This window comes from Pinus tabuliformis, chromosome 7, assembly GCF_031772625.1.
Source record: "Pinus tabuliformis cultivar Carrire ecotype Pingquan chromosome 7, CPIR1, whole genome shotgun sequence".
Classification (NCBI taxonomy): domain Eukaryota; kingdom Viridiplantae; phylum Streptophyta; class Pinopsida; order Pinales; family Pinaceae; genus Pinus; species Pinus tabuliformis.
This window is the reverse complement of record NC_142293.1, coordinates 765,794,801-765,938,979: the sequence shown is the minus strand read 5'-3', so window position 1 is coordinate 765,938,979 and position 144,179 is coordinate 765,794,801. Positions and strand designations below refer to the sequence as shown.

General features: G+C 37.2%; 2 protein-coding genes across 2 annotated transcripts; both read left to right on the top strand.

The window, feature by feature from the left end:
- Positions 1-3,882: 3,882 nt before the first annotated feature.
- On the top strand, positions 3,883-4,575 carry LOC149249803 (uncharacterized). The gene has a single exon (XM_089453480.1). The coding sequence runs from the start codon at positions 3,883-3,885 to the stop codon at positions 4,573-4,575; it is 693 nt and encodes a 230-aa protein (XP_089309606.1).
- Positions 4,576-58,560: 53,985 nt separating this feature from the next.
- Positions 58,561-137,206, top strand: LOC149249802 (uncharacterized). The gene is made up of 2 exons (XM_089456322.1): positions 58,561-59,131; positions 136,511-137,206. The coding sequence occupies exons 1-2, from the start codon at positions 58,714-58,716 to the stop codon at positions 137,068-137,070; spliced, it is 978 nt and encodes a 325-aa protein (XP_089312448.1). The 5' UTR covers positions 58,561-58,713; the 3' UTR covers positions 137,071-137,206.
- The last annotated feature ends 6,973 nt before the right edge of the window (positions 137,207-144,179 follow it).

Here is a 144,179-nt window from a genome sequence, read left to right as displayed (position 1 = left end):
GCTCCACTGAACACAAGGATAGAATCTCATCTCTATATGCCGCTAGAGGGAAAATATTAAAGGAACGCGAAGAATCATGGAGACTGAGAAGTAAAGCGATCTGGATGCTTGAGGGAGATGATAACACCAAGTTTTATCATAAATTCACAAATGGGAGGAAGGCAATCAACACCATTTGGCAGCTTCTGAATGAACAAGGACACCCTGTAAATACCTTCCCCTAGCTAGCAGCACTGGCATCCTCTCACTTCAAGCAAATATACAGAGCACCCCCCACAGTGAACCTTGTCAAAATTATACAAGTGGCACAACTATTCCCATGTTTTGTGGATCAGGAGGAAGGCAGGGAACTAACTAAGGAAGTCACCTTAGGAGAGCTGGAAGCCACCCTCAAATGGTTCAAGAAAGATAAGAGTCCTAGGCTGGACGGTTGGACGGTGGAATTCTACTTAGCATTCTTTGAGATTCTGGGCTCAGACCTCCTCAAGGTAGTGGAAGACTCTAGAGTTAATGGCAAGATGTATGAACCCTTCAATTCTACTTTCATTGCCCTCATCCCCAAGACTGACAATCCAAACTCCTTCGACGACTACAAACCGATCTCTCTTTGTAACTGCATCTATAAGATCATGGCTAAAATCATTGCCAACCGCTTAAGGCCCATCCTATCCACCCACATCTCACAGGAGCAATTTGCTTTTCTTCAGGACCGTCAGATCCACGAAGCGGTGGGAACAACCCAAGAAGTTATGCACTCATTGCATTACAAGAAAATCAATGGTATGATCCTCAAGGTATTTGACAGAGTCTGTTGGTTGTATATTAGAATGCTTTTAACCCATCTTGGGTTCCCATTTGTCTTCATCAAATGGATTATGGGTTGTATCACTAACACTCCATTCAGTGTCCTAGTCAATGGTGTGGCCTCTCCTTTCTTTCATTCTGAAAGAGGCCTTCGACAGGGCTGTCCACTCTCACCACTCCTATTCCTCCTAATAGTGGAGGGGCTCAGTAGACTCATCAAAGCAGAGGCCAGAAGGGGAAGATTACAGGGTATAAAAGTCACGAAAGACTGCATCTTAACACACCTGTTATTCGTGGATGATGTCTTAATTTACCTCAATGGAGGTATAGGGGACTTGACCATCATAAAGAACATTTTCTCCCTATTTCAAGTGGCTACATGCATGATGGTCAACTGCAGTAAATCCACCTTGACAACGGCTGGATGCACTCAACATGAGATCCAGTTTGCCCTACAAAGATTTCAGTTCACTCTGCTGAAACTTGAGGATGGGTTAAGATACCTTGGATATAAGCTGAAGCCTTTGGGATACAAAATAGTAGACTAGATGTGGCTTATAGTGAAGATGGAGAAAAGACTCAATATATGGTACTACAAATATCTATCCAGGGTAGGTAGACTTATCCTCATCAAGACCGTTCTGGAGGCTACACTGGTCTATTGGATGTCCTTGGCATGGATCCCCAGAGGTATACTCTCAAGGATACAGACACTTTGCTGCAGATTCCTTTGGAAGGGTAATCAGACAGGAAGAATTTTTGCATGGGTCAAATGGGATGCACTCAACCTTCCAAAGAAATGGGGAGGATGGGGCATCAAGAAATTGGAAGACTTTTCCTCAGCCCTGGCAGCAAAACTTGGATGGCAACTTATATCGTCTAATAGCTTATGGACCAAGGTGGCGGTCTCCAAATACATTGCCCCTCTCAATGTAATGGATTGGATAAGGCAACCACACAGATACTCATCTGGGATGTCGATTATATGGAAGGTTGTTCTTAAATCCTTGGACATCATCAGAGAGGGCATCACATGGAAAATCCAATCCGGTTCAGCTGTTAGAATAGGACAGGACCCCTGGATCGGCTGTGGGGATGCCCACAGACTACCTATGGAGATCAGGAATCATCTAAGTATAATGAATATCACTCATATCAATCACATAGCAGATCCAGAGCACTCCACCCTTTTCCAACAAGCTTGGAAATCGGCCCACAGCTTAAATATACCTCAGCAATGGGTGCAGATCTGGGAGGACTACACTGGGGCTCTCACTGCCGCCCATATCCGAATAGGGGATGTCGAAGACGAGATCATCTGGGCACTATCGAAATTTGGGTCATACACACCCAAGGAAGGCTACCTGGTATTAGCTGATGCTCGACGACCACAAGTCATAGAACATTGGTGGAGGCACTTGTGGAAGCTCAAGGCACCCCCAAGATGCAGACTCCTTATGTGGACCATCCTCAACAATAAAATCCCCACGGGGGATAACCTCCTCAAGCGCACACAAAATGGTCCATTTTGGTGTTGTCTATGCAATAGCAGCGATGAATCTGTCTTACATTTGTTCATAGAATGTACAGCTACTCATGAACTCTAGCAGACAATTACTACAACAGTCTCTACACAGATCAGGTGGCAGGGCTCAAATCCTGTGGAGGCTTGGACAAACTGGTGGACAAGGGCTGTCCCGCCTAAACTTCACAACCTCCCACTTCTTATCAGCTGGGCCATTTGGATGGCGCACAACAGACTCATATTCCTGAACGCTTCCCCTCACTGGCCTTCAATTGTTGCCCGGATCTTGTCTGATTATACCCTTATCTCGGAAGAAGATAATCCTCCACGACCTCGCACTCTTATACCTGAATCCATTAACCACTCGCTTCCTTGGGCTTATTTTGATGGCTTCGCATAGGAGGGGAGGTGTGGGGGGAGCCATCCTGTATCTCACTGACCTCCATCTTTTCAATATACAAATGGGCCTAGGAGGAGGCTCGAACAACTTTGTTGAACTATCCACTGCCAAATTCCTTATCCAATTTGCATTGGAAAAACACTGTAGAGCACTGCAACTGTTTGGGGATTCACAGGTTGTATGTGACTGGCTTAACAAAAAAACAAGATGCTATACTTACACTTTGAGACACATTCTGGATGAGGCTCTCCGACTTTCTTCACATTTTTATTTTTTCATATGCCATCATATTTTCAGGGAAAGGAATGCAACTGCCGATCGATTATCCAAAGAGGTTGCAAATAGGAATCCTAGCACTTGGATGATCCTGGAACAGAGGGAAGGGGCCCACTATCAATATTATCATAGGCCCTTCATGGACATAGCTGCACAGTAGGCTCAATGGGAGTCTGGATACAGGGTTTTTTTCATGCTTTTACAGTCTCCATTTGTAAATATACATATGTTTATTTTACTATTATCTCAGAACTCTATTGCAGTTTGACTTGAGCATATATCTTTTTTGAAAAACAATCTGATTTTTTTTTTTTACTATGGGCCTCCCTGCATGGACTCAAGGCACCAAAATTTGATCTAATACAGGCAAACAATATTTTTTTGACAGGCTATGCCTCACTTATAGCATATGCATCATGCATATACAACATGTAATTTTCTTATTAATGAAAATTACGATTTTTCCAAGGGGAAAAATAAATAAATAATATAAATTATAAAAAAATAATATTTATATTTTTTAATAAATAATAATAATAATATTAAATTAATTACATTAATTATTATTATTATTATCAATTAATTAATTACTATAAATAGTTATTAATTAATAATAATATCATAATATATTAATTAATAATAATTGTAATATTAAAACCAAACCAACTCAACATTCGTGAGACCGAGGGTGGAGAGCTCTGCGTGTCTGAAGGAGCCGACACAGCCAGAGACTGCACGTAGCACTAGCACCATGGCCCCAGGAGGGGGCCGCGAACTGGATCCTCCCCTCCCACCTGAGCTATCAGCATTCTGGGAATTGGTAGCGACATGCAATAAACAACCAACAACCGAAAACCAACAGAAGTTTGTCAAAAGAATGGATTCCATCCCCACAGTTGCTCTGCCGACTGAAGAACCCTGCAAAGCGGCATTGAACCTAGCAGAAAGAGGGCTTATTGGGCAGTTCACTGGGCTATGGCCCTCGCCTAAAGCTGTAGATGCCTGGGTGCAAAGGAACTGGCAACCTCTTGTCAAGGAAGGAATCAAAAGCCACTTCGTCGGCAAAGGTTTCTTTGTATTCGTATTTGAAGTGATAGAAGACAGAAACCTCATATTCAGAAATGGACCATATTTCATGGGGCCTCAGGGTTTGTATTTGAATAAATGGACTCCAAACTTCGATCTGACACAAGATGTGCCCTCTGCTGTCCCTGTCTGGGTGCGCTTGCCTCATTTACCTCTGCACTGCTGGAACCCCAAATCCTTAGAAACCATAGGCAATAAACTTGGCAAATACATTGATCGAGCAGAAAGGAGGGACCAATACTCCTGTGCGAGAATTTGTGTAGAAGTAGACCTGGAGGAAGGCCTCCCTGAAGCTATAAAACTCACAGTGGCTGAATGGATGCACATCCAAGTGTTAGATTATGAGCAACTCCCATTTAAATTCTGGCACTGCCATGGCTATGGGCACTTTGCCAGGCACTGTAAAAAGAAATCAGAGGAGGGGGCCGAGAATATGAAAGGAGATCAATGGACTCAGGTCCAGAAACTAGGAAAAATTAAGTAGAACAACAGAACCAAAGGGAAGGGAGTGTCCACGGGGAGTGGTGCTCCTCCCATAGTCCAAGCGGAGGGGATCTCAACCCCTCCAAGAGCAGACATACCCTCCAATCCCTTCGAAATACTCAGCACACCAGAAGATCTCGCAGATCCGGTAGATAAAGAGGCTGAACAGCAGACCATCACCATGGAAGAAGACAAAAGGCATGAGGAAACAAGCCCTCTCCAAACTGGAACTCCAAAAGGTGTCACTAGTTCCCCTACCTATGCAGATATGACAAGGAAGAAGACTCCAGAGATATCAGGATCCTCGGAAGATGAGACAACGGAGAGGCCCTCGAAAAGAGTGGGGAGGAAATCTCACAGAAAGGCCAGAGAAGAAGAGGCGGAGAGACAAAAATGCAAGGAAGCCAGCCCATGATTGAGATGTCCATCGGTAGAAATACTAGAACCAGGCCTCTTGAGGGAGGTACTGCCCCACCCTCTGGTAGTAAATAATGCGATTAGTCTCTTGGAATTACAGAGGATTGGGGAATCCCACAAAAGCTGAAGCAGTCAAGAACCTATTGAAATAAGAAATTCCTGAGATCCTCATGCTCTAAGAGACTAAAATCGAAGAGGAAGCCCTTCTGGAACTCAACAAAGCAAAATGGAAAACAAAAGCCAGGAAAGCAGTAAGTGCAAGGGGTACATGCAGTGGGCTTACCACTCTCTGGGACGATGACAAGTATCTACTTGAGAGCTCCTTTCAGACACAACATTGGATATACACCGAACTTTGGCACCTTCCAAGTAAGATTACCTTTGCTCTATTTAATCTTTACGTACCTGTCCTCTATGCAGAAAAGAAAGACTGCTGGAAAACCCTATCCGATTTCCTTAAAGCCTACTCCCTCAAGAATATAATTCTAGCAGGAGACTTCAATCTAATCCTTGACCCAAAGGAAAAAAGAGGAGGAACCAGCAACAGGGACCACTTCCTTCCCTTCGTGGAAGACCTGATTCAACAATGGGATTTACTAGACTTTAAGCCAAAATTAGGGCTTTACACATGGACAAATAACAGAGTTGGGACGGAGCACATCTCAGCCAGGTTGGACAGATTTCTACTTCAGAGCACCCTCCTCTCAGAAAAGAAGATCATTTCCACAAAAATTCTGCCAAAGCTGACTTCAGATCATAAACCCATTCTTCTTCTGCTGGAAGAAGAGGAAAATTTGGGCCCAATCCCCTTCTGGTTCAGCCCTCTCTGGGAAGACAAAGAAGGGTTCATGGATACAGTCAAGAAGGCCTGGTTCACCCATGTCCCTGGATTGCCTAGCTATGTGGGAGAAAAAGCTAAAGGACACCAAAACAACCTTGAAAGAATGGATAAAAAGCTTACAGACTCCCTAACTAGTCATAGAAAACAAAATATAAAGCAGTTGTTGGATCTGCAAAGGGGCCTGGAGCTATAAAACATTACCTGTTCAAAAATGTAGACCGAGCAAGATCTCCAAATCAACACTCTCCGATCATTCAGAAAGGAGGAAGAATCCTTGAGGCTCAAATCACACAATCTCTGGCTTGTGTCTGGAGACAAAAATTCAACCTTCTTTCACAAGCAAATTCAAACTCGACTCTCTAGAAACCACATTGCTGAAATCACCTCACCAGAAGGGGCTGTTCTCAAAGGCACAACTCTGATAAAAGAGGCTACAACCTCTCACTTTCAACAGCTGTACAAAGAAGAAAGTGTGGAAGATGATGAGGAATCACAAGCCTTCCTCAAGCACGTTCCAAGACTGGTTAACGAGGAGGATAACTCAATGCTCCTGAAGCCCTTCACTAAAGACGAAATCAACAATGTCATATGGAAGATGGAACCAGACAAAGCTCCAGGACCCGATGGGGTTTCCATCCACTTTTATAGAATCTACAGGGACATCATCAAGGCTGATTTGTACTGAATGATCAAAGGTTTCCTCTGTAAATCCAAAGTGGGAGGAAGCACAAACTCCTCTTTCCTAGCACTAATCCCAAAAGAAGCGAACTCGGTGGCGCTTGACCGCTACAGGGCAATCTCTCTATGTAATGCATCCTACAAAATCCTCACCAAGTTACTTGCAAATAGAATAAAGCCGCTACTGGAAAAACTCATCTCTCCCAACCAAGGTGGGTTTGTCAAAGGCATGCATATCCTGGACAACGTGATACTGGTGCAGGAAGTCATCCACGCCAACCACCAATGCAAAGAGCAAGGTATGCTCATTAAACTAGACATGACGAATGGCTTTGATCAAGTAAGGCACTCTTTCCACCTCCAAGTTCTTTCTGCATTTGGTTTCAATTCTGATTTTATAAAATTGATCAAAGTATGTATTGGAGAACCTTGGATAGCCCCTCTAGTAAATGGCACGCTGGAAAACTACTTCAAAGTTTCGAGGGGTATTAGGCAAGGTTTCCCTCTGTCCCCCTTCCTATACATTCTGATGGTAGATTCCCTGAGCTGAAAGCTTACAACAGAGAAGCTCAATGGGTCACTTTCAGGCATAAGGGCGATAAATGGAACAACTCCAATCAATCATGCCTTATTCGTCGACGACTCTATCCTTATGGGAGGAGCCTCCATTAATGTTGCAAGGGCCTTCAATGAAGTATTCCAAATCTTCTGCAGAGTCTCTGGAGCTATGGTCAACAAGAGGAAAAGCGTGGTGTGTGGCTGGGCCGTAGACCAACAAACTATTCTTAGGATCGCCTAAGCCTTGGGATTCACAGGCTACGTCTCTTGGGACAAATTCAAGTACCTAGGCCTGCCTTTAACATTGGGAACCAGCAAGGCCCCTCATTGGATGGAAATTATCAGCAAAATCAAGGAAAAAATGACTGCATGGGGTGGGCAGTGGCTTACCACAGCCGGGAAGCTCATTCTTGTTAAATCAGTCCTCTCCTCCCTTCCTATCTACCAAGCCTCATTTCTTTTAGCTCCAAAAATGATCACAGAACAACTATCAAAGCTGATTTGAAATTTCCTATGGCAAGGAGGAAAGGGGAACCAAAAAAAATTTCACCTTGTAAGCTGGGACATAGTGAAAAGGCCAATATTTGAAGGCAGACTACAGGTAAGAGATCCCGGGCTGGCCAATCTGGCTTTGGGAGGAAAGATCCTCTGGAAAATATTCTCAAATCAAAGACACCTTGCAAGTCAAGTTCTAATAAAAAAGTATCTGCACAGACTCTCAATAAATAATATGGATGAAGGAGCTTCCTGCAAAGGAACCACGCTATGGAAGCTTTGCAGCCAAAGTTGGGAGTTTTTTAAAGACCATCTCTACAGAATCCTAGGAAACGGAAAAAGAATTGGGTTGTGGGAAGACAAGATCATGGGCCTCCAACCCCTAAAACTTGCCCCTGAAATTGCAGATCTACGTAATTGGCTCATCCAGAAAGGTATTCACAAGCTTGCTGATATATGCTCTTGGGACTCCGGAGGGAACTGGAGCAATTGGGCTCTCCTTCGCCCCCCTGACTGGATGCTCCCTCAACTTCATCTCTTTCTAGCTAAGCTCTCTGGTCTGGCTCCTGTGCATCTCCATTTGAGGGACAAGTGGGGCTGGGGGAAGACCAAATCTTACTCAACACTGCAGGGTTTTGCAGCCCTTCAAGAACATCAACCTCAGATCCACTCTACAAAGCTTTGGCAGCATGTTTGGGACCCCTTTGGCCTCCAAAAAATCAATTTCTTTTGTTGGATTCTCATGCACAGAAGGGTCCTCACTGGGGATAATTTAGTGAAATGTGGAATTATTGGTCCCCATAGATGCCCTCTCTACTGCATGGCACAGGAAACAATTGAACATCTATTCATCGACTGCCCCTTCACACAAGAAGTATGGATGCAAGCAATGTTGGGGCTCAACGCCCAAATTCCAGCACAACTATCAGTAGTCAGTCTCTTCGTCTCATGGAAAGAGCGCTATCCTCACACTCTGAAGAGAAAATCATCATGGGCTAAAATCTGGAATGCAATTCCAAAATACATCTGCTGGGGAATTTGGCTAGCTAGGAATGAAGCCATCTTCAACAACAAACTACAATCCACCAATGTAGTTACTGCCAAAGCCAAAGCTCTGCTGCTGGAAACTTACGAAAATAGACCTCATAAGTCAGAAATTTCTCTCCTCCCCGAAGAGCGCAGCTGGCTAGGTGAGTCCCTGAGGCAGGCCAGCAATAAAAAGAACCCCTCCAGGCCTAGCCTCAATCCAGAATGGTGGCTTCGAATCTTTGAGTTGGACTTTCACAAGTGGTGGAAAAATCAGGGCAAAGTTTCGATATTCTTCGATGGAGCCTCCAAAGGAAACCCGGGCATATCAGGGGCAGGAGGAGCAATCTACTCCTCAGACGGGCACAAAAAGGACAACTTCAGTTGGGGCCTAGGACAGAGCACTAATAACCAGGCCGAGATTCTTGGACTGCTTAAAGCATGTTAGCTTGCTCAGGAGAACAGAGGGGAAAACCTTCAAGTCTTTGGGGATTCAGAAATCCTGATAAAAATCCTAAACACTAGGGATCAACTCAACAACTCAATGCTCAACAGGACCCTTGAAAGACTAAGAAATCTGTTGTAGAACTTCACTACCTGTTCATTTTATCATATCCTCCGAACCCTGAATAAGGAAGCTGACATAATGGTAAATAAGGGATGTCTATTAGCTCAAGGCTTTCTGTCAAAGAACGATGAAGCAATAGAAAGGCATCCAATTCCTTAACAGAGAAGACCAGTAGAGCAAGGTCAGGGCAGCTAATGTTACGCTCAGGCAATGTCTCTGGCTCGTCCAAAGCCTGGTGTAGGCAGCAAAAATCATCTGCACGCTGAAGATTGATGTTGATCAAGGGCCTTGACACATGTTGACAAATCCTGTTTAAAAGATAATGATCGCAGGCGATGAAATTCTTCGCTGCTTCAGTAGTATAAATCGAACCTGCTAACGCGATTTTCACCTAAGCAATTAACCCTCAAACAGTTGGATAAAGATACGCCTCAGCAATGTTTTCACAATCAGATGTTACAGTCAGCCGAGCTGCTGGAAACGATTTTGGGTTGAAGACCGATGTTGATCCATGGCCTCGTCACATGTTGATAATCCTGTCCAAAAGATAATGATCGCAGTCAATTAAAGGCATTGATTCTTCGCTGCTACAACAGAATAAAATGATCCTGACATCGTGATCTTCATCAAAGCATTTAAATCACAAACAGTAAGATAAGGAAACACCACAGCAACATAATCAGAGGTTTAGTCTGTCGAGCTGCTGGAAATGATTTTGGGAATTTCCAGGTTCGCCTTATCCTAACAGAGAAAAGCGGAAAGGATCCCTAGATGTCTCCCTTGCTTTTAGACTAAGCGCTAATCAAGGATCTCTAAGTACTCCCATAAAAATCAAATGTTTCAGTGAATGTCCAATAGATAAAGCTGGCTTTTGAGAATTCTGAACTGCCAGAAAACATACAGCTGAAGCTCAATGTAATAGGGGTTGTTTGGCACAGGCCCAACCACACTACTCAATAAAATTCACCCGTTCCAGTTAAAAAAATAAAATTGTAATATTAATTAATAATATTAATATTTATAATAAATAATAAATAATATTAATAATAATAACAATAATAATAAATATCCCTGATGGGGTGGTCACTTAGCATAACACATGGCAGCAGGGTGACGTACGATGCCCACCTGGTCTCCACGCGCCCCTTCAATGCGCCATAATGAGCATGGATGAAATTAAATGCTCGTATGCGGGCAACTCTCTCACTCGTGACAGTGATATATTCCATGCTAGGCACAAGAATTTGGTCAGTGTGGTGTTTCGAGCGATGAAGTGGGAGGTTGTAGAGGGAATTGGGTTTATGCTTTAGACAACCTTGCTGAGATCACGACATTGGGAAAGTGAGGACTGTGGGGAATGGGATAATTTGGAATGAGGGGAAGTCTTGGCTAGGGATTTCCCTTGGGATCTCGACACGTCAGAGGTGGCTAAGGCTTCGAGCCCTACCCTTGGGTACTCTGGTTTGTCCATTAAGAAACTTGTGCTGTCAACATAGGAGGGCTCTTGCCTCGACTCTCAGTATAATTCTCTATTTATTAGTCTTCTTCATCCAAGTTGCTACCAACCTCGCACACGGTTTTGTTTTGGGCTGAAGGTTCAATGGAGATTTCTCTGGGTTGGCTCTTTCCGTGTTGGAGCGGTCTGCATAGTGTTGGTTCTCACCATCACTCATCGTGGCCCGGTGGCCAACTCGTTCCTAGTTTGGAGGGGAACATTCTACGTGGGCACAAGTTAGGGTGCTGTTGCCAAACGGTGGAAGAATTGGCGGAGCGTTTCTAATCACGACATCTTCGAGTTTGGTAATTCATTTTATGAGTCCATTTCTCTTGTGCATTTCTGTATCAATTTGAGGGGGAGGTCTTTCTGCAGGCCCCCTATAAGGTTGCAATTCGACTCCTCGGGGCATGGTGGTCCTGCCACGCCCACCTTTAGTTTTCCTTGGTCCTCTTCCATGCCATGACATAGGGGCTGTCCTCAACGGGGGGGGGGGGAGCAGCTCTTTGTTAGGAATAGCGATAGGGGCAGAACAAGGGAAACCACTTATCCTCGAAGAATGCGACCAACAAGGAAACATAGGAGGATGTTGCAATCTCCCCTGCCCACTCCCTGGGCCATGTAATAGCACCAACTACCTTGGACTCTCTGGCAGCCCAACTGCGCAATATTCAAATGAATATTGACATCATGCGAGAACAACGCTATGAGGATCGAAATGAATTGGTAGCCTACATCAATGATGTTCAACATGTTCAAAATGAAATCTTGGACAACCTAGATAGCATCCGATGACAACATCGATGCACCAATGACCACCTTTGCACTCTAGAAGCAAGGGTGGAACACATAGACTTCCACATGCATGAACATGCAAGCTACTTTGCTGCTCCTCCTGTCTTTCCTCCCAACCCGCCTCCTTAATATGTTGACTCCTGCTCTGGTTTATGTTCAATTTTGTTTATGTATGGTATGGCTAATAGGCCAATCAGAAATAAAGGCTGGCACCGAGTGTCTCTGTTTACCTCCAGGCCCTATTCTCAAAAAGTTTGTTCGGAATGAGAGAGAAGGGCCTGTTGAGACGAATTTTGTACTCAGTTTCTCTTTGATAATATAATGAAAGCTTGTTGACAAAAAAAATGATAATAATAAATAATTAGTAATAACAATATAAATTAATAATTAATAATTATTAAATTAAATTAATAATAATATTTTTATTATAATAGTATTTATTATTATTATTGTTATTACGAATATTAATTTTATGATTAATATTAGATTTATACCATTAATGCTTATCGACATTTTTCATCTACATTTACTAATGTGGTTGGGTTTATGATATTAACAATTCCTAGGGTTTATTAATTCCTTGGGTTTATAATTAATAATCCTATGGGTTTATCCATCTCTTGGGTTTGTGGATCGCTTAGCTTTATAGTATTTGTCTCTTGGGTTTACTAATTCCTTGGGTTTATAATATTAAACCGTTGGGCTTAATAATTCCTTGGGTTTATAATATCAATAATTCCTTGGGTTTATAATTTAATCCCTTGGGTTTATAATATTTATAATCCCTTAGACTTATTAATCCCTTGAGTTTAAAATATCAATTCTTAGGGTTTATTAATTCCTTGGGTTTTTAATATTTATCCCTTGGGTTTATTGGTCCCTTAGGTTTATAATATTTATCCCTTGGGTTTACTAATTAGTTGGGTTTATAATATTAATAATTCCATGGGTTTAAAATGTGAACTGTTAGGGTTTATTAATCCCATGTGTTTTTAATATTGATTCCTTGGATTTGTTAATCCTTTAGGTTTATAATATTTATCCCTTGAGTTTACTAATTCATTAGGTTTATCATATTAAACCCTTGGGTTTATTAGTAACTTTGGTTTCTAATATTAATAATTTCTTGAATTTATAATTTAATCCCTTCAATTTATTAATTCGTTGGATTTAAAATATTAATTCCTAATAGTTATTAATATTTTGGAATAAATATTTAAAATGCAAGAAATTAATAAACCCAAGCAATTAATAAACTCTAGAGTTTAATATATGAAAGTTTATAATACTAAACTTTAAAGTTTAAATTTTATAATATATTATTATATCACTAGTATGTATGTATATATATAATTTTTAAGTAATAGTAAAATATATTTTAGTTTCATATATAAAATATATATGGTTAATATTATTAATATACCTTAAATAAATATATAAAATATATTGATAATTACAATAATAAATATATAATAATTATTAACAATAATATAAATGTGGCCTGGAGTATGCCGTAAAACTGCTTCTGCTTGGCTAAGAGCTCGTCTTCCTCGGACGTAAGGAAACAGGTTAACGGCCCAAGACCCAGAGGCATCTGGCAGGAGTGAAAGCCTGCTCCCTTACTGACCACCAGCGGGTTATTACAGGTGGCGTGGTTTTCCTTGATAACGGTGATGAGTCAAACTGACATTCGTGGATAGCAGCCAGAGATGGCTGTCCTCACTGTTGGTTTGACACCTGAGTTTGATAGGTTTTGCCACCTTCGGAAAAAAAAAAAAACAATAATATAATGGTGAGAGATAAATATATATATATATTATTAATAATAATTAGATGTTATTATTATATTATATTATAGTTTTAAATATAACTATTAATAAATTAATAATATTTTATGTAATAACTATTATTATGTTAATATACAAAATAATGTTAATATAATAAATATAATTATATAAATAAAAAGTAATAAGACTATTATTATTTATATAATTATTAGTAATAAGAAATAATTAGCTTTTTAACAAAAATATATCTAACCATTATTAATGTGGTGAGGGATGGATATAGGTTTTATTGATATATGTCAACATGGTAGAGAGCAGAGAAGTCTATGATGGGTATCTCCTCTGCGAACGACCAGAGTTTCGGGCCCTCTTTTCATCAGGGCGAATGTATTTCTCCCTATGGCCAATGTATTTCTCCCGTGCTCATATAGGCGACCGAGGCCGAAGTCATGGAGTTAGGATGAGTCAGGCCATAGAGCTTCCCATCTAGCTACATATTGCTCTCCTTGCTCGCTTTGCTAGCCTTCACGTGTCTGTGCAAAACATGTTGCTCCCATCCCCTGTGAAGATTCACCAGAGCCACTGCAACCCCTTTTTGAATTCTCAAAAAAATGATTTCACAATCGAAGCTCCCCTTTACGCTACATACTTGACATATTTGGCCTTGCCAGCGATGCCTTGGTGTACATGGTCAAACCTTATCAGCACCAGGTGGGTGTTTTCCCCTCATGTAGTTGACAATCCATGAAAGAGAAGAGAGGGCAACAATTCCAAATCCCCTGCAGACAGAAAACTAGCGGTTGTGAGGAGGAGAACAGTCCCAACATGCACCAATATTGGGCTAAAGAAAATCAACACAAGATTTGCAGCAACTGGTGTTACCAGAGTTCCTGTGAGGGTAATACCTGCTAAGAGCAAAAGTGCCCCTCCCACAGTAATGGCGGCCATCATCTTCATAACCTAGTGGGCACTGGGAGTGTTCTCCTGTATCTTTGGCATCAGCCCCTACACTTGTTGTTGTGCCTGATCATGAGAAGCCATAACTAATAACAATTAGTACACCAAACATTTCTTATGAAAATCACAAACAATTCAACAAAATATAGATAAGTGATTGATTACTTCTACCACACAACAAGTCCCTGCACTCGCATATACAACTATGAATAATACTGCATGAAAATGACATGAACCGTGAAGGAAGTAGAAATACTTCCCCATCCCCTTAGCCAGAGGCAATAAAATTCAAGAAGGGATGGCAGGGTATAATGCTCCGAATGTATAACGAAGTGCAAATGTGGTTGTCCACCAGCAAGGAAATATTCTGTGTGACTCTTGGATGCTATATCGGACATTGAGCCATTGAAGCAACAAATCCTTCTCTCTCACTATAGATAATAACGAAACTTTCTCAATATTTCTTGGGAAATCTCTTGGTTTTTCATGTCCAGTTTTAGTTGAATCCTATGTGAAGACAAGTATAATGGAGTGTGATCTTCCTGTCATTGATTTGTCTCCAACAAGGGATGATTTGGGTAGAGGATCACCGACTCTATTGCAAAGTTCAGGTCATTTCAGGTGATAAACCATGTCACTTCTTGCAATGTGGTGGAGAGAGATGAGAAGGAATGTGATGGATTGTTCGAGTTGTCGCTTCTTGCAATGTGGTGGAGAGAGACGAGAAGGAATGTGATGGATTGTTCGAGTTGGCTCTCCATAAAAAGGAACTGATAGCAAGGTTTCCTGAATAATTTTTTGGATTCAAGGATGGTGGATGTGTGGCTACTACTTCTATGAAGTAGGTATCATTTTGGTTCAAAAAATAGGCGATTCCGAATAAAAACTTTGTTGAAACATATGGCTTGAGGGATGTGGCAACCTCAAATATGCATTGGGAGATTATTCGAGTGATATGAAGAAAGTTGCAAGCAAGATCATAGGCAATTTTTCAGTTTAAGAATGTAGTTCCCAACAGATGGTAGTCAATGCAAGAAATGCTAGTGGCCGAATTGCAAGTTTTCACAAGGAGGACCTAACATACGAGGAGGAGCCATCAAGACTCTGTCAGGCCAAGTAGTAACTCCTCAAGGCAAAAATGATTCGTATGTATTATTCCATCAGGTAGGTCTTCATTATATACATGAGGGAGAGACTGTTCAGTTCATCTCCCGATGACTGTTCATATTACTTATTTATCTATTTACATATATTCACCCAATCACAAGGATTAGGTGTCAACATTCCCCCCCTTAATCTGAAGGGATGTTGGTGAGTCTAAGCATCATTCTGAACCATTCAAGCTTTTCTCTTCCAAGTGCTTTGGTGAAGATGTCTGCAATTTTCTCATTTGTGGAACAATGACGGAGATGGATTGTTTTGGCCTCAACATGATGTCGAATCAGATGATATTTAGTATTGATGTGCTTCGTTCGATCATGGAACTTTGGGTTCTTGGCCAACTTTATTGCAGAGGTATTGTCAATCATGAGTGGAGTTGATTGTACTTGTTTTACCTGCAAATCTTCAAGAATTTTCCTGAGCCACACAATTTCTTTTGTTGCTTCAGCTGCTGCCACGTATTCTGCTTCTATTGTGGAATCTGCTGGAACTTATTGTTTGCGTGATCTACAGGAGACAACTCCTGATCCAAGACTCATATCATATCCTGAAGTAGATATCCCAGTTTCTTTGTCTCCATCGAAGTCTGAATCAGAGTATCCAATCAAGCTGAAGTCGTCCACCTGTGTATACTTGATTCCAAAGTCTTGAGTTCCCTTCAAGTACCTTAGAACTCTTTTTGCAGCAGAGCAATGTCCCTCACAAGGCTTTTGCATAAACCTGGAGAGAATTCCAATAGCAAACGAAATGTCTGGTCTGGTAGTAGTTAGGTAGTTGAGACTTCCTACAAGCTGTCTATACTTTGTTGCATCCTCAAATTCTTTTCCTTCAATAGATGTGAGCTTTAAGTTTTGTTCCATTGGAGTAGTAAGAGGATTGCACTTTGTCATGCCAAACCTATTCAACAGATCTCCAATGTATTTCTTTTGAGAAAGAAATATGGACTTCGGATGTTGGGTTACTTCAATGCCAATATAGTAATGAACATAACCCAAATCAGTCATTTCAAAACTTTTCCCCAATTCCTTCTTTATGGATGCAATGTAGCTTTCATTGTTCCCTGTCATCAAAAGATCATCTACATATACCACAAGATATACAACTGTTTTTCCAACTTTCTTGACAAATAAAGTTGCATCATCAAGATCATAATGTTTGAAATTGAGTTTCAGAAGATGCTCAGTTAGTTTTTCATACCAGGCTCACGGTGCTTGTTTGAGGCCATACAAGGACTTCACCAGTTTGCATACTTTATGTTCATGTCCTTTCACAGCAAATCCTTCAAGTTGGGACATAAAAAAATTCTCTTTTAGATCTCCATTTAAGAAATCAGTTTTTACATCCATTTGATGGACTTTCCAACTGTTCTGAGCTGCTAGGGCAAAGAGTGTCTGGATGGTAGCCCATTTTGCTGTGGGGGAAAAAGTCTCCTCATAATCGACCCCTTCCTTCTGTGCAAAACCTTTTGCCACAAGCCTAGCTTTGTGCTTGTCAAGTGAGCCATCAGCTTTATACTTGTTCTTGTAGACCCACTTGCAGCCAATTGGTTTGGTTCCTAATGGAGGATCAACCATCTTCCAAGTGCCGTTCTTTATGAGGGCATCATACTCCTTTTGCATTGCTTCTTTCCATTCATCATGAGAAGCAACTTCTTTGAAGGAAGTTGGTTCAAAATCTGTAGACAAGTTCAATTCACAATCATAAGAAACATCCATATCAACAGGTGAATTAGAGTCATCCACATCACCTCCATTTTGCCGGTTTGAATTTCTAGTTCCTGTCTTTCCAAACTTATCACGATGAACACTTTCAAGTGTCTTTGTCAACCACTTTGGGGGACCTTTCTCAGATGGTCCAAGCTGTTCCGTTGATTGAGTTGGGACTGAATCAAGATTGAATCTCCCAATTCTATCAATCACGTCACTTAAAGCATCATCCATTGTTGGAGTTTCATGCAGGGGAGAGTGTTCTTCAGAAGAAGATTCCACATGTTGATCTAGTATAGGAATCCCCCCTTCGAGGTGTGGAATCTGATTATCAAATTCTTGAAATGATTTTGCTTTTGCGAATCTATCCAAGCGATCAAGTTGCCGCTCAACAACATTGTCAGTTTTGGATGATTCAAGAAAAATTACATCTCTAGATACAACAAACTTTTTATTTACTTCATCATAGAGACGGTATGCTTTGGAGGTGTTTGAATACCCCAGAAAGATACACTTATGACTTCTAGCACCAAGTTTGTTTCTATGTACCTTTGGTATCAAGGCATAACAGGTGGAACCAAAGACCCTGAGATGCTTTACCGAAGGAACATGTCCATACCACATTTCATATGGAGTCTTGTTTCTTATAGCATTAGATGGACATCTATTCTTTATATATGCAGCACATAGAACAACATCAGCCCAAAACATTATCTTTACATTTTTGAAGAAGAGCATGGATCATACCATATTTAAGATTGTCCTATTCATTCTTTTAGCTACACCATTTTGTTGGGGATTATAAGGCACAGTTGTTTGATGTTTGATCCCATGTTGGCGAAGATAGTTTTCAAATTAATTTGATGTGTATTCTTTTCCATTATCAGTGCGCATAGACCCAATATGAGATTGTGCATCATTTTCAATCCATTTATGAAAATTCTTGAATGTTTGAAAAGCATCAGATTTGTTCTTCAATAAATAAACCCAACACATTCTGGTGTAGTCATCAATAAATGTCATGATATATTTATTTCCATTTGCAGAAGGAATAGGCATTGGACCACATAAATCTGAATTAATGAGTTCAAGTTTTCTATGTGCTCTTGAATTTGAATTATGAAAAGACTATTTGCTATGCTTTCCTAGAATGCAAGCATCACATTGCTTAAGTTTTCTAGGAATTGTAGGCAAATCAGCAACACCATTTTTCTTCAACAAGCGGAGATTGTTATAGTTCAAATGTCCAAATCTAGCATGCCATAATAAACTTGATGGAAGTGTATCTTCTTCATGATGAGAATTGTATGAGAAATATTGTGCATGAGCAGAGGTTCCTTGCAGCTTGAGAAGCCTTTCTTCTTCTATTCCCCTCATGACAAGTGAGTGGTCAGATGCTTTTCTTACCTCAAGCTTGCCATCAAACATATGAATGGAGTGACCTTGCTGGCGGATGTGAACCAAGGACAACAAGATTCTCTTGAGTTGTGGGAGATATAGAACATGATGCAGAAGAAAGTCTGGAAGACCAAGTAGTTTAAGCCTGATTGTCCCAAGCCCTGATGGCTTGATTTTTGATTGGTCTGCAAAGTATACTGCTCCATCAACATTGTCAGTGAAATCTTCAAAAAAATCTTTTCTATGAGTCATGTGGTAGGTTGCTCCTGAATCAAGCAACCAATCATTTTTCCAAGAAGCAAGTGAAGCATTAAATAAATCTTCATTTACTCCAATGTTACATTGTGCCACAACATAGTGAGCGGATTTAGGTGCTTTACCTTTTTCTGTATCATCAGTTTTACCTTTATGTTGGTTTATTTTCTGCTCAATTTTGTCCCATGGTAGCTTGCATGTAGAGGCATCATGTGATCCATTTCTTTTGCAGCGAATGCAGTGCAAATCTACCTTTTCTCCTTGAGAATGTCGTCCCCCCTGCCTCTGAAATATCTTCCTCTTCCTCTTCGACCACCTCTTCCTCTTGAAGAATCTTGAGTAGGATGCTTTTCTTTGTGAGCAAGGCACACAGCCTCTTCAGAAGATTCAGGGGCTGTCTTCTTTCCAAAAGCTTTCTCTCTTTCAGCAAACTTTTTCACAAGAGAGTCAAAGGTGATATCTTTGAGATTTCCATTTGCTTGCAATGACTTAAGATAATTGGAGTAAGTAGGATAAAGTGCCTTGAGAAAAACGATAATAGGAATATCCAATTCAACCTTAGTGGATTTGATATCATGCATTATAGAATTTACTTTAGATGCAAGAGCAAGAGGATCATTATTTTGCAGTTCAAGAGTGAAGAGTTTAATCATGAGTTGAACAACTTCAAGTGCAGAGTGTGAGTCATAGAGTTCTTTAAGCTTTTGTAAGGCTTCAAAGGCAGTTGAATATGACGAAATATGGCGACTCACCTCTTCATTTACAGATGTTGTGATTAATGCATAAGCTTTGCTGTTCTTGTTTTCCCAAATGACGAGCTCTTTGTCTAAGGTAGGTTGTACTGGTTCATTGTCTCCGTCTCCGACACACACTCCTTTCCACAACTCATTGAAAATGAGGGTGTGTTTTATCATCCGGGACCATTCAGGATAGTTCTCCTTACCAGTGAGAACTATTCCCACCATGGATATGATTGAATGCATTCTGTAAAAAAAACTTCTGTTGATAGAAAAATACTTCTGCCAATATACAGTAAAATTGTACTTCTGGTGGTAATTTTTTATTTTACATTTCAAAAGGGCATTCTCTCCATGTACTGTCTTTGTCTTTAATGAAAATATAAAACATAGATCAGCTATGCATTCTCAAAAGATTTCAAATCTCTTCCTCATCATTTTTTTTTGCAACGTTCTTAAATTGTTTTACATGAAAGGGCAACAAAACTATCTGAATTTGGTCTTCACCAATCTAATCTCAACGTATATATTATAAAACTTCAATACAATTCCATATAGCGTTTCCCATTAGCAAGCAAATGGGTTCTAATCTAACATTGGCATATACTTTGAAAGCTTTTGGAATTATCAAACCTCACAACTCTTCATAACTTTATGTTGGAGACCGCAATTTCACTCTGCCTGCAATTTCACTATGCGATATCTTTGACAATCAGAGCAGAATCAATCGTTTTCCGATGGAATACTTGCTCCCTCGGTGACTTGGAGATGGGAACCCACATGGGTTCCTTACTGCATTATAATCTCAACTCTGCCAATTCTTTTATTTGCAACGCTATACACGACCTCAACACTGTCGTTCTGTTGATTCTCTGGGCACCAGCATGGCGGTAACGAGGAGAAATCAGCTTCAGTTTCTTCTTCTGCAATCTCCTACTCCTCTTTCAACAGTGGTAGAAACGCGATTCTCTGAGTTAACCCCGTAACATTGGCAGCAAATTTATTCTTTTCCGTGGGGGCTGAGGGGATTTGGGCGGTGGAAGAAGCACACAGCCAAGGAAATAGCAGCAAAAGTTGATGCAACAACTACAAGCAGAGGGGGAGGAAAGGCGAGTTTAGTTGATCGTCTCGATGTTGAGAAAGGTGGCTACACCAAGTATGACTGCCCTCATTGTAAAACGATTGCCCCTGATATGAAAACAATGGAAATTCACCATGAGGCAAAGCACCCGAAAATTCCCTACGAGGAAAGTAAAATAATTAACAAACATGCCACATTTGCTTCCGACCCAAACAAGCCTCGTCTTGGTATTCATTGTAGTTTAAAGACACGAATGTATTCAATAAAATATAATGAGGAGAGCAGAGGACTGTAGTCGGACATAAAATCCTGAAGATATGAGCAGAGATATGGAGCGAACAACATATGGAAAAACAATGCATAGGGAGTGAGCAGCGTATGGAAAAACAAGATGCAAAGGAACGCTTCCGGCGTTGTAGCAGAGGAACGTGGCAGCAGAGTTCAGGTCACTATGCAACGTTCAGTATGCAACGTTTATGGACAACGCTTTGTATGCAGCGAATTATGAATGGACAGTGGTTTTGAATGGAGAGACAACACTTTGAATGGAAAGCTCTTTTGAATGGAGAGAAAAGGAGCAGAGGAGTAGAATAGGGAGTTACAAAGGGCATAAAAGCTAAAAAATGGAGCTGGCTCTGATACCATGTTAGGGCAGACAGTAACTCCTCAAGGCAAAAATGATTCGTATGTATTATTCCATCAGGTAGGTCTTCATTATATATATGAGGGAGAGACTGTTCAGTTCATCTCCCGATGACTGTTTATATTACTTATTTATCTATTTACATATATTCACCCAATCACAAGGATTAGATGTCAACAAACTGTATGGAGGAAGAATAGAGGTTGTGTAAAGTAGCATTGAGGAAGTTTTCAAAGACTGTGTGGAGCAAGAATAGAGGTTGTGTAAAGTAGCATTGAGGAAGTTTTCAAGATTGCATGAAGATGCTCAATACCAAGAAATCGAAGTGGCTAGCTTGATGTCTTCTTGGGTAGAGTTTTTTGGTAGTGCAGTGTAGTGAAAAGGTGATTATTTGTCTAGGTAATAGTTTATTGAATTTATGTATTGATACTAGGTAAGTCAATATGTAGGTGTCGTTATTTTGCTAGATTAGTTACTCTAACCAATGATAGATAAATATGGGTAACTAAAATGAAGATGTATAGGATGTAAGCAATCGCAAAGGAAGATTGTATTCCTATGATTGTGTTATGTATTTTTTGTTGGCATTTTGTGTTGTTGTAGTACTTTTCTAAGTTTGCATAGTAAAAAGTTTTGTGGTTGTGTATGTAATTGTAAGTCATATATTGACCAGTTTAGATCTATGCGTAGAGAGGGATCAAATCTCTCAAGGTGAAAACCTTCTTTTTGGACTGTAGAACTTGAGGAAATGTTTTCATCACGATGGATTTGATCTCTCTCGGCGCATGATAGATCCAGTGTTAGATGGATCTAAGCTGATTCCAATTGAAGTCATCAATGCCACATTTTTAGAATATCATTATTATGTATATGTTTGAGATTAACTTCAAAATTCACATTATGTTTTCTTTGCTTGGCATGACCATATCATGACGTTCTTTAATTTAGTCTCTGTTGCTTGATTTGAATGGTTTATAGGCTTGTGTTTGGATGCTTCGAGTGGTTTGTGTGTTTATGTGTTTGAATTTGGATGCTAATGTTTGTGAATGTTACAATTTTTTTATATTTTTATGTGTATGTAATTATATATTAGTAATTAGTTGGTGATGAAGAAGGGAGAAAATCTTGGTTTGTGTGTTTATGTGTTTGAATTTGGATGCTAATGTTTGTGAATGTTACAATATTTTTATATTTTTATGTGTATGTAATTATCTATTAGTAATTAGTTGGTGATGAAGAAGGGAGAAAATCTTGTCAATAGTTCGTAGTAGGATTGATATTGCACATCTATTTCATTTAATTATAGGTATCACAACTTCGGACAATTAATTAATTTTTAGTATTGCTAAATATACCTTGAAGAATAGTTTTAAAATTACTGCGTCAAGATTACTCTTGAAAAAATTTGTTTCTTTGCTAATGTTTGAAATAATTTATTTCCTTCAAAGATATTTTGATGATTCTTTTTTCTTTGTAATCTATTTTGCAAAATCAAGAAATAATGTATTTTTGATTTTTTTGAATGAGTTCATATTTATAAAATCTTTACAGTATTTGTTTCTCCAAACAATTATCACATCTCTTTCAAGAATATTTTGATTTATTTTAAATGTTTATAAATATATATTTTCCGCTTATAAGACTTTTGAATAGATTGTTGTATGCAATTATCTATTAGTAATTTTGAATATGTGTAGTTTTAAATATATTTTGAATATAAATACATTGTTGTATGTAATTATCTATTAGTAATTTTGAATATATATAGTTTTGAATATATTTTGAATATATATATTTGTCTATTAGTAATAAGTTGGTGATGAAGAAGGAAGACGATCTTGTGAAGGATTAATTTTCACTTTGCAAGATGATTGATTTTACATATCTATTTCATTTTAAGTCTAGGTATCACAACTTTTGTGTTAGGAAACAAGCTCACAAAAATATAGAAAAGATAGATCAACGCCTTAGAATTCAGCCTCTTCGAGGGGGCAACCTCCTTTACATTACACAAATGAACAATTTTGGATGATACAAATGACAAGACCTCCTTTATATATATAGGAGTCTAAGGGGTCATAATATAATCAGAGCCGACATAACAATAATAATGTAAGGGCACAATACTAACAATAGTGGGCTTCTATGAGGCACAATAATAACAATATGGGGACTACATGGGCACAACAATATAATAAGGGGGTTGTACTAATAACAATAAGGGGTTACACTAGTAGTATAGGGACCTAACATGCCCCTCTCCTTCAAAAAGTGTTGTCCTCAATGCTTGAGTAGTTCTTGATGCTTTTGTATAAAATTCTTGTCCTCCCATGTGGAATCTTCAACGGGTAAGTTCTTCCACTTGATGAGATACTCTGAAATTGATCGATTTCGTAGCTATCGGGTTCTTGTTTCTGTGACTACTCCAGGCTCCAATATGGTTTTTCCTTCCCCGTCAAATTTTGGCAATATTGTTTGAACTGAGATCTTCTACAACTTTTGAATGAGTAGCCACACTTCTTCATCCTTCTTCCATTCATTCCTTGCTTCGTTTATCCAATCTGGTTGAATAATAGAAATAGCACAAAACGATGCTTCCACATCCTCATCCTTTCTTGAGAGTGCATTTGCAACAACATTTTGCTTCCCTTTTTTGTAGATGATTTCAAAATCATAACCCAACATATTTGTGACCCATTTTTTCTGTTCTTCTAAAGATAATGTTTGTTCTAAAAAGTATTTAAGGCCATCATGATCCATTTTTACCTTGAAGTGTCTTCCCATTAGGTAAGGTCGCCATTTCTTAAGTGCATGTAGTATTGCCAACATTTCCTTTTGATAAATAGCTTGCTTGAGATGTAGTCGTAAAAATACCCAATTACCTACATGAAAACTTCTTTCACTGCGATGTTGATCTACCTGTTGTTTCATTCGATTATGCACCAAAGTGGCATTATCCTTTAAAAGTTGGAGAACTTGTTGTTGATGCTTGATGTGATCTTTCACTGCTTGAATCTTTTTCTTCTTGCTATGTCCTTCTATCTTGAGAGTTTGAGGAGTGGTAATTTCTTCCAATGCATTACAAGATATGGTCGGATTGATTTCTTAATGCTCGTTGCGATCTTTCACTTCTTGAACATTTTTCTTCTTGATATGTCCTTCTATCTTGATAGTTTGAGGAGTGGTAATTCCGGCCTATGCATTACAAGATAGGGTCGGATACATTTCTTCTTTCTCGATGTGATATTTCACTTCTTGAACCTTTTTCTTCTTGATATGTCCTTCTATCTTGAGAGTTTGAGGAGTGGTAATTCTTGCCAATGCTTTACAAGATATGGTCGGATTCATTTCTTCTTTCTCTGGGGTTGGTTCCTGGTGTATATTCTCTTCTTTTGATGTTTCTTGTTCCTTTTCTTCCTCCTCTTCATAATCTATGTAAAATAATTTCTTCTCAACACACTTATGACCTTTAGTGCATTTGTTATCACAATTGTAACAAAGTCCTTTTGCTCTTTTTTCTTCCAATTGTTGTGGTGTCAACCTTGTAGGTTGTGGAAGGCTAGGAGAAATAACACTTTCATATTTAGAGTTGTGAGGGGTAGACTTCCTTGTTTCCATAATTTTTCTTTCCACTTTTCTTTTCAACCAGAATGCCTTCTCCAATGAATCAGGTTCCCAAAGATGAACCTCATGTTGAATGTTATCCTTTAAAGTCCCATATGAAGACATAAATCCTCTGCTTCTCTGGAATATCATTTTCCCTTATATTCAATTTTTGAAATTCCTCAATGTGCTCTGTCATTGAATACTTTTGTTTGATATTTATCAATTGGCTAAAGACAATGTTTCTCTTTGTATCCTCATAATGTGCTATCATTTCCTCTGTGAAAATTGACCACGTAACAAGTGGTTTACGAGAACAAAGCCATTTATACCATAAAAATTGATCCGGTTGTAAATATGAAGATGCAATACATACCTTTTGTAACAGTTGCACCTCATGTAGATCAAAATATTGCTCCATCTGTAGTATCCAATTTACTGGATCCTTGCCATCAAACTTCCTCATATCGCCTTTTCTTGATTTTAGGAGCTCGATCTTGAAACGACTGTAACTCTGTAATTTCAGATCTCTAAGTTCTGAAATTGCGTCCTGTAGTATCCCTCTGAGTCCTCTTTCTAACCCCGCAATTCTGATCAAGATTGGATTCTGCAAGGAAGAGTTATGTCAGATCTCCCATGATGACCTGATTATAGATTAGTTCAGTAGAGCGAACTTGTATGAAGTTCCATGTGTCCCTGTTTCAACCTTAGGACCTGAAACCGATACACAGACAACTATAGTTCATCCTCTTTCTGTATATTCTTATGAAATTTCAATTTGATGCTTAGAGAGAAATTTATGACGATTTTCCCAAGGTAACCTGTTTAGGATGTAATTCGAGAGTCTGCAAAAACCCTAACTTCCTTAGATCATATATCTGAAAATATAGCGAGTCAAGATTTGAAATTTGGACCCGAGGTTCAAACCAATTTCTTCTCAAATGGGTTTTCTTTTTAGCTTTGAAACTTCGTAGAGAAAATGGTATAGCGAAAATGCCACGATGACCTGTTTTAGATGAAATTCTGGATCTTGCGAAAACCATAACTTCCTCATATCATATCTTTGAAAATATAGCGAGACAAGATCTAAAATTCGGACCTGAGGTTCAGCGTGATTTCTTCTCAAATGGGTTTTTTTTTTTTTTTGGTCGCTTTTGAAACGTCGCAGAAAAACGTTATAGCGAAAATTCCACGATGACCTGTTTGGAGCAGCGAAACCCTAGAATCCAAAGCTCTGATACCAAATGTTAGGAAACAAGCTCACAAAAAGATAGAAAAGATAGATCAACGCCTTAGAATTCAGCCTATTCGAGGGGGAAACCTCCTTTACATTACAAAAATGAACAATTTTTGGATGATACAAATGACAAGACCTCCTTTCTATATATAGGAGTCTAAGGGGTCATAATTTAATCAGAGCTGACATAACAATAATAATGTAAGGGCACAATAATAACAATAGTGGGCTTCTATGGGGCACAATAATAACAATATGGGGATTACATGGGCACAACAATATAATAAGGGGGTTGTACTAATAACAATAAGGGGTTACACTAGTAGTATAGAGACCTAACATTTTGACAACTAATTAATTTTTAATAGTGTTCGTCTAGGTAATACTAAATATATCTTGATTTTTTTCTTTAATAATCTACATCCTCAAGATTAATAACATCTAATTCATCTAATGTAAGCAATAAATTAGTATTAGAAAACAACATCTACACTGAAATCAATTCATCTAGTGCAAACAATCAAATGAGATTAGAGATTAACATCTACACTGAAATCAATGCATCTAGTGCAAACAATCAAATAGGATTAGTAATCCATATCTACACTGAAATCAATGTCCCTCCCTCTTTTTCCCTCCTTCTGTATGTCCCTCCTATCTCTATCTCTATGTACCTCCCTCTCCATCCCTTCTTCTCTCCTCCTCTCTCTCAAGTCCCCTCCCTGGTCCTTCCCCTCTCTCCCTTTCTCTCCTACCTCCCTCTCTCTCTTCCTCCATCTCTCTCTCTCTCTCTCTCTCTGCCCTCCAACCTTGTCACTATGTCCCTCCCTCTCTCCCTCTCTCCCCCCTCCATCTTTGTGTCTCCCATTCTCTCTCTTACCCTTCTCTCCCTCTCTCACTACTCTCTTTCTCTCTCTTCACTCCTCCTCCCCCTTCTCCTTCATTTTATCTCCTTCTCTCCCTTGTCACTCCTTCTATCTCTCCACCTCTATCACTCTATGTTTTTGTCATCTCTCCATATATATCTAAAATTAATATATATCATGATATCAATATATATTATAATATGAAAAATTAAATATTATATTAAAATTAATATTGTGTTAATCCAAAGTTATTAAATTTAATAATATATTAATATTAATATTATATTTAATATTAATATTTTAATATGGGAGACTAAGAACTCAGGAAATAACAAGGGAATTGACCATATGGAACCCAACATCAGAAAACTGAGATTTGATAATGAACCACAGTTTTTGGGAGATCGTGGGGGGGGGGGACAAAGCAAGATTATGGCAGGATGCTTGGCAACAGAGGGAAAAAATCTTTAACCAACAGGAACTTGCAGAGATATTCCTATTCACAAACTGACCAACAAACCTGACTGTGAATAAATTCTGGGAAGCAGATGCCAGATCAACCTGGAGAGAGTGGAAAAGGAGACAACATTGGCCCAATGCGCCAGAACCCCCCAATGGGCAGCATATGATAAAGAGGTCAATTCCAGAAGACTAACGATCTTTGAAGGCACAGACATCATCAGATGGGGATACAGGAATAAAGGCATGTTTACAATACAAGAGGGATATCAACTAAAAGCATAACACCAACAACAACATTGTCTACCCATCTGGGGAAGAATATGGATGGGACAACTATGGCCGAAGGTAGCCTTCTTCCTCTGGTTGGTTCACCATGGCCGAGCTCTTACGTGGGACCAATTACAAAAACGAGGGGTTCAAGGACCTTCAACTTGTAGTATGTGCGAGGCACAAATGGAAATGATGGAGCATCTCCTAAACTCATGCCCCTTTAGCAACCAACTATGGCAGAATCATGAAATCCTCTTTGGCCATTCAGACCGAGATTTCTCAAGCATCAAGGCAACAATGGAAAATTGGAGAAAGAGAATATATAAGAGCCCCATCCTCAACTGAGCTTGGGACATCTCTATAGGATTCCTCCTTTGGGCAGTGTGGAAAGAAAGGAACTAGAGGGTATTCAAAGACGAAAAAAAGATTGTAGTGGAGGTCTGGAAGACTATTAACCAAAACATCCGTGAAACCATTCTAATAGAGAAATGGTATCCAGAGGATTGGGAAGCACCGCCCCAGGAGGGTCGAATCCTGGCAATGCTCAACTTGTCTCCGCAAATGCTAATGCCCAATTCATGGAAATTAAAACCCCTCCCATTCAATCCCCCTCACACTTCACATGCCTTCCTGAGGAATTCATAAAATTGAACTTCGACGGAGTGTCTAAAGGAAATCCTGGTGAAGCCAGATTGGAGGTATATTCAGAGATCACCAGGGTCGAGTAGTCTGGTTGTTCACATCAGATTGTGGAATCGCGAGCAATAATGAGGCAGAATTCAATGAAATCAAATATGGATTGGTAATTGAAAGAAGGGAAAGATTTCAGAAACTAGTGGTGGAAGGTGACTCCACCCTGGTGATAGATACCATTAAAGAACCTCAACATGGTACACACTAGGAAAAAATAAGAGTTGGAGAACAACAAGGTTAGTTCAGGAAATAGGGGATCTCATCCAAGATATAGCATACCTTATCCCGACACATGTACATCATTCAGGGAATGTTGCACCGATTTCTTGGCAAACTGGGGATGCGGTAACCTGGGAAAGAACCTGGACATCTCTGGGAACGAGACAAACCAGGTAGAAGGTATGGAAGCTCTGAGGGAGATTCTGGAAAAAGACAGGGATGGAAGTCAGGGCCCTCGATTGGGGTGTGATGGGATAGGAGATCCCCAGGCAGATCGTCGACATGTGTAAGAAGAAGGAGGATAGGGCCGGTGGGCAGCCCACCCAAGGACCCCACACATGCATGACATTAAGAACCTGGAGAGGATGGCCACAAGTGGCAGCTGCCTTGGGAAAGAAAATGGTAACGCAAGGTGATATACGAGTAAGAAAGGTGGTGAGGGGCGCTAGAGTTTGCATGCATGGTCTGAGGAGGAACTTGCCCGTGAGAGACGAGACTAGTAGCAAGGGGGTGGAACTTGCCTGTGGAAGGAGAGATTGTCACCACCAGCAGGAATATGCCACCAACGCTTCGGAGGGAAACTGGTATGTATTTCAGGCCCACCTTGTTCTAGATATGGAGTCTATGCTGCAAGAAAGGAGGCTGGTTTGGCAAAGAATGGTGATGGTTCCACATGTTTCTGGTGGAATTTGGTTCATTTCTCTGTTGTTGATGTCTGACATTTTAATTTCTGTATTATATGGTAACTTGTTGGCAAAAAGGGGCATGCATGGAGGGTCAGGGTCTGCTCTTGGCACTCGGGTTGTAAATTTCGCTCTTGCATTCGTCAAAACCAGGTGTTTAGGACCTGGGAGGAACCACGGCAGTCTTGAGTGCCTGCGGTCGCCTGGAAATTCTCTAGGCCAGAGAGGAAAGAAAGGGGAGTATGGGGTCCAAACCACCTGCATGTCTGTCCAGTCTAGTTTTGTCTGGTCTTTGGGTGATCTTCTGGTCCAATGGGCTAGGAATGGGGTGTCGGGGCCTTATAAAACCGGGGTGTCTAACCTATCGGCTGTTGTTCGATTTCCAGGAAAACATTTGGCTCAGTGGGGCATTAAAGGGGATTTGAGGGACCCTAATTGCGGTGCAGTTTTCAATTATGCAATGGCATGGTTAATTTCATGGAGCCAGAGACCTGGCAGGGTTGGGGGTAGAATGAAAAGCCAGAGGGAGGGAACACTATCAATCCTGGGTACGCCCTTTACCAACCTATCAGCCAATTCCATCAAGGTCAGGTTATATGGCAATTTCAAGGTCTAGAGGGGCATGAATGGTGAGTCGGGGTCACCAAACCTTGGCGGGTTTGTCAATTCAGTTAGAGTCTGGTCTGCCACATGCATCCCAATACCTGAGTGTTCCAACACCTGTGAGTTTGTCAAGCTGGTTATGGCAGGGCTTAAACCAGGAAGCCAGAGGGCTGGTTGGACCAAGGGGAGAACTGAGAGCCAAAGGGAAGGAATTCATCTAAGCCTGGGCACAGTGAGGATGAAGGCAATTGATGAAGGGGTTGGGGGGAATTCAGGTTACACTCCTCAAACCCGGAAACGTGACTCAGTAATTGTGCTCCACAGGGAATGACCAGATGGTAACACTGACATTTGGTTTGGTTTTAATTTTTCTGCTTATGCTACTCTTACAGGTCTGTCTAATCTTCTTCCCCCTCTGACTCTAGTGTTCCTGCTCCGGGACAAGGCAAGAGTTTGGGAGCGGGCGTGGTTGGAAGGAACCCTAATTGAAGGCAAAATGGTGAAGGCAGAAGCGAGGCTGGGGAGAAGAGGGCGTCGCCACAACTGTAAAAAGACGGACAACAAAAAGAAAACGCCGGTGGCCTCGACCAGAAAGACTCAGCGGAAGAGGGGCAGGAAAACAAGGGAGGAAAATATGCAGAACCTCATGCATGCATACACTGGGGGACATGGAAAATTTTAGGGGCCAATTTTCACCCTTGGGCTAAATTAAGGGGTTTTATATTTTTATTGGGCGAATATTTTGTATCATAGTACATTGTTACAAATCGCCTCAAATTTATTTTATAAAAAAATTAGGTATGGAGGTTAGCCCACTTTATTTTAAGGGAGAGGGTAAAAAAAGTAAATTTAGCCCTTGAAATTAGGAGTTACAATCTTCCATTCGCCCTCATTTTCAAGAAAACGTATTTATGATAGTTATAAATAAAAATATAAATACAATGGAGGTATGGTAAATAAATAAAAACTCTTTTTATACTTACTCCAAAGGTATGGTAAATAAATAAAAATATAAATAAACTAGAGGTATGGTAAATAAATAAAACCTCTTTTTATATTTAGATCATAGCCCTCTTTCTATTTAAGAAGGCTCAAAAACGAGGTTTCATTTAAGTGAATCCTATGGGTCAAATACCATATTTATAAAAGAGGTATGGTAAATTAATAAAAATATAAATAAACGAGAGGTATGGTAAATAAATAAAACATTTTTTTATATTTACTCCATATATCACCTTATATTTATGAACACGCAAGCGTGTAAATAAATAAAAATAAAAATAAAGTGGAGGTATGGTAAATAAATAAAACCTCTTTTTATACTTCAAAGGTATGGTAAATAAATAAAAATATAAATAAACTATAGGTATGGTAGATAAATAAAACCTCTTTCTATACTTAGTTCATAACCCTCTTTCTATTTAAGAAGGCTCAAAAAAGAGGTTTTATTTAATTGAATCCTATGGGCCAAATACCATATTTATAAAAGATGTATGGCAAATTAATAAAAATATAAATAAACGAGAGGTATGGTAAATAAATAAAACATTTTTTATATTTACTCCATAAGCCACCTTATATTTACGAACACTCAAAAAATGTGTTATATTTAGGTGAAGCGTATGGGCCAAATACCATGGGCCAAATTATTATTAATACCATGCAAAAAAACATTATTAACCCTAATATTAGTATTAATAAAAATAAAGATGGCACATGGTATTGACCCATGGTATTCACATGGAATGCAGCCTATTTAAAGGGGGGAATTAAACTAGCATAGATCCATCTTTACTCTGGATCAAATATTGTGATATGCAAACTAACATAGAGTGAAAAAATATTTGATCCCTCTCGAGGCTTGGTAGATCAAGAGTAAAAATGGATCTTGTAATTTAATGTCACTTAAACATTTTAACTTGGTTAAAATAAAAAAATAAAATAAAAATCAATTATTAATTTTATTAATTTTTATAAATTACTAATAGTAGTTTTTAAGCTCCAGGTTTATGATAACCCATGGTAATAACATGGTATTGACCCATGGTAATACCATGGTATTCATGTGAGCATAGACTATTTAAAGGGGAAATTCTATCAGCTTAGATCCATCTTAATTCTGGGTCTACCAAGTGCTGGGAGGGATAAATAGATTTCATCCTTCTAAGAGTGGTAGATGTGGAGTTAAGATGGATATAGGTTGGTTTTTATGATAATGAAGATATTAAATAGACTTAGGAAATTATATTGTAAAAAAATCTTAAGGTGAATGGTTAAAACTACATTTAGTCACTTCACAAAATTTAGTAAAAAAATACCAATATCTCTATTAATATTGGTTTTTCTGATTTAACAAAAAAAAATTCAAAACAATGAAATCTTAACTCTTCCGCATCACCCTCGCAGAAGAGAGATAGTCGCTGCCCAGTTTTCCCACCATTTTTCAAACATTCTCAATATGATATCTTCATGAAAAAGTTAAAGTACTGATCTTGGATTAGTTGTTTGAAAAATATGCTGGTTTGTACAACCTTTCATCTTCTCTGCTATTCTTAGTTTGTCGTAATGATCTGTAGGGGTTGGGTCACTGCACCATATTGTCCTAAAAGGCGGAGATTGTGCACCAAAAAGGAAATTAATCCACATGTTACAATGCTGTTAAAAATGGTATGAAGGTAGTGAATTATGTTAATAAGAAATTTAGATTGGGAGAGACATAATTAAATTTTATTATTTAATTAAAGATTTCCAATTAAAATAATAATAAATCTACATTTATATATTTATATATTGATTGGAAGGCTTCTGACAACGGTCACTTCTTTCCATTAGATCCCCTTCAGGCCTTTGGGATACCTACTACTTCATTATATTATATAGTTGGGGCTTGCTACTTGTTGGCGTGTTGGGGTAAACAAACTTGATGTGTTTTTTTTTTTTATCTCGCAGTTGGAGTCTATGGAATAAGAAAGAAATTTGATAGCTTGGCAAAAGTGGTAGAGAAAACATTAATCTCTCCTACCATGACAAACATGGCCACTAAAACTTGCAACATTGTTTGTAGGAAGTGAAAATTATGTTTCTTTTTTCCAAACATGTATGTTAGTATATTACAATTTAATGAATATGTTTTATTATTATCATATATGGTTTCATACTTTAACAAAACATTCGCCAAGACTTCACAATGTTTTATTATTCAATGAAAGATTTTCCAAGATTTTACAAGATTTTATAATTCAGTGAAATATTCCATGACTTTATAAGATAATATAATCTGGTGAAGGATTCGCCAAAAAAATATATATATATACATATTATATTAGTGATAAAGTCACCTCCCATTTTTCCTATGTATCATGGGGATTTGCCCATTTATTATACATATAAATTTAGGGTGGTTCTTAAAATTTTCTCTGCTGGGGGAATTCCAACACAGGTCAAGCGGAATTGAACGCCAAGGCTGTGGCAGAGCCGCTACCAATGGAGGATTGGGAACCCCTGCTCATAGACTCGGGACACACTCGAGGTAGGCAAACTCTATTCAAACAGACAATCCAGCTCTACTGGGTTATGAAGAACCTACTGGCAAGAGCAATGACAACAACTAGGAATTTGGAGGAACCACCGCAAACCCAGCAAGAGGGGCCTAGCTTAAAAGATATTCAAAGGGAGATCCAGGTTGTACAGGTGCAACAGTACCACCAAAATGTCCACTTAGGCTGAATGGAAAAACAAATTCAAAGCCTGTTGCAGAATGAAATGCCAGGGTCGAGTGCTAAAGACACGGCTCCCATAGAATCATCACATGACTGAATACTGATAAGATAGGAAGTAATGAAATTTTGTTGTTTGTTACAATGTTCTGGTCGGATAACATTTACTTTGATAGCAATATTTTAAAACATATAGTAGACACAATAGCTTATTTAGCCTCGATGGATATGGTCAAATTATTTAAATTACCTGGTTTCCTTAGGGCAGGTTGAGTCCACTAGACATATTTTTATTACCTGCCTTATATATGATTAATAGAAAAGAAATTACTCCCTAGCTTACACAAAAAAATATTATTCTTTTAATATTAATATTAGATTTCATGGTTTTTTTACATGGCATGGTATCAAAATTTATAATAAAGCAACATCAAATTAATATTTTCAAATATTAAAACTTTGATGTGGAAATATTTATGTCTTTAAAGTTTTTAATATATCCATAAGATATGGTTTTTGCTTTTAAAGATTCATTTTACAAATATTTAATTAAAAAAATATTAAAAAATTTTGGACCAAGATTTTTTTATTCTTTGTGTTAAATTAACCTTTTTCTTTTGATATAAGAAATGGTATTGGCTTTAGTAAAGAGTAAAAATGTTCAAAATTTTACCTAATTTGGAATTTTAATGAAGTAAATTTTAATGTTAAAAGTAAATTTATGATCCATTCAAATTCATATTCAACATGAGATAATTTTTTATCTATTAAAATTGTATGTAACAATAAATAGTTATATTTTAATAATTAATCTTAGTAAAAAGTTATATATAATATAAAGATTCAAGTTAAAATTGTATATAACAATAAATAGTTATATTTTAATAATTAACCTTAGTAAAAAGGTATATATAATATAAAGATTCAAGTTATATATAGTTTAAGATTCAAACTAATGTTTTAGCAAACATTAGCGAAAATTAAATTTAATATTTTTTGAGGACATGACATACTTACACAGCCGGGTCATACTGGGTTGTAAAATGAGCCTCTTGGTGCAATGATAGTGGATTCAAGTAGATATATTATATTTGCACAAATAAAAGCTTCCTTAAAAAATTAATTTGTGATTGCTGTAATTTACTTGCTCCACTCTAGACAAAATCCAATTTTCTTAAAAGCATAAATGCTATATGTGTATTTAATGAGTATTATAATTCCCATAAAGTCACTTTAACTGCATGGTAATAAAATCAATTAGTGTGTGTTGTGTACATCAATTTGTGTTGTCACTATAACCATAAGAGCCTTTATTCTTTCAGTGGATTGTATTGCTTTTGCTGGAAAGCATTTCCGAGTAGAAGTTTATATTTCTTAGTTTACGAGCGTCAACAATACCAAGAGTTCATTGGTACCCTTTTCATCTTGGTGCCTTGAGCTAGGAGTTTGTTTTACTTCTGCAGATTCAATTTTTATAATTATTTAATTTTTCAGTTGAGTATATGGTAGTTTACTGACCAAGTTTCTTGAGGTTTGATTTTGGATAATTTGAAGAGTGTTTGATTATTAGGAATACATGAACATTTACATGGTTAGAATTTGTTGTTTTTTGGATCATATAATCACGTTGGCTTTTGTGTATGCTTATGGAAAAATTAAAACTAAGCTGATAATGGGTTTAGTTTTCCAAAAAATGGGCTTATGTTTGTCAATGATGGATTTTGTGCATACCTATGGAAGAATTAAAACTAAGCTGATAACAGGCTTGGTTTTCCAAAAAATGGGTTTATGTTTGCCAATGATAGATTTGTGCATACTTATGGAAAAATTAAAACTAAGCTGATAATGGGCTTGGTTTTCCAAAAAATGGGCTTATGTTTTCTAGTGATTTGAGGTTAACAAAGTTAGTTGCTAGTTGCTACCTTGTCATTGCACTGAGGCAAGTGAGGTGGTCTTGCAACTAGGAATGGAAGAAATCTGTGTGTCACATCCATGTATCATGTGTGGAATATTATGTAAATTGAATGGAAAAAAAGGGAGAGCCAATTTTCTATTTATTTTAATTAGCATAATGTAAAAACATAATCTAGCATGGATCCATGTCAATACAACGAGGATCTTGGCATCTGGTTGTAATGTAGCCAATTGGGTGGATGTTATTAGAATCAACTGCACCAATTCTAAAGTTGCCTATACAAGTTTCATCCAAGGAACAAAGGCCTTTTCTAACGTGCACAACGATGGAATCATAGAAAGGGGAATTGAAGTCAGTAAGTCTAAGATGCTCTTTTTGTGCACATCGAATGAAACTTTCCTGAAAAGAATCGAATGAACCTGCATATTTTCTTCTTTTGTTATCAACTACTTAATATTGTCTTAGTTCATTTCCACTTTGGGGATGAATTGGAGTTGGATTCTATGGAATTGTTTTGCTTATGGTGATCAAATGGATCTCCAATTTTGTTTTTTTATTGTGCAAGATTAAAAATTGTTTAAATTCAATTAAAATTTAGTTTATCCTGGTTATTAGATGGATGTAACTATATTAATTTATTGAATGCTTCTGTTGCGTTGTTTTGTTCTTTTTAACATCCAGAGGGAAGCTTGATGAAAATAAACCTTTGGGTAGTGAATGCTTAGAAATGGTGGAGCCACAGGGCAATCAAATGGTCCCCCTTCTATGTGTAAGCGAGGAACACGATCATGCTTAATTGGGCTCTAATCTCAAGGGAATCTGTCTCCCCTAAAGATGGCCATTCTAGCTAACATTTGCATAGCCAACTTTGACATAAAAAGTTACTAGTTTCCACAATTGGAATGGATTAGCGACAATCTTGTGAATGCTTGTTATTCAACATCTTTTCCTTAGAATGCTCGACATTCCTTACTGCCTGCTGGATCAACCATTTATCCTTAAAAAAGATGTCTTTCCAACAAGGTGGAGCAACATATAAGATATTATATCAACATGAGTGCATGTTCAAAGAACTCTACAATCCTGTAATTCTCACAATATTTTTAGCTATGGTAATTTTGTGGCAAACCATATGAAATATTTTTATTTAATTAATGCATAATTTACCTTATCCCTAATCATTACACTGTAAAATGATTCAGATTAACATATAATTTCCCTGAACCCTAATCACTAAACTATTATGAAGATTCAACCCAAAAAAAGTTATACTAGATATTTCCTTTTCCTATATATATAGTCTCTGAGCTTACCTTAACATTTGTGGAGCTGCAATCTCACATGTATTTAAATATCTCTCTTTCTAGTTGCATCACTTAAATCCCAAAGGCTCATTACTTTAGGAAGAATATGGAGAATGCACACATATAGTGTTATTAAAGGCAAGTGCAAATATTACTTTAAAAGTTATTCACAAGTTATTCACTAGTATGGCCATTTTGGCCCATAGCATTTGAAACTTAATGTTATGTGAATTTTATAGGTTTATGCAGAAGGGTGAGTGAGGACATGATTCTTAAGAATAGATGAGCGTTTCAAATTTGACTTGTTCTTTTGCTCCAAATATTATCGTTTTCATTGTTGTGGTACATATATCTTTCAACCTCTATTTCAAATATTTTGTATCTATATTTGAGAGGTTAAAAAAAAACCACAATCGCTATTGGCATGCCCTTTACACTTTTTGGTGTAAATGCTAGTTGTCCAAGTGGTTATACAAGTTTTTGGATGCGTGTGATGGATTACCGTTTCCTTTCAAAGTGAGAAGTGCTACTCTATGGGAAAAATGATTTAGATTATTAGTGGAGCAAAACAAATATCTAGAGTATCTGACTTGCCTATATTTTGGGATGACATTGTTTATCCACTAAAATTAGCAATAATTATTTTAATTATTATTGTGTTTAAATTGTTGTTGTTGTTGTTGTTTTTTATTTTTTTGTTTTTTTTGTTTTTTTTGTTTTGTTTTGTTTTGTTTTGTTTTTTTTTTTTTTTATGGTTGAAATGAATTGGAGTTGTCTTTAGTGCGACTTTTTGGACTTTCTGGGGTCGACGTTTTGGTTAAGAAATTTTGGATGATTTTGATAAAATCTGGGTTAGAGTGGTTAAGCTTTAGGATTTTGAGTGCCTTATAGGAATTTTGGACAGTGCTGAATGGATTTGTCTTTAGTGCGATTTTTTGGAAGCTTTTTTCTGGGGTCGACATTTTGGTTAAAATTTTTTGGATGATTTTGATAAAATCTGGGTTAGAGTGGTTAAGCTTTAGGATTTTGAGTGTCTTATAGGAAATTTGGATAGTGCTGAATGAAGTTGTCTTTAGTGTGATTTTTTGGAAGCTTTTATGGTGGGTTTTTCCGGTCAAATTTCTCTAAAATGGGGCAGGAATTTATTGAAATCACAAGTTTGATGGGTAATCCTGTGCAATTGAAGTGCCCTAGGGGTTTTCTAGGTTGCTGAATCCATATATACAGTCAAAAAACTAATTTAAATAACACAAATCAAGATTTCACCTCAAATTTTTCCATCGGATTCTGGCACCAGAAAATCTAAAAAATCACATTAAAAACAACTCTTTTTAATAATATGTTAATGTAGATGGTTGGTAAACGTTGATAACGTTGATAGACTCCCTCAAAAATTTAATAAGGATGCGTGTTGGGGTGATCAGTCCACTTGCATACAGCCATTGAAGGGGTCAGACACTGATGTAGCATTCCTAACAGGAAATCCTCATTCCGAAGAATCCAAATTTCCCAATTCCGAGAATCATTGGTATTATATATATATTGCTCATGTGTATGCCTATTCCCATAGAGGGCAACTTATGTGGCTTGTAGGGTTGGGGTGAGCGTTCCCCGAAGTGGGGTCACTCGGAGATTAAAAACAGGCGTTGTGTATGGAGGCAGTAAATTTGGTTGGAATTTTTTTTTTTTTTTTATTTTCCAAAAGATTTAGCAGTAGGAGTATGAGTGTTTGAATAGTGTTAATAATGGGGTAAATTTATTTTTTTTTAGTAAATTTAGCAATTGAATAGTGTTTTTATGATAGAAATAGATTCAACACCATAAAATATTTAGACTTCTAAAATAAAATATTTAGACTTTTAAAATTTTGAAATTTAACTACTATAATTAAGATTTTCAAAAATTTCTATCAAATTTTATCAAAATATAACTAAAATTTGTAAAAAACATACCCCTCAAAAACATACGGCCTGTGCCTGCAAACTGGAGTATACGCAGTTAATTTTTCCTGGCACAATTGTCTGTAAACGAATAGGACTGCCAGTCATTCCTTCTGAGATCAGTCTATCCAAGAGTGTAAGTCACCATCGAAGGAGGAGACTCGCTCATCAAGCACGTATGGATAGAGGGAAATCAAGGCTCCTCTTTCATACTTGCAGCAGTTACAACAATCAAATTGCCAATTGCTCCATCTGAAATTAGTCTAAGTTGACCCTTTGCCAGTAACGAACAATTCCAATGTTGAGTAAGATGGGATGGGTCCAGCATATGTGACAGCATGTCACATATGCTGTCAGTAGGATTACTTTCACAATTATTTTTATTCTCAATTTCTTTCGAGAGATTTGAAATAGTGATTTGATAAGAATTGGATGGGTCCCGTTGTGGATTCTGTCATCAAGTATTTTCCATTTTCAACTTTTCCCACTAGCATCTTTGAAGTTTGAACCAGTGATTTGATGACAACTGATGGGATCAGCATATCTGGACTTGGTTATCAGAATTATTTTCACGAATGTTTCTCACCCTTCTTCGAACAAATATCTCCAAGGAAACTAAATCACGCAATCTAATTAATTTATATCTCATAGATTATTATGATCATAAAATTATCAAGGCAATAGCGCTGAAAATGATCCAGCCATAATTTTAAAATGGAATTTTTTATTTAATTAAGTGGGAATATAATTAGTCTCAAGGGTTAACTTAATTGATCAAAATCAGTGCCTAGCCATCCGGAGGTCATAGGGTTCATTTTCCCTAAAGCCCTTAGGTCAGTTTTAGCTAATGGGCTACGGGGCTAGATTCTTTTTGATCAGGCTAACCAAGATGTCCGTGAACCAGAGAAAAAAAAAATGTAAATATAATTGGTTAATAACCAAAATTGATAAAAAATTTGTCAGTTTTAACTAATGGGCTACTGGGCTAGATTCTTTTTGATCAGCCTAACCAAGATGTCCGCGAACGAGAGGAAAAACAAAGTGTAAATATAATTGGTTAATAACCAAAATTGATCAAAAAAATTTGTGAAATTCTATTTGTACAATTACTGGAAGATGGTCTCGTCAACAACAAGGTGACCCAGAATCAAATTTTACGAAGATGATTAGGAATTGGGAATATAAAAAGAAAGAGTTTCTCAACACTATTGTGAACCCAGCCATAAAATACTTCTGGGACAATCCGTCTATATTTATTCAAAAACCAGATGTCCCACTTTGCAGTTATTTTATCCGACAAAATATATATCTTGGGATGGTGCCTATATATTTATTCATAGCCTGGTTACCCCACTTTGCAGTTATATATGTCTTTTTGTGGGAATTGTGAATCTTTATGTTTTACGTGATGTCATGCCTTGATCCGTCCAAAATATATGTCTTTTTGTGGGAATTGTGAATCTTTATGTTTTACGTGATGTCATGCCTTGATCCGTCCAAATATTTATGGACCTTTAGCATTTAAAATGCAATCGTAATCTGAGGAGAAAAAGACAGCAGCCAGACATGGACATATCGTTCAATAGAACAGAGGATTCGGTACTATGATCCTGTAACTGCGGTTTATGGAGGGCATAAAGGGTCAACTATACTATTTCAATGCTGGAAAACCCAGCTTCGGTGTCTGATTATTGGAGTGCTAGTTATTTGTGTGACTTGTAAGCTTCTAATTTTTGGTATGGCTGGTTCCTGGTTCACTCTTTCTTCGGTATTTGTTGTTTTACTCTCAGCATTGGTTCTTGCCATCATTACATTGGAGAATACCGAATACAAGGGTGAAGTTGTGGAGTACAGCAGTAAAGGGTGGATGAGGCCCGAGGGAGAGTGTTGTTTGGGATGAAGAAAATCAGAGGTTCCTGGTATCACCGGAAGAACCCCTCTCTTTGCGTGCATCTGATATGTCTTCCATGGTCTTATTTTGACGTTTATAGTAGAGACCAGAGAAGTCTATGATGGGTATCTCCTCTGTGAACAACCTGAGTTTCAGGGCCACTTGTCATCAGGGCCGATGTATTTCTTCTGTGCTTATATAGGCATATTTCTACAGTGCTCATACAAGCGAGCGAGGCCGAAGTCTCCGAGTCAGGTTGAGTTAGGCCATCGAGCTTTGCATCTAGTAGCATATTTCTCTCCTTGCGCCCCTTCACGTCTCTGTACAAAACGCGTTGCTCCCATTCCTCGTGAAGATTCACCAAAGCCACCGCAACCCCTATTTGAATTCTCAAAAAAATGATTTCACAATCCCCTTTATGCTACCTCCTTGACATCTTTGGCTAGGTCCTTGACAGCTTTGGCCTTGCTGACGATGCGTTGGTGTACATGGTCAGACCTTATCAGCACCAGGTGGGTGTTTTCCACTTATGTACTTGATAATGCATGAAAGAATCCATGAAAGAGAAGAGAGGGAAACAATTCCAAATCCCCTTCAGATAGAAACCAACAGCCGTGAGGAGGAGAACGGTCCCAACATGCACCAATATTAGGCTAAAGAAAATCAGAACAGGATTTGCATCAACCAGTGTTATCACAGTTCCTGTGAGGGTAACACCTGCTAAGAGAAAAAGTGCCCCTCCCACAGTAATGGAAACCATCATCTTCATAACCTGCTGGCCACTGAGAGTGTTCTCCTGTATCTTTTGCATCAACCCCTGCAATTGTTGTTGCGCCTGTTCATGAGAAGTCATGACTAATAACAATTAGTACACCAAAAATTTCTTATGGAAATCACAAACAATTCAACAAAATATAGATAAGCGATTGATTACTTCTTCAGGTAATTGAAATTGAGCTGGTTTAAAGAAAATAGATTGCTTGATGTGTCTCTCTATTGTAAAATTAGTGCGGCGCGTGTACATAGTGAAGTGATGTGTCAAATTGACCATTAAACAAAACAAAAACTGGTCAACTCAGTAAGTTTAATCGCCTTGTTCTTTCGTGGCTACAGATTTGCATAAAAAATAGATTGCTTAAGATTCCTTACAAGACATATGGAGCCTGTCCTGTTTTTTCACATGAACTCACTTATCCTTGCACTTCAATTTTTCTATATTTTTACAGGTTGTAGTTATGACATTCTCATTTGCGATAACATCACCAAATTATCTCTTGCATTGATAACATTACTCATAGCTGATTTTGGTACAAATATTCATGAGATGTTTCATACATGTAGCATTTGGAAGTAGGGGAAACTCTGCCATCTCAGCCATTTGGCAACATATGATTGCAGGAAGACAAAGAAAGAAAACAACTTGAAGAATCAAAGATACAAAGACAAAAAATAATTGCAGCAAGGTGAAGTTCAAGTCCAACTTCATCTTCGTCGACTTCTCGATCAATGAAGGACATCAAGCTAAGCATGAACAAGCAAACAAATTATTATCTCCATCTTGTCGAAAGCGTCGATGTCTTCTGGCACATTATTGATGTGTTATAGAAAATGCAGTAATTTGACAATTTTGTGTTAACCTCACAGCATCACGCTCTTCTTTTCACTTTCTACATTTTGGAGCAAGGACAGTGACGTAAAGTCAAGATTGGAGTGGGCTATGTTTAACCTAAAGGAACTCACTTCTAACACACAAGTCCCTGCACCCGGATATACAAGCATGAATAATACTACACCAAAATTACATGAACCGTGAAGGAAGTAAAAATACTTCCCCTATCCCCTTAGCCAGAGGCAATAAAGTATAATATATCCACTTGAATCCACTATCATCAATATCTTACTTTCAATTGCATACACACCCACAAGACTTCTTTACTATGAAAACTTAGAAATGAAATTTATATTGCAAAAGTACTACAACAATACAAAATACCAACAAGAGATACATAACACAATTATAGGAATACAATCTTCCTTTTCAATTACCCATACTTATCTATCATTTGTTAGAGTAACTAATCTAACAAAATAGGTACACCTACATATTGAGTTAGCTAGGATCAATATATAAATTCAATACAATATTACCTAGACAAATAATCACCTTTTCACTAAACTGCACTACCAAAAAACTCTACCCAAGAAGACATCAAGCTAGCCACTTCGATTTCTTGGTGTTGAGCATCTTCATGCAATCTTGTAAACTTCCTTAATGCTACTTTACCTAACCTCTATTCTTACTCCAGACAATCTTGATGGATCCTCCTCGTATGTTAAGTCCTCCTTGTGAAAACTTGCAATTTAGCCACTAGCATTTCTTGCAATGACTACCATCTATTAAGAACTACATGTTTAAACTGAAAAATGGTTTATGATCTTGCTTGCAACTTTCTTCATATCACTCGAGTATTCTCCCAATGCAAATTTGAGGTTGCCACATCCCTCAAGACATATATTTCAACATTTTTTAAAATTTGAATCACCTCTTTTTTGAACCAAAATGATACAGTGACTTCGTAGAAGTAGTAGCCACACATCCACCATCCTCGAATCCAAAAAAATTGTTCAAAATACCTTGCTATCATTTCATTTTTCTAGAGAGCCAACTCTAATAATTCATCGCATTCCTTCTCATCTCTCTCCACCACATTGCAAGAAGCAACATGGTTTATCACTTGATTAAAATATTTCAAACTTTGCAATAGATTCGGTGATCCTCTACACCAAATCATCCCTTGTTGGAGACAAATCAATAACAGGAAGATTGCACTCCATTATATTTTTCTTCATAGAAGAGTCAGTCAAAACTGGACATTAAAAACCAAGAGATTTCCTAAGAAATATTGAGAAAGTGTCGTTATTATCTATAGTGAGAGAGAAGGATCTTTTGCTTCAATGTCTCAACGTCCGACATAGTGATCCGTAAACTATCGTGGATATTCCACTAGACAGTTCGTCACAACAGATCTGATAATATTATTTTAAAAATCTAAGATTCTACACTATTACAATTTTATTTAATTTCTAGATATGTAAAATTAACTGTAATTATTGCATTCATGAAAAAGTAAATCAAGCAGAAAAGTAGAGAATGACAAAATAATCCCACACACACATAATACACAAGATATGCTCTCTGGGAAACCCTTTCGGGAGAAAACCCAGCTGGAAGGTGAGGTCGCTTCGCTCTCTTTCTCTGTCTAGAAATATGGTTACAGATACAAAGAAGTAATTTTTGTGGCTCGTGGGCTGCTACAGTGCACATATCCTCTCTATGTTCTCTACCTCCTATCTCTCCTGGCTATATTTTCTCAACTATGGAACAAAATGTTCTCGGAAGAATGGAATGCCTCTTCCTCCTAGTGGCGCAGTTATAACACATCGCAATAGCCTACTAGTGGTTAAGTTTGACTACATCAACTTTTAACTAGAGTTACAAAATAGACTCTTCTAGAGTCTTTTACATCAAAAAAACGTGGATAGCCCCTTTTCCATGAATAATGGGGGCTGACACGACATCCTCCCAAACTATAGGTGTGAAAACAGGAAGGGATGGCGGGGTATAATGCTTCGAATGTAGAATGAGTCCAAACGTGGTTGTCCACCAACAAGGAAATACTCTGGGCGGCTCTTGGACGCTATGTGATCTGAATTGGATCATTATATTGTTTGTCATTCATCTCGATGCATTTGGAGTGGAAAAAGTGGAGGAATTAGCTCACGGGACTGTTTTTACCGGCGGGACCCAGTTTTGTCAGCCCCCATTATTCATGGAAAATGGGCTATCCATGTGTTTTTGATATAAAAGACTCTAGAAGAGTCTATTTTGTAACTCTAGTTAAGAGTTGATGTAGTCAAACTTAACCACTAGTAGGCTATCGTGCTGTGTTATAACCAGGCCACTAGGAGGAAGAGGCATTCCATTCTTTCAAGAACATTTTGTTCCATAGTTGAGAAAATATAGCCAGGAGAGATAGGAGGTAGAGAACACAGAGAGGATATGTGCACTGTAGCAGCCCATGGGCGACAAAAATTACTTCTTTGTATCTGCAACCATATTTTCAGACAAAGAAAGAGGGCGAAGCGGCCTCACCTTCCGCTGGGTTTTCTCCCAAAAGAGTTTCCCAGAGAGCATATCTTGTGTATTATGTGTGTGTGTGGGATTATTTTGTCATTCTCTACTTTTCTGTTTGATTTACTTTTTCATGCATGAACTAATTACATTTAATTTTACAGATCTAGAAATTAAATAAAATTGTAATAGTGTAGAATCTCAGATTTTTAATATAATATTATCAGATCTGTTGTGATGAACTATCCAGTGGAATAACCACGACAGTTTATAGATCACTATGTCGGATGTTGAGACATTGAAGCAAAAACTCCTTCTCTCTCACTATAGGTAATAACGACACTTTCTCAATATTTCTTAGGAAATCTCTTGGTTTTTCATGTCCAGTTTTCATTGACTCCTCTGTGAAGAAAAGTATAATGGAGTGCAATCTTCCTATTATTGATTTTTCTCCAACAAGGGATGATTTGGTGTATAGGATCACCGACTCTATTGCAAAGTTTGAAATATTTTAATCAAGTGATAAACCATGCCGCTTCTTGCAATGTGGTGGAGAGAGATGAGAAGGAATGCGATGAATTATTAGAGTTGGCTCTATAGAAAAATGAAATGATAGCAAGGCCTTTTGAACAATTTTTTTGGATTCGAGGACGGTGGATGTGTGGCTACTACTTCTACGAAGTCACTGTATCATTTTGGTTCAAAAAAGAGGTGATTCAAATTAAAAAAAATGTTGAAATATATGTCTTGAGGTGTGTGGCAACCTCAAATTTGCATTGTGAGAATATTCGAGTGATATGAAGAAAGTTGCAAGCAAGATCATAAACCATTTTTCAGTTTAAGAATTTAGTTCCCAATAGATGGTAGTCAATGTAAGAAATGATAGTGGCTGAATTGTAAGATTTCACAAGGAGGACTTAACATATGAGGAGGAGCCATCAATATTGTGTGGAGTAAGAATATTGTGTGATTGTTGAAAGTTACTTGTTCCACTCTAGATAGAATCCAATTTTCTTGAAGCATAAATGCCACATGTGTATTTAATGAGTATTATAATTCCCATAACGTCACTTAATTGCATGGTAATAAAATCAATTAGTGTGTGTTGTGTACATCAATTTGTGTTGTCACTATAACCATAAGAGCCTTTTTTCTTTCCGCGGATTGTATTTCTTTTGCTGGAAAGCATTTTCAAGTAGAAGTTTATATTTCTTAGTTTACGAGTGCCAATAATACCAGGAATTCATTGGGATCGTTTTCATGTTGGTGCCTTGAGCTAGGAGTTTGTTTTACTTCCATAGATTCAATTTTATTTATTTATTTATTATTATTATTATTATTGTTTTACTTCCATAGATTCAATTTTATTTATTTATTTATTATTATTATTATTATTATTTTTTATTTTTCAGTTGTGTATATGGCAGTTTACTGACCAAGTTTCTTGAGGTTCGATTTTGGATAATTTGAAGATCATTTGATTATTAGGAATACATGAACATTTACTTGGCTAGAATTTGTTGTCTCTTTGGATCATATAATCATGCTGGCTTTTGTGCATGCATATGAAAAAATTAAAACTACGCTGTTAATGGACACGATTTTCCAAAAAATGGGCTTATGTTTGCCAATGATGGATTTTGTGCATACCTATGGAAAACTTAAAACTAAGCTGATAATGGGCTTGGTTTTCCAAAAAATGGGCTTATGTTTGCCGATGATTTGAGATTAACAGAGTTAGTTGCTACCATGTCATTGCACTGAGGCAAGCGTGGTGGTCTTACAACTAGGAATGGAAGAAATTTTTGTGTCACATCCCATGTATCATGTATGGAATATTATGTAAATTGAATGGAAAGAAAGGAAGAGCCAATATTCTATCTATTTTAATTAGCATAATGTAAAAAAATAATCTAGCATGGATCCATGTCAATACAACGAGGATCTTGGCATCTGGTTGTAATTTAGGCAGTTGGGTGGATGTTATTAGACTCAACTGCATTAATTCTAATGTTTCCTTTTCTAACGTGCACAACAATGGAACCACAAAAAGGGGAATTGAAGTTGGTAAGTCTAAGATTACTCTTTTTGTGCATATCGAATGAACCTACATATTTTCTTCTTTTATTATCAAATGATTAATATTGTCTTAGTTCATTTCCACTCTGGGGATGAATTGAAGTTGGATTCTCTGGAATTGTTCTGCTTATGGTGATCAAATGGATCGCCAATTTTGTTTTGTATTGTCTAAGGTTAAAAAATGTTCAAATTCAATTAAAATTTACTTTATCCTGGTTATTGGATGGATGTAGCTATATTAGTTTATTGAATGCTTATGTTGTGTTGTTTTGTTCTTTTTAACGTCCAAAGGGAAGCTTGATGAAAATAAATGTTTGGGTAGCGCATGCTTAGAAATGGTGGAGCCATAGGGCAATTAAATTGTCCCCCTTCTATGTGTAAGAAGGGAACACAATCATGCGTAGTTGGGATCTGATCTCAAGGGAATGTGTCTCTCCTAAATATGTCCATTGTAGCTAATATCTGCATAGCCAACTTTGACCTAAAAAGTTATTAGTTTTCACAATTGGAATGGATTAGTGACAATCTTGTGAATGTTTGCTATGCACCATCTTTTCCTTAGAATGCTCGACATTCCTTACTGCCTGTTGGATCAACCATTTATCCTTAAAAAAAATGTCTTTCCAACAAGGTGGGGCAACAGATAGGATATTGTATCAACATCAACCCATGCTCAAAGAACTCTACAATCTTGTAATTTCACACAAAATTCTTAGCTGTGGTTATTTTGTGGCAAATCGTGTGAAATATTTTTATTTAATTTGTGCATGATTTATGTGATCCCTAATCATTACACTGTAAAATGGTTTTGTCAGATTAGCATATGATTTACTTGAGCCCTAATCACTGGACTATTATGAAGATTCAACCAAAAGAAGAGTTGTGGTGATTTTGTGGAAAACCATGTGATTTTTATTTAATTAGTGCATGATTTAACTGATCTCTAATCATTACACTGTAAAATGGTTTTGTCAGATTAGCATATGATTTATGTGAGCCCTAAGATCGTTATGAAGATTCAACCAAAAGAATATTTACAATAGATATTTCCTTTTCCTGTATGTTTTGTATAGTTTCTCGGCTTACCTTAACATTTGTGGAGCTGCAATCTCACATGTATTTAAATATCTCTCTTTTTATTCGCATCACTTAAATCCCAAAGACTGATTACTTTATGGAGAATATGGAGAACTGTTACAGGTTTATTTGGGCACTTCACTCCCGATGATCAAATCAATACAAATAGGGCTCATCAAACCCTAATTCAGTTGCTACATGCCCTAGACAAGTCATCATATTGAATGTTTTCATCCATGAAAGTTTCCTAGCTTGAAACCCTACTGAAATGCCTCTTTGGGACACCAGCGCAGCCTTGGTCAGGGGAAACTGCTCTGCATAGCAGGTAGGCCCATTCAGACCTGCGTTGTAGTGCACTTAGGCCCACTTTAACCTGCGCTGGGCGAGGATGAGCGAAATTGACATAGGATTCTGGGAATATTCCTTGATTCTAGAGCATTCTAGAAGGATGCCCAACTCTTATCCCATCCTATGAGCTCGACTTTGGATAGGCTATGGATCAATTAACCCTCTATCCTCTCATCCCTTTCTCCATGGAAACTAACTATCCAATTATGGAAAACCATTCAATGCCCAATTTATGACAAAACCACTTGCATTTCCCTATAAATTGACCACTCATCATAGTGATCAAGGGGCTGGAACTTGGATATTGTAGAGAAATACTGTTGGTTTGAGACTTGAAATCATTTTCAAGTAATGTTATGCTACTGGATTGATGTGCTATTGGTGTGATGAGGGTTTGGACTAAGCTAGATGAGTGACACAGGATCAAACCACATTGGGTGTAACTTCTCCTTCTATCAATCAATAAAGTTGTTTGTTCCTTTTCCCATACTTTTGTTCATATCTATGATGAATGTATGTTCAAATGTTGTCGATTCCATTTGTTTATAGTAGATAGATCATATGCTTTGATTGTTGTCGTCTTCTGTTTATGTTGGCAAGTACCAATTGAGCGAATTCAGTTTGAGCGGGAGCGACGAGAGAAATTCAAAGGAGATCAAAGGAAGCGAAGGATCACAAGTAGGTTCCTTTATCTTATCTGTCTATTGTAGGAGACTGTTAAATATCTTTACTTCTGTTGTTCTAAGTGTAACTTCTCCATAGGTATAAATTCCGTATAACAAATTGGCGACTCCGCTGGGGAATGACCGTCGTTCTTGGTAGTTTACCCTTATCATATTACATCCTAGTAGACTTTACTTGACTTCATTGATCTCTTTTCAGTCATATTGAAGCTTTTTTTGGTCAAAAAAGTGTGCTTAAATGTCTCCTGATTGTGCTCCATGGCACTAGCGCAGTGTTGGTCATGACACAGTGTGTTGTAGAGTAGCCTTAGCTTAGAGACAATGCTCTGCAATGCACTATATCCCGCTCAAGACTACGTTGATCCCTGTCAAGCCAAAAAACCCATCTTTTGCTTGGTTTTTTCCAAATTTGCTTCTACTGTTGTTTGCTGAAAGATCGATGTTTTCTATGGCTCTAAAATCAATTTGCATTTCTTCTCCTAGCCCTACTTTGACCTTGATTGTTTAGTGTTTCTTAAGGGTTCTCTTTATCATTATCAATGCATTGTCAAAGTTAGCTTACATCGATTAGTATTTTCTAAAAAAGAATTGTCGTAAAGTATTCATTTCTTTGAAAAAGAAACTGTCGTAAAGTCTTCATTTCTTGTAAAAATCATTGATTGATTGTTTGTGCATTTAGTTTTTTTATGTTCATCTAAACATTAAGGGAATGAAAAGAAAAACATGCATTATGAATTTAGAAGTCTGTGTGTGCTTGTAGGAATGTTATAGGGAAAGTTGCATTAGATGTGCTCTATGCTCTTTGTTTAAATATTCTGACTGCTATATCCCCTTTAGTTACTGTTTTCATTGTTTAAATCAAATGAAAAGAATGTTTCTCATTTTAGTTGCATTCTATGAGTTTCAGAAACATCACGCGTTGAACCTGAAAGGTAAACTTTTAAACAAGATCAACTAAAATTTATCTCAATTAACTTAATGGAGCATTGTAACTTAACACATAACATTTATAGGTCTAGGCTAGAGACGTGTTCCGATGTCGTTAAACATAGCAGCTGTCGCTAATGGTCTGCGATACATTCCAAGTGTGATACCTCATTCCACGTACGTAAGTATATCGTAGCTCGTCCATGTACTTTCGGGTATATAGGGCGGTGTTATAGTACGAAAAGTATAAAGGAATGCTCTCACTGTGTGGTTTCGCATTAGACAGCACTAACATGGATTGGGCCTCCACGTACTTTCGGGTATATTTGGGAGGACTACATTAGGTTGCTATCCATCTATATGTAACCGAGTCGGCCGCCTTGTATACTATGATACACTGAAAACAACATTCGGGGAGATTACTTGCACGTATGTTAAGTCCTTGGCTCCTCTGAGGCGGTATATTGCAGTTCACAGTTACTTGGTAATCCTTTTGCCTAGATTATCCCTATTTTGTTTTGTTATGTTATTTTGATTAAAATAAAATTAATTGACTGTGAATAACATCCTCCATGTCACTCCTTAGTTGATCTTAGGTTGAGACATATGGCAACAACTCCGGAGTCCACCGATCAAGGAATTCCTTTTGATGGGAATCCTAGTCCTTTTCCTCCTTTCAGAAATATTAGTGCTCCTTATATGGCTACATTGTCCCTTCCGGGACTTACCATCGGCTTGCTAGTATGGTTGTTCTCAACCTCCTTGGCCCCACAACTGAATATTCCTACAACTGGAAAAAATCAACCTCCAGTTGATCCTAAAGTTGACCCTTTACCTTCTTCATCGGTTGTTTCTTCCTCCCCTTCTTCCTCTTCGCCTGGTGAAAGTATTGACACTAGTAACCAGGTGGATAAGAAGAAGAAGAAAGGGAAGAAGAAGAAAGGGAAGAAGAAGAAGAAGAAGAAAATTTAGCAGGGGGCAACTAAGCAACCATTGCTTTGAATGCAACTTCTGATGAGAAACCATTTGATAAGCCTCACAAACTTCGATATCCTTGCAAACTTTGTACGGGAGACCATCTTCTTTGAAATTGTTCTGGTATTCCTCAGATCTTAGAAGAATGGTCTTCTCGTTCACATCATCCTGTGTCATCAACTTCTGGAGATCATGCTGGTGACACACCATCAACTAGTGGTAGTAAATTTCATGGAAAGAAGGGTAAAGTTAAGTTTCCCTGTAGGTTATGCAAAGGGAATCACCCCATTCACCTTTGTCCCTATCTGGATGAAGCCCAAAAAGTGTTGGATAACCATCTTGCTTCTCCATAGCAACTTCCATCTGGTTACAGGAGACTCTCCCTTAATCCTTCACTAGTTGATGAAATGACTGACCCAAATCAACTGTCGATCAAACCCACTCTCTCTGAATGTGAATCCCATGAGTCTATACCTGACCAATCACAGGTCGAGGAAACAATTGACCCGATTTCACCTTTAGTTAATCGTACCTTTCCCATAGAGAGTGAGTATGATACCACTCAGGTTATTTTTGTTTCTTCAGATTCCAATGAGCTTGGAGGCAACCCTCCTGTTCCATCAAGACAGGAGGAAAATCCTCCCATTCTCGTAACTCAAGGGGGTAATTCTCCCGTTCTTACGGTACCCCCTCCAAGTAGTTTGGTCACTTCCTTTGATTGGAATCGACTGGCAGGATGCTGTCTTCCTTCTTATGTGCCTTTCCAGATCATAGTACATGTTTATAATATGATTGTATCTGGAATTATTATAGAGGAAGGTGCATCTGTGAGTATCCTTTCCTCCATTGCTTGGTAGGCACTCAGTTCGCGCCAATTGTGCCTATTACCCAAAATCTGTTCGCTTTTAACAGAGGAACCAATCAACCATTAGGGATCCTTCCTCAGTTTCCTATTACTTTGGGAGGAAAAAATGTTTATCTCAATGTGATGGTAGTCCTAGGCCCTTTAGATTACAATTTACTTCTTGGGCGCGACTATGTGTATGACTTGGGAGCTATTGTTTCAACACTCTTTCGAGTGATGTGTTTCCCACATGAAGGCAGAATTGTCACTGTTGACCAGCTTTCATTTCCCGGTCCAAATATGGCTTCCAGTCAACCATCTTCCCTAAATGGTCCTTTTGTCCTAATGGTATCTTCCCCGCCATGGGTCAATTATGTGGAAACCCGTTCCATGCCTACATCAACTCATGATCAATTCTGTGATGTTGTGCATTATGTACTGGAGGCATTGGAACCAAATCTCTCTAATGGATTCCTTGCTACGTATCCCTTCTAGAGCATTGTTCTCCCATCTGATGAAAACCTCTTGGAAGTCATGACCTCTTATGGGTCGTGATCTAGGAATTATGAGCATAGTTCATTGTCTTGTTTCAAGCTCGTTAAAAATGAAACACGAAATATGAGGATAATTATTTTATTGTGTCAACCTCATTAAAAAATGAAATAGGTCCCATAGCATAGTTTCTTGTCTTGTGTCAAGCTCGTTAAAAATGAAACAAGGAATCTGAGCAGAGTTCTTTGTCTTGTGTCAAGCTCATTAAAAAATGAAACAAGGTCCCCTGGAGCAAAGTTCCAATTCGAATCTTTGATTAGATCTCATAAAATCTCAGTCGAGTCTTTCACTTGATCTCGTAAATGAACCTTCATTCCATCCACCTGATAGCCACGAGTAGTCTACTTAGGTGAATGTAATGAAGCTTGGGGGGCATGCACCTAGAATCGAGTCATCATGCTAGGGGCATGTAAACCAATCTCAAGCATAGTTTTTCGTTTCAAGCTTGTGTAAACATGAAACTGAATCCAAGCATAGTTCCTTATGGTTCAAGCTTGTGTAAAAATGAACCCATATCCATTTTAACCCTTGTGATTGCCATTCTATCAACCTCTTCCGTCAGATGAGCCTTGGTTTTTATCCTTCCATCGTCATTATCTACTTGGTCGATCATACGCTTTCACTTGGTTGTTTTACCCTTTTTGAGGAAAAATTGCAATGAGTGGTCTTATTAGCTAGCCTCTTCACATAAATCAACATGTTTTGAGCAGTTCCACCATTGCCGGAACCAGTTGCTACCCTTTATACCACTCGTTCCTCGAGGATGAGTCACCTTTAAGCTTTTTTTCTGACTCGTAAAAAATGAAAAGATCGTCGAGTATTTTCCTTTTTTGACTCGTTAAAAGAAAATAAAAACAGGGGGTCTGCTTTCAAGCTCTTTTCCAACTCTTTAAACACGAAAATATTGCCGGACGCTTGTCCTTTTCAACTCGTAAACGGATTGGAAACGACATCTACTCAGTATAAGTTTAACCCTTTTCCGGATTGAGATAGATTACTTACGAAAAATGAATATGTTGATCGAACATGGTCAATAGGTTCTCTCTTGTATTATTTTACGTTTTTTTGGACTTGAGAGACAAATTTATGAAAAAGAACTTGTGGAGTTTTCTTTTTGTCCCTTTTCAAACTCTCTAAACATGAAAAGGACCGAGTTCTCATTGTCGTTAAACTCGTTAAAACATCAAATAGCGACAAACTTGTCCATCATGAGAAGACCGAGTTTCACCTTCACTAGACTCGTTAAAACATCACATAGCGATGAATTCACCCGAAGGGTGGAATTATACATCAAGCATATGTTATCCTCCTCTAGCTTGTTAAAAAAAATAAAGAGGTATTGGTGAGCAATGACTGGGGAAAATGGGAAAAGGGATAAATCACTTTGTGGTAGCAAGTCGCTCTTGAACATGACACTTCCACTTCATCTTTGTGACTATTTGGGTTGGGTTATCTGCTTGATGGTTATCATACCTGTGGTCTATCACACCATCCATCACTTTGGCTTTGGGTCAATGCTGCCAATTCATTAAGTGTCGCTGACATGTTCAAGAGAATTCACTCAGTAAACTTCATCCTTTGCAATACTCATAAACGTTCATTTTCATGACCATCGTTCCTAAACATTGTGTTGTCAGTCACATTCTGTCTTCAAAATCATTACACTCGTTTCATGTCGTTGATGGGGGATACATCAAGGCCCTCTTGCGATGAGTCGCTTCTTGTCGACATCGGCACATTATCCAGGAAGTTGACTTAGAAACACCCTTCCAGTACCTTGCGGCTTGCATACATCAATGACAAGTTTCTCACTTCCGGCAACAGGTTGACATCACAAGCCCTCGACTGAAAGACTTTGTATGGTGTTCGACATCAAAAAATCTATTCACACCATGCAAAATGTACTGCAGTACCTTGAGAATCATTATCATTATCGGTGATTTCTCTCACGTCTGTTAACAACTTACATCATTGGCTGGTAATCAGACGGTGTCTTCCCATGTTCGACTTCATATCACATTTTCACATGGTTAGACTCGTACTTGAGCAAACGATTGGACGAGATAGAAGACCCCGGATCTAGTTTCATCCATCTGAGTTACGATTTCAGGAGAGTACTAAATCATCTGTACGATGGCTTTACACAGATGGTCATCCTATCATGGATCTATATCTGTAGACGACTATCTGATTTATGTACATGTAATGAAAAGTTTATATGCTGAGCATGGGTATGCCTTCCCTCAGCAATTCATGAAAAATTCAAAGATATCATGATATTATGTATTGTAATTGATGCAGGTCACCATCCGCTTCAGATCCTCCTCATCACATCATAAAGCATATCACTCAACATTATCATTTTCGACTTCATGCTTTAGGGGGCAGCTGTTACAGGTCTATTTGGGCACATCACTCCCGACGATCAGATCAGTACAAATAGGGCTCATCAAACCCTAATTCAGTTTCTACATGCCCTAGACAAGTCATCATATTGAATGTTTTCATCCATGAAAGTTTCCTAGCTTGAAACCCTGTTGAAATGCCTCTTTGGGACACCAGCGCAGCCTTGGTCAGGGGCAACTGCTCTGCATAGCAGGTAGGCCCATTTAGACCTGTGCTGCAGTGCACTTAGGCCCATTTTAACTTGGACTGGGTGAGAATGAGCGAAATTGACATAGGATTCTGGGAATATTCCTTGATTTTAGAGCATGCTAGAAGGATGCCCAACTCTTATCCCATCTTATGAGCTCGACTTTGGATAGGTTATGGATCAATTAACCCTTTATCCTCTCATCCCTTTCTCCATGGAAACTAACTATCCAATTATGGAAAACCATTCAATGCCCAATTTATGACAAAACCACTTGCATTTCCCTATAGATTGACCACTCATCATAATGATCAAGGGGATGGAACTTGGATATTTTAGAGAAATACTGTTGGTTTGAGACTTGAAATCATTGTCAAGTAATGTTATGCTACTGGATTGATGTGCTATTGGTGTGATGAGGGTTTGGACTAAGCTGGATGAGTGACATGGGATCGAACCACATTGGGTGTAACTTCTCCTTCTATCAATCAATAAAGTTGTTTGTTCCTTTTCCCATACTTTTGTCCATATCTATGATGAATGTATGTTCAAATGTTGTTGATTCCATTTGTTTATAGTAGATAGATCATATGCTTTGATTGTTGTCGTCTTCTGTTTATGTTGGCAGGTACCAATTGAGCGAATTCAGTTTGAGCAGGAGCGACGGGAGCAATTCAAAGGAGATCAAAGGAAGCAAAGGATCACAAGTAGGTTCCTTTATCTTATTTGTCTATTGTAGGAAAATGTTAAACATCTTTACTTTTGTTGTTCTAAGTGTAACTACTAACTTAGGGAAGATGTACTTATCCGTAGGTATAAATTCCATATAACAAGAATACACACATATAGTGTTATTAAAGGCAAGTGCAAATATTACTTTAAAAGTTATTCACTAGTGTGGCCTTTTTGCTCCATACCATTGGAAACTTAATGTTATGTGAATTTCATAGCTTTATGCTGGAAGGGTGAGTGAGGACATGATTTATTTTCTCTCAAGAATAGATAAGCGTTCCAAATTTGACTTGTTCTTCTGCTCCAATACTATTGTTTTCATTATTGTGGCACATATATTTTTCAACCTCAATTTCTAATATTTTTGTATATACATTTGAGAGGTAAAAAAAACCACAATGGGCATGCCCTTTGCACCTTTTCGTGCAAATGCTAGTTGTACAAATGGTTGTACAATTTTTGGATTTGTGCGATGGATTATCGTTCCCTTTCAAAGTGAGCAACCCTACTTTATGGGGAAAATGATTTGGATTATTAGTGGAAAATAACAAACATTGAGTGTGTCAACTTTTCTTGGTGTCCACATTTTGGGATGTCATTGTCTAGTAACAATTTTGCCCGTTATTTTTGGTTGGAATTATTATTATTTATTTATTTATTTTCCAAAAAATCCGAAAGTGAGAGTGTTTAAATTGTTTTTTCTTATGGTTGAAATAAATTTAGCACCATCAAAAACTTCCCCGAGTAAGAATGTTTAAATTGTTTTTTCTTATAATAAAAATGAATTCAACACCGTCCAAAATCCCTTTAAAACACCCAAAATACTAAAACTTAACCGTTCTAACCAAAATTTTATCAAAATCATCTAGAATTTCGTAACCAGAACGTCACCCCCTTCAACAATGGGTTTTGGGAATTTAATAATGTGTTAACGTGGATGGTTGGTAGACGTTGATAACGTTGGCAGACCCCCTCTTGAATTTAATAAGGCCGCGTGTTGGGGGTGATCACATACAGCCATTGAAGGGGTCAGACACTGATGTAGCATTCCTAACAGGAGATCCTCATTCCGAAGCATCCAAATTTCCCAATTCCGAGAATCATTGGTATTATATATATATATTGCTCATGTGTATGCCTATTCCTCATATAGGGCAACTCATATGGCCTGTAGGGTTGGGGTGAGCGTTCCCTGAAGTTGGGGCACTCGAGATTACAAACAGGCGTTGTCTACGGGGGCAGTAAGGCAGTAAATTTGGTTGGACATTTTTTTTCAAAAAGCCTAGTAATAGGAGTGTTTGAATGTGTTTACAAAGGTGGTTTGGAATTTTTTTCTTAGAGGTTGTTTGGATTTTTTTTTTTCTAAATCTAATTATAAGAGTGTTTGAATCTGTAAATTGTTTATAGAATTGTCTACTTTAAATCTAGTTCAATCTATTGTGTTTTTATGGTGGAAAAGAATTCAATACTATAAAAACACTTAGAATTGTCTACTCTAAATTTAGTTCGATTTATTATGTTTTTATGGTGGAAATAAATTCAACACTATAAAACATTCAGACATCTAAAATTTTAAAATTTTAAAATTTAATAACTTTTTCTAAAATTTGATAAAATATAGAATTTCGAAAACTTTCAAGCAAATTTGAAGGTGGATTAGAATACGGCTCAAAAACATACCACCTGCAAACTGGAGTATATGCAGTTAATTTTTCATTGCACAATCGTCTGTAAATGAGTAGGACTGCCAGTCATTCCTTCTGAGATCAGTGTAACCAAGGGTGTAAGTCTCCATCGAAGGAGGAGACTCGCTCATCAAGCACGTATGGATAGAGGGAAATCAAGGCTCCTCTTTAATACTTGCAGCAGTTACAACAATCAAATTGCCAATTGCTCCATCTGAAATTAGTCTAAGTTGACCCTTTGCCAGTAACGAACAATTCCAATGTTGAGTAAGATGGGATGGGTCCAGCATATGTGACAGCACGTCACAAATGCTGTCAGTAAGATTATTTTCACAATTATTTTTATTCTCAATTTCTTTCGAGAGATTTGAAATAGTGATTTGATAAGAATTGGATGGGTCCCGTAAATGTGGATTCTGTCATCAAGTATTTCCCATTTTTAACTTTTCCCACTAGCATCTTTGAACCAGTGATTTGATGAGAACTGATGGGTTCAGCATATCTGGACTTGGTTATCGGAATTATTTTCACGAATGTTTCTCACCCTTAACTTCTTCGAACAAATATCCTCCAAGGAAACTAAATCACGCAATCTAATTAATTTATACCTCATAGATTACTATGATCATAAAATTATCAAGGCAATAGAGTTGAAAATGATCCAGCCATAATTTTAAAATAGAATTCTTTATTTAATTAAGTGTGAATATAATTAGTCCCAAGGGTTAATTAGTTGGTCAAAATCAGTGCCTAGCCATCGGGAGGTCATAGGGTTCATTTTCCCCGAAGCCCTTGGGTCAGTTCTAGCTAATGGACGGCGGGGCTAGATTCCTTTCGATCAGCCTGACCAAAATGTCCGTGAACCAGACAAAAAAAAGTGTTAATATAATTGGTTAATAACCAAAATTAATAACAAAAATTTGTCAAATTCTGTTTGTACAATTACTTGAAGATGGTCTCGTCAACAACAGGTGACCCAGAATCAAATTTTACGAAGATGATTAGGAATTGGGAATATAAAAAGAAAGAGTTTCTCAACACTATTTAAAATGGGTCAACCCAGCCATAAAATACTTCTGGGACAATCCGTCTATATTTAGTCAAAAACCAGATGTCCCACTTTGCAGTTATTTTATCCGACAAAATATATATCTTGGGATGGTGCCTATATATTTATTCATAGCCTGGTTACCCCACTTTGCAGTAATATATGTCTTTTTGTGGGAATTGTGAATCTTTATGTTTTACGTGATGTCATGCCTTGATCCGTCCAAATATTTATGGACCTTTAGCATTTAAAATGCAATCGTAATCTGAGGAGAAAAAGACAGCAGCCAGACATGGACATATCGTTCAATAGAACAGAGGATTCGGTACTATGATCCTGTAACTGCGGTTTATGGAGGGCATAAAGGGTCAACTGTACTATTTCAATGCTGGAAAACCCAGCTTCGGTGTTTGATTATTGGAGTGCTAGTTATTTGTGTGACTTGTAAGCTTCTAATTTTTGGTATGGCTGGTTCCTGGTTCACTCTTTCTTCAGTATTTGTTGTTTTACTCTCAGCATTGGTTCTTGCCATCATTACATTGGAGAATACCAAATACAAGGGTGAAGTTGTGGAGTACAGCAGTAAAGGATGGATGAGGGAGAGTGTTGTTTGGGATGAGGAAAACCAGAGGTTTCTGGTATCCAATATGGAAGGTGGGGTTGGAGAAATTAGATTGCAGGATGGGGGTGGGCTCAGAGAGGAAACAGTGGTGAAGGATTTGGAGTTTTTGGGCAATTGTACCCTGGGATTACAGATTGATCCAATTAGAAACAGGCTCTTGGCAGTGATTGCAGACTCATACGGACTTGGATACAGCGCATTGGCTTCTTATGATTTGAAAACATGGAAGAGGTTGTATTTTACAAAGCTCTGCGGCCCAGGTAAGTTGTTTAAACTTCTTCTTTGTTATATGGCCGATCTTATTATTAGCCGTTAGCGTTCTCAAAACACAGACATACATATGTCCAAGTGAGTTTTATTTAATAGTTTAGGGGTTACTTCTAAATTTGTCTTTTTTAATATCAGTGTACATTTTTCATTGGGTTCTTGCGACCAATATCGTTAAAATTCGCATTAGCATATACCTGTCTGAGCTCAGGGCTGAGACATACCTGGAGGTTTTGAATCTTGCTTTAGGTTAGTTATATATATATATAAACTTGAAAATAGAATTTATATTGTTTTCGTTAGCCTTCGACCAGATATAACAGATTTCTGAAATTACATTAAAAAGGTTTAGAGAGACTACCAAACTAGGATTCTAAGTCAACGTACAAGTGGCCTGTTTAACATGCAGGTTCTTAGAATATATATCACTGGTCACAAATATAGACACTTTCTTCCTCTTCTTGTCCCCTCCCCATTAGATTGAGGGGAGTTTGGGCCTTCAATTTCCATTGAATTTTTGAATTGGTGAACTGTCTCATTTTCCTTTGGCCTAGCTTGGAGTGAATTCTTTGCTGGGGTATCGGATGCCACAGAGAGATTCCATGTGCTCAGTGAGAGAGACTTCATAGCCCATTAAATGCAATTTCAAGAGAGTTGTGGAGCAGCAATATACTCATTATATTAGCATTTTGGGTGGTGCATGCATATTCCAATTTCCCTGGGTTATGCTTGGAATCAAGAGTTGATTTAAATAATTGGGTATTTGGCCAATGTTGGTGGGATATTAAAAATATTTTTAATTTAGTTAAATAACAATCTCCCAAAATTCTTTTGTTGAACCCTTTTCCAATACATCTTTCTAATAAAAATAACCCCTTATTTTGAATAGATATCGTTATTTTTATGAAATATCCCTTTTTATACCCCTCAATGCCTATTGACCCACTTAGCCTCCCCCACCGCCTTCCCCCTCACAAAAGAAGAAGAAAAAGAAGAAGAAGAATAAAACCTACAATATATTGACTCTATTTTTTCACAATTGAAAAACTCCCTTTATGAAGGAATGTGGTAAGATAGTATTGGTCAAGAAATTTGTTTCGAGAGACAATGCATGCAATGTACGCAACAAAATAATTTACCAACACCTCTATTTCTATTCCATTCACATGAAATTTAAAATCCTTTGACCAATACACAAGAAATGTGAAAGGAAAAACCAAGAATTTTGTTTTGTGCGTAACCAAATTATGAGGGAAAACCTTCCCAATTATCACACACTTCCTACAAAAAAATCCCCCAAATCAGATAACTCTAGATCTCTCAAACACTGCTTCCTTCTTGATTTGTATCCTTTGTTTGCAGGAACCTTAGCAAGGAAGAGAGCATGGCCCATAAATGAAAAATGATGGAGAACTAGAGAGGCCAACCTCTCATGAACATAAAAATTTGTAAGAAATCTAAACCAAAGAACACCAAAAAAACCATTGAAACTGCATACTCTTAGTTTCAACACAAGAGAACATCCTAACATACTCCTCCCCATGAATCTCAACAGTGTCATAATCCCACATTGATTGTATTAGAGCATCCAATGGTATTCGATAACCACAAGCTTGGTATTTCTTTGCATAAGGGCTAGATTAATATAAATCATGCTTGGTAACAATGGATGTTTCATGTTGAAAATCCCATTTTTTAAATAAGGTCTTGAGAAACTTATGTCGAAATTGATGTTCATTAAAACCCACTTATTCATGAATTTAGGGGATTGACTTGTAGTCATAAACCCCATTATTAAATAAGGTTTCAAGGCTAAGCTTAGAAGCTAATTTTAAGTTCCTACTTGATTATGGAAATGATTATTTTTAAAGTAGATCCTTTAGGGTTGAATTGACCGGATTGCTTTGATGACAAACATTGAATCTCCAAGGCCTGATAAGGTTCTTGCATTTGCCTCTTTAGCTATAAAGAGGCCACACCACAAGGCATTTTCCTTAAATAGGTTATTTGAAACATTTCCTAAACCCGAGGCATAAAAAGTTATTGAATTTCCTCTAGGATCATGAAGATTCCTTGTCGCACCCGTTTCCCCTAGGTTGTTCCTAGAAGTCCCATCGTAAAATAGGGAAAATGATTGTTGCTATGTTCTCCAAATATGATTTTTTTTCTCCTTTCTACTTGCCATTGAAGACATTATTTTCTCTGCGAATTAGTTGGGAGCTTCAAAATAGAAATTGAACAATTTCATCCAAAATCTTTTCAAAGCTATCTAATGCTTGATCCTTCCTTTTGATTCTAGTTTGAAGGTGTTTCGACATGAGGATTTTAGCCTTGTTTGCTATTAATATTAGCTTATCCCACTTACCATTGAAGATCACTTTGTCCTAGCCAACCATATCTAAATCCACCAAAGAAATTTTGGAAGAGTCATTGCACCCTCTTAAAGATGTTTTTATTTTTGAAAGTCCCTTGATAGTTTTTACTCTAGAGCATGAACATCTCCTCTCATGTATCTAGCCATCGAACTTGATGACTTATCCCTATGTAGGCACACAACTAGACTTCTTTAGAGTAGCTACACTTGAAAAATAATTATTCAATTGATTCTTCCATCTCTACACACATTTCACACCAAGAAGGACCAATAATCCCTCTTTCTTTAGACGTCCTACCATACGAATCTTCTCGTGGACCAAGATCCAACAATAGTATTAATTTTAGGCAATCAATCACTATTCTATATATAATTCCAAAGGGATGAATACTGAGGTAGTTGGAGAGATTCCAATTGTGAAATATACTCTTCTTTGACTGTGTAGGAGGATTCACCCCAACCCCTATTATATTTTATCCTCTATTCCAAGGAGCATATCTATAAGCGCTTGAGAAAGAATAGAGACCAATGGTGGCTTTGGAGGAGATTCAAAGTTCCACCTTACAAAGTTTCTGAAATTTTCATCCCATACTGAAATATTAACATAATTTGGATATTGTTTCTATCCATATAGTCTTTGAGGGGAGCTAATTTGTTCTTGCTAACGAGTGATTCCTTTGCTTCCTTTCAAAGAATAATATCATTCTACATCTTCACTTCTTTCCCATTACCTATAATGCAAGTAATTTTGCTCTTATTACTAGGATTGCTACTTTAAGAATCTTCAAGATGTGTGAAACTTTTTGAACCTTTACTCAATTCTCTATGCATGTGAATCTCTTTCCCTTAAAATATTTCTTTCACAATATATTTTTCCACCATTCCAATCTTCTTGAGATCATTTTCCAGAGTAATTTGGTTCTCATTTCCTAATTCATCATAGTTAGATATTTATTTCAAAGCCACCCCTATCCTTCAAAATTATGATACTCTTTTGATTAACTAGATGGTTTTTTGTTATTAGATTGACCCCCTTTCCAAAGAAAATCCTTACGTTGAGGTCGATCTGGTTCATTATGCCAATAGGTGCAAATATGGTTGAGCATTGATGGATAGGTAGAGAAGATTAGAAAACTTTGATTAACACTACTCTCACTACTAGATTAAGCCATTGTGATCCCCGTTGTCCAATTTTTGTCTTACTTTTGTCCATTATACTTAGACCATTATTGAGAAGAGGGACTTCTAGGAGTGATAGAGATTCCAAGATACTTGAAAGAGGACCAACTTTTAGTTAAAGAAAATTGAACAATTTTGGAAATAGAATGTAATATGTAGGAGTTAGTGTTCTAGCCAAATATTTGGTATTTTTAGTGATTGACTGCTCCTTTAGAGGCATCAAGAAAGGAATTTAACATTTAATTGAACCTAGAAGCTATGATAATAGAAGCTCTACGAAAGAAGAGCGTATCATCTATAAATTGTGAGTAATAAATACAGTTTTTACCTTGAACAATATTGATCCATGGAAGATTCCCAATAACCCTCTTTTCTTCACGCTTTCTGCTAAGAGAATCTTCCATAATGATAAATAGGGGAGGGGACAAAGGACATCATTTCCTCAATCCTATGTTGTCTTGAAATAGTGTTGTGGATTTTCCATTATCAAGAGGATCTATCCATGGAATTATGATGCAAGAAAATATCCAAACCTTTCCATAACCTTGAATAGATAGGAGTTCCTCACATGGTCAAAGGGATTTTCCATGTCTATTTTGCTTTTGAAAACATGGTATTCCACACAGGATGAACACCTTAAATATCCACTCACGGAACCATATAAAATATCATAACACTAGTCTTTTTACATAGATGAAACTCTCTAAGAGGGAAACAATGCATGACCCAACAAATGTTGCCACTTGAGGAAATTTTTTAATGTAAAAGAAAAAAAATGTACATAAGAGAGTTTCTCATAATCAATGATTGGCAAATAAGCTCCATGGTTTTTAACTAGATATCATGTACTAACTGGGTGTTAAGCCAAAGATCAATAACCATGAGTATTAGGGAGAACATGAGCTGTTAGATCACTTTATGCCTATAACATATTGTGACCATTGGATTACATAATTACAAATGCATACTAAAGAAGCACACCTTTTTACCTAAAGATACATTAGACCAAGTTGATCTTCACTACTAATTTTCTAAATATCCTAACACCTACCCTTAAGAACAACTTGGGATATGATTGCAGGATTTACAAAGGTGACACAATAGGAGAAGGAAAGAAGCATTAGAGCCTATACCCGCTTAACGATAACTTTTTAAAATCCTAACATAAATTGACGTATAAAACTTTGTTTTTGTAAGAGATTTTGTGAAAATGTTTGCAACTTGATCATATGTTGGGAAAAAAAGAACTTCAAGAACATGATCATAAATGATCTTTTTGATGAATTCCATCCAAAGCTCAATGTGTTTTTTATGCTAAAGTTGAACTATATTTTTGGAAATCTTGATGGAAATTTTATTAGCACACCTAAGGGTGGTTGGATGTTCCTATTGGAATCCAAACTCAAAAAGGATCTACTGAGGCCACAAGGCTTCTTGACTTGCATTGACCATTGTTTGGTACTCTTCTTCTACTAAAGAAAGAGCAATATCTTGTTGGTTCTTACAAGCCCAAGTGAAAGGTCCAAAACCAAGATTGAAAACATAAGTTGCACTAGACTTCCAAATATCCATGTTTCTAACCCAATTGGAATTAGTGAAACCAACCAATAAAGGAGCCCCCATGAATTATAACATATTCCAAACTGAATTGTACCTCAGATATACTAAAGTATCCTTTTTGCTAATTTCCAATCACTTGCAAGAGGTGCTTGAATATATCAAGCAACATGATCTATGACAAAGGAAATATCAGGACATGTATGAGTCAAATATAAGAGGCTATCAACTAATTGATGGTACAAAGACACATTAACTTTGGGTGTAGTGCAGGTGGCGACAAGTTTGACTCCCCACTAGAAGGGAGAAGGAGTCGATTTACAATATTCCATGTGGAAACAAAAAAGAAGATCACATACATACTTAGATTGGGAAATATAAATTCATTCCATGGTTTGAAATACTTGGAGGCCAAGGAAATAATGCAAAAATCCTAAGTTTGTCATTTCAAATTTCTTTTTAAGGTTGGATTTCACACGGGATAAAAAGTTTAGGGTCACTACTATTGAGGATAAGGTCATTAACATACAAAACAAATATTATGAGATGGACTCCTACTTTCTTGGTGCATACGTTGTTGTCAAGATGACATATAGAAAAGGCAGTGTTAAGAAGAAACCTATCCATTTTAGCATACCAAGCTGAAGGAGCTTGCTTAAAACCATAGAGAGGTTTCTTAAGGCATAAAACAAGGATTATTTTGAACACAACTAGAAGGCTGTTCCATGTATACTTTTTTCTTTTGGATCCCCATGGAAGAAGGTTGCTTTAACATCCATTTGATGGACCTTCCATCTATGTGAGGTGGCAAGTGTAGAACAAGGAAAATGGAATTCAATTTTGTTATGAGGGAAAAAGTTTCAATGTATTCAATGCATTCAACTTGAGATAATCCTATGGCAACTAATTGGGCCTTTTGTCTTTCAACACTTCCATTCAATGCATACTTACTTCTATACACCCATGTAGCTTGACAAAATTTCTTCCTTTCGAAAGAAGTACAAACTCTGAAGTATCATTTTCGGTTAAAGAAAAATGTTCTTTATTCATTTCTACATCCCAATCTACATGGTAAAAAACTTTTGCAAATGTATCTTGATAACGATCCTTTGAAATTTGAGCCAAAAGAGAGGAGGCTTGTTTGAATTGTGAACATGTACAACGTTGATTCGTAGGATCATCGATAAGATCACCAACCACTTCTTCTATTGAACAAACCTATTTGGGAAGTTGTGGTGTTGATGTAGGTTTATGTTCAATGGACTATGTTATCAGTTAGATTCTCCCTAGTGAAAAAAGTCCATCCTCACCAAGGGCAAAACCTAAGGGGGGTTTCCCTATTTCTAATCTTAAGCTTATTGTTTAGTATATGTGAGAATATGACTTAGATTAGATGTTGACTTGTTAGAAAAATATGATGTAATATTGATTATTTGAACAATTATTAGTGCCAATCAGTTAAGTATTTAGAGCATATCAACCATATAACTTAATCAATGCACTTGAAAAAAATAAAGTATGCATTCATGAACCTTTGATTCAATCCCACAAATAAAATGCAAATGTTGATCAAATGACAAATTTAAGTTAAGGATTTCCGAGCAATAAATGTTTTGTAGAACAGGTATGCCTAGTGCTATAGCCCTCATGTATACCAATGTGGGGCTAGTATGATATGATAATCTTACTAAATGTTTTTTTTGGTGCACCATAACATCTAGGTGGGAAAATGACTAGTTTTAGAAGACCTAGGAGGACTTATGATATACTCAAGGTACGTGGAGGTGGTGTTTGTGTTCAAATTTGTCTAATGCAATACTACTCGAATGGGTACCAATAGAGGTAACCTGGACCTCCAACAAGGTGAGCCTTAAGCTCAATGAGTAGCCTTATAAAGTCTTAGGGTTTTCCTGTGGGTATGTTTCCCAACCAATAGTTTTACTTGCCTAATAACATATCCTATTGTTATTTATAGACACAAGAACAAATCTGTAACCTAAATATCTAAGTGGATTTCTTGCTCAGAAAGGTTTTAATGTCTAAAAGACGTGATTGCATAAATTTGCTACTTGTTCAATAGAAAATTTTATGTTTGATGCAAGGTGAATGAAAAACACAACACCAACAATCAATGGCTTAATTTAATTACAAGGTTCCATATGTATATCATCATAAATCAAACCATTCCAATTACCATATGACATTATATACCAAGTTTGTTGACCATGTTAAGAATTATTAAACCATGTGGCAAATGCTATAATGAGAGTATCATATCATTGCATCATAATATTGCCAATGAAAGATCATGTGAGATTGTACACCAATTTTGTTAACCATTCATGCATATACTAATGATGATTTTTTAAGAAATGCCATTTAGATAAGAAGGAAAAGGAAGTATAGTTTTTGTATTTTCTGATTTGAATGTGTGCTTGCTCAAAGAATGCTTGCATATAAAACATTATTCCATACATATAGATCATTCAAGTATTTGTCAATAGTGAATAATGATCTACCAAGAAATATCATTCATCATGATTTATTACAAAAATGTAGTGTATTCCTATTATTGTTGTTTATGAATGAAAATGGATAAAAAATTGATTTTTGAATGAAATGCAAATCCTAAATATGCCACTAATAGCATTTTAAGTGTACCTACATCATGGACATATGTTCCAACAAAGTTGATAAAATATTACTATTCAAAAAAACTAATGATTTTATTTAAAAAAGATAATCATTGCATAAAAAATTGTTTTACTCCATCTTGAATGTAATTCACAAACATATGTGGATCAACCTTATAATGGGGAATGTGTATACTAGAATTTGTAAGGAACTCTTATCCTAGCACATTTAAAAACGATACCATTAACCTATAGCTCGAGATAGGGTTTGTAGAGTAAAGGAAATGAATCATAGGCTTGTTGCAAACTAGAAAAAATCAAATTTGCTGAGACCCTCACATATATTTGTCCACTCAAATCGTGTGAAGATAAGAACTACGTGAAAAGCATGATGAGGGTTCAATGGGTTCAATCAGAGAAGAAGTCATGGGAGGGAGGGTGAAATATTTGGAAGGCATTGGTGTCAACATTCAACATAATCAAAAGAGGTATTGTTTGGAAGGTAGGATATGGAAGAAAAATTGACTTAAGCAAGGACCTGTCGAGAGGAGGTGATGGCATGAAAAGAATTTCCTTGAATCTAGAAGTGGCATTAAAGTATAAATGTGTTTCTTTTCTTTCTGAAGCGGTTAAACCTGAAGCCAATGAGATTTCTTTGATCCCTTAGAAATCAACAAACAATCTAGGTCTCTTACAAAATCTAGCTTGGGAATGGTCACAATTTGTTTTATCTCACACAAAATGGAATTATATTGAGTAGAGGTCCAAACAAACTCATGTGGAAAATGAATAAAGAGTGCAAGATGGTGACAACAAAACTAGCTTATGAAATGATGGTGACACAAGAAGTAGAGTTAGAACCTTTTTAGTGGTATAAATTTGTTTGGAAGTGACACTATCTTTTAAAGATCCACCTCTTTCTTTGCCTAGCACTAAATAACATGATCCTCATGCAAGATAATATTTAGAGACGTGGTTGGGAAGGGCCTGCAAGATGCCACTCTAGTGTGATAATCAAGAGTTATTGGCACACTTGTTCGTGGATTGTGATTTTTCACAGGCGTTGTGGATAATTATATTATTTGAGGAGGCCTACGTAGGGTTGTGGTCAGGTAGATCGTTATGGTAATGACTCACAAAGTGGAAAAAAATCCCCACCTTGGAGCATGTTTCCATCCTTCTAGGTTTGGTCTTTTGGCATATTTGGTTACACATGAATAGAACCATATTTGATAATCAGGTCCCAAATATACAACATGTGGTGCAGAAATCAAAATTAACAATGAAGGAAATCAACAAAGAAGGTGTAAAGAAGAAGAAGAACATAATTCCGATTGGGCCCAAGATTGCTTCTTTGAAAGATTGGTTTTTTTTTATGGAGCCAAGAGTCATGTTAGGGTTTTTTGTAGAGTGGGAGTAGTATTTCATTTAAATAACCATCATTCTTTCTTTCTTAGCTTAGGGCTAGGGCCCGAATCTAATAATAACGCTGAATTAATTGGGCTTTGGCTTGTCCTTGAATTTTCAATATCTAGGCATGTGAAGTGCCTACAAATATTTGGTGATTCTTGAGTGATTATTGATTGGTTCTTGGGGATTGATACATTACATAGTTTGGCCCTAAATCCTTGGCAACAAAGAATTCGCCAACTACAAGAATTTTTTGAGGAGTTGGAGGTATCATGTATCCACAAGGAACACGACATTGGTGCAGACAAAAGATCAAAGGAAACATTACTATAGTTTGTTGGACATTTAGTGATAAAAGAAAAAGGTGCTGATGTCCATAGGGAGCATGCCAACAACATTTTTCTAAATTGAAGCTACTGTAATCGTTGGGATCTTGTCTTTTTTTATGTTTAACTGTTTTTGTTTTGGTTTGGAAGACATGTCTAGAAAGTTGTAATTGAATAGTAATATGTATACTTTCATTTCAATGAAATAACAAGTATGCATTTTTTTTCCATGGGAAAAAAAAGAAAAGCATGATGAGGGACTAGACCGATCTACCAAGGCATGAGGATTGAGCACATCCTAGATGTTCCTTGCTTGATGGACAACTAGTTAGTGTGGATTACAAATGGTGTAGAGCCGAGCTATTGTCTTAGAAATGGGACCAAAAATATCTCAAGGGAAAATTTTTAATGTAGAGAGAAGGCACCGTGGGGATTTATTTTCTATAAATCAGCCTCAGTTTCCATAGTCACACATGGGTTTTCGTTCGGGCTATTCCAACATGGGCTCTGTCTCAGGGGGTTCTACTTTGGATCAAGCCATGGACTTGAATGAGCCATGGGCAAGTTCATAATTTTAGCTTAATCATTCTTCTCGTGGGATAACTTAGTGGTTGGCCAAATGGGATGTTATCTCCTCTACTCAGTTTCAAATCCTATGAGGGATGACTCATTGTGATAAGGCTCAAGGAGTAGGCTCCCCCACCTGTGTGGAGTCTCAACTCTTGCCAAGTCATAGATTCTTGGTATATTTGGCTTATGGGCTATCAGATATACTCTTGGTGTTATAGTGGCAGTCACTAAGTTTGATATTGGGCCTTTCCTAGATTACTCCAATGAATCATCGATTCATTTTGGTAAAAAAGAATAAAGTTTTGGTTGAATCAATTTTTTTTTTTTTTTTTTTTTTTTTTTTTTTTTTTTTTTTTAACATAGAAACTTCCTTCAAATGATTCCTTTTTTTGTTTTTTTAAGTTGTTTTGTTATTTCTTTTGTATTTTATTATTTATTTTTAAATATGTTTTAAAATTTTGATAATATTATGGGCAAAGTTAACCTACCATACATTTTGGTGACCACTGATAAAATCTCATGCATCCTAAAAAATAATAATATTTTAACCACCTTCAAGCCTCTAAACACCATTCAACATTGCCTTAATTCAGTAAAAGACCCCGTTGACCCTAAGTGCCATAAATGTGTCTATTTAATTCCTTGCTCTTGTGGTAAACCTTATGTAGGTGAAACTGGCATATCCATCAACACTAGAATCCATGAACATTCTGTTGACCTAGGTTGTCATTGATGTCAATATGGTAATATTCTAGATACTAGATGACGATATGAAGCCAAGGGGAAGTAGAGCAGATCCATGAAGAGATAGGAGTAAGGCCATCGGGATAGCCAAGCCATAAGCAAGAGTCTGTTAACGGAGGAGTTAACAAGAGAGGCATACTGCAGAATATTAGAGCAAGAGAGGCATATCGGAAAAGGTAGAAACCATCAAGGTATGAAGGTATTAGAGGAGGTCTTTGAAAGACATTGCCAAGCAAAAGGAGCCGCATCGGAGCAAGAGGAGCCACAATTGGAGCTACAAGAGGAGCCATATATATATGCCATAGAAGAATATATCAGAGGAGCAAATGGTATACAAAGGAGAAAATAGAGTGAATAGAGGAGTAAACGGAGCAAACAGAGCTATCAGAGCAAGAATGCCAAAGAATACACTATCGGGAGCAATCGGAGGCTAAAACTCATATATATATATATATATATATATATATATATATATATATATATATATATATGTGCATTAACACTATCGGAGGCCAAAACTCATATATATATGCATTTACACTATCGGGTCCGTAGAACCCATATAGCATCACCCCTATGTATTTACTTGTTTATTGCCGAATGCCATTTACACAGAGAAATCACGCTAAACACTTAGCAGATTCGGGAAAGCGGACTTGAAATTTTATGCACGGGAGTGTTGAGTCTTATTGGGTCCGGCACATATTATTGCATCGCTATAAGTGAGTGGTCTACATTAAGGTTTAGACCTGAACCTTTGCGATTTGTGATTGCCGACATATATCGCATCGACACTTTGGGAGTGGGAGTTATAAAGTGTTAAGTGGCCCATTGCAATCGCCGATAGTGATTAGCGATATCGCATCGGACCTCCGCCAAGGGATAGTGCTGATATAAGGACCTTGCGACTGCTGATCGCCAATATGGCGATTAAATCCTGACCGTCTGATCGGCCAGAACTCGATCCATGGCATTAACACATATAATTGGTTAAAAAGGCCAGAGATGCATATAAAACGCACCCGATAGTTCAGGAGGCTTGAACAAAAGCCGACTGCGATTGCGATGGGACGTGGCATGTTCGTTAAATGATAAAGTCCTCTGTATGAACGATATTAAAAGAAAAAAAGGGGCTCTCTCTGATATCTCTTAATAAGCTTCATTTCCTCTGTAATATACCCGACTCTCCAGTATTAATGTGTCTGTAAAGCAATGGCTAATCTAAATAGGCAGAGGAAATTACAGCGCCCAAGGAGGGAAGCCGAAGGATCAAGCGAGGCGGAGGAAACTACAACGACCGAGAAGGAAGCCAAAGAGCTAGCGGAAAAGAGGAAACTCATAGCTGGAGGTATCAAGAGTGCATACAACAACAAAAACAGAGAATAAGGTGCGTTGAACGTTATTGTTGTGTTGTTGAAATAGTTGGAGGAAATAGAGGCAGCTGGAGAGGGTCTAGCACAACAGAAAAAAGGGCCAAAGGACCAACACTATAGGAGACAATCGAAGGGGAGAAGTAGCCAGCAGAGAAACAGTCATGCTGAAGCATTCACTGTGACAATAAGAACATATGCTTGAACAAAAAGCTGGTTCTTATGCAGAGCCTAGTGCAGCTAACAGTGGACTCACTAAAGCTGTGTGGAGACATTATCAGAGGTCATGAAGGCTATTGGAGACTTTGTGTGGGTAGTATGAAGAGTTGTAAAGACTCCTTCATAAGAAGACTAGTTGTCATTGATGCTGTAGCATGGAGACTACAGTGAAGCTATAAATAGACAGAACTCAGTAAAGAAGAGTTTTGAGAGGAGAAAATTACTATCAAACATGCCTTGACAAGATTGGGTTGGAACCCTTGGGGCTGATGCCTCAGAAGTAAGAAGGATTGGAGTCCTTGGGGTTGATGCCTCAGAAGTAAGAGGGATTGGAGTCCTTGGGATTGGTGCCTCAGAAGTAGGAAGGATAGATGTCCTTGGAACTGGAAGGATTGAAGTCCTTGGGAGCTGGTGCTCCTAAGTCCAAGATTGGTGCCTTGGCAAAATAAAGTTGGAGCTCTGGAGGTTGGAGCCTCACAAAAGTCCAAGTTGGTGCTTGGCAACTGATTGCAACCACCTATATATTGTATCTATTTTACTGCAAATATTATAGTAATAAAAGCATTTATTCTTGTTGTTCATCTTGTGTTTTGAATATAAATGTTTTAACTAGTAAAACAATAGTCGGAAAAAGAAATACTTATTCATCCCCCCTCTCAATATTTCGAACAATTGTTTTTAGAGCCAGTACCTTCATTCAAAGCCTAACAACTTGAAGGTTGATCTTTAGAACAAAAATGGCGAATTCATGGAAGAAAGTCTCCAATCCTCCCAAGGATGTGTCTCCCTCTACTACTAATATAGAAGACAATCAATTTGAGGAGGTTCCATGGTTCAATGGGAACTTTAATATATGGGAAGCAAGAATGAGGAATTTCTTACAGACTCAAGGCATTGAAATCTGGAAATCAGTGATTGATAATAACAGGATGGATGGAGAATCCAAGGACTATAATGCAAAAGCAATGAAGGCAATCTTGAATGGACTACCTGATTCTATAAAGAAAAATCTAGGAAAATATTCATCAGCAAAGGGTATATGGGACAAACTTCATGACCTTCACTCAGAAGAAGTCATATCCATGACAAATAAATTGGATAAAGCAAAGAAACAGGAAGATACCTTGTCAAGTCAACTTGAACAAAGGCACAAGAGCTTGAACAAACTTGAAGAAGAGATTGGTCAGTACAAGGTAGAGGTTTCCTCTCTCAAATCTCAACTACAAGAAGCAAGGAAACAAGCACAAGGAGCTGAAAAGACCATGGAAGCATTGGAAGTCATAGAAGGACAGGTTGATGAAGCAGGAAAGGAAAGAAACACCACGATCTGTCAACTAACAGCAAAGGATGAAGAAATCTCGAAATTAAAATCTAACATCAAGCTTCTCAAGTCTGAAACATGTAAAGCTATAAGGATCAAGGAAGAAATGGATAGCAGTCAAACAAAGAATGAAGAAATATTCAAAATGAAGTTAGATATCATCTCCCTTAAAATAGAAGTAGATGAAGCTACTTGTATCAAGGAAGAAACTGAGAAACAACTTTCTAAGAAGAATAATGAGTGTGAAAGATTCGAAGAAGAGATTGTCTTCCTCAGAACAAAGGTTGAAGGGATGAACAAAATCTTGAAGAGCTCTCAAGCCTTGGATGACATGCTCAACTATCACAGAGGTCCGTTTGATAAATCAGGTCTCGGGTATGTAGGTGAATCCTCAAGCAAGAATGATAATGCTTCAAACAAAAGGAATGTGAAGAAGCCAGAAATAAATGGTGATGCTCCCAATTCCAGCAAAGGCAAGGAGAAACATCAAAGCTACAATAGAAGAAATCTTGCTCCAAGAGGAAATGTAGATGATATCAAAGATGCCAGAGGCAATTGTTATCATCGAAGGATCTCAAGGCAGAAAGGCTTCAGAAGTACATCAAGGAAATCTCCATCTCCCAAGTACCAAAGTTCATTTTTTGGTTATTATTATTCTTGTACAAACTTTGGTCACATGGAAAAAGACTGTAAAGCATATCATAAAGATAGATATTATAGACCCCAACAATATCCAAGAAACAATTTTGCAGGAAGAAATCATGAATTCTTATTCATGAACAACGTAGAATGCTTCGAGTGTCATAACACTGGTCATATGGCACGTGATTGTAACTTAACTTGGGCTCTTACACAAGCTAGAACCATGCAAAAGAAGAAAGCTACACAAGTATGGAGAAGGAAGCAAATATAATCCGGAAGTCCCTTGAACTCTCCAGCCAACAACATATGTCATTGGCTTGAATTTTGACAATCTAAGCATTTGATGTGAAGACTCTGCCAAAAGAGATGATGCATATAGTTAGGGGGAGCATGTGATTCTTGATCATTATTGCAGAAGCTATTAGTGAAAGGGTCCTTATGAAATCCTTGTTGAGCTATATTGATAATCATTCTTTCATGAAGATCATTTCTCAGGAGTACTCCATTGAAGAATATGATTCTGTAACCTTTCTTTGGACTGTTGTTAAAGATGTTTTCCACTTAATCACTAAGTAGTATTTGGAGCAATAGAGAAAGTCATCTAATGCCAGAGAAATAGGGAAAATAACTATGGTGCTGATATTATAGATGCTAAATCCTTGACTCATGGATTTAATGTGAGAAAAGATAAATTATGGACACTAATAGAGGCAATCTTCAAACAAACAGATACATCTGGAATGGAGTTTGAAGTAAGAGGAGATGGCAACATATAACAAAACTGAAGCATTGCAAGAAGATGAAAATAAAAAAAATGAATTTAAAAGATAGTCACAGAGTGGATATCTAAATCTGCTAGGGAAATAACTTGCTGAAATATGTACAAGAACACAAGGAAAAGATGGCTCACAGAAAGGAGAATGTTGTGCAGTCAAATATAACTTATGCTAATTCTAGTCACTGAGAAAATATAGCAACAGTAAGGCACAACCTCTCACCATTTCATCCAAATGCAATGATGTTGAATATTGGATGGCAGTGACTCAAGGAGAAGCAAAGAGACACAAAGGAACTCGGATCTGAAGAAAGATAACAAGAAAGAAAATTTCAGTGGCATTTTCTCTTGATTCGGACTATGAAGGCCTCTCAATTTTGACTGTGGAGATGACAACATGGATTGAAGCATAAAAACCCAGACTTGGACACTTGGTGTATGGCTATTTGCAATCTGATTGAAAGCATTGAAGTAGAGCATCTTTAAGCATTGTTGAAGCCATGATAAAGTAGTTCCGAGACATGAAGAGGGAGTAATGTGCTAATTGATGATAAAGTATCAATCCTTCTATCTTAAGTAAAAAGAAGAAGAGAAATATGACAAGGGGAGTCCTAGACCCATGAAGACCTACCATTTATGAATAACATAAGCAGGTTGATAGGGGGAGTCCCAGAGCACTCCTTTGCCATTGATGTCAAAGGGGGAGAGAAGAAGAATATTTCCATCAATAACAAAGGGGGAGATTGTTGACCTAGGTTGTCATTGATGTCAGTATGGCAATATTCTAGATACTAGATGACGATATGAAGCCAAAGGGAAGCAGAGCAGATCCATGAAGAGACAGAAGCAAGGCCATCAGGATAGCCAAGCCATAAGCAAGAGTCTATTAACAGAGGAGTTAACAAGAGAGGCATACTGAAGAATATCAGAGCAAGAGAGGCATATCGGAAAAGGCAGAAGCCATCAAGCAGGGAAAATTTTAAGAACCCCCCCTAAATTTATATGTATAATAAATGGCCGAATCTCCATGGTATATAGGAAAAATGGAAGGTGATTTTATCAATAATATAATATGTATATATAATTTTTTGGCGAATCCCTCACCAGACATGGCGAATATTTTACTCAATTATAAAATCTTGTAAGATCTTGGTATTACCATGGGTCAATACCATGGGTTATCATAAACCTAGAGCTTAAAAATTACTATTAGTAATTTATAAAAATTAATAAAATTAATAGTTGATTTTTATTTTATTTTTTATTTTAACCAAGCTAAAATGTTTAACATACATTAAATTACAACATCCATTTTTACTCTGGATCCACCCTGAGAGGGATCAAATATTTTTTCACTCTATACTAGTTTGCATATCATGATATTTAATCCTCTTGGGGGTTAGTAGATCCAATGTAAAGATGGATCTATGCTGGTTTAATTCCCCCATTTAAATAGGCTACATTCTAGGTGAATACCATGGGTCAATACCATGTGCCATTTTGGTGAATACCATGGGTCAATACCATGTGCCATTTTGGTGAATACCATGGGTCAATACCATGTGCCATTTTTATTTTTATTAATATTAATATTAGGGTTAATAATGTTTTTTTGCATGGTATTAATAACAATCTAGTCCATGGTATTTGTCCCATAGTATTTTGCCAATAGGTTTCACCTAAATATAACGCATTTTTTGAGTGTTCGTAAATATAAGGTGACTTATGGAGTAAATATAAAAAAATGTTTTATTTGTTTACCATACCTCTCGTTTATTTATATTTTTATTAATTTACCATACCTCTTTTACAAATATGGTATTTGGCCCATAGGATTCACTTAAATAAAACCTCTTTCTTGAGCCTTGATAAATAGAATGAGGGCTATGGACTAAATATAAAAAGAGGTTTTATTTATTTACCATACATCTAGTTTATTTATATTTTTATTTATTTACCATACCTTTTGAGTAAGTATAAAAAGATGTTTTATTTATTTACCATACCTCCACTTTACTTATATTTTTATTTGTTTACACCCTTGCATGTATATAAGGTGACTTATGGAGTAAATATAACAAATGTTTTATTTATTTACCATAGCTCTCATTTATTTATATTTTTATTAATTTACCATACCTCTTTTATAAATATGGTATTTGGCGCATAGGATTCACTTAAATAAAACCTATTCTTGAAAATGGGCGAATGGATTCACTTAAATAAAATCTATTTTTGAAAATGGGCGAATGGAAGGTTGTAACTCCTAATTTCAAGGGCTAAATTTACCTTTTTTACCCTCTCCCTTAAAATAAGGTGGGCTATTTGAGGTGATTTGTAAAAATGTACTATGATACAAAATATTCGTCCACTAAAAATTTAAAACCCCTTAATTTCGCCAAAGGGCGAACATTCGCCCCTAAAATTTTCTATGCCATCAAGGTATGAAGGTATCAGAGGAGGTCTTTGAAAGACATTGCCAAGCCAGAGGAGCCACATTGGAGCAAGAGGAGCCACAATTGGAGCTACAGGAGGAGCCATATATATATGTCATATATATATGCCATAGAAGAATATATCGGAGGAGAAAATGGTATACAGAGGAGCGAACAGAGCAAACAGAGGAGCAAACGGAGCAAACAGAGCTATCAGAGCCATCGGGAGCTATCAGAGCAAGAATGCCAAAGAATACACTATCGGGAGCAATATATGCATGCATTAACACTATCAGAGGCCAAAACGTGTATATATGTATATATATATATATACAAATACACTATCGGAGGCCAAAACTCATATATATATGCATTTACACTATCGGAGGCGGAAATCATAGGTGTATTGGAAATTATTATAGGCGGAAGTTTTAACACTATCGGGTCCGTAGAACCCATATAGCATCACCCCTGTGTATTTACTTGTTTATCGCCGAATGCCATTTACACAGAGAAATCACGCTAAACACTTAGCGGATTCGGGAAAGCAGACTTGAAATTTTATGCACAGGAGTGTTGAGTCTTATCGGGTCCAGCACATATTATTGCATCGCTATAAGTGAGTGGTCTACGTTAAGGTCTAGACCTGAACCTTTGCGATTTGCGATTGCTGACATATATCGCATCGACACTTCGAGAGCGAGAGTTATAAAGTGTTAAGCGGCCCATTGCAATCGTCGATAGCGATTAGCGATATCGCATCGGACCTCTGCCAAGGGATAGCACTGATATAAGGACCTTGTGACTGCCGATTGCTGATATGGTGATTAAATCTTGACCGTCCAATCGACCAGATCTCGATCCGCGACATTAACACATATAATTGGTTAAAAAGGCCAAAGATGCATATAAAACACACCTGATAGTTCAGGAGGCCTGAACAAAAGCTGACTGCGATTACGATGGGACGTGGCATGTCCGTTAAATGATAAAGTCCTATGTATGAACGATATTAAAAGAAAAAAAGGGGCTCTCTCTGATATCTGTTAATAAGCATCATTTCCTCTGTAATACACCCGACTCTTCAGTATTAACGTGTTCGTGAAGCAGTGGCTAATCTGAATAGGCAGAGGAAACTACAGTGCCCAAGGAGGGAAGCCGAAGGATCAAGCGAGGCAGAGGAAACTACAGTGACCGAGAAGGAAGCCAAAGAGCCAGTGGAAAAGAGGAAACCAATAGTCGGAGGTATCAGGAGCGCATACAACAACAAAAACAGAGAACAAGGTGCATTGAACGTTGTTGTTGTGTTGTTGAAACAGTTGGAGGAAATAGAGGCAGCTGGAGAGGGTCCAATAGAACAGAAAAAGGGCCGAAGGACCAACATGACAGGAGACAGTCGAAGGGGAGAAGTAGCCAGCAGAGAAACAATTATACTGAAGCATTCACTGTGACGATAAGAACATATGCTTGAACATAAAGCTGGTTCTTATGCAGAGCCTAGTGCAGCTAACAGTGGACTCACTAAAGTTGTGTGGATACATTATCAGAGGTCAAGAAGGCTATTGGAGACTCTGTGTAGGTAGTATGAAGAGTTGTAAAGACTCCTTCATAAGAAGATTGGTTGTCATTGATGCTATAGCATGGAGACTATAGTGAAGCTATAAACAGACATAACTCAATAAAGAAGAGTTCTGAGAGGAGAACATTACCATCAAACATGCCTTGACAAGATTGGGTTAGAACCCTTGGGACTGATGCCTCAGAAGTAAGAAGGATTGGAGTCCTTGGAGCTGATGCCTCAGAAGTAAGAGGGATTGGAGTCCTTGGGATTGGTGCCTCAGAAGTAGGAATGATAGGTGTCCTTGGAACTGGTGTCTCAAGAACTGGAAGGATTGAAGTCCTTCGGAGTTGGTGCTCCTAAGTCCAAGATTGGTGCCTTGGCGAAATAGAGTTGGAGCTTTGGAGGTTGGAGCCTCACAAAAGTCCAAGTTGGTGCTTGGCAACTGATTGCAACCACCTATATATTGTATCTATTTTACTGCAAAGATTATAGTAATAAAATCATTTATTCTTGTTGTTCATCTTGTGTTTTGAATAGAAATGTTTTAACTGGTAAAACAATAGTTGGAAAAAGAAATATTGATTCACCCCCTCTCTTAGTATTTACAACACATTTTGCTGACATTAAACATAATCATTCCAAGACTTCAGCATTGGCGAGGCATTCCGATAAAACCAAACATCAAATTTGTATTGATAGCACCTATATCTGAGCTAAAATTGATCATTACTTCCACCAAAAATCCAGAGAAGCCATAGAAATCAGCAAACACCCTAATAACCTAAATCGGGACGACAAATAGATTATAAGTGAAAATTGGATTCCCACTAACTCCATTAAAATGTATCTCATATTAATTTATTGACAGCGATTATTTCTCACACATTATAATTTAATCAACATTACGCACATGTTGGGGACATGTGCTCTCACGCAAGAGTGCATTGGAACTCCATATTCATAGCCTAGAAGTCCTATCCATTAGGTCATGGAGTTACTAAAAATATAATTTTCACATCATTTAACTTGGGAGACATAAAAGCCAATAGGTGAATCTACCGCCCATGGCAACTACTAAGAGTAAAACACAATGAAAGGAAATAACTTAAAGTGAATGCAAGAAAGTAAATACAAATAAAATAAGAAATGAAAGTACATGAAAATAAATATGAGATTAATCTAATTAAATCAAAGCATAAATTGACAAAGAGACTATGCTACTTGCTTAAAGAGTTTGTTCTTTCCTAACCTACTAACTAACTAGAAGACATGATTGCTAGGTGAAGTAAAAAAACCAATACAACCACCTAAGAATTCCATCCACAATGAAGGATCTTCCCTTGTGTTTGGTTATAATCCAAAACACACACACACACACACACACACACACACACACACACACATATATATTATGTGGTCATCAAGGGAATGGTGGCCATATTCAATTTTTGAGCCAAGGAAAAAGCATGATAATGAGGTATAAGGCCCAAAATATACAAAGAATGACTTATTTCTCCATAGAGTTCTTCCATCCAAATGTCTATAGGGATAAGTAAACTTATTGATTTCACTTGTACAATTATTAGGGAACAAATGTTGTGAAGGTGGATATAATTGGGATTTGAAGGAAAATCATTGAGATCTTAAATCACTTTGAACCATTGGCAAGGAAAAAGAACAATTCAAGTGTAATGGAAGATGATGATCGTTGTCACAAGTCAAGGATTGGATAACATGATAAGAATTCAAGAGTTAAGATTAAACTTTCACAAGGCAAGGAATATTCAAAGTCCATGTCAAAATTTTCACACTTAACCATTTCATGAAGAGGGGGATGGCTTACTTCATATTCCTCAAGGCTTGGACCAAATGCATGTAAGTCAACTTCCCCAACACATCAAGTGTATTAATCACATCTTCACCCTCAAAATCAATATCATACATGGGATCACCTTCAAATTAAACACAACTTGTATCCCATTTAGTTCTTTCCATGTGAAAAAGGTCAAAATTAAACTTATCAAGGTCATCTCCTTATTTATGGAATGAGGAGTCCACCACTTCTTATTTAGATTTCACGCTTCTATATCTTTCAAAGGATGACTCATGTGAGTCAAGGTTTTGATAAGGGGTATATGCTTCATGTGGATAGGAAAAAACAATTGATCATTTTCACACTCCAAGTTCTCATCCAAATCTTGGTCATAAAGTTGTTCCTTGATAGATACTTGACACTCTACTTCATCCATGTGGTCATCACCAAGTTTGTGCATTTCTTGAAATGATTCTTCTTGTAAGTTTCTACTAGGTGATTGGTCTACCTTTTCATATTCTTGATGCTTCATAGATCATCAAGTGACCCCCTTTCACAAGTTGTAGTCATTGTTGGTTTTTCTTCAATTGAATTCAAGATAGTATTATTTTCTTCTATCTTGCCAACTATTTCAACTTCTAACTCATGTGAAGAATTCCATTGAAACTCAAGGAATAAAGAATCAACCTATATTTTTCTTTGATTATAAAATTCTACCCAATCATCAAGTGTTTTTCTTCAAATTCTTCCTCATATGTTTGATATTTTATAATGGGACCAAAGAACTTCTATTCAAATAATTCTTAATTCCTAATTTCAATCTCCTCACGAATCGAATCTCTCTCCATAACTTCATCATTAGATGGGTGATCTTATTTTTTATGGAATAATTCTTGCTCTCTATAAATATCATGGGAGGGCCCTTCATCTATGTTCCCTTCTTGATTTTTAGTAAGCTCTTGTTTCTTTATTAATTCCCAAAGGGAATTGTTTTCTTCAACCTTTTGATTCATTTCTTCCATAAATGCTAATGAAGGATTTCTCTGAAGAAAAAGGAATATGTTGTCTATCTATCCCTTATTATCATGAAAAAGTTCAATCAACTTATATAATTCCCCAAACATTTCTTCTTCTCTATAATGTTCTTCAATAAGTTGACCTTCAATAATTTGGTAAGATAATTCTTTTTCTTGAAGGGGTTCATGAAGAATTTCTTCGTCTACACTCATTTCACATAGTTGACTTTTTGTGGGGATGTCAAATCCTTGTTCTTGTAAAGTGATCCAATACTTCATAAAAGAAACTTTAGAGTTTTGAAGTGGAGGATCCCAATGTTTAAGGAATAATTGAAGGAAAAGATTCGTGGAAGTGATACTTTTTGGAATTCCATAATATTTAGCCTACTTGTTTTGTTCACGTCTTAAAAAGGAGACAAAAATTCTCATCAAATACACATCCTCATTTGTTACATTGATCTTTGAAGTGTATATGATAAAGTATGCAACATGAGGAATTTATAACGAAGGATCACCATTATATCTTGGGAGCTCATCTTACCATTCTAGAGTGTAATAATTTGGATACCAAAAAATATTTTGAAATCAATGGTTTTATATATTTCATGAACATACCAAGGATCCATATTTAAAGGAAACAAATTCTTCCTTGTAATGGAGTCACGAGGTTAGTTAACTCAAATAAAGTTCCAATCTTACTCACCAAATATTGTTGAAGCCAATATCGAATACCCAAGGAATGGAGTTTCTCCCCAACGATGCCAAAAATGTTGCCACTCAAATTCTCCCTAAAGAAAATGTCCCAACCTTACCAAGGGGAGAACCTAAGAAAACTATTAGGAAAGCCACCCATTGTCACCTCGAAATCCTTGCTATTCACTTCTAGTTTTAGGTATAATTTCCTATCCTAAGGGGGGTTTCCCTATTTCTAATATTAACTTTATCATTTAATATATGTGAGAGTACGAGTTAAAATAGATGTTGCTTCGTTAGAAAAGATCTAATGTAATATTGATTATTTGAATAATGCCAATCAACGAAGTATCTTAAGCATATTAACCATATAATTTAATCAATGCACATGCAACAAGATAAAAGATGCATTCATGAACCTTTGATTCAATCCCATAAATAAAATGTAGATGTTGATCAAATGACATAAATTTAAGTTAATGATTTTTGAGCAAATAATGGCTTTTAGAATGGGTATTTTGGGTGATATAGCCCTTAAATAGATCAATGGGGATAGTGCGAGAAGGTAATATTCACAAATGATGATTTTGGTGCACTTTAATAGTCAAGTGTGTGAACGGTTGGTTCCAAGAGACCTAGGATGACTTATGATATATTCAAGGTATGTGGAAGTAATGGCCATGTTCAATTATGTCAAATGCAATACTACTCGAATGAGTATCAACAAGGGTAACCTAGACCTCCAACAAGGTGATCCTTAAGCTCAATGAGTAATCTCCTAAAGTCTCAGTGTTTCGTTGAGTGTATGATTCCCAAGCCATAGTTTTACTTGCCTAATGATAAATACCGCTCTTATTTATAGAATTTGAAACACGTCTTTAACCTAAATTTCTAAGTGGATTTCTTGGTCATAATGGATTTAATGTCCAAGTGATATGATGGCATAAATTGGTTGTTTTTTCAATGGAAAAAATGATGCTTGATACAAGGTGAATTACAAGTGCAACACCAAAATTTACTAGCTTCACTTAATTGCAAGGTTCCATATGTACATCGTCATAAATCAAACCATGCCAATCATTAGGTGAAATTATATACCAAGTTTGGAGACCATGTTAAGTGATTAAACCATGTTGAAAATACTATCAAGAGAGTATTATACCATTGCATCATAATATTTCAATGAAAGATCATGCGAGATTGTACACCAGATTTGTTAACCATTAATGCATATACTATTAATGATTTATCAAGGAATGCCATTCAAATGAGAAGGAAAAATAAATATGTTGTTTGTATCTTTCCATTTGAATGTGTGCTTGCTCAAAGAATGCTTGCATCTAAAACTTAATTCCAAACTTAGATATCATTCAAGAATTTGTTAATAGTGGATAATGATATACCAAGAAATATCATTCTTAATGGGGTATCTTCCCCTTCTTCTATACTTGAATCTAGATATTATTTTATTTCGAAACCCATTGCCTCTCTAATATGTTTCCTGATTTTTGGATACTCTATTAATTCCTTTATGGGAAATGACACCTTTGAGTTATTTATCCAACTTGTTATATTATGATTTTACCACAAGTTTCTTGAGAAGGTGTTGAACTTTAACACCTTCATTCTAAGGAGCTTCAAATTACCTTTCCCTTTCTAGAGATGTTGATGGTTTTGGTTGGCGTGAACTCCTGGTATTCCTTCTATTTTAGGTGATCACTTTAAACCTATTAGAATACACCTGGTTGATTTTTTCTAGTGTAGGCATTTCACCAAATAGCTTTGTTTCCTTTCCAACTCCTGTTATGTTCACTTGATATTGTTGAATCTCTTCATTGTGGAAATTTCTTTCTTCAAATACTATGTTTTATGTATCTAGGGAACTTGTATAATTTGATCTTTTACTCTCCCAATAAATTGCACAAGTCTCTTCATAATGAAAGTCATTATAAGGCCCACAAAAATATGGATGTAGATTCTCCACCATACTGGGTGGTTCCAATGAGCTAGGAGGCCTTTAATTTGAGGGTGGCCCTTGAAATCCATTTCTTGGTGGAAACATGTTATGTTGTTAACCCTTCTCTTATTGTAATATCCTTTCCTGCATAGAAGTTTGATTGTTGGTGATGGCGAGCTCTATTTATTTGAATTTTTTGACCAAGAATGATAGAAGGAGGTGGTGGAGGAAGCTTTTAAAATGGAGCCTTTTACTTGTGTTCAATTCACACTCGTGAAGGTGTTATAATATCTGGCCTTCCTGACAACACCCAATTTTCCTCCATGCTATTTTTCTTTTCTTTATCTTTGGCTAATATATTGGGCTTGAATTCATTTAGGAAGAAGCTAAAGTGACCTTAGAATGTATTCATGTCATACATTGAGATGGTTTCCGGAGTAGGTTTCTGCATTTGTGGCATTTCCTACACAACCTTATCGAATCTTGCATTAGATTAACAAATGATTCATTCTCATTTCTTTAAATATTAGTCAAAGCTTTCTAAAGGAAAATGAACATCCTTTTTCTCAACCTATCTATTAAAGAAAGTATCATGATAAACATTAAATGAATTGGTGTCACTATTAGGCAAACTTGAGAACCATTCCCTAGAATCTTTGTTTAATGATAAAGAAAAATATTTTTATAATACATCTAGATGGAAAACTGTCAAGGTGGTCATGTGCTCAATGAGAGCATCCCAATGTTCTCTAGCACAAATAACATTTTCCCCACTAAGGGTGGGTATCTCTTTCAATGAGGCTGGCATGCAAAGGGGTTGTCCTATAAGGTTAGTGAATTCAAAGGGTTTGAACGTATTAGACAACAACATAGTAGCCATTAGATCTTTGATCAAGTAAATAACTTTCAAATAGTCTTCTTATATCACTTAAAGCTTCAAATATTAATATATTATTTTCTTCCTTTACTTATGTTAGGTACTTTATTCTTTGATAGATAAGTTCAAGATTGCGAACACGAATAAGCTTATTTTGGGGGTTTATTCTTGTTGAGTAACTCTTTGTTGTGTTTTGTTATTGTGGAGTTGTCATATGAGACCTATCAAGTTAGTTGCACAAATATCACTATGGTACAATGCAAAATAAAAACTTACTTGACAAATGTCTTTGAATAACCAAAGTGATATACCTTCTCCCTACAAATGATGCTTAAAAAACATAGCCATGCAAGGGGGGAATTCACACTTAGAAATATAATGTTGTTTGAACATCGAGATGGTTTTCTTTTCCCCGGTAATGACACAATAAAAAATGTTACCGCCTAGATTAGAAACCTCAACAAGATTCGGTCAAGGTGCTAAGTAGTAAGCACATAGGACATATGCCCACTGTCACCTCAGCACAATCCCTTCTCACTTTAATGCAACTCCTACAATGCCACGGGGGGATATCCCAATACCTAGATTACTTGACCAACAAGTTAGTAGACCACTACGTAAAAACCATAGATATGGTTAATGTTATGAGTTAATTAAAGGAAAGTGTTAAATCTGATATATAAATGAATATTGCAAAAAATCCCTCAGTCGAAAACTAAAACGAACTTGAGAACTGACTTGCAACATATCTTTGTGACTGATCATGAAGGTCGCGCAATTTCCATTGGGAGACTGACTACCAAAACTGTGCAAGGGACAGTCCGGGCTGTCAGGAAGCTGACTGACTGCTGGAAGTGTGCAATGCACAGTCTAGCCTGGCCTACTGAGGACTAAAACTGCGCAATGCGCAATTTCAGTCAGCAGTGACATGCAACCAGCAAACTGCATTGCGTAGTTTCTGGGGCAACATGAAACTGCCTCCAAGAATTGCGCAATGCAAGTCTGGAGGTCAATCCTAGCTAGACTTGCACAATTTTTGGAGGGAAGGCAGAGTCTTCGCTTCCGGAAATGCGCAGTGCTAGCTGGGAAAGGCACGGTCTGGGCCAAGGCAGCCCAGTCTGGCCGACGGGTGACTGAAAACATGAGAAGTGTGAATGCATGATGAGATGAGTGCAAACAAGAGTGAATGATCATTCATGCAAACAACAAGTGCAGGATTCAGGAAATGAGAAGGCATGCATGTGTGTGAAGCAAGTCGCTGCAACGACAATCGTCTATGCAAAAATAGTTTTATGCATGTGACAACAATGAAATGTTAAGAAAAAATGAAATGGTGCTAGTACAAGCTAGTATGTATCAAAACAACAACAAGCACTCACTAAAATCAAGCAGACATCATTCATACAAAGTGAAACACAAAAAGCGCCAGAAACAAAGCGCGAGACATGAAAAACAGGCTTACCCCAAAACAACTAAGCTGAATGTGCCGACGACTCCTAGATGCAATGTGGGATGTCAGAGCTGCAAAATTGATGTGAGGAATGAGCTCTGCAGCATTCGGTTGATGAGTTTTGATAAAATCGAGGTTGCGACGCACATGCCACAAATCTAGGGAAAACGACACTTGTTGGGAGGTTTTTGAAATGATCTTTGCATGTAACCTCCAGCTGCTAAAAATAGATCCCTAAAACAAGGGATGCCTTTGCATGTTGCCTTGGGAGGAGCAACCCATGCATGCAAAACAGTTTTGCTCGATCCCGGAGGGAATCGATCAACTCAACTGCACATGCAACAGTCTACTCAGTAGGGACAAAAAAATGCGCATTTCTGGGAGGGAGCTGGGCTGGCTGCCCAGAGGGATTGCACAATTTCTGGGTAGAGTAGCTGACTGCTGCCCAGGATTGCACAATTTCTTAGCTGAGCAGTCCTGCTGGGAGGAATTGCGCAAGTTTTCCCTTGAACAGTGACAGGAAGATTTGCGCAATTTTGGAGCCCAGTAGACTGCCAGACAAAATTGCGCAATTTCTGGAGGGAAGGCTGGTTTCCCTCCAGAATTGCACAATTTCTTGAGGGAGTTGCTCAACTTGCAGTTGGACCAAGTCTGGTGAAAGAACCTGTGAGGGGGATGCAACAAGCTTTGATGGACAGGCTGTCATTCTGCAAGAAAAACACTAAAGCTTGTGTACTTGACAAGACAAGACATGCTGCTGTGAAAGGTTGTAGGGAGGCTCCAAAACAAAGCTAAGGAAAAATTTTGGAGGGTGGTTGTAGCTGCTACAACACTTTACGACACACTGGTAGAACTCTAGCTCTCTTAATGGACCTTGTTCGTGAAAAAGCAAGTCTTACGCCTCTGGAAGTATTGTTCAGTTCTCAGTTCGTCTTGGTTTCCACATTGCTTGATTGTAAGATGTAGCATTTTCCAAGCCCTTGGTCGGTCGACACACATTCCAAGCCAATCCAACACAGTTGTTTTGATTGGGGTTGAGGAGTATATGATGCACAAGCAGTATAGTCGTCAGATTCATAGTTTCATGTTTGGTGTTGCTCCGTTGCCAGTAGACCTAGACAGTGCCTTGGCGAAGTCACGCAGGAACACAGGCATTGCTCCGCTACCAGCGAGCCTAGTTAGTACCCCAACACAGTTACTTGCATCACCTCTCTATTTAGGAAGCCTTTCTCTTCTTTTGCTTGATTCATTTTTCATTTTTTCAAACTTTTTTCACTTTTTCATTTTTTCATTTTTCATCTTCATAACTGTGCATAACACTTATTCATTTCATAGGTTTAAGAGGGATCCTGTCTTATTGAGAGCAAAAGAGGTTGTTCCTTCAGAGAAATAGTTTATGTATACCTTTGACGTGCTTGTTAAGGTTTCCCCCCTCACCTTACTCTACTTGACTGAGATGACAAGGATTAACCCAAAAAAAATCGACTAAAGTAGGTGATACTAGTTAGCGCGCAAGTGTTGTGTTTTCACCAAGGTTCACTTCGAACAGTACGTATTTTCCATTGATGTATCATGGACTGAAGGCAACAAGTTCTTACATAAGAGAGCTGAAAAAAGATAACCAAATGTTGATAGTTGTACAAGTCCTCTTATAATTTACTCAGCTTGTTTAAAGAGTCGCACACGGTCCTTGCAAAACTAACCTATGGACAATAACAAGCAAACAAACCAAAAAGCAAAGCAAGAAGAAGAAGCAAATGCGGAAGAAAAGCGAGTAAGCAAACAAACACACAAAGAAAGAAACAAACATGCATGTAAGCAAACAAATCAAAAGAAAACACTACTCCTACTCTTAAGCTAACAGTGCATGGGTCATCTGATGTGAAGTGATACTTCCAATGCAGCCACTGGCGCATTGGTTGACCCATGTTGGTGAAGACACAATTTGCGAACATCACAGTTGTGCAAACCAGTAAGCATGAAAAATATAACTATGAAGACATACACACTTTGAGCTTACAAGCAACCATTGAACAAAGATGAGTGAAAGTGCATGACATGCACTCTATGGAGCTGCCATGGTGTTATGCTGCACTACGTGCATATGTCAAGTGTATGCATTCTCTTGACTGTGACATGAAAGCAAACGTGAGAGAGGTAGAACACTTACGTTGTGCATGTGTGCTTGCTGTGTAAGATTCCTCCAATGCATGAGCGATGGGATCATATAGTTTGAGTGGACGAAGCGAAATTTGGGTGTTTGGTTGATCTTCAATGCAAAATAGAGAGTGATGAGGAGCCTTGATTGTTTCAACAATTTCCTGACCGGAAGTGAAACCAACCTCAGGATAGCGAGGGCTTGACATAACCATCAGCTTGAGCTGAAGTGCCTCGACAATCTGCAGGGTTTCGACTTTGTTGAAAGATAGATCATCATAGACAAGTGTCTTAGACATATTAACAATGATTGAATCAACAACGTGATCAGATGAAGAAGTAGAGATATCGCGACACCCAAGTTCAGAAAATGCAGGATGTTTGTCGGCATCCTCATGATTTGATGAATCGGGCAGAGGGGTAGACGAGAATCAAAGATGTTCACCCTCTCTGTTTTCAGAAGTGATAGATGATAGATTAGATGAATTATTAGAGGAAGAAGTGTCCTCTCCACATTGTGATGATAGACTAACATCCAACGTGTCCTGTGAACGATCGGAAGTAGAAAAATCTGGAAATGGGTTTTCACAGGGTAAATCAACAGTGGAAAAATCACAAGGGATGTTAGGATAAAGCGAATGAGGCATGGTTGGAAGGGAGTCATCCTTCACCGCAGGTTCTTCTTTAGATTCCCGTACATACTCATCATGAATGATGGCACAGGTTGGCTGCATAACACCAACTCCGTCAACAACTTGATCCTTGTTCACAACAGGTGGGGAGTCCGGAATGGAAGAACACAAGATAGTACAATCTGGACGATCAAAATAACGCGGGGGTGGAGGTTGAGGGAAGGAATCCACGTGACAACCAGCAGGCTTGCAAGCAAAATATGCGTAGATATCAAGAGTGGGTGGGGTGGGAAGATGTGAAAATTCAACAGATGTGTGTGCATGATCTCCAACATCACTCCGTGGTGGTGGAGTTGTTTGAGGGGGTGAAGGCAGACATTCACTTGTGACAACAACTGTGCCTGCTTGTGATTGTGCAGCTCCATCACTGAAGTGTGCTACACGGGGTTCGGATATGCGAAGAAGATACTCAAATATTCCATAAAGAAATTCCCAATCAATTTCATCTTCGAGAAATCGGTATGCAAGATTACAAAAGCGTGTGTAAAACTGATCAACAGATTCATCGGGTGCTTTTTGTAATTTCAGAATTTCTTGATCGAGTGCTTTACAGTTAAAGTGATTAAAAGCACAGTCTATCTCTATGACCATATGAGCAAGAGAATGAATAGATTTTTCAGGCATCATGGCACACTAGTGCATGGGGTGCCCTCGAAGCGTGTAGACGAACAACGTGCTTGTCATGTACTCTTCAAAGATTCCATGTCTTTCGCATGAGCCTACAATGCCGACCACATGTCTAACCAAGGCTACGTGGCTTCCACCATCAAATGTTTTATGTGACAAGTTATCTGTGATATTTTCTGAGATAATAAAGTTGTTTCCAAAAGACATACACTCCGGAAGAGAAACTCTGTAGTTAGTCATGATAGATATGTAGAGATTCAAAACATATGTGAGGACTCAGCTTGTCATCTGGCCCTCCTTATATCGCCAAAATGTTGACGGTACTGGACCCGCCAACATGTCAGGGGATATCCCCAGTAAGAAGTCCCAATTAAACCTTAGACCGTTTGGTGTAGGAGTCCCGGAAGTGGGTCGTACGGTAATGCCTTAACCACGGTTTCGCATAGAGGCAAGTAAGATGTCCCTGTTGGTAGGAAGGGTGTGACAGCTGCAATAAGTCAAGGAAGGCATATGAATGTTTCTAACACACGGAGAGTGATGTGAGGGCGCCCCTTGGAAACTTGTGATAGCGCGGAGTTAAGAAGGGAACACACAAGTAAAGATGCACCACAACATGGAAGGCAAGTTAGCTAGCAATCCAAAGTGATGGTTAAACCAACAACACATTTAAGAAAGATTCATACATACTTATACAGAATAATCCATACATGCATGCGTAAGCAAACAAATACATATATCATTTAGAGTAAACCAGATATCAGAGAATACAATACAACATATGCATGAAATGGGCTGGCTCTGTTATATTAAGAAATGTAAGTTCTAGCCATACAATACATCCATGTCTGACCACTAGTTCTGATAGCGAAATGTTACAGCCACAACCGCCTACTCCTCCAAAGAGATATACTAGCTCTACGCAGTGAAAAAATCAAGGATCGTTACAATACTTTCCAAGCTCTCTCTAAGATAGTCCTATCGAAAGCTTGGCTGACCAAAAGCCTTTGCAATGAGTTATGAGGTTCTATTTATAGCAAAGTGTGGGGGTGACCCTTGACATTCCCCTTTGTGACAATTCATCTACTCTCATGACTCTTCATCTACCCTCATGACTCTTCATCTACTCTATGATTGTTACATCCAACTATCGACACTTGAAATTCCACTTGACAAGACGTTACATTACAATGCACATGTGCCCATGTGAGACAAAATGGCTTGAGCAAGCCATGCAAGACATCACTGACACTCGGTCCATTGTGGTGAGACCAACTCTTTGACATGCTTGTGATGGTGAAGGTGGTGATATGATGCCAAGCTTGGTCATCCGTGATGGTGTGCATGCGCTCCATGGTGACATCTTGCTGAAGCGAACTCTTTCCTCTGTTACATCTGGGTGCATTGGTGTGGCTCCTCCATCCAACTCATTTGCTAGTATGCACATGGTCTTCTTGGGTGCGGCCGAACTGGAAACACACTGATGCATAGTGTCCATGCTGATCTTCTAGTGTGTGCTGGTGGTCATGTGCATCAACTATCAACTGCATGTTTAGCTCCAGTCGGACTTGCTTCTTGTCTTTTCCTCGATGAGTGTGCTGAATGGGTGGGATCACATGCGTGCGCATAATGACATGCATGCTACCAAATTCCCTTGCATGCGATGAACAACACTGCTCACCATGTCTGCTCCGTGCCAGCTACTGGGATGGATCTATAACTTGTATGGGCACAGTTTCATCTATGAGTGCATGTTGCACCTACTTCTATACCTGTTCCTGCTGCAACTCATTCTCTCGTCTATGTAGCTCCTGTTCTTCCTTGAGTTGCTGCTTCAACACATGCAACTCCTTCTCTGTTTTTTTCTCTGTCTTCGTGCGATCTTCATGCTGCGTCATCACCTCATAACCTGCGTCTCCAAAGTTGCTTTCATCACGAGTGGATCTGCTTGAGCATGCAACTTTTTTCTGCCTCTGTGTTGTCAATAACCTTCCTCTTGCGTTTGCTGCATCCAATGTGCTACCTTCAGCTACTGTTCATGGTGTTGCTTGCTATGATGTTGCTGCCGTCATATCTTGATGTCCTTGTCTACGAACAAATTGATGTCTTCATGGGTAGGCAAGTTCATAGACACTTGATTGACTGCATCCCCAAGTGTGCTCTAAACGGTGTCTTTGACTCTAATCTTCACGAAACCATTGTACTTGTGATGCTGAGAGGCAGATGAACACCTGTGATACCTAGAGACATGGAAACACTCATGGAAAGCAATCTGTCAGTCGAAAACCAAAACGAACTTGAGAACTGACTTGCAACATACCTGTGTGATTGATCATGAAGGTTGTGCAATTTCTACTGGGAGGTCAGGAGACTGACTGCCAAAACTGTGCAAGGCACAGTCTGGGCTATCAGGAGGCTGACTAACCACTGGAAGTGTGTAATGCACAGTCTAGCCTAGCCTACTGAGGACTGAAATTGCGCAATTTCAGTCAGAAGTAACATGCAACCAACAAACTGCATTGTGTAGTTTCTGGGGCCAACAAGGCACTGCCTCCAAGAATTGTGCAATGCAATCCTGAAGGTTAGTGCCTGGATAGACTTGTCCAATTTTTGAAGGGAAGACAGAGTCTTCGCTTTTGGAAATGCGCAATGCTAGCCAGGAAAGGCATGATCCGGGCCAAGGTAGCCCAGTTTGGCCGATGGGTGACTGAAAACATGAGGAGTGTGAATGCATGATGAGATGAGTGCAAACAAGAGTGAATGATCATTCATGCAAATGACAAGTGCAGGATTCAGGAAACAGGAAGGCATGCATGTGTGTGAAACGAGTTGCCGCGACGACGACCATCCATGCAAAAACAATTTCATGCATGCGAGAACAATGAGATGTTAACAAAAATTGAAACGGTGCTAGTACAAGCTAGTATGTATCAAAACGATAGAAAACACTCATTGAAATCAAGTAGACATCATTCATATGAAGCAAAACACAAAAAGCGCTAGAAACACAGTGCTTGACATGAAAAGAGGGCTTACCCCAAAACAACTGAGCTGAATGTGCCGACGACTCCTAAATGCAATGTGGGATGTCAGAGCTGCAAAATTGATGTGAGGAATGAGCTCTGCAGCATCCGGTTGATGAGTTTTGATAAAATCGAGGTTGCGACGCGCATGCCACAAATCTAGGGAAAGTGACACTTGGTGGGAGGTTTCTGAAATGATCTTTGCATGTAACCTCCAGCTGCTAAAAATAGATCCCTAAAATAAGGGATTCCTTTGCATGCTGCCTTGGGAGGAGTAGCCCATGCATGCAAAACAATTTTGCTCGGTCCTAGAGGGAACCGATCAACTCAACTACACATGCAACAGTCTGCTTAGTAGGGAGGAAAAAATGCGCGTTTTTGGGAGGGAGCTGGGCTGGCTACCCAAAGGGATTGCACAATTTCTAGGCAGAGCAGCTAACTGCTGCTCGGGATTGCGCAATTTCTCGGCTGAGCAATCCTGCTGGGAGGAATTGCACAATTTTTCCCTTGAACAGTGACAAGAAGATTTGTGTAATTCTGGAGCCCAGCAGGCTGCCAGACAGAATTGCACAATTTATGGAGGGAAGGCTAGTTGCCATCCAGAATCACACAATTTCTTGAGGGAGTTGCTCAGCCTGCAACTGGACCAAGTCCAGTGAAACAACCTATGAATGGGATGAAATAAGCTTTGATGGACAGGCTGTCATTGTAAAAGAAAATCACTAAATCTTGTGTACTTGACAAGACAAGACATGCTGTTGTGAAAGGTTGGTAGGGAGGTGCCAAAATGAAGCTAAGGCAAAATTTTGGAGGGTGGTTGTAGCCGCTACAACAGTGTGGAAACAAATCAGGATCAATAATCCATGGGTGCTAATGCTAGGGACATTAAAGATGAGTTAATTAATAGCCAAATAATAGATTTATGCAATAAAGTATGAATTTACAATAATCTATTATAGAAATTGCATAAATGGGAGTGTTAATCCCCCTATTGTCAAGCTTGGATTTCTCCCAATCCAAATATAATACCTTATAGCACTTTAGGAGGCTGAAGATGATTTGTAATAATATAAGTACGCAATAAAACCCAATAAAATGGAAATTAGGGTTTGAATGCTTAGATCTCATCTTGTTTCCTTCCAACCTTAGTCTAGGGCTTCACAAATCCTTGTAGAAGGTAGTTGCAATTTTGTTCTAGATTTGGGAAAACCTTGAAAAATCCTCAACAAATGATGTTAGATAAAAAATAATAAACAAAAGAAGAGGGATGCTTTGTCGTAGGTTGTTAAATATGTCTAGAGAGGCACAAAACCCAAAACGCCCACCTTGTATAAGACTATCTTTGTCTTTTATCTTCTGGATTTTTTGTATTTTTAGAAATTTATAAGTAAATAATTAGATAATAACTTATATTTTGTAAAAAAAGTGGTTGACTATTGAATTAGCGCTTAAGTGCCTTATCTCCACTAGGGAAATTGGGGTCAAGATAAATACTTGATTCAAGTTTGTTAATGTTTGTGGATTAGGGAAAAGAGGTAAAAACTTAGAAGTTGAATTACCTCGTCTAATCAAGACAAGTTATGAAACATACCTTTACTAAAAGGAATCCCTCCAAGGGGTAAGACTTCAACCATAAGATCGAGTATGTGATGAAATAAAATAAAAACACTTGATTAGGAACCTCTAGGGTATGGACCAACAAGGAGAATTAATGGATACCTTGAGCCAACAAGAGAGAAGTGAGAGATATTACTCTAGATGTCTCCCTCCAAGTGACAAAGTTGTCCTTCAAATGGATTGACCTTGATAGTCTTGTAGTTGTCTTGAATTTACACAAAATTTCCTTTGAAAAATATGTAAAATACCCAAGGAAAAGAGACTTCAAAGTTGACACCAAAGCTTCATGAAAATATTACATTGTGACAAAAATGATAAGAAAAATTCAAAATGATTTAGGAAGAGAGTGATATCTCTATTTATAGAAGAGGTTCTCAACATATCTCCCCCTTTTTCTTGTTAGAAAATGTCTAAGAAATCTCAAAAGGTTAACTGGTCACCCGCAAAAGGATTAGAGACTAAGTCATTACAAAAAACTATTTTACACTGCTTAAAATCTTGTAAATGAACTATATTGGATCAATATTTTATGTTTCATGCATATCGATGGTTTTACAGTGGAAAAATTGAAGGAAACAACTTGTAGGGTTTTTTTTGTCGGAAATCCTTATTTGGAAAATTTTGGGTGAAAAAATTTAAGATCCATTTTGAGGCATGAAATGACCACATTTTGTGGCCCTGACCTTACCATGGACCTATATTCAATAATATACCCATTAATACATCTCTAATGGTGGAAGAATCTCCTAAATTGGAGCTCATATGAGAAAGTTATGCCTTCCAGAAGTTGACTTATTATATTTGACCACCATAATTTGAGAGGATATGACATCAACCCCTGTTACTCATGGAAAAGGGGCTAGCCATGTGACTACTATGAAAAAGAAATTATAATAGTCAATATTGTAACTCTAGCTAAGAGTTAAACGGGTAAAACTTAACCACTTGTAGTTTATTAGGCTATATTATAACTAGGCCATTAGGAGGAAAAGGGGCCCATTCTATTTGTGCACATTTTTTCCATATATGACCAAAGTAGATAAGGGTGGTTAGAGAGAGAAAAAATAGAGAGGGTTTGTGTATTGTAGCAAACCAGGGGCCACATCCCTCACTCCTTTATACTTGCATCCATTTCCATTTAGAGAAAGAGAGCACAAAACAACCTCACCTTCCAAATGGGTTTTTCTCTCGTAAGGGTTTCCTAGATCATATCTTGTGTTCATTGTGGTTTGTGAGTTTTATTTCATTATTCTCTATTTTCCATATTTAATCTATTGCATGCATAAGCATAACATAGTAATTAATGAATCTAGAAATCTGAGGAAAAATTAACCCTCATAGTGTAGATTCTAGATTTTCCAATATATTTTAGCAGATTTGTTGTGATGAACTATCTAATGCAATATCCACACTAGTTTTCGAATCACTGGTGACACCCCCTTGGGATATGATCGAATTGCTTGAATGGAAGGTTGATTTGCACTAATAGTCTAATGTTCCCCTAAAAAATGGCTTGAATTGAATTGGAGTAAATTTAGGAAGGAAAGGAAGGCTCAACATCTCCCTTAAGATGCTCAACATTTTCTTAGAGTTGACTTATGACCTCCCAATGGCTACATAGAAGGTGGATGTCTCCTTGCGTTGGTCCAACCTTTACTTTCTTGAGTGATTTAATGCTTGACTTGCTTGCTTTTATTTTGATATTGGTCGATAAGAGTGACCATGACTTGATGTGGCCTTTACTTTTCTTAAAAACAATGCCACATTGTTTCATTGAACCCTCACAACTTCCCCAAGAGAATTCTCCCCCACTTTAATGATGAAATAATACTTAAAAATTCACTTTGAAGATGGAATTTAGGGTGCTTTGACTTGAAGATGACTTGGATTGCATTGGAAAGTGCAATGGACCATCTTCCTTACCTTGGAGAGTGTCAAACAATACCTTGTGGAGTGAAAAATCATTGTGAATTGTGAGATTTACTTGGAGAATGAAGCAGTCAAATATCTTACGTTATTCATTGAAACTAAGGTGAGATCTGCTTCATGTCTCCATGATACCTCTTCTTTGGTTCTTCTTCTCTGCAAGTGTTTCTTTATGATTTCTCCTTGTTATCTGCTTTGAGCATTACCTTGTCATGATAGGAAGGTACACCTAGTAATGAAAATCATTCATGACAAAGTGAAATCATTCTTAAAAACATCTATTCTATCAATACCTAGCTCATGGAATGATCAACTCATGATAGGCCTGTGAGAGAGTTAAAAAAAGGAGGCTTGATTAGGAGGGTGCAGTCTAACTCACCAGTGGCTCAGGAAGGCTCCACTGTTCATTTTTACTGTGCTAAAGGTAGTGACAGGTTAAGGATCATAAGGTTCCTTCAAGGTGTGATTGTGTGCTCAAGCAAGAGAGAGAGTGAACTCAAGGGTGTAGGGCACAGGTCCGAAGCACGAAGGAGAATCATTCGTGGGTTCATAATGCACTCATGTGCTCAAGCAAGAGAGAGAGAGTGAACTCAAGGGTGTAGGGCGCAGGTCTGAAGCACGAAGGAGAATCATTCATGGGTTCATAATCCACTCATGTTCACAAGGAGGCTAAAGAGGGCGCAAGGGTGCACACTGAAGGGATGAAAGGGGTTAGTATTCAAGCCCTCTCAGTGTACTCATGTGATCAAAAGGAATAAGGAGGGTGAAATTCTTCAAGTCAAAGGAGTGCGCTCAAATAAATGCTTTAGGCTTCATGATTGTGCCATGCACTCAAAAGGAAGAAGTAAGGATGAAGGCTTCATGCTTCGTGAGTGTGCCATGTGCCCTTAGGCTTCATGCTCTATGAGTGCGCCATGTGCTCAAAGGGAGGGATAAAGGCTTCATGATTTGTGAGTGTACCATGCACCCTCAAACTTCATGCTTAATTCATGAGTGCACCATGTGCCTTAAGGCTTTATGCTTTGTGAGTGCGCCATACACTCAAAGGGAAGGATGAAGGATTTGTGCTTCATGAGTGCACCATGCGCCCTAAGGATTCGTTGTTCCAAAGTGGGATTTGTTGTTCTGAAGTGTACTTCGTTGTTTCAAAATGCACTTCATTGTTCAGAATTGCGCTTAGGCTTGGGAGGGCACAATTCTCTCCAACAATGGCTTCTTATTCAACTGGGATTCATTTTTCACTGAGGGAGGCGAAAAAAGGCTATGTCACTTATCCTAGGAGGTATTAATGCACTGTAAGAGGGAGAAGAACTTAGAAAAGAATTAGTACACAGGTATGGGAGGAAAACATACATCAATGAGGTTCATGAATAAGTTGTGCTCATGACCTAGTAAGAGGGTAGATTCCTTTACAACTTGCACTGAGAAGGAGGACCAAGAAGGGCTCCCAAAATCGCTGTGTGGGACCAACGTAGTAGGAGAAAGAAATGCATCCTAACACGACCCAAACATGGATCACACACATAAATGCCATTAATATAAGGTAATTGAAAGCACAAGTCTCATGAACATTAATAACACCTTGAAATGACAACCAAATGATACCTATTTCTAACTGTGACAATTGATACAACACATTACAACACTTAGAACACACCTTACGACATAAGTGGCGATTATGAAAAAAAGGTGTGCTAAGCTGTAGGAATGTATCTAACACATATTATAATGATATATAAGATCATAGCATGCAAAACAGTGCACTAGAACTAACTTTAGTGATGTGCATAGGTGTGATACGTGCAAGAGTGAAAACAACAAAAGTGATACCTGCGACAGGAGGAAAACATGAAGACAACACTTGCACAATGTGAACAACCTTGAAAGAGACACATGTCAAAGAGAAGATAACATGAAAACAGAGTTGGTTCTGTAAGAGTTGATCCCGTACAAGTCTTTGTTAGGATAGTTTATGACACTTGATCCTTGCCTAAATCAAAGTGCAATTTCTCGAACTTGGTGGACCATACTACCCCTTCTTTCAATTAAAGTGAAACGAGCAAACGGCCAGCCCCGAATGTAAAAGAGACACTTGTGAAAGCGATGGTGTGCAAATGCGACAGCTGACAAAACTCACCGGAATAGAAATGCAAATGCAATCAAAGTGAGGGAGACTGTCAACAAAAGTGCACATTGACTGTCAACATGAGTTGAAACATTGAACAAGCACTATCTATATGGGCGGTGCCTTCCTTGTTCAAGCTTGCACAAAGGAAGCACACTCATAAACTCACAGAAGAATGAGCATGTGTGTGCAATTGACTTGACAATTCAAAACTAGGAAGAAGAATTGAAACCTTTAGAAAACATCAATTGACCATGGAGTAACCATAGGGTGACAAAGCATAATATCCTTAGTAGGCTAAAAAATTCAAGGGTGGTAAAAATTTTGGAGGGCATTGATGGCAGCATTAACACTTGGCGACACACTGGTAGAACTCAAACTTCTCTGTTTAGGTTTAATTCTCTAATTGAAAGGTCTCAGTCTTTCAGGAAGTATTGATTCATCTTGCAGATTAACTTGGCTTCCCTACTTAACCCAATTAGAGATATAATACCCTCCATCCCCTTACTTGGTTAAACACATATCAATACTTTCCAAATCACAATTGCTTCGATCTAGGAAAGGGTAATATATACATGCAAGTTTAAGGTAACCAGAGTATGAGTTTTCATATCTAGTGTTTCTCTGCTGCCAACATGCCTGAACAATACCCTGATAGAGTCACTATAGGAACACAAGCATAAATTTTTTGCTAGTGAGCCTGAAAAATACCCCAACAAAGTTAGCCTTTCTCTTCTTTCACCTCTCTGCACAAGAATATTTTCTCTTCTTTCACCCTCTGCTTACTTTATTTATAGAACTGTGCTTAAGCACTTATTAATTTCATAGGTGGAAGAGGGATCCTAACTTATTGAGAGCATGAGAGGATGTTCCTTCAAAAAAGGTAATATAGACCTCTGATATTGGTTTGATCGCTAATTGATTTTCCCCTTACATTTCTCTACTCGATTGGATCAGCAAGAAAACATTATTTACTTACAATGTTGAGTTAAGGGAAGAGGATCCTAGAATACATATAGGCTTTATAGTTCGACCAAAGGATTTCTGTTCGAGTGGATCACATTTTTCATTTAGACACCTTTAAATTTAAAGATATGTAAACCCAAGATAGAGAAGAGGTAACCAATTAGCCAAGCATTGTTTGTCATCACAATTTCCCTTTTCAAGTTTTTCCACATTGTGTTTTGAGCCAAACATGAGTATCTTTCATGCAAATTCTTACTAAACAAAACCAAAGGAAAATACATGACAAGACAACAAAACTAAACCGAAGAATAAAGCAAATGGAGGCAGAACATAAAACAACATGCAAAATATATAATAAGAAAAAATCAAAGGCAGAGACTCGATGGAGAGCAGGATAGAGGGTGGACGCAATGCAAGGGAAACTAAATGCAACTAAGCCTACTACTAACTTAATCATATAGAATGTCAGGGCTAAGTGTAATTATATTTCCAATGTAGCCATCATCATTCTTGACCTGCAACCAAAAATATATGAGCAATCAAAAATAATATAAAAAAATGTGCAATAGAAAAGATAAGAACTTTGAAAACTTGCACAACTGATTGTAGGACTTGTTTATTAACAAAATAATTTACCATACCAACCGGTTTTATCCAATTTTGAACTTTACCTTGTTGTTTGAAATGTTGATCATACAAACCTTGCAGATTGCTTGTGAATACACATTCATCTATGTTTTCAGTTCTTACAAACATCATAAAAGTTTGAAACTTGTTTTTAGTAATGGAGCTTGCCAGATAAGATTGCTCTAACCATTCAACAATTGGGTTTCGATATTCAAAACAACAAATTTGAGGACTCTGGGACTTATGGGAAAATGAATTTTCAATTAACGCATTCGAATCACAACAATAATATCTGGTATTATGATCAAATTGGTGGATTAACATATTACATCCTCGATTCTCTATTGGTTCCCTTTGTATCCAATTACATGCAATACCAACAATATGAAAGTTAAGAGAATTAAAAACAATTTTTGACGTCATGAAACTAGGAAAGCAATTAGCATACTGAGTTGACAAAAGATTAGAAAGATATTTCAAATCAAACTCAACACTAACATAAGTGTTTTTGTCAGCTAAATGATTGAAGCAATTGCAATTACTCCAGAAGAGAAAATGTACCATGGAGATGATTAGTATCATGATATGCACAAAAGATATAATAAGACAATAAAATTCAGAAGAGTTTAACAAAGAAAAATCCTTCAACCCAAAATGATATTTATCTTGATAATAAAAATGATAGGCTTTGAAATTGTGGAGGTTCGCGAAAGATGTGCTCTCCAACTCTTGGTCTAACAAAAGGGGTCTATGTGAAAAGGGACTAACCAAACAAGAATCCTTCATCTAATCATAAATTATATCTTCGTGATAATGAAGAGCAACTTGAAAATACCAAGAGTCCTTTAAGAATGAACTCATAACAAATGGATGAATGTTAAGGAAATAATTATGTGTGAAAATTTGGATCCAACTTAGTTCAAAGATCTCAACAAGATTGTGAGAATTTGACATAAACATCAGAATGGGCTAAAGTTCCTTGGCTTCCTGACAGGTCTCTAGACTTTCTAATGGTGGATCATTAAATCTAGGTGGGTTGGAAAAATCAATAGGTAAACATGCACCACTATCAACCGAAATATCAATGAAAACATTGCTAATGCCAATGGTTTGATCAAATTTAATATCAAACACATAAAATTATTGATGGATAGAAAATTAAAATACATCAATTGGAAAAATTCCTTGATCATTCAAGGTTGGAACATCTTCCTCCTGACTTACGAAATATTTATAGTTGAACAAATCACGGATAATAGATTCAAAATTTTCATCCTCCGATTGGAGTATCACACCATCCTGTCTCTGATTACAACCATGATCAACCAGATAAATATCAAAAGGATTTAGAGGGGCTTCTGGTGTGCCAAACTTATCAAACATATTTGGGTACAATGAATAGTGTACTAGAGGTAAAAAGGGATTGAAATACTTAAGAGGAGGAGCAACAATTGTACTTAAATCAGATTGAACTTGAAAGAACAATGAATCAACATCATTGTCATCAGTATAATGGTCAAAGATAGGCATACCAATATGACACTCGGATTGATCAAAAACTTCCAAAGGATAAAAACCTGGCAACTTACCACTTCAGATTTTTCATCCAAGGATGCATGAATTAAAGAAGATTCATGATCATTTTGAATTAAAAGAGCATCCAAATTCACAAATGGAGATTGTAAACTATGAGAAACAAATTCTGAATCGAAATCTTGCAAATCCAAGCACTAAAAAGAAGAGAATATATCATCTGATATACTTGGATGTTCACCACCATATGTGTTAATCAAAACTGGGACGTCACGGTGATGGTTATCCAAAGTCTCAACTTGGATGCGAGGTTAAGAGTCATTTGAAAGATTATCAAGAGTAAAAGATCGAATATCATCCAGAAAGGCAAGATTATCATTTTGAAAGAGGGAGGAAAGATAATACATATCTTCAATGCTTTGCTCCTCTACATGTGAAATACAACTGCCTTGTTCTTGATTACCACTTGAGACAACAGGTTGAACATCATTATGAGTTGAATTAGGTGAAACAAGCATATCATGAAACAATGTGGTAGAGGTTGAAGAGTATCGAAAATTAAATCAAATTCAAGACTTGAATTATGCATATTGATGTGTTACTGAAAACTAAAGGAATGATTTTTCATTTGAGGCTCCATGCAATTACTGAACCATTCCAAGTTTTCCTCACTAGAGTGCGGATCATAAAAATTGGATGGATATTGAATGAACATATCAATAATTTGATTTTCAGATTTCCTAACTTTAACATCATCACGGGGGGGGGTGTGCACCCAAATTGGTGTTGGAAAAGGAGGAGGACAAGAAAAAAAGGAATAATAGGGTCCTCCTTGAAAGATTGAGGTATCCCATGGTTTACAAAAGTCGGGTGGAGAGAATCATTCAGAGGTTCGGACTCAAAAATCTCAAAGAGAGTAGAATCAAATTCTAAAATTTTTCCATAATGAAATCTGAATCAATAATCCCTCAGGAAATTCATAGCAAAGGTAAAGAAACTAATTAAGAATGTCCTCTACAGGTTCACTAGGTTCCATTCTAAGCAGATCAATTCTATCAAATACATCTTGGTAATCATACCTGTTAATGGATTCATGAAGCTCCTTAACGAGTTGCTCGAGTGAATGGATAGTATAAGCATGTAACATATGACATCATTTCTTATCTCGACCTTCAAATGTAAGGGTGAACAATATGCTCATGACATATTTATAATGAATTCCATTAGAGAGAAAAAAATGCATAAATTGAAAGAAGTGTTTGAGGACAATTAGTTCACTTTAAAGAGAAAATCCATACAGGTGAGTCAAATTTTAAAAATGTTTTGGAATAACCTATTCATATTTTTTATTAAACCCAATGTTTCAGACTTCTATTTGAGTCCATCTTCAGGGGAACGCCCAGATTCTTGAGAAGATTTGTGTGGATTAGGGCAACACAATTGCAAGGATATATATAATGATAGATGAGCGGAATCATCTGGAGTCGACTGGTAAAATTTTAATGTTAATTCTTAATATAATTTATTAGGGTCAAAACACCATCGTGCAACATAACTAAGGAAGAAAAAATAGCTCTAAATAACCTGAAAAGGAACAAAGACATAATTATCTTAAAAGCAGACAAAGGCAATGCAACTGTAATTATGAATAGATTGGATTACGACAGAAAATGGAAGATCACATAAACAATAGTGGATGCTATAAAATCTTAGATAAAGACCCTAGCGCTAAAATTCTTAGGGATGTCACCAAGAAAATAAAAGATTCATCTCTAGACACTATTACAAAAAAGAGAATCACTCCTACTAGCTCCATCACTCCTAGAATATACGGTGCTCCCAAAGTCCATAAAGAAGGCACCCCATTAAGACCCATAGTTAATACCATAGGTTCACCCACCTACCTCCTTGCTCAATACCTTGCCAGAAAGTTACGTCCCTTAGCTGGAAACACATCATCTTATATAAAAGACTCTACATCGTTCGTTCAATGGACCAAAAACCTTGAAATGAAAGATGAAGATCTCATGGTAAGTTTTGACGTTGTTTCCTTATACACGATGATACCATTGGATGAAGCCATCGACGTTATGCAATCTATCACTGATAGCAAAACTGTATATCTCCTAAAAAATTGCTTAAAATCATCTTACTTTAGCTTTAAAGGAAAAATTTATACGAAAACTCATGGAGTAGGAATGGGCTCACCTTTATCTCCTATAATTGTGAACATATACATGGAACATTTTGAACAAAAAGCCCTCAAATCCTTTCCTTATTCCCCTGAAGAATGGAAAAGATTTGTCGATGATGTTTTCACAAAATGGAGTCATGGTAAGGACAAACTTGAAGAATTTTTAACTCACATTAATAGTCTCTCAAATCAAATTAAATTCACTATTGAAATAGAAAAGGATAACCAATTACCCTTTCTTGACATCCTCTTATCCAAAAAAGATGGGAAGCTTAGCTCCAAATTTTATAGGAAGAAAACCTACACTGAAAGATACCTTCACACTAACTCTCATCACCATCCCAAGCAAAATTTGGAATTATTAAAACCCCAACTACAAGAGCCTCTGGAATTTCTGACCCTGAGAAACTAAATTATGAACTAAAACACCTCTGACAAGTCTTTGAACATAATGGTTATAAGAAAAACATCATTAATAAAACCATCCATCAAACCCTAAAGAAAAATAATGTAAGGAAAATCTTTGACATTCCCAAAATATCTTTACCTTACATAAAAGGAACAACTGATAAAATTTCAAGAATCCTAAACAAGCACAGCATTAGCATTGCATTCACTCCCACTAACACTATTAAGAAAATCGTAAACTCTGCCAAGGACCCTATAAACCCTAGACTACAAAAATGGGTGTACATAGTCCCTTGCTCATGTGGAAAACAATACATAGGCGAAACTGACAGATCGTTAAACATTAAGCTTAAAGAGCATGTTGTTGACATATCTAGGAACATAACATCAAAGTCCGCTATTGCAGAACGCGCTTTCTCCTCTCACACCACTTTGTATGGAAGAATCCAAACTTGTCATCAAGGAAGAGAATTACCTAAAACAAAAAATTAAAGAGGCCACAGAAATTGAAAAGAGAAAGAACAATATAAACCATGATGAAGGCCTTATCATCAGTAATACCTGGAAACCCTTAATAAATCATACCTCTCATAACAAAACATCTAATAATTTTAACATTAACTTATAACTTTTAATCATATTAACCTAGATTAATTATTTCAACTCATAATGATTTTACATTATTAATAAAAATTAAATAAAAAAAGTTATTATAAAATAGTTTTGATAAAAAAGTTATGATAAAAAATAGTAGTTATGATATAATAATAAGGAATCATGGAATTAATAAAATAATCAATCTAAAAAAATACTATTTACATATCAAATTAACATAAAATAATTATCTCCTAATTAATTAAATTTAACTCTTAAATAACCCTCATAACAACAAATCTAATAATTTTAACATTAACTTATAATTTTTAATCATATTAACTTAGATTAATTATTTCAACTCATAATGGTTTTTAAATTATTAATAAAAATTAAATAAAAAAAAGTTATTATAAAATAGTTTTGAAAAAAGTTGTGATTAAATATTGTGGTTATGATTGATTACAACCCATATCATAATTAATTATATATAAATATTATGATGATAAGGATACATATAATTAATAAATAATCAATTTATAAGAAATATTATTCACATATCAAATTAACATAAAATAATTATCTCCTAATTAATTAAATTTATCTCTTAAATAACCCTAATAAATTATATTAAGAATTAAAATTAAAATTCTACCAGCTAACTCCAGAACATTCCCCTCATCTATCATTATATATATCCTTGCAATTTCCTTGCCCTAATCCACACTAATCTTCTCAAGAATCTGGGTGTTCCCCTGAAGATGGACTCACATAGAAGTCCGAAACGTTGGGTTTAATCAAAACTATGAACATGTTATTCCAAAACATTTTTAAAATTAGTTCACTCTCACCATCAAACTTAAATTGAGACAAGTCATGAATAATTTTTGCAGGGATGGTAAAATCAAGCTCCTTAGAAAAACATCCCAGGACTATGATTCGAGAAAGATCCATTTAAGAGAAGAGATTCAAAATAGGCTCAATGGGCACAACTTGTCATTTGGCCTTCCTTATAGTGCTAGGATATTGACGTTGCTGGATGCTGCCAACATACAAGGGGTCTCCCCGATGTGAAGTCCCAATTAGACCTCACACTATTTGGAGTAAAAGCCCCATCCAGAGTATCGACCTCACCACTATAACTGTAAGGTTCGCCTTGGTTTCAATGAATAACATAAGAGACTATATACATAACCCTTGAACAAGCAAGTAAGTTGAGATTGTGAAACACCGATTGTAGTGTATCAAATGAGACTTTCACAAAGGGGGAGACAAAAGTGATCCTCAAGAAGGAAGTAATAGTACTAACCTAAGAGAGACATACACGCAAATAAATATCCGTTATTTATCTAGTGAAATAGTTCACATAGACACAACGACCATTAAACCACATACAACACACTTTTAACACGATAAGTACCGAAGCCACCGAAATAGTTCAATTTCCTTAGTACATATGAAAAAAATATATATGGCAAACATCTAAAGAACAGTCCTAAGACATTCACAATACACGCATGAAAATGTGTTGGTTCATCGAGCTTCAATTATAAGGTGAAAGATCCAAGTACACAGTTAGAATGGTGAGGCACTAGTTCCAGTAGTGGAACATTAAGTTGTTTCTTTCTTTTCCAAAGAATAGTTTTCTCTCCTATGCCAAGTAGAGAAGCCAAGACTAGATCTCCAAAGCTTAAGCTTCCAAAAGCCCTTTGCTTGAGTTATGAGGTTGTTTTTATAATAAGAGGAATGACCTTTCATCTCCCCTTGACTCTTGGTTTACCCTCATGACTCTTGGACTTATAATATGTCCTTTGAACTTCTAAACAACTCTTGAACTTCTAAATGACCTTTGGACTTCTCTATGTGACTTTTGTCCAATTATGACTAAGTGACTTTTCATATTCCACATATGACTCTTGGACTTCAACACATTACATTTTGTCCTTTTCCTTAAAAATACATCATTACATTCCACATGATGATGTGGCATGACACATGGACACATATTGACCATTATGATGACACTTATACAAAGTACAACTTGACAATGATGACATGGACTTCATGATGAGATGGGAATGCCAAGTTGTCTTCCTTGCTGCTTCATGTTGCATTCTTGATGGTAGATTTTATCTATGCTTCATATTCATGAAAAATCAATTTTGTTGCTTATCTTCACCCTCCAAAGGTTCTTGGATCAACATTGGAATACTCTGAGTCATCATGTAATGTTTTATTTTTGTCTTGGTCCATGATCTACTTCATGTCTCCATGATAGATCCTCTTTCGTGATTATTCTACACACGTGTTTCTTTAGGCTTTCTCCTTGTTATCTCCTTTGATCATTACCTTGTCATGCTAAGAAAGTACTACTTCCAATGAAAATCATTCATGAAAAATCAAAATTAGTCTTAAAAACAGGTATTCTATCACTACCTAGCTCATGGAATGATCAAATCATGATAGGCCTATGAGAGAGTTAAAATAATGAGGCTTTATTAGGAAGGCATAGTCTAACTCATCAACGACTTAGGAAGACACCACTATTATTTTTATTGCACTAAAGGCAGTGATAGGTCAAGGCTCACAAGAGGCCTTCAAGGTGCATTTGTGCACTCAAGCAAGAGAGAGAGAGAACTCAAGGTCATAGGGCGCAAGTCTGAAACACAAAGGAGAATAATTCATGGGTTATGGATGCACTCATGCATTCAAGGAGGCGGTGCAAGGGTGCACATCAAAGCAATGAAGGGGTTAGGCTTCAAGCTTTCTGAGTGAACTCTTGCACTCAAAAGGAAAAATGGGGGCGCGGTTCTTTGAATCAAAGGAGTGTGCTCAAATGAAGGTTTCATGATTCGTAACTTGCTATGCAATCAAAGGGAAGAAGAAATGATGAAGGCTTTGTGCTTCGTGAGTGCACCATGTGCCCTTAGGCTTCATGCTTCATGAGTGAGCCATTCTCCTAAAGGGAAGGATGAAGGCTTTGTGCTTCACGAGTGCGCCATGTGCCCTTTGGCTCCATGCTTCATGAGTGTGCCACGTGCTCAAAGGCTTCGTGCTTCGTGAGTGCACCATGCACCCTAAGCCTTTGTGCTTTGTGAGTGTTCCATGTGCTCAATGGGAATGATGGAGGATTAATGGTTTGTGAGTGCGCCATGCACCCTAAGGCTTTGTTGTTTCGAAGTGCGCTTCATTTTTTGGAAGTGCGCTCAAGCTTGGGAGGGTGTAGTTCTCTCCAACATGGCTGCTTGTTCATCTGGGATGCATCTTTCATTGAGGGAGGCAACAAAAGGCTAGGTCACTTATCATAGGAGGCACTAATGCACTATGAGAGGGAGGAGACCTTAGAAAAGACAATGCATAGGTATGGGAGGGAAATATATGTCAATGAAGCTCATGAATAAGTTGCACTCATTTACTAGTAAGAGGGTTGATGCCTTTACAACTTACACTAAGTAGGAGGACCAAGAAGGGCTTCTGAAATGGATGTGTGGGACCAACAGAATAGGAGAAATAAATGCATCCTAACATGACTCAAAAGTGGATCACACACATAAATTCCATCAATGCAAGCCAATGGAATGCATAGGACTCATGAACATTAATCACACCTTGAAATGATAGCCAAACGACACCTATTTCTAAGTGCGACAGTTAATGCGACACATTACAACACTTAGAAAACAAGTTACAACATAAGCGATGACTATAACCAAAATGTGCGCTAAGCTATAGGAATGTATCTAGTGCATTTTTTTATGATATATAATACCATATCATGCAAAAGAGTTCACCAAAACTAGCTTTGGTGATGTGCATAGGTGTGACACATGCATGAGGGAAAACACCAAAAGTGACACATGCAACATGAGGAAAACATGAAGACGACATTTGCACAATGCGAACAAACTTGAAAGTGACACATGCAAGAGCAAAAATAACATGAAAAAGACACTTATTAAAGAGAAAATGAGCAAAAGTGACAACAGTGAATTTAAAAGCGACAGTGTGCAAAAGCGACAATTGAAAAAACTCACTAGAATAGAAATACAAATGAAATCAAGGTGAGGGAGATTGCCAACGAAAGTTCACAATGACTGTTGACGTGAGTTGAAACATTGAACAAACACTGTTTAGATGGGCGGTGCTTTGCTTGTTCAATCTTGCACAAAGGAAGCGTGCTCATAAACTCATTGAAGACTGAACATGTGTGTTCAAGTGATTTGACAGTTCAAAACTAGGAAGAAGACTTGAAACCCTTAGAAAACATCAATCAACCATGGAGTAACCATAGGGTGATAGACCATAAGATCCTCAGTAGGCTCCAAAATTCAAGTGTGGGAAGAATTTTGGAGGGTGTTGATTGCAATGTCAGTAGGTTCTTTGGACCTCACCTCACTTTTCCCCAACCTCAATTAAAAGTGTCGAGGTCCAAGGTCCCAGATCCCACCAATCCATCTCACGTCGACACCTTTCCATCAGGGTTTTCTTAGTACTCTTTGTTCCAACCGTAGGTAAAAGTGCTAAGGTCTAAAGGTAGATACCTAGCGATTCAATCCATTATATTTTCTGCTCAAGGTGGAGCCCAATGATCCACATCATCTCGACACCTTGACATTGGGATTTCTCACCTCGCTTCCATTCCAACAATAATTGCAAATGCTGAGGTCCAAGGTTTGATACTCGACAGTTGATGGCAATGTTATGATACCCAAGGTTCCACACTCTTCCCTTTATGTGTTTGGTTTTTGGCCAATAGGAGTAGGATTCTCCTGTATAGGTAGTTTCATGTGATTTTGTTCCACTAGTTTCAACGATCAAATTAACACAACATTTTGAAGAACTTTGTTGACAAGGGAGAGACCACTCAAATTTTGTTTCACTGAATATCATGGTGTAGAAGTATGAAGCCTTGAAACTTCTAGTTCCAAGTGATCACCAACAATGGGAAAGAGGTGTCCTTGTCCCTCAATATTTCAATTCCTAAGGCAAGAAAAGAGGCAGTCCCAACCTCAAGCTCATACGGTTCTCATAACTTGAAGAGGAAATGACATTTGGCCAATATAGATTCTAAAAACCTCTTACAATTGATTAATTACACTTCGATGGCATATAAATTATCCAATTACCTATTGGATTGTGTTATATTCTTTCCACGTAGTTAACAGGGGGTTTGAGGGGCACCCATAACCCCACTTTATGGGGTGCCCCGAAAATTTTTGGTTTTGGACCCTATGTTAGGTTGGGTGGACCCACCTATGGTTTTGTCCATGATTTTCGCACATGTTTTTTAGAAGCGATGGTTTTCGGTCCATGGTATTGGATGCGATGGTTTTCATTCCATGGTATTGGATTCGATGGTTTTCGGTCCATGGTATTGGATGCTTCGGCATGTATAAATATGTATTATAACATTGAAAGGAAAAAAATGAAAAATCAAGCTGCTGGTCCCAGTTTTGGGATCCAGGGGAGAGTCTATGTGTATATGTGTTTTATGTGTTCTGCTCTCGCATTATTTATTTTCTGTGTTTTAGAATTCGTATGCAGGTAATTTCTGTACGGGGTTAAAACCTACATTTGGTATCAGAGCAGATTTGGCTTCAAGGGGACGCCTTTGTTGCTGAGGGGTTTCGGTCGGGCCTGTGGTAGACCTTGTTTAGTGGGAGATCTGCGAGATTGATTATAGTGGTGAAAGAATATGGCGAGCAGTGGAAAGATAGAGATCGAGAAATTTAATGGTCAGAGTTTTGAGTTGTGGAAACTCAAGATGGAGGGTCTGTTGGTGAATAATGATTAGTGGATCGCGGTAGATCCGGGTACTAAACCAACGGGAGTGTCCAATGAAGAATGGAAGAAGTTGGATCGGAAGGCAAAGAGCACAATACGATTGTGTGTCTCAGATTTAGTATTATTGAATGTATCAGGGGAAGCTACAACAAATGCTTTGTGGGACAAGTTAGGGACTTTGTACCAATCTAAGTCTCTGGTGAATAAACTGTTCTTGTAGAAAAAGCTGTATAACCTGAGGATGAAAGATGGAGACTCGGTAACAAAGCATCTGAACGCATTTAATACTGTGGTAAGTCAATTATCATCTGTTGATATTAAAATTTCAGAGGAAGATAAGTGCATCAGTTTGTTGTGTTCTCTACCAGATTCGTGGGATAGTCTAGTTGTTGCAATAGGTAGCAATGCAACTGCCTTGCAGTTTGATGAAATAGTCTCAGCCTTGTTGTCGGAGGAGATGAGACGAAAAAATATGGAGAGCCAAAATGGTGATGCCTTGTCTGTACGAGGATGGTCCTAGAACAGAAACAAAAATAAGTCATCGAGTGGGAGATCTAAATCTAGAGGGAGATCTAAATCTCTAGGAAAACCTGTAAAGGTGGTGTGCTGGAAATGCGAAAAGGAAGGCCACTTCAAAAGGGACTGTAGATCTAAAGCTCCTGACAAAGGAAAGGGATCTAATGAGGCTCCTTCTGCAGAGGCGAAAACCACCTCAGATGAAGGTGGGGATGTGTACTTGGCTTCTTCAAGTACACATGTAGATCATGAGGCATGGTTGATTAACTTAGGTGCATCCTTTCACTTCACTCCCCATAGAGAGTGGTTCTGTGAGTATGAGAAATATGATGGTGGTGATGTCTTCTTGGGGGATGACAGGAAGGCTAGAATCATTGGTCGTAGAAAAGTAAAGTTGAAGCTGCAAGGTGGAAGGTTTAGAACGCTTCCGGGTGTTCTACATATTCCTGCATTAGCCATAAATTTGATTTCTATTAGTAAGTTGGATGATGCAGGTCTAAAAACAGTGTTTGAGAAGGATACTTGCAATATGGTTCGGGGAGCACTGGTATTGATGCGGGGAGTTCGGATTGGAACTCTGTACAAGTTGCAAGGTAGCACTGTTGTTGATGGGTGCAACAATTCCATGGTTCCTGAAAGTGGAGCAGAAAATCTAGTGGTCTCTGGAGAAAAGACCATGCTGTGGCATCAAAGGCTTGGACATATTGGAGAGAAGGGCCTTTGAATACTTCATGGTAAAGGTATGGTAGAAGGTATGAGTAATAGCTCTCTGGATTTTGATTTCTGTTAAATTTGTGTATATGGGAAGCAGAATCGGGTGAGTTTCCCCTATGGTGGTAAGAGGGCGAAACATATATTAGAGCTTGTGCACATTGATGTGTTTGGACCTATGAAGGTTCCATCACTGGGTAAGTCTGTGTACTAGTATTATTTATAGATGACTTCTCAAGGAATACATGGATATATTTCCTTAAGAAGAAATCTAAAGTCTTTGATAGGTTTAAAGAATTTAAGGCTCTAGTGGAAAACCAGACAGAGAAGAAGATAAAGGTGTTGAGGACAGATAATGGTGGAGAGTTTTGCAGTAAGGAATTTGAAGAATTCTGTAAGAAGTATGATATAGCATGGTAGAAGACTACTTAATATACACCTCAGCAAAATGGAGTTGCAAAAAGAATGAACAAGATGTTGATGGAAAGGGCAAGAATCATGCTCAGTGGTGCCGGGTTAGGATAGGAATTCTGGGCAGAGGCGGTGGATACTGCATGTTACTTGGTCAACAGGTCACCTTCATCAGCGTTGGAGGATAAGACTCCACATGAGGTATGGACTGGTAAGAAACCCTCTCTTTCACATCTAAGGGTATTTGGATGTGGTGCATATGTACATGTTCCAAAGGAGAAACGAACCAAGTTGGATAGTAAATCTGAAAAGTGCATCTTTATTGGGTATAAGGATGGTTTAAAGGGTTATAAACTTTGGAACCTAGTAACAAGGAAGGCTGTGTACAACCGAGATGTGGTGTTCAGAGAGGTGAAAGATGTTATTAAACATGAAGTCCAACCAAAGGAACCTAAGAAGTTAGAGTTTAAGCTAAAAGAGGAAGAATAAGACTCTACAACAGAGGAGGAATTGGAAGATGAAGAGCCACAAACTCTGGTTGTGAGAAGATCAGTTCGAGAAAGAAGGCAGCCAGAGAGGTATAATCCATCTGCTTTCTGTTCAAATTTTGCTTTGTCTGTTACTAATGATGATCCTAGAACTGTGAAGGAAGCAGTGGATTCAGAGGATGGAAAACTCTAGAAAGAGGCCATGGTTGATGAAATGGCATCTTTGCAAAAAAATGAGGCTTTGGATCTGGTGGAGTTGCCAGCTGGGAGGAAACCCATTGGCAGCAAATGGGTGTTCAAAATGAAGACAAAAATGCAGAAGGAAAAGTGGAGAAATACAAAGCTCAGTTGATAGCAAAAGGTTATTCCCAGGTGCTAGGAATTAATTTTGGTAATATTTTTTCTCCTGTTGCCAAGGTAACTTCTATTAGATTACTTTTATCTGTTGCTGCAACTTTTGATTTTGAGGTAGAATAGATGGATGTGAAGACAACATTTGTTCACGGGGATTTGGAAGAGGAGATCTACATGAAGCAACCTGAAGGCTTTGCGGTGAAGGGTAAGAAAGAACAAGTATGCAAGTTAAAGAAGTCTCTTTATGGGTTAAAACAGTCACCAAGGATGTGGTATAAGAAATTTGATACATTTATATGGGGACTTGGCTTCACTAGAAGCAAGCAGATCACTGTGTGTATTTTAAATTAATTGGTGATGTGTTATTTATCTGGTCTTGTATGTGGATGATATGTTGCTGGTTGGAAATGACAAAGAAATTATCCAGGATTTGAAGACCCAATTGTCCTCCAAATTCGACATGAAAGATCTTGGTGCTGCAAACTATATTTTGGGCATGGAAATTAAAAGAGATCGTGAAAAGAGGAAGCTCTAGTTAAACCAAAGGAAGTATATCGAGATAATACTGCAGAGGTTTAATATGCAGGGTCGTAAACCGGTGAAGGTTCCTATTCCTGTAGGTGTGAGGTTATTTGCTGAACAGTGTCCCAAGACATAAGAAGAGGAAGAGGACATGTCCCGTGTTCCGTATGCAAGTGCAGTCGGTAGCCTAATGTATGCAATGGTCTGCACTAGACCAGACATTGCACATGCAGTGGGAGTATTGAGTAGGTTTATGTCAAAACCAGGGAAGGAGCATTGGAAAATAGTGAAGCGGGTTTTCAGGTATTTGTGTGGCACTAGTGATTATGGTTTGTGCTACCAAGGAAGAACAGGATTAGATAGAGTGTTGGATATTCATGGATTTGTTGATGCACACTGGGTTGGAGATCTGGATAAGAGAATATCTACAAGTGGGTATGTGTTTAACCTATTTGGAGGTGCAGTCAGTTCGATGAGTAAGAAACAATCTGTAGTGGCACCATCAACTACAGAGGTAGAATACATGGCAGCCACTCATGCAAGCAAGGAAGCAGTTTGGTTGCAGAGATTGTGTTCAAGTATGGGGTTAGTACATGAAGCTATAAGGATAGATTGTGATAGCCAAAGTGCAATTTTCTTGGCAAAGAACCCTGCATATCATTCAAAGACAAAGCACATTGATGTTTAGTATCACTTTGTGAGGTATATGATAGAAGACAAAAAAGGTGTTGCTGGTAAAGGTGGACACTTTGAAGAATACTGTAGATGCATTGACAAAATCTGTGAGCTCTAAGAAGTTCTCTTGGTGTAGAGAGACAATGGGCATTTCAGGGATGGGAAAATGACTAAGCTATCTTATGGCCCCCTGTGGAAAGAAAACAACAAGTGGGAGAATGTTGGGTTGTGTTATATTCTTTCCACGTAGTTAACAGGGGGTTTGAGGGGCACCCGTAACCCCACTTTATGTGGTCCAGGGCAGCGCCCCGAAAATTTTTGGTTTTGGACCCTATGTTAGGTTGGGCGGACCCACCTATGGTTTTGTGCATGATTTTCGCACATGTTTTTTGGACGCGATGGTTTTCAGTCCATGGTATTGGATGCTTCGGCATGTATAAATATGTATTGTAACATTGAAAGGAAAAAAATGAAAAATCAAGCTGGTAGTCCCAGTTTTGGGATCCAGGGGAAAATCTCTGTGTATATGTGTTTTATGTGTTCTTCTCTCGCATTATATATTTTCTGTGTTTTAGAATTCGTATGCAGGTAATTTCTATACGGGTTTAAAACCTACATTACCAAAGTGATCATACAAGTTTGTAAACCATTCATATGTATGATTTTGGGCAACATAGTCTAGGCCACCAGAGCACATACAGACAGTCTTTGATATATCATAGTACTGCATAGTGCATTCTAGTTAATCTAATACAAATATAAGAATATAAGGAATCTTTCCATTCATTAGATTCATAACATCTAAGATATCATGCAAATCATGAGCATAACAATAATCTTCACCATTCATGCATTCATTAACATTAAGGAATATACATGAGCTCATTCCACACACAAGTAATTCTTGAAACATTATAGATTATAACTCAACATATAAATTCATTTGACTTATTTGAGTATGTAAAGATGGTTGGTAATTAAATAAGGGTCTTCAACTCTCCACCCAACCATAGTCCAGGTGCATTGCAACTTTCTTACAACTGATCACCCCTAAGCCAAATCCAAACTTTGAGGGGATGGTTGCTCATGGTAAATTGTTACCAAGATTGGTAAATAACCACAAGAAATAGTTCATTGTCTTGGTGGTTTAACAACTTATCCCTTATCCCTGACAGTAAGCATAATAGTCACTCACTCTTTGAGTTCAATCATAGGTCTTCACCTAAGTTCCAGATGTGGTATTTCTCAATTCCAAGAGATTGAATCCACTGTTTAGGTGGTATAACAAATTCTTTTTCATGGAAAACACTACAAAGGTTTATAGTCCACTATCTTGGTGGTTTAACAACTCTCTAGCAAGCACCACAATGGCTTAGATTTCCCATTCCAAGTATTTTAATTGCTATACAACAAGCACCATAGTGATTTAGGTGGGCTATTGCTTAGTTCTAGGAGATTGGATCCACTGTTCAAGTGGTTTAAAAATTTCCTTTTCATAACAAGCACCACAGGGTCTGTAGTCCTTTGTCTAGGTGATTTAAAAACTCTCCAACAAGCACCACAATGGCTCAAATTTCCCTATACTAGTGGTTTAACAACTATATTGCCAACACCACACTTATTCAATTTTCTCAAATCCATCATAGGATTTCATCCAAGGTCTAGGTGGGATATTTCTTAGTTCCAAGAGATTGAAACCATTGTTCAGGTGCTTTAACAACTTCATTTTCAAAGCAAGAACCGAAGGGATCTATAGTCCATTTTCTAGGTGGTTTAACAACTCTCCAGAAAGAACCACATTGGATCAGATTTCCCTTTCCAAGTGGTTTAAGAGCTATACAAAAAGTGCCATAATGATTCACTTGCTTCTCTTAGTTCCATCACAGGACTTCACCCAAGGTCCAGGTGGACAATTGCTCAGTTCTAGGAGATTGAAGTCACTATTCAGGTGGTTTAACAACTGCTTTTCATAGTAAGCATTGCAAGGATCTATAGTCCATTGTCGAGGTGGTTTAAGAATCCTCCAACAACTACCACAATGGCTCAAATTTCCCTGTCCAAGTGGTTTAACAACTATAAATAAGCACCATAGTGATTCAATCATCCACTATGCTTCCCACTGACCACTCGGGCATGTACACACAGTCCAGTGGTCTTAAACACATGCATAGGGAATAACTCCCAATAGTCATAGATCATAGGGATTAGTGACAAAATCCAACACTACTACTTTCTATCTTGCTCCCTAGTTTCGCACAATGGATTCATTAAATAATGCTCCAAGAAATGACTAATTCCTCTTTTTCTTCTACTCTCCCCCTTTTGTCTCCATTGCCCATGCAATGAAAGGCTACCCCCCTCCTTGTTTGACTTGTTTTCCATTGTTCTAAGGCCACCGTCTGACCTCGATCCCCAAGGGGATTGGGGATGGACCCTATCTTGCACCCACACCAGCTAATCCCATCTCATGAATGTGGTCAAGGAGAGTAGGTAGATTGGCTAGCAATCGACCTACAACATTAACTCATGCTGGATTGTGGTTCTTCGAGGCACACAACTCTCCTCCCCTTAGAGTATGGATCATTGTTTCCCACTCCTTTAGTCAACCACCAATTAATTTCACATTAATTTTCACGTGTTAAAAATCAATTGTGTTTGCCAACCGTGGATCTCACACTAGTGCTTACACACTTATATTTACATATATGGGGTGGAATGAAAAAGGTTATTATAGATCCAACCCCCTTAAGGGAACACCATCCTCAGTGTTCTATATAACTAAAAACAAAAATAAATATTAAGATTTATATTGAAAACTCTTACATCAATGACATATTCCATGTCCTAAGTTTCCATTTTAAGCCATGTTATTCATTATCCATTGTCTAGTCACCTTTAAACTGTCTGGAACTCCTGCACATTCTAGCTGGGTTGTCTATTGCTCCACATGACTTCCACGGGGAAAATATTTAGATCATTGTCTTCTTGGACACACCCAATGCATTTGGTTTTGGTGTCACCTAAATGGCCTAGTCCCTATGGTTTTTAGCTCAATTATGCTCCTGCTTCGCTACTTTGATGTCACCTTGTAATCAACATCAACTATCCTTGTTAGATAGTTCATGAACTTGCCTATATCACAAGCATACAATTCTCATGAGATTGATCATAATAAATTTAAATCAAATTAAGCCAAAATTTCAACAAGTAATGCTTTAACCAATACTTATCTCTGTGGTTGTTCTTTGCCTCCTTTGGCTCCACAAGTAACAATTTCAGCTCATTGTTTGCATTGAATAGGTGCCCTTGTGCTCACATCCCAGTGAGTATTGAAAATTTTCTTCTCCCATCAGTTACTCACCCTTCCAAGCCTAGACAATCCCCATCCCGATTAGTCTACCTGGCTAAGGATTTTCTGCATGGTGTTATTTTTAGAGTCTTATAGCCAATTTCCTTTATGGCATGATATATTATGTTACACATGTAGTCTTATAGCCAAGTGCCTTTCTGGGGTGCTCTACTACATTGCTCATGGAGTCTTATAGTTAGGGTGTCTTTCTTGACTTGCTCCTATGAGGTAATCAAAGTTTCATAGGGCTACAATGTCACCACAATGGACTTGTTCCTGGGCTGCTTGATCCATCATTATAATTGTGTCACAACATTCAGTTCCCATGAGATCTACTTAAAATTTTGAAATCAGAATTTTTATTTTTAATTGCCCAATGTGCTTCATCAGAAGGAAAATCTCGTAAACATGAGACTTTTAGTCATTTTGTGGGGATCTCTTGTAGGTGGTGATATTTTTTCATGGTGGCTTCTATCTCACACCCAATTCCAACACTCTACCTACAATATGATCTTTCAATCAACCAAATAACTGTAAGTTTTCATACATACAATCTCTTCATTGCAAAAATTCACAACATCCCAAAGAGATCTCATGATTATTATGCATATAATAATCCTATCACCTTCAACTGAGTTCAAATAGATTGTAATGAAATTATCTTGACATTGCATATGTGTATCACATTCACTCTAAGCGTTCCACAATGCAATCAAATATTCATTTAAGAAACCCAAAGGGTTAAAATTGAGAGATGCGTGTATTTAAAGTCATGAGCGATTTATCTCTTCACTTTGTGTTGTAGGAATTACAAAAGTCCTAGCATTATTTTCAAATATCAGGCTTCCTGCCTTAACCATACCCTTGCTCGTTCATTCTTGCAATACATACATTTTAGAAACAAGAGAGACCAATTTCAGCTGAAATGAATTCTTACCCAATTCCTTTCCTTTACCTTTTTACCTTTGCTTGTTGCTTGCCTTATTTACTTGGATTCCATTACAAGCACTCTTAGCTGAAGTGTTTTCATGGAGTCCAACTAGCTTTTAGCATACTTGCTGTTGCAATATTCAACAATCCCTAAACATATGCATATTCATCTTGACATGCATGTGCCATATTTTCATCTAATCCATGCTATTCATACATTATAATTTTTAGTGTTAACTTTCAAACTTTGTTGTTTTCATTTATTCATAGAACCTATCTAATAAGCATAAGCATATGCACACTACTTTCTTTCATGTGGTAGTTAACAACAAGAGATCATTCTTGCACACTTTCCATATGGATATTCCATGTGACATGGAATCCATTAGGTAACCTCATTGCATTACCCAAAACATAGCAAGTACCAATTTCTTATTTTCTTACCATTCACACATTCATATTATTTCAAAAATAAAATATATCAGCTAAGCACAAATTTCAATTAAGGGAAACTCTCTTCTTAAGCTATTTTCATAGTTGTAACATCATTGCCCATTTGATTCATATGGACCCAATCAAGTCCTCCTTGATTGATCCTTTATCCACACTTTCCCTATAATGCAGTTCTGTAAGGAAAACTTCCAATTTCATTAGTAATTTCATCAAGGTTAGAAATCACATGAATACACATAGAAATTTTATTAAACACATAAATAAATTCTCACAATTTCTTAGCAGACTCTCGACCCAAATTTCTTCCTTGTAACAACTTTGGGGTCCCTTCCCTTTTTTGCACTCATAGGCATATAAACTATCTCAACACACGTTATATCAGTACAAATGCATTAGAACATGATAATTCCTTCATGCAATCTTACAAACATATACTCATATAATGCACTTAATTAGGCATGCAAACAATGTTTTAAGTGTGCATAAAATTCAAGATTCATAATCGATAATTATTAGAATACTTATATGGAGAAAACCATTGACTGGTACGAAACCTCTTATTTTCTCTTAGCCATAGGCTTTGCTGCTCCTATTTTGTTCAGTGATGGGTCATTCTCAGGCTAGGTCATGACTCCATGAAGACATTGACTTACCAAGAGACAAGTATGTCACACAACCAATATTAGAACACAACACTTGTGCCTAGACTCCTCCTTCCAGGCTTCAGCCTTCTACAAGGAAACCAAAGGAGAAGTGCCTTCACAACACTGTCACATCATGCCTATCAATCTGCATAGGTTCTAGTTGCATCATTCTCTCATGAACACCTTATCTTCCATAACCTTGATTCCACAAGACTACATACAATATCTTCATTGTTTTCCCAAACATGTTGTCAACTTGTTACTTTTTACATGTTCACCATTAACCACTATTAGTCATGGTATGACAACAAAATAATCTAGTCTTTATGCATGCACATCCATTACTATATGCACCTAACATATATTTAGCATATCATTGTTTAATATCTATTCACTAGACTTGCAACTAAGTCCATCTCTTGCATTTCATTATGCCTATGCTATCATTCCTCAACATATGACAACTTCTCAAAACATTAAAGAAAAGTATTGAAATTAGCAAGGGATAAGTTAAGAGACCCCCCTTAGCCCACTAGGGGTAGTTTAATTGGTGATTGATGTGTTATGAAGCATTATGTAAACCATGAGATTCAAGGTTCAAATCCCTCGTGGGTCAAGCCAACAATTTTTTTTAAGAGATTCCCCCTCATACTTATGGCTACATCACTTGGCCATAATATTTTTCAATTTTTTTGGACTGTCATAGGGAATCTACTCAACTTTTGCATGTTTGTTTGGTGTGTTTATTTTGCTGCATCAAACTCAAGTCATTTTTCTTATCTCTCTTTGCTGTCACACATACACAACTATTAACTCAATCATATATAACCATATCAACCATAATTTGGCATGTCAACACTAAGCATGCTGATTTGAAACATGTTGATATGATATTGTTCACACATCTAAAACCCATGTCAGTTATATACTCTAGGAAATAAAAAGACATGGAAGCATTCTATCAGTGCTAGTAGCCATGACATCTGCAAATTTAAAATCAACATATATAACAATTTAAATTATAAGAAGAAATTTTACCATTTGTGTATGAGCCTCTTCAGGTCCAGTGTTGAAACTAAGCTTTGATACCACTCTGTAACTACCTCCCACATCCTTAACGATCCCAAGTAGTGGTAGAGTTATTTTTAAGTATTGAGGGGTTTTTAGAGTGAATCATATTAGATATCATTTTTTGGGATTCAACCGCGTTAAGAAAGTCATTCATCTATGACCATTTCCATGAGAGGTAGTCGTAACTGACTAATTTCTCATGATTTTTGAATAGTCCACTTAGCACTCATTGCATCGGGTGAAGAAGTGGGATTGAAACTAGTGAAATGAATCACATAACGTTAACCATCACTTCCGAGAAAAACTCCACAATCAAGCACGCTTGAGCCGAAGGCGAACTGGGATGGGTGACCTCCCGGGAAGTCTTGGTTACCGGGTGCAAGCCTCGAAAGTGATGATTGGTGCTATGTGATTCATTTCACTAGATTCAATCCCACTTCTTCACCCTTGTGAGCATCACTGTTGGGTCCCTATAATACTAGTGATTACCCCATTACTATTGTAGTTATACCCCTTATTTATATTGTTGTGCCCCTATTACCCCCATATTGTTATTTCTGTGCCCCATAGAATCCCTCTATTGTTATTTTTGTGGCTTTATATTATTATTGTTAGGTCGGCTGGATTATATTGTGACTCCTTAGACTCCTATATATAGGAATGAGGTTTTGTCATTTGAATCATCCAAGAATTGTTCATTTATGTAATGTAAAGGAGGTTTCCCCCTCGAAGAGGCTGAATTCTAAGGCGTTGATCTATCTTTTCTATCTTTTCTTGAGTTGGTTCCATAACATTTGGTATCAGAGCATTGGATTCTAGGGTTTCGCTGCTCCAAACAGGTCATCGTGGCATTTTCGCTATAACTTTTTTTTCTGTGACGTTTCAGAAGTCGCAAAAAAACCCATTTGAGAAGAAATCGCGTTGAACCTTGGGTCCGAATTTCAGATCTTTTCGTGCGATATTTGTGGAGATATGATCTGAGGAAGTTGGTCTTTTTGCAGACTCCTGAATTACAGTCAAAACAGGTGACCTGGGGAAAATCGTCATAACTTTCTCTCTAGGGGTCGGATTGAAATTTCGTAAGAAGGTACAAAAAGAGGACGGACTGTAGTTTCTTGTATGCATTTTTCAGATCCAAATATTGAAACAGTGACTCGTGGCACGTCGTACAAGTTCGCTCTACTGAACTAGTCTATAATCAAGTCACTGTGGGAGATTTCGCATAACTCTTCCTTGGAGAATCCAATTTGGGTCAAACTTGTGGAATTGGAAAGAGGACACAGAGGGCTACTGCAGGTCACAAATTCAAAACTAGATGATCGAAAAGTACAGAGATACATCAGAGGCAATATTGAGCTCCTACAAAGTGAAAAAAGGTGTGTAGATTTTCTTAAATTTTTGCTTAAGCTTGGTTTGAAAATTTATTTTGAAGGAATTCAAAGGGCATAGTAGAGCATTATTATCGGTAACTGATGCCCTGAGGAAAGAAAATGCAAACACCTAGTAAGGAACCTGAAAGCTCTAGCATGACTCATGAAGAAGAAGAAGAAATGTTATATGATATATCAAAATTACAAGAACAAGTGCAACAAGTGTCACTTGCACAAAAAGCAACAGAATCTAAAATGGATGGTTTAAGGAAAGATGTAGAAGCTAATATGGATGGTTTAACGAAAGGTGTAGAAGCTAAGATGGATGGCATGGAAGCTAAGGTGAATGGCATGGACGCTAAAATTGATGGCATGGATGATAAGATGGAAGAATTGAAGATAAATATGAATAAGTTGCTACAAGAAATGGTCACTAAGGGTGAAAGGGTACTAAAGGAAACTCATGATGAGAACAAAAGAAATGTTAATCATGATTCCATAGACTCTAATGTTGGATCAAAGACTCACCATGTTCCAAAAATCGATATGAGGAAGTTTGATGGCAAGGATCCCGCCACATGGATATTACAGATGGAGCAATTCTTCGATCTCAATAATGTGCAAAACACACAAAAGGTACGTATGGCAACTGTATATTTGGAACCAAATCAGTTTGTATGGTATCAATGGCTTTGTTCTCGTAAAAAATTTATCACTTGGGCAATTTTTACGGAAGAATTGATAGCACATTATGAGGATACAAAAAGCAACACTTTTTTTAGCCAATTGATAAGTCTCAAACAAAAGGGTTCAATAATGGAGCACATTGAGGAGTTCCAAAAATTGAACATAAGGGTAAAAGATATTCCAGAGGAGCATAGGATTGATGTGTTCATAGGGTCTTTAAAGGATAATATCCAACATGATGTTCGCCTTTGGGAACCTGATTCATTAGAGAAGGCATTCAGGTTAGCAAGAAAAATGGAAAGCAAAATTATGGCAACTAGGAAGCATACCACTCACAACTATAAAGACGGAAGTGTTGTTGCCCCTAGTCTTCCACAACCTACAAGGTTGACACCACAACAATTGGAAGAAAAAAGAGCAAAAGGGCTTTGTTACAGTTGTGATAGCAAATACACAAAAGGTCATAAGTGTGCTGAGAAGAAATTATTCTACATAGATTGTGAAGAGGAAGAAGAAAAGGAGCAAGAAAGGTCAAAAGAAGAGGATATACTCCAGGAACAAAGCCTAGATGAAGAACAAATAAATCCGACCATATCTTGTAATGCATTGGTAGGAATTACCACTCCTCAAACCATCAAGATAGAAGGACAAATCAAGAAGAAAAAGGTAATAGTGTTGATTGATTCAGGAAGCACCCACAATTTTATTCATTGTAGGGTAGCAAAAGAATTGAATTGCTTCCTATATCCAGCACCAGAGTGTCAAGTGATGATTGCAAATGGAGGAACAATAAATTGCTCTGGAAAGTGCCATAATATCAAGCTATCCATGGGAGAATATGTATTGACTAGCCCAATGCTTTCCATTCCAATGGGAGGTGCTGATGTTGTACTAGGAGTCCAATGGCTACAATCCTTGGGTACAATAGCTTTTAATTTTCAAGAACTTTTCATCAAATTTTCTACGGAAGGAAAGGAAGTTGAATTAAGGGGTATTGCAGGGAAACCAGGAAAGATAATCAGCTCTAATGGCATGACAAAGCTTCTAAAAAAGGAGCAAAGAGGTGTAATTGCACAATTATGTTCGCTAGATGTTTCCACATTGGAATCATCTATTTCTCCAGATCTCCAAAAAGTCCTGGACAATCATTCCAAGGTATTTGAGACTCCCAAAGGTCTCCCACCTATGCGTGATCATGATCATGCTATTCATCTGATTCCAGGAAGTGTTCCTCCAAACATCAGGCCGTACAGATATCCCTATGTCCAAAAAAGTGAAATTGAACGTATGGTTGCAGAAATGCTAGAGGCTGGTATAATTCAACCGAGTCAAAGTTCTTTCTCAGCTCCAGTAGTATTGGTGCACAAGAAGGATGGATCATGGCGCATGTGTCCGGATTATAGGGAGCTCAACAAGCTCACTATTAAAGATAAGTTCCCCATTCCTGTCATTGATGAATTACTGGATGAATTGCATGGATCAATTTACTTCACCAAGTTGGATCTTCGTTCAGGATATCATCAAATCAGAATGAAGATTGAAGACATTCCGAAAACGACATTTAGAACTCATGAGGGTCATTATGAATTTTTGGTCATGCCTTTTGGCCTTACCAATGCACCTTCAACATTTCAAGGTTTGATGAATTCAATTTTCAAACCATTCCTTAGAAAATTTGTGTTAGTATTTTTTGATGATATACTAATCTACAACAAGTCTTGGAAGGATCATGTTGAACATGTTGACAGGGTGCTACAACTATTGGAGGAGAAACAATTATATGCAAAAAGATCCAAATGTTTCTTTGGAGTCCAGGAGGTGGAATATTTGGGTCATATTGTATCTCATGAAGGAGTTAAGGTAGACCCTAGCAAAATTAAAGCCATTAAGGAATGGAAAATCCCCACATCCATAAAGCATCTGCGAGGATTTCTTGGGTTGACAGGGTATTATCGCAAGTTTGTTAAGAATTATGGGAGAATAGCAGCACCTCTAACAACATTATTGAAGAAAGATTCATTTTCATGGACTCCGGAAGCAACAAAGGCCTTTGAACATCTTAAAGAGGCAATGTGCCAAGCACCGGTCTTAGCTACACCGGACTTCACAAAAACCTTTATTGTGGAATGTGATGCTTCAGGAAATGGAATTGGTGCTGTTCTAATGCAAGATGAAAGACCCATTGCTTTTGAAAGTCGTCCAATCAAGGGAAAGTTTTTAAGCAAAGCTATTTATGAGAAGGAAATGTTGGCAATACTCCATGCACTTAAGAAATGGCGACCCTACCTAATGGGAAGACACTTCAAGGTAAAAACGGATCATGATAGCCTTAAATACTTTTTAGAACAAAGATTATCCTCTGAAGAGCAACAAAAGTGGGTCACAAAGATGTTGGGTTATGACTTTGAAATCATCTACAAAAAAGGGAAGCAAAATGTGGTGGCAGATGCACTCTCAAGAAAGGATGAGGATGTGGAAGCATTGTTGTGTGCCATTTCTATTATCCAACCAGATTGGATAAATGAAGCAAGGGAGGAATGGAAGAATGACGAAGAAGTGTGGGCACTTATTCGAAAGCTACAACAAGATTCCAGTACTTCTGATACATTTAGCTGGCAAAATGATTCGTTATGGTACAAAGATCGCTTATACCTCTGTAAGAATTCCCAGCTAAAACAAAAGATTCTTATGGAATTGCACACTTCTCCCTTAGGAGGGCACTCAGGATTTTTAAAAACTTACCACAGGGTTAAGAAGGAATTTTTTTGGGATGGCCTTAAATCAGATATTCAAAAGTTTGTGGCAGAATGTTTGGTTTGCCAACAAAATAAAGTTGAAACAATTAAGACACCGGGTCTATTACAACCTTTATCCATTCCAAGCCAACGTTGGGAGGAGGTTTCAATGGATTTTATCACAGGTTTACCCAAGTCTGAGGGAAAGAGTGTCATCATGGTGGTAGTTGACAGACTTACCAAGTATGCACACTTTTGTGCATTATCACATCCATTTAAAGCCAGTACAGTTTCTACTGCATTTATGGAAACAGTTCAAAAGCTACATGGAAACCCAAAGATTATTGTAAGTGACAGAGATCCCATTTTCACTGGAAATTTTTGGACAGAATTATTTTCTTGTCTTGGTACTCAGTTAGCTCATAGCTCATCTTATCATCCTCAATCTGATGGGAAAACTGAGATAGTAAACAAATGTTTGGAAGGATATCTTCGTTGCTTTGTATCTGATAAACAGACACAATGGGTCAAATGGTTGCCTCTGGCTGAATGGTGGTATAACACTTCCTTCCATACAGCAACAAAAATGACCCCATTTATGGCACTTTATGGGTATCAACCACCATCCATCACATCATATTTAAGAGAAAATTCTAAGGTTCAGGCAGTGGAACATCACATCGAACATCAACAACAAGTCCTCCAACTCTTAAAGGATAACCTCGTGTTGGCACAAAATAGAATGAAACAACAGGCAGATCAACATCGCAGTGAAAGAAGTTTTGATGTAGGTGATTGGGTATTCCTACGGCTACAACCATATAAGCAAATGTCCCTAAAGCAAGCTAAGAAGGATAATAAATTATCACCAAAGTATTATGGTCCGTACAAGGTGTTGCAAAAGATTGGTACTATGGCATACAAATTGGAGCTTCCTGCAGCTTCTCGATTGCACCCAGTTTTCCATGTTTCATGTTTAAAGAAGGTTATAGGCGACAAGCTCCCAATTCAAACAATATTGCCAGAACTTGACGAGGAAGGAAAAATTATATTGGAACCGGAAGCAGTCACAGAAACAAGAACTCGACAGCTACGAAATCGATCAATTTCAGAGTATCTTATCAAGTGGAAGAACTTATCCGCTGAAGATTCCACATGGGAGGATGAGAATTTTATGCAGAAGTATCCAGAACTACTCAAGCGTTGAGGACAACACTTTTTTGAAGGAGAGGGGCATGTTGGGTCCCTATAATACCAGTGATTACCCCATTACTATTGTAGTTATACCCCTTATTTATATTGTTGTGCCCCTATTACCCCCATATTGTTATTTCTGTGCCCCATAGAATCCCTCTATTGTTATTTTTGTGGCTTTATATTATTATTGTTAGGTCGGCTGGATTATATTGTGACTGCTTAGACTCCTATATATAGAAAGGAGGTTTTGTCATTTGAATCATCCAAGAATTGTTCATTTATGTAATGTAAAGGAGGTTGCCCCGTCGAAGAGGCTGAATTATAAGGCGTTGATCTATCTTTTCTATCTTTTCTTGTGTTGGTTCCATAACAATCACCCGATGCAATGAGTGCTAAGTGGAGTATTCAAACATCATGAGAAATTAGTCAGTTACAACTACCTCTCATAGAAATGGTCATGGTAGAGTTACTTGTTTTTTTTGACCCGATCTCAAAGATTTGTTATGAAGATAGGATTAACAAAAACTCCCATTGTCCATGTGGTGTCCATGTGGCCTCCACCAGACTCAAGCGATCTTGACATGTCAGCATCACAGGTCCCACCATACTAGGCCCATGTCTTACTAACATGTCTACTCATTCGATTCCATGCTTGTGACAAGTTAACAAAACACCAAGACCGAGCAGTGGGAAATATCTTGGCATCATGGTTTTGCAACTCGAACCACGTCTGAATTAGTTTATTCCCCGTCGGTATCACTTGGGTTAAAGGTTAACAATGCAAGGAAGGTTGAGCTATGAGAAGTGGGCGGTGACAGGGTTCCACAGTGGAACCATGCACGGATTGGCCCGATCTCGTTAGCACACCTATTACAAAGTTAACATGATGCTGGCAATGGGTGGTGAGTGGTGATAGGGTTCCATGCTAGAACCATTGACCAAGGTCCAATACCTCCACATCATCTTGGTGTCTCAGTGTTAGGGTTCTTTCCTTGCCTCACTCTACTCCAACCTCAATTAAAATTTCCAAGGTTTAAGGTCTAAGACCCCACCAATCCATGTCACCTTGATGCCTCACCATCAGGGTTTCCTTGTTCCCCTCCATTCCAACTTCAATGAAAAGTGTCAAGGTTCAAAGTCTGAGATATAACAACTTCAATCCATTGCATTTTTTTCCTGAGGTGGAACCCACCGATCCATCTCAACTTGGTGCCTCAACATTGTTATTTCTCACCTTGCTTCCCTTCCAACACCAATTGCAAATGTAGAGGTCTAAAAATTGTTGGCCGATGGAAATATTTAAATACCCAAGGTTTCACTCTCTTCCCTTTGTGTGTTTGGTTTTCGGCCTATTTGTGTAGGCTTCTCCTGTAAGGGTAGTGTCATGCTATTTCATCCCACAGGTTCTGACTGTTGAAATGTGTAACTAGGTTTGGTCTTCATAATGTCTAATGTAATCGTGATTTTATGTATTTGATGTAAAGAGAAAAATAATTTTTGTTATTATTATTTTGGAGCATGAGTTTCATGTTCAAGGTTGTTTTATTTGTAGGTGAAGCACCCGTTGAGCGCTTCTATGGATTTATCATAAAGCCTAGGAGTCATTTGAGTCATTGTAATTTGTAAAGACCCTTTTGGGCATATTGTATCCAGTCAAGAGAATTTATTTGAGTCAAAGACATCCTCCAAGACAAGTCGACCTAGCAGTCAAACAAGTCGGCCTACAAAAGTTGGCCTCATGAAAGGGTTGTTCAACCTAGATAAGGAGCATATATATAAAGAAGTAATTGATCTCATTATGGAGCATCAAGAAGTTCGATCATAAGCACAAGAAGCACAACCATAACCAGCGAAGGAGATAAGAATAAAAGGAGGAAGAAACCAAATTTTTAAGGATTGTTTCTGGGCATCGTTCTTCACATGTGCAACGAAAAATAGGGCACATCTTGCTGCAACATAATAAAAGTTACAGTCATCTTAAGGAGTCAAATATTGGAGTCTGGAAGATCTAGTTTCTAGGCAAAATCATCAAGGAAATAAGTCCAATCCAAGTGAAAAATAAAAGCACCCTAATTCTGCCCTAAACTGTCCACACGTATGAAATTGCAGGGATTTCAGAAAGGCTGAAAAGTACACTAGATTTGAAGCAGTGACTGAATTTTTGAAGTGAAGCTGACATCTGGAGCATTGAAGCAAGTTTGACGAGTGTTGACTTTGAGAAAGAGAGATTCATAAAGAAGAGGTTTGACTTGGTCTTGGAGGGGTCTTTGTCAAGGGTTATAGCTCTTCGAACTCATCATCTGAACATTCTATAAGAAGAGAAGAATTCTTGTGGGTTTTCCTTTCAAGAGGAGAGGTTTTGGCCCTGGCTAGCAACCTACATTTTGTGTCCTCTTGTCTCATTGATTTTCGTTGTTTGGTATCTGATAGAGAACACAATAATAAAGTGAAATAAGAAACTAATAACAAGTACATCAAGTTAAGTAAAAGAACATCAAAAGAAATTATTAAAGTAAGAGAAATCACCTAATCTAGCAGCCCCTAGATTTCTCAACACTGATGACTAGTTTAACGCCACATTTTGAAGATATTTGCTGATAGGGGAGAAACTGCTTGAATTCTATCTTGATCCATACCATGGTGCAGAGGTTTGAAGCCCTGAAACTTCTAGTTATGGTTGGTCATCAGTAGTAGGAAACAAGTGTCCTTGTCCCTCAATATTTTAGTTCCCGAGGAAAGAAAAGGGGCAATCCCAACTAAAGGTCATGTGATCCTCACAACTTGAAGAGGAAACAACACCAGGCCAATATATATTCTGAAAACATCTTACAATTGATTAACTACAGTTCAATGGCATATAATTTCTCCAATTACCAATGTGATCATACTAGTTTGTAGACCATTCATATGTATGATGCTAGACAACATAGTCCAGGTTACCAAAACACACACAAACAAGATTTGGTATATCATAATACTGCATGGCACAATCTAGTTAATCTAATATACATATAAGAGTATAATGCATCTTTCCATTCATTAGATTCATAACATATAAGATATTATGAAAATCACGAGCATAATGATAATCTTCGCCATTCATGCATTCATTAACATTAAGGAATATACAAGACCTCATTCCACATACAAGCAGTTCATGAGACATTAGATACTGTAACTCAACCTATCAATGCATTTGACATATTTGAGTCTGTAAAAATGGCTAGCAACTAAAGGAGGGACTTCAACTCTCCACCCAACTATAGGCTAGTTGCATTGCAAATTTCTTACAATTGATCACCCCTAAGTTGGATCCAAAGTCTGAGGGGATGCTTGCTCAGGGAAATTTTATAAAAACTCTTCGTAGGCACCCATGAGACTGAGTTCACTATCATGGTGGTTTAATAAATTCTCCCTAGAAATAAGCACCACAATGACTCACTTACTCCTTGAGTTCAATCACAAGGCTTCACCCAAGGTCTAGATGGGTTGTTGCTCAATTCTAGGAGATTGAATCCATTGTTCATCTGGTTCAAAAACTACCTTTTCATAGAAAGCACCAAATGATCTGTAGTCCATTGTCTAGGTGGTTTAAAAACTATCCAACAATGACCACAATGGCTCAAATTGCCTTGTCCTAGTGGTTTAAAAACTATATAGCCAAAACCACAGTCATTCACTTACTTTTCTCAATTCCATCATAGGGCTTCACCCAAGGTCCATGTGAGATATTCCTTAGTTCCGGGAGATTGAATCCATTGTTCAAGTGGTTTAACAAATGCCTTTTCATAGCAAGCACCACAGGGATTTGTAGTCCACTATTTAGGTGGATTAACAACTCTCCAACAAGAACCACAATTGCACATATTTCCCTTCTCAAGTATTTTAAGAGCTATATAGTAAGCACCACAATGATTCATTTCTCTCAGTTCCATCACAGGGCTTCACCCAAGGTACATGTGGGCTATTTCTCGGTTCTAGGAGATTGAATCCAATGTTTAGGTGGTTTAACAATTGCCTTTTCATAGGAACCGCAAGGATCTGTAGTCCAGTGTCTAGTTGGTTTAGAAACTCTCTAGCAAGAACCACAATGGCTCGAATTGCCCTTTCCAAGTGGTTTAACAACTATACAACAAGCACCACACTAATTTAGTCATCCCCTAAGCCTCCCACTGGCCACTTAGGCATGTACACACAGTTTAGTGGCCTCAAACTCAGTCACAGGGAATAAATCGCAAAATTCAGAGAGCATAAGGCTCAGTCACAAACTCTAACACTGCTCCTTTCTGTCTTGCTCCCTAGTTTCTCACAATGCATTCATTCATTGATGCTTCGGGAAATGACCAATTCCCCATTTTTTTCTACTCTACCCCTTTTGTCTTCATTTCCAATGCAATGGAAGGCTACCCCCGTCCTTGATTGACTTTCTATCCATCGTTCCAAGGCCGCCGTCTAACCTCAATCCCCGAGGGGATTGTGGATGGACCCTGTCTTGCACCCACACCACCTAATCCCATATGATGAATGTGGTAAGGGAGAGTAGGTAGATTAGTTAGGAACCGACCTCCAACATTAATTCATGTTGGATCATAGTTCTTCAAGGCACACAATTATCCTCCCATTAGACTATGGATCATTGTTGCCCACTCCTTCAGTCAGCCACCGATTAATTTCACATTAATTTTCATATGTTCAAAATCAATTGTGTTGGCCAGCCATGGATTCCACGTTGGCAGTTACACAAATGTATTTACATATATTGGGTGAAATTAAAAGGGATGTTACAACAAACTTGTTAGGAGAGCCATGTATTGCAATAATTATTTAGTTTTTTTTTTTCTCTATTTTGGTAAGGAGCCAAACCCAATCACTTTGAAGATAAATATTTTCCATGAGCTGAAACCCTAAGTACTTTAGGCCAATGTCAACGGTAGAGGACATGAAGGGGAAGATTTGATTGAAATAAATCTTCTTAGGATTAGATAGGGCTTGTTGCTGCAAAATCTAGCAAGCCTAGTGTAAAGCCCCACTAGGAAAAACCATATCTTAGGGAAACAAGAGATCAACTGCCATTGTCACCTTAATAACCTTTCTCTTCGTATTTAGTGGTATTTTACGACAAGGGAGGCTTCCCCAAATGATCACCTAAAGGATAGTCAATGAAAATGGCTCAAGGTGATTGAATGAGGTCTAAAGATTTGGATATAGTATCAACAGAGACTAGAAGGTCTAAAAAATATTGCCAAAATTTAGGTACTCTATTCCTATACCAAATATATGGTTGTTATAAGATAGGGTTTTTGCAAATTTTCAATGATAAGGCAAGTGATGTCATATACTAACCTAAGGAAAATCTTTTTTAATGACTAATCGATAAAGGGACAAAGAAATTCATATAGGTACCAAGGATTTAAGGTTTGTAATGGAGTTTTATGCATAAATAACCAAAGAATGATGATGCTAGCCCTAAAAGGTAGGGTTTAAAATGTAATAATGCTAGATTTTACTTTTGAATATATTATTAATGCATTCCCTACTTTAATATCAATGAAACATCCAACATAAATTACTATTTAACACATTTTTCATATAAAACCTTAACCCTAGATATCTAGGAATTAGATAAAAGAAGGAGAAAATTATTAAATAAAGAGGGATGATTGAAACTACTATGACGTATGCCTTGTAATAAATGGGAAAATGGAGTCTTCTAGGGATAAATCAATGAGAATAACCTTGTTGGAGTAAGGTGGGATGACTAGGGAATCCATTTTGAATGCTAGCGATTTCCTTGTGAGTGGAAATTTTAAATTTAAGATATGCACACTCAGAGTTCCCTTAAAGGTTTCCACGAAAACAATTTTACATATCATAGAGGAGCAAAATTTCAAGATAGATTTAGCAATTATATCATGGCATAATTAGAATCCCAACTACATAAATTCAACATGCAATATATATAAAATAGGTGGTAAACTTACAATTTTTTCTTAGAGAAACATTTTAATCAATTCTAGGACTCATTTCCAAGCAAAAACCATCTCCAACAAAAACTCACACCGTAAAAGAACACATTTTGGCCAAGTAGGAACACGAAGACTGATTCAAACTCTTGAGAAAAAGAATAGTGATGAGTGACTGAAGATAAAAAATGAAATAAGGCTTTCCTTTATATATATTAGGACTAACTAGCCTTATCTTAATAATTTCACAAGCAAAACCATAATCATATTTGGTTAAGTGTTCAACAAGTGTGAGGTCACAAGCCAACCTCAATATAGCTCAAAAACATAACAATAAATGCCAAAATAGCTCACATATTTGGGAAATAATGTCCTCCATTGTGATGTCATCTTCCATAAAAGATCAACATGCCACAAGCATGTGACAAAATGGATCATGAGTGCTCCATACTCCAAGGAAAGCTCAAAGTACATGGGTATGCCTCCAAAACCATGATTCCATCATAATTGTGCCCTACATCACCCTTCTAGGGGCATACAAAGTGACATGGCACCATCATGCTCAAGCATTGGGGTTCAAAAGTGATGTGCAAACCCTCCCATGTCATCTCAAGAATAACGAACCATCATTCGAGCCTCAGAACAAGAACACCCATCAAATAGAGTCAAGGCCAACCTGGGGGTGTCTTATGTCCATCTGGGCACATCATTAATAAGTCCAACGCCCAACCTCAATGGCTCAACATTTCAGCATATGGGGTACTCATAAGAGTCAAGTACCATGTGGAATCATATCATAGCTCAACGCTCATCTATGGAGGGGAAAATCTACATCATTAAGGTCATAACTTCTCTTTGGATGGGGTACAATGACCTTTGAAGTGTTACTAAAGGGGATCAAGAAAAACTCTCAAGGGGTCTTTGTTGCTGTGATAATAACACTTGAAAATAAACCTCTCGAGATCAAGTGAGATGAATAATTATTAGGGAAAATAACCATTAATGCAACATAGTGGGCCATACCTAATGCTGGGGGCATAGGAATACTTCACAAAAAACTCACCTTCAAATGTCTAACTAGATCAAGACATGTAAATAAGTTACCTCACTTATATAAGAGATGATTAGGTCAACAACCCTATTAGGTGTTTCTAGCCCCCAAGGGTTGTGGCATGTGCCAGGTTAGCCCATCAATGCATAGGTGTGCATGATAATGATGGTTACAAAGTGGGAAAGACCTTAGGGTAGGTGCGATAACCATGAAACCAGCTAATGGGGGTCCAACATCCTAAGTGTATCGCTGTAAGGAGGGAGCAATCGTGATGGCATGTGATACCCCTTTCCTTGGCCTACTTTTTCCACCCCCCTGGTGCACCTTTTACTTTTAATGACTTGTCTTTATTTGGTGCATAGCTTAGGAGCCAAAGCTTTCTTTTGAATTTCTCCATTACCCCTTTAAGATGAAGTAGTGTCTTGCTCATCAGGATTGGGACTTACTAGATTTTTTTTTTCTTTAAATGAAGCACTAAATGCTTGAGGCACTAGGTGATGGTTAATAAGGGGGGTGGAGCTCAATCTTCAGAGCCACGTTTTTGGGCCCAAACTCAAGGATGCGGATGTAGGGTGCCAATTCCAATTGCCAATGAACACCAACCTAAAGAGTAATTGGGAGAGATGGAAAGTGGTAAGTAGTAAGTATGGATTAGCTTGGACATGCTACATCAATTAGAGCTTCCTCAGTCTTGCCCTTTCTAAAACCCTAAGGCCTTAGAGGAGGTCCCACTTGACTAGAGTCAAAGATTAACCTCCCAAGTGAAGTAAGGGAACAATAATACAATCAAGGCCAAACAATTATCTAGTTTTTCACCATGATCCATTATTGGTAATGCTCATAACATTAAATGAAAGCATATGATTGCAAAAATGGTTAAAGTACTTGCTGATAGATGACCCACTTTTCTTCAACAGGAAATCCTAGATGGGAGAGAGATTTGATCAGAGCAATGAGTGGAGAAACATGACATAACATTATGTGCTAATCAAATATGGCTGTTGGCTAGCTGACTTGTTGGCTGTCCAAAGAAGAGAAATTTTTTCTCCTATAAATTATCCACTTTTTGGTGGGTAACAAGCCCCACTAAATAACCAATAATTTTGCAAATTTTATTTCCTTGGCCATACCTACGGCCTTACAAAAGAGATTTAAAACTTCCTTCAATTTCCCCACCATGTGCTTTGAGTCATCATTGAAAATGAAGATCTCGTCAACAAAAGGTAAATGCAAAACAATTTACTCCATGATCTCCACCTTACCCGTAAAATTCAATTTTTTTTTTTTTACTAAAATGACTAAGAATGCACTTGGCTTCTTTCCGTAGTCAGTACCGATTAAACTTGTTATTTTTCTAATAGTTATGATTGTTTTTTAATTTTCTAGGAGTAATTGGTCATATACTTCTACTGTGTGACAATTAAGTCTATCTGGAAACTAATGACAACTTATGTGGAGATATATGCATATGCAAGCAGTTCTAGAAGAGTTTATAATATATATGGTCTCTACACTGTGGCATGAGTTAAAATAATTATCTTTTCACTAAAAGTTATGCTTGGTTCTTTTCTTTTTTTATATATGCTGTCTTTCTTTTCCTGAGAGTAATGGGTGAAATAAAGATTTTCTAACCGTGATAATGAAGTCTATCCGGAAAATAATTACATAACTTATATGGAGTATAGGCAAGCAGTTTTGGGAGATTCCGTATGGTATTTACACTGTTAGATAAATCTGATTGTAATATTTTTACAGCTTACATTAGGTTGCTATGACAAAAGATTGAAAAAAGCTCTATAGAAGTGTCAGATCACATGCACTTGCACTTCAGGCATGAGTAGCCAGAGGAAGACTAAGACTATTTTGAAGGGATGAAAATTGCATTCTTTTCAATAACAGGCATCAATTTCTCTTGAAAAAAAAATATCGAAATTGATCTGTACTTACTGTGAGAAGTACGCATGAAACCCTGTGAGTTTTGGTCAAAGTTATTAATTTTCAGCTATACTGAGTTTAGCGAAAGCTTCTGTGCAAGATTGAAATAAATCAATCTACTTTTAGTTTAATTTATCTGGTTGTGTGAAATGGCTCTTAGTTATACGAAGCAACAAGATTAAAGCGCATATAGAAATGGCAGCTAGGGAAGTTGATAACAAAGATCCTAAAATTGAGATCTACAATTTAAAATATAGCTTAAAACTCGATTTATCTGATAGAGATAGGTGGTTTAAATGGAAACAAAACAGGCTGCAAAAAAAGGAAAGAAGATCGTTTGAGACATCTAGTATAAAGTTTAAATTCAATATATGCCCCTGCACAAGCAGTGTACTGTACAATTTTTGTCGATCTTTTTGCATGTTAAACTATTCTATCCTTCCTCTCTTAGGCACCAGCATAACTTGAAGGTTGTGTGTAGTGTATTCTCTAGCTTTTTGGCTTTGTGGTTAGTCTACTTATGACTCTGTATTTTTTTTTTTACATAAGGGGAAACATTTTGGACATTTCTTCTTATTTTAAAGATGGTTATTTAAGACATAAGGTTAGGTCAACAAATCATAAATAGATCATATATTAATTCATCAACAATCAATTTATTAAGAGCAAGGAATTTGAATCTAGAGAAAGATCATAACAACTTTCCCTTACAACCATTTAAACTACACCCGATTAAAAGTGCCTATGTACTTGCCTATTGCTATCAATCACGTCGCAGTTCCTTGTGGAGTTTTGGCAATATGCCACTGCAAGAATTGCACCACTCTGCTTTTTTGTATGAGAAAGTTTTCACTTCTGACAGTGTTTCCTTCTTAGCAGTAGCTAAAATTCAGTTGCCTGCCATTTGGGTCCATACCCAGGCTTTTATCATATAATATAATACCCAATTGTTGTAACACAAGTGATAAATAAATTTCAACACAGAAGCTTGAGAGAAAAAAAAAATGTTTACCATCATTTTGTTCGACACTTTTTCTATCATCTATGTCATGACATAGTATGCTTTAAAACTGTACTGATATTCCAATGAAATTTATCATATGGCCTGTCTGTTACAGAGAACATTACACACGCAAATGCTGTAGACTTGGATCCAGAGGGCAATGCATACGTTACTGACACCAAACAGAATATCATATGGAAAGTAAGCTCGGACGGATCTACAGTCTCTGTGCTAAGAAATCCCGTCTTTGCATCACAGTCTAGTAAAGTTCCTTTCATGGCAATGGGTCTCAATGGAATTGTGTACCATCCGGATGGTTTCCTTCTCGTAGTTCATATGTGTTCTGGGGCCATAATCAAGAGCAGTTTAGATGGAGTGGATGTGAGTGTAGTGAACATGAGCAGCCCCATGGTATTGGGTGATGGTCTGGTTCTTCTTTCCCCCGAGAAAATGGCGGTGGTTGGAACTCCATCAGCTCGATTGCTAGAGAGTAGGGATGGATGGAAAAGTGCACAGCTAACCCATAGATATGTTGGGCCAATGCATCGTTTTGCCACCGCTGGTACAATAAAAAATGGTAAAGTCTTTGTCAGTCACATGTTTGGTTTTGGTTTTGGAAATGGAAAGCATATTATTACTGAAGCCATTTTCAGGCCACTTGGGGGTACAAGTTAGAAGAATGTTAGAAGTATTAGAGGTCTACACAAATCGGTCATATTTATTTTGTTTTTGTAATATTATGCAATACATTTGTTTGTATAATGTTATTGAATACAGTAATATTAAAAAAAAGCAACTGTTGATCAATATGGAAGATTATGGCAAAAATGATATATTAAGATGGTTAGAGATTTCCTTTTTTAAAATGCGTTATTTATACAATGTAATTTGAGGCAGATTTTTTGTGTACTCATTATATTAAAAAGTCATGTAATTGTTTAAAGTATTATATAAAAAGTTATGCAAGTGTTTTAAGCATTTTATTTGGATTATAGAAAATAGCACAAAATATTATGGTAAATTTAAAGAATGTTTTTTCATATTTGTGGATAACATCCTCAATAAACTTGTTAAATTAGACTAGTGCTCCTTATCCAATGAGATTAGAAGTGAGCACCTGCCACCATGAAATTAATTAAATACTCAACAACATTGACAACAATTTGAGCTAGCCCCATAGGCTCAACTAAAATATTAACATAATATTATATATTCTTGGTGTAACTTTTGTGGCAGTGTTAATAGTGAAAACCTATGAAGTTGAATTGGAAAAAAAAGGAAAGGAAACATGCACTTGGATTATTATTATTTTTTTTTGTTATTTATTACTTTATTCTTGTAACGGTTTTTTCTCTTAAAAATCTGAAGTTACTATGCCTATTAACCCTATTATCTTTTTATTGCAATGAACCACCTCCACCTAAATTCTATTAATAAAACAAAATTTTATCCTTACAATTTATTTCACATTTCATTAAAGCCAAGACCATAAAAATCATTAGTAGTTAATTACTATTTAGCTAACAATGAACAACCATTTAACCTTAGAAGTAACCAATTAATCAAATAATGATGCATTCATCCAAAAAAAAATAGAAGGCAAGAAAAGTAGCTTATCAAAGAGGTGAAATGCCCTTATGCTATCTATGAATTCATTATCAATGTTTTCATCAATACCATGAAGGGTGTTGAAAGTATAGAAGTTTGTATAAAAAATGTAGTATATGTTTTGTATAACTACTTGATTCAAAGGCTAGAACAATTTATGGTTAAATTATTGTTATTGATGTGTCTTAAATGGAGAAGGCAATAAAACAAACAATATACTCAATTTTATGATGAACTATATGAAGTGTACGGCTAAACCTAAATATACATAAAAAGAAATTACCCATTTGCTAAAATCCCATAAGGTGCCTTCCACTAATGAAAATGTGATTTGATTGGAAGAGAACAGATTTCTACGCTTTAATTCCCACAATAAGCTCCTAGCTAGGTTACCAACAAACATAGATCCATGTTAACCACACCTTTATCAAGAATAGAGAGACATCAAATAATATGAGGTGCAAACCTCTTTTAGAGTGTAAAATTTGAAGAAAAGTTTTCACCTTAAGAGATTTGATCCCACTTGGCACTTGATATATATGGTCAACATGAATCTATGATGATTTTACCTATCTATTTATCTACAAACACTATGTGTCAACTCCATGCCTAACATGGAAGGCATTACACATCTCCTTTATCTTGAGCAACAAAATAATAAAATGTTTTAACCATTATTATTTTTATTTTTTCATTTATATAAGCTACACTGTCTACATGTTTTTTGTCAATAGTATTTTTTTTAAATACAGTTCCCCTTCATATTGAAAAGCAGAAAGCATATATCCATAGGATAAAATATCTCTCTCTATATTTGTGTGTGTAAACTTTTTGCTATTATTTTTTTCTTTCAAATGTTATATGTCAATTCTATATTAAACATGAAATTCTATATTAAGCATGGAAGGAATTAACAATCTCTCTCATATCTTGAATGGAATGGAAAGTTTCTCTATATATGTAGTATATTTGATATTATCGAAATATTTTATTATAACTCACAACTAAAATTTTCTCATTATTAATATTTTCTAAAGATCAATATGAACCCTATATTAAGAACTAATAAATTACACATCTTTCTAACAATGGAAAGTGAAAATATAAGAAATCTTTTAAATTTCAATTAGTTTATCTTGATATAAAATTATGTTACCTAATATGGACATTGAAATATTTTATTTATGGATGATTTTTTAATATTCTTATTCTTATTACTTTTTTTTTTATACACATCCACAAACACACACGAAGTGTCAATTGAAAATAGAATGAATTACACGTCTTCATAGTGAGTGTAATATCAATATTATGTTTAGATGCCATGTGTTAACTCCATTTTGAGTAGTGAAAGAATTACACATCTTTCTCATACTAAAAAGAATAAAAAACAATTATAGATGAAATTAGAAGCTACAAAGTTGATGTAAAATTAAGGTGGAAATAGACGTATTGACATAGAATTTTTTTTTTGTTATTACTATTTTTAATTTGTCAAAATTTGTTTGTTATTACCTTTTTTAATTTGTTAATATAAATATTATTTTATTATTTTAAAATATAATGTTATGGGACAACATCTTCCTCATACTTTTATAATTATTACTTTTTTTACTACAACATCATCTAATATTTCACATCTCTAGATATAGAAATATGCTTATTTTTTATTTTATTAAAACTTTGATTGAGCTACCCCCATGAGATTTGATAGTACATATAGTTACATACATATCAGTGTGAAATTTTTTTGATATGATTTTACTTGATTTATTATTATTTTTCCAATTTGATATGCATATATAACACACACATATATCTTAGAAAAAGAGTTTATTGTAAGTATTAAATTTTTAGATGTTTATTGATTAACTTTAAATATGAAATTTTGAATTATGATGATTATGAATCATTATTATTTTAATTTATATGGTAAAATAGATATTAATTTATAATTACTATTTATATTTTATATATATTTCACATATTTATATATAGAAATATTCTGATTTCTAATTATGTGGTTATTGATTAAATTTAAACATGAAATTCTGAAATATTATGGTTACCAATATGAATTATTATTATTTAAATTCCTTTTTTTTGTAAGTAAAAATACTTTGTATTATAGTAGAATTACAAAAATTACATTCTTTAGAGCATTAGAGCTTAACAGATATTAGCCATGAACATGGTCATATAAAAAAGAAAGCATATGATAGAGGCATGTATGGGGAGGTCTCTACTCACATATGAGAAACAAAAGAGGCTCCCACCAATTACATTGCAGCAAAATATACAAAACCATATCTAAGGCTGAAAACACAAGACATATAGCAAAGGTTACCTTGAAACACTAGCAATGCCAACTAAGAGTCAGGGGGTCCTCCTACACCACTTGGCATAGTTTGTAGTAGTTTGGATCATTTGATAGAGGGAGCCCTGAGGAGCCTGGATGGCTAGAGGAGGTTAGAAACTCAGATTGTCGCTGGAGAGAGCTTCTGACTTGGCCACCGTGACCATTGACCTAGTTGTTGTGACCTCCACCTTTACCATAGGTTGTACCCAAACCGATAAAGATAGTTTTCAACTCACCACGTGATTGGGGTTGTTGTGGCGATGGGTTATGAGGCCTTTCATGGGGAACATCTACGTGCATTGGAGAAAGTAAGGATTCATCCATTATATCAATTGAGGGAGACTTTGAACTCTAAAATTGCATACCCAGGAGTTTGGCAATGCGATGATAAGTTAACTTTGCATAATGTAAATGGAATTCCAAGTCTAATACATTTCTTCCAACAACACATTAGTATCTTCTTGGTTCTGGTAATGGCGCATTAGGAGATTGCACATGGCCCAAAGATGGTCACTTGAGACATGGATCTCATGTGCTTCAAAATCTACCACCATTATTTTGTAGCAATGTAGAAGGTTGCAATTGAAATGTTCATCCATGTGCCCATGCCAGGGAGGTTGGGGAGGTCAGCCTTGCCCACAACCACCTCTACTAGATTGCCCTCATTCTTAGACCATAATTGCAAAGAAGACAAATGCATAGCTCTAAAGCTGAGTAAAGAGATCACCTTCATGCAGCTAGAGGCCTTGATAGCCATGTTGGGAGCTCTTGCCGTTTTAATGAGGAATGAGGGATGCCAGATGAAAACTAGAAACACAACGCACTTAATGCACTTTAAATGTAGGAGGGGGTGGACTTGACACCACCATCGCGCTCCATACTCGATACATGGTGGAATGTGAGCTAGATGCGTCAACGAAAGGCCACCCTATGTGATATGCATTGGATACATTAAAGTCATTGAAGGCTTGCATTGTCAAATTGATACCCAGATTTGGGGTTATTCAAATTCCTTTTAATGTGATATGTGTATAATGATTGTTTTAAGTGGATTATATGTAATTTTATTAATTAAAGAAATATTATAATATAACAAATTGAATTGAATCGACTTATTATTTTTATTATTACTTTTTACTTTCTTTTTATTAATTTTAAGTTGAGTCGACATTATGTTTTATTATTATTATTTTTGATCTAATGCTTCATTACAATATCTCATCTAATGCATCACTATAACATTGTTCCCATGCTCTACTAATGTGTCACAAAATCATCCCTATACTCAACTAACGTGTCACTACAACATCGCCCCCATACTCGATTATAGAGCGCCACTCAACACAACCATCATGGATCCATCTTAACTCTAAATTACCAAGGGCCTAGAGGGATCAAATCTCTCAATACACAAACCTCTTTTTTAGTGCAAAACTTGAAGAAAAGTGTGCACTTAGAGAGGTTTGATTACTCTAAGAATTTGTAGGTCTAGAGTTAAGATAGATCTATGTTGGTTCTTAATAATATTTATATTATATATATCCCTTGAGGTGACAACTCAATTGGAAAGTTCCATGAAAATGAAATGTTATGTACCAAGAGATTCAAGGTTCAAATCCTCTGACTTACTCATGTTTGCAGAAGGGGAAAACACATGCTAACAAACTAAATTGAATCCACTTATTATTTTTATTATTACCTTTACTTTTCATTACTTTTTTAATTGAGTCAACACTATGTTTCATTATTATTATTATTTTTATTTAAATCTTCACTACAACATCTCATCTAATGTGTCACTACAACATCTCCCCATACTAAACTATAGAGCCAACATAATTAAAGTAATAACGTAGTATTATAGTATGAAGTCACATTAATGATATTAATGTAGTGCAGATAACAATTAAATAGAGGACCCTAAGTATTAAAGACTCTAGGAGTGAAGCGTTATAATAGAGTATAAAACATATTACTAATAGAATTGATAAATATTATTACTGATATAGTTTTTTTAATGGTACAAAGTATTAATATATAATTAATAATAACTTACTATTAAATAAAGAGTAATAATAGAATTACATTATAATGTTATAAAGTATTATTAAAAACATAAATTTCATAATAATAAATTATCATCTAATTAGAGGAATAAAAGGTCCACTAGATAAGAAAGGCAAATAGAGAATATGAATAGAAGGAACACAAGAAGACAAACACAAGAAACAAGGTCAAAGAAGAAAGAAGAAAGAAAAAATCAATTAGGACAAAGGCAACCACGCAAAAACAAAAGCAAAGAAAAGAGGAGATACAAAGGGCCAAAAATTAGAAACAAAGCAGAACAAGAGGACACACAACTTGAGAGAAAGGAGTCCAATGCATCAGGGAGAAAGGAGAACAATAAACCCAAAAACGAAGAAAAGCTATGAGAAGAGAATAAGAACAAGAGGAAGAAAACAACAGAACAAGAGGGATAAAGCCATTAAAGGGAAAATCAAAGAACAAATAATAAGATAAGGCCAATGACAAAGAAGTTGGGGTTAAAAACTCAAAGGAGAGGCATTGAACAAGAAACCAAAAAAACAATGAAAATAAGAAGGAAAACCAAGAAAAACTAGGGAAAGGAAACATAGAACAAGGGTTAACGAGAAGAAGGACTAGGGAGAGAAATCTGAATAAAACTTGATTTTTCAAGATCATCTATTGTCTCATCAAGGGGAGCTCGTTCCTACTTAACTCCAGGCCATTGTATTTATTTAGGTTCTCTAGGTGCTTGCTAATTTCTAATGCCTCCCTTACACACTGTCTATAGTAGTGATCCTCCTTTGTAAGGATATTAAAGTCTTCTAGACATACATGATGCTTGGCCTTGACTAAATAGTCTACACGGGATGAAGTGCGAATCTTTTTGCAACAAGCCTTGATTTATGCTTGTCAAGTGAGACATCTGATTTGTACCTAGTACTTAAGTTCCACTTTTAGCCAATTGATTTAATTATAAATGGAGGGTCCATCAACTTCCAAGTCTCATTCTTGATGACAAAATCATACTCATATTGCATGAATTATTTCCAGTCATCATGAGGAACAACTTCTTCAAAAGAAGTTGGTTCAAAGTCAGTAGAAAAATTAAACTCACAATCATATGAAACATTCATATCATATACATTAAATTATCTACGTCACTTCCATATTGTTTGGTGAAACCTTTGGTTCCTATCTTTTCAACCTCATTAGTATGAACACTTTCAAGTGTCTTTATGAGCCACTTTGGTGGACCTTTCTAAGATGGTCCAGGTTGCTCCACCAATTGATATGGTGTTTCATTTCCATTAGGTTCAACCTTCCAATCCTCTAATCACATCATCCAATTCAAATTCCTAAGATGATGAAGAAATCAAAACTTTGTGAGGGGGAGATGCTTCTAAAGGAGATTCTGGATATTGATATAAAATACAGATCCCCACTTCAAGATGTGGAATCTCATCATAAAATTTTTGATATGTATTTTATGTGTGAATCTATATGGATGATCAAGTTACCACTGAATGGATTTGTCATTCTGTAAAGATATACGAAAATTCTTCAAAGATTCAAGAAAAAATACATCTCTAGAAAGAATGCACTTCTTGTTTACCTCATTATAAATATGATATGCCTTAGTGGTATTTGATTACTCCAAGAAGACGCACCTTCAAATCCTCACACTAAGTTTTTTTTTCTTTACTCCTCAGGAATCAAGGCATATCAAGTGTGGAACCAAAGACCCTAAGATGCCTCACTAAAGGAATATGGTCACACTACATTTCATATG

What these genes read in the sequence shown, in the direction of transcription:
- LOC149249802 (XM_089456322.1), top strand. Translation starts at nt 58,714, where the DNA reads ATGGCTGGTTCCTGGTTCACTCTTTCTTCAGTATTTGTTGTTTTACTC. An exon ending in TACAAAGCTCTGCGGCCCAG is followed by an intron (nt 59,132 to 136,510) that starts GTAAGTTGTTTA and finishes TGTCTGTTACAG; the next exon opens with AGAACATTACACACGCAAAT.
- LOC149249803 (XM_089453480.1), top strand. Translation starts at nt 3,883, where the DNA reads ATGGATTCCATCCCCACAGTTGCTCTGCCGACTGAAGAACCCTGCAAA.